This window comes from Lethenteron reissneri, chromosome 20 (assembly GCF_015708825.2).
Source record: "Lethenteron reissneri isolate LAM-NWPU_2019-01 chromosome 20, ASM1570882v1, whole genome shotgun sequence".
NCBI classification, from domain to species: Eukaryota; Metazoa; Chordata; class Hyperoartia; order Petromyzontiformes; family Petromyzontidae; genus Lethenteron; species Lethenteron reissneri.
In genome coordinates this window covers 18,657,488-18,801,666 of record NC_083798.1, presented here as the reverse complement: position 1 = coordinate 18,801,666, position 144,179 = coordinate 18,657,488, and the positions used below count along the sequence as shown (strand labels likewise).

Here is a 144,179-nt window from a genome sequence, read left to right as displayed (position 1 = left end):
TCTATAAAATGCCTTGAGTCACGAATAAAGGTGAGGATTGCTCATGCTACACCCTATAAACACGGAATGGTCAACGCAAATGTTTAATCAGCTTTTTGGGAAAACCTTTCGATGTCTCCAGCATTTAGATTGCCACAATTCTCCAAGGCGATGTGTTGCAGCCATTCCGTTCGAGTAGAAATTTGGCCCTGTACTAGAACATATAAAATAGCCATTATATAACCACAACTTAGGGAAGTGAATGCTGGCTTTTTCAAACGCAAACATTGGTTTACGTGTAAACGATGAGACAAGAATGTTGTACCTATGTATGTTGAACTTCTTTCTTACTCTGCTAATCGGAAGTGTGTGAAGAATTAAACCAACGATACCGGGAAAAATCACTGCCAGAAGGCCATGTGTCTGATGGGATGTGTAACAAACACAACAAAAATGCGTAGGAACAGATATGAGAACGAGGCGTGTGGCCTGCTCACGTGTTTGCGATACCTGCATCGCGTCAGTTTCCTCTGGCTTCAACTCGTTAAAAGCTACACGGACTTATTTGACATGTGGTTTCTGCCCCTTTTATTCTCTCCGTCTTGATCCCTTAACGTATCAGTCGGTATCTCTTAGATGTGTTTTTTTTTTTAAATACCACGTTTTTTTCTTGTCTGTCGCTGCTGAGTAACACGCCGAGTTCCCCTCCGCTCCCGCGCGCGGCCCCCACCCAACCCCTCATTCAACGCCCCGCGGAGCAGCTGCTCGTAAGTGGAAAACCTGCAATTTGGCCGTGATATTTGTTCAGTGGCTGCACTGAATGGGTCCGCTGATTGCAGTTTCATCAGACGCATTGAAGCAAGCGTGGCCCACTCGTAATACGGCAAGCGCGCGGCGGAGAGAAAGCAAGCAAGAGATAACAAGCATCGCGAGTCGCCCTGTTTGTGCAGATGGAATTATCCCGAGGGCCCCCTCTCGCGTCATTTGCGCCCGCAGTCCGGGCCACCACGTCACGTGGCGCTGATGCCATTCGGGTACCGTTGCGTGCGGTGGTCACGTACAAAGACACAGATTCCCTGAACAGCCTATTGGAGCAAGCGCTTTTAGCGAGCACCTATGAAGGCCGGCACGGCACACGAGGGGGTGGATGGCTAACACCACGCCCGGCCGCCTTTGTCTCCCCAGTGGCGATGTTTACACACCGCACCAGGTACTCATTTAAGGCTGAGTCGACATAGGAGAGGTCCAGGACCGGTACCGTCACTGGTGTTGGTGGCCGTGAGCGGGAATCGAACTCGGGTCGCCGGGTTCGTAGCGCAGCGTAGCGCTACCGCTCCCCACACACACACTTACACACAAGCGCAAAAGTAGCCGTTCGCAGAAGGGAAATGGGAATTTTGGAGAATTAAATAAGTGACTTCTACGGTGACTGTTACGGCGACTGTGCGACAGCCAGGGGTGGGAGAACAGGAGGGGATGCCTGTAAAAGTGTCAGAGCTCACCTCCACTGGTGACGCTGAGCCATAGGTGTACATTCTACATTCTCATGGAGCCAGTCCTCTCCGCGGGAAAACAACTGCTGACTTTTTTAAAATGAAGACGTTCTAATTTCATTGACACAAAAGTGATAAGTGTCAGACTGTTATGTCGAGCCTTCACTGAGATTTGAGCTCGTGACTTTATGATGATTAGACGGGCACTTTAACCACGTGCCACCAGACTGGCATAGCATCCTTCTGATCTCACAACAGCATTTTATCAACCCCAGAGGAATGATGATGATGATATAGGCTGATTTGACCCTGACTGAGGATTTAACCTATGCTGTCATTCGACGTATTCTTACCACAACACTACACCTACGTCCAGTCCTAACCCTTTCCCTTATCACTAATCATAACCCTACCTTTAACATTCACCATTTTCACAACACTAATACACATAGTATGGTAAAATGTCCTCTATCTATACCTCTCACACTGATTCTATCATCACCCCTAAAATTAATCCTAAAACGATCACTAATCTCGACCAAAACCTATTCCTAACATTAACTATATATCGAGTGCTATTCCTATAACTACCCACACACTAATCGTATGTCTAAACCAACACATGTTTACCCCAAACATAATCTTTTCCCCCAAATTTAACCCTTTCATAAAACAAACCCTGTTCCAAAACATGAACTCTTTGTCTAATTTTATCCTACTCCTAACGTCACAATCATAATCTTTATTAACCCTATCTCTACTCCTCTTATATTAATCCTACACTGAACACTAACCCTACTGCCAACACTAGCCCAACTCTCAAACACTAACCCTACTCCCAATACCAACCCTCCCCTAATCAATTGACCATAGTTTTAGTCCCAATTCAAGAGATGTAAAAGTAAAAATGTCCATTTCATATTTTTTTTGCCCAGCTTAAGTCACGGGTTTTTTTTTCATCGGAGAGATAACTAATGAATAGAATGTAAAAAAAAGAAATCAAAACAGTGGCGTAAAAATAGCATTGTTTGACAAACGAATTCCCGACGAGTAAAGCTTTATAAAGTGATGAAAGGTAAAATTGCCATGTGAATTGGCCACTTTGAAGCTTCTTAGAAAAAAAGACAAGATCATTGTACAGAGATGGCATGACGGCACACTCAATTAACCTTCAATTACACGAAAGGTACAACGAGAGAAATGTCTTTCGCAATTCACAGAACAAAAACACTCGAGTGAATGGTTCTCGACACAAGGAATTTATTCCAGATCCAATATCGGAAACGTAAAATGTCTAACTCATCTCAAACCTCCCCTTCGTGTTTCACGATTACAATGCTTTGTTATTTTTCACATTCAATGTCTACACTTACATAACCATTAACCAAATGTCATGAAATAAAGTGAGTTTTGGATTGTTGCGTACTCCTTAAGCAAATGTTAAACGATCAAAACACTTGTAAAAATATTTGCGTCACCCTGGTTTCTAGGCAACGGAATATTTTCTGCGACTTGTTTATCTCTGTTTATGATGGGAGTCACGTGATATGAAGTCATTTTCTACTTTATCAATAAACGTGTCCTTTATTTACGCAGAAAGTGTCACTGAGTCTCAAGACTATCTCACTTGGGTACTTGTAAAGCGATGTTTGGCCAATTTCATTGATTAATGTTTGACATTGTGGAAGGAAACTGTGTGGGGGTCGCTAGCCCCCGAAATCCCTCCCTCGATAATGCTAACGGCCGGGCTAGCATCATCAATTGCCCCCCCGCTGCTAAGCGAACCGCTGCTGAGTTCCTCACCCATGGTGTGGGAGCCGTCGCCCGAGGATTCCCCTCCACCGCGGGTCCGCGTAGCAGGCATGGTTAATTACGTACGCGCACACCCACACACACAGCTCTGCACGGCACTCACTCAACACTGACCACTCGCGTTACGATCGCGCACCTGTATCATACACGTAGTGAACGTGCGCGCACACACGCATACAGCTCCACACGCGATACCCACTCTTGCGCCGCTCTGCGCAGCGCTCGCCGTCTGCTGGCCGCTTACGTTATGATCGCGCACCTGGGGTACGCCTATTACGCACGCCGCGAGCTTACGCACACACAGTACCACACGCGTTCCCACACGCTCACACTGCACGACAAGATCACGCGAGACCACGCTTCGCTATTAATGATTTATTACCTGGTAACTAATGTTCAATCAGTGAGTCGACGAGGCTGGCCTATTCCACTAAACCGGCACCTATTCCCTATTTATCGGCTATGATTCTAATTCACCTTCTTACTCACTGTTAAGTGTCCACGGCGGTCCGCTGATCCCGGTGCTAACCGCGTGCCTCGGTGCGTCGCACGGACGTCCGGGTCGCTGGCTCGAGCTGCGTCTGGTCGCCTGGCGCTGGAGTAAGAGAGCGATTTCCCCTCTGCGCTCCTCTATTTATCCTCCCTACCTCAAAGGGGATGCTGCGCTGAACAATGGGCTCGTGCACCCCAAGCCCGCGCACGGCGGTTCCCGGGCGCTGTTGATATGCTAATCAGTGAGCGACGTTGGCGGCGTACATCCTAATTACTCCCTTACCCTTCCTAACAAGGGGGCCTGCGCGCTCAAGCGCAATTATCCCAACCCTCCATGACTATGCGCAACAGCCCCTGTGACCCCGCTATTCATGCTGTCCCGTGCCTCCCCTGCTTGCCCCGTCGACCCGTGGGAGTGTGTGTGGGGGGAAATGCGCCTCAACCGCGGTGGCCGAATGCCCCACGCCGCGACCACACCATATTAAGACCGGCCGCAGCGCCGCGGTGCCACGTAGCACGGGGGAGGTCATCCAATTCCCTGATCGCCGGAAACCGTGAGAATTAATCCCGATAAGGGTCTCTCGGATAAAAACCGGTCGATCAGGTAACCTTCCCTTCCAGCTCTATGGGGGGGGGGGGGAAATGCGTGCGGGTGTGTGCTTATGTGGGGCGGGTGATGGGGGCAGTGCGGTGGGGGAAGCCGGGCGGCTCCCTGGCTCGGCAGAGCGGCCCTGTCGTTGTGGCACCACATAGCCCCCCGGGGTGCCAGTCCCCGTCCCGGGTTGACTGGAGCACCTCGCCTGGGTTGCCCCCACGAGGTATCGCCGCGGGGTCCGCGGGATTCGCCCGGCCCTTGTGGCTGGCCTCGGGGGTGGCGGCTCCGTCTCCTGGGGCTCCGGCGGTGGTCTCCTCCTCCATTCCAACGGCTCCCCTCGGCCTCTGGCACCTGCGGGCTGGGGAACAAACTCAGAGGCGGTGGGGTTTAAGGGTCGCCGGCCTCGTCGCCCCCGGCCCCGCCCGGGGCCCCTCGGAGCCCGGGGCTCCGTGGGGCCCATATACTGCGCGAGGCCCCCGGGCACGGGGGGTGGGAGGACCCCGGGGTTTCGGAGTACTTGGACGGCGGGGCTCCCCCCCTCGGGGGCTGCTCGCCACGGCTTCAGTCGGCGGATGTTGACCACCATCTCCCGGCCCCTCTCTCCTCCCTGAATCAGCACCGTCCATGCTGAGATCTGCCGTCTCACAATCCAGGGTCCTCGCCAGTAGGTGGTCAGCTTCCCCACCTGTCCGGCACCGACGCGGGGAGTGTACAGCCACACCTCGGAGCCCGCAGTGTAGAAAGGGGGCTCCATACGGGGTCGGGCGCCCTGCTCTTGCCGCTGGTGCGCGGCCTCTCCGTGCGGGTAGGCTCGGCCCCCGGCCCTTCGCAGGGTCTCCAGCAAGTGCTCCACGGGGTGGCTCCCTTCCTCCCGTTGCGGCGGAGGGACACCGAACAGCAGATCTGCGGGCAGGCGAGACTCGCGACCAAACATCATTAGGAACGGGGTCTGTCCTGTAGATGTGTGAACGGCGGTGGTGTAGGCGAACAGGGCATAGGGAAGGTGTTCGTCCCAGTCCTGTTGATTCGCGGCCGCCATGCGTTTAAGCTTCCCGGCCAGAGTCTGGTTCATCCTCTCTACCATCCCGTTCGCCTGGGGGTGATACGCCGTGGTTCGGTCCTTCTGGATCCCGAACTCTCGGCACAGCGCCTGAAATAGTTCGGCCTCGAATTCACTACCCTGGTCGGTAATGACTCGTTCGGGGATCCCGCACTTAAGTACGTAGTTTTCCACGAAGGCCCGGGCCACTACGAGGGCTGTTTTATCCGGGATAGCCACCGCCACGGGGTAGCGGGTGAAGTATTCCACCGCTACGAGAATATATCGGTTGCCCCGGTGGGATCGTGGAAAGGGCCCCTGCAGGTCGATTCCGACCAACTGATTCGTCCGACTGACTCGGAACGGCCTCAGGGGTACCTGGTACCTCGCCGGCTTTTGCCCACACTGCTGACAGGCCCGGCAGCCCTGCACCCAGGCGGCCACATCTTGTGCCAATTTGGGCCAGAGATACTGGCGACGCAGGGTCTCTCGAGTGCGTCGTTCCCCATCATGGCCCCCGAGTGGGTGGTCATGCACCAGCCGTAGCAGCTGGGGTCGCACCTGGGCAGGAACACAGATGCACCCCGGCTGGCCGGCCTCGGTTAACTCCCGTACCACTCCGTTCTGCACACACAACCGGGCATACAAACCGCTCCAGGGTCCTGGTAGGGCGCTCTTTTCCTCCCGCAGTGCCGCCTCCACTGCCGCCAGATCCGGATCTCGCTGCTGGGTCTGTCTCAGCTGCTCGTCGTTTAGGCCCGGGAAGGCGCAGCCGACGTCCTCCTGGATCCGTCCGATCGGGTCCCGAGCCGCGGGTCCCGCGCTTGCCGGGCGGTCGACGGGATCCTCAGTGCCACCTGTGAGGGTCTCTGTGGCGCACACTGCACTCTCTCTCGCTGGGGGGGGGTCAGTGGCCGCGGCCTCTCGGGGGTCCGTTGCCTGCCGGCAGCGTCCCCCCGTGAAACAGGGGCAGGCCTCCTCCGCCCTTGTCTCGGCGTACACCGTGGGCCGCCTCGACAAGGCGTCCGCGTTTGCATGCGTCCGGCCAGCCCGATACTCGATTTGCAGGTTGTACTCCTGCAACTGCGCCAACCAACGGGCCATCTGCCCCCGCGGCTCCTTGAATGTAAGAAGGAACTGAAGAGCATAATGGTCAGTGCGTACGCGACATCTCCTGCCGTACAAATACGGCCGGAACTGCTTACATGCGAAAATCACGGCGTACAACTCTTGGCGGGTCACGCAATAGTTCAGCTCGGCCCCACTCAAGGTCCGGCTGGCGTACGCGATGACTCGTTCCGTCCCATCCTGTACCTGTGACAACACCGCGCCCAGCCCGCTGCTGCAGGCGTCGGTGTCCAAAATAAAATCGGTGATAAAATCGGGGAAAGCGAGGGTGGGGGCGTGGGTGAGGTGGTCTTTGAGAGTGGTGAAGGCCGTCTGGCAGGCCCCCGTCCACTGATAGGGGTGCTTAGGGGAGGTGAGTTGGGTGAGGGGGCGTGCAATCTCGCTGAATCCCTTTACAAATCGACGATAATAGGTGGCGAGCCCCAAAAATGATCTGATCTCCGTCAGATTCCTTGGCCGTGGCCACTCCACTACGGCGCGTACCTTCTCCGGATCGGTGTGCACGCCTGCCTCGCTGACGCGATGCCCGAGGTACCCCACCTCGCGTTGTGCGATGTAACACTTACGTGGCTTGAGCTTGAGATGAGCCGCTCGCAGTCGCTGGAACACCTCTCGAAGCCTGGACCAATGCTCAGACAAAGATCTACTGAACACTATCACATCGTCCAAGTAAATCAGGCACTGTTCCCACTGCAAGCCCCGCATCACCAACTCCATCAACCGCTGGAACGTCGCGGGCGCGTTAGTGAGTCCGAACGGCAACACTCGAAACTCAAACAGGCCCATCGGGGTGGTGAATGCTGTTTTTGGCCGATCCTCCTCCGTCATCTCCACCTGCCAGTAACCGGACGCCAGATCGAGGGTGGAAAAATACCGCGCTCCTGCGAGACTGTCGAAGGTGTCGTCGATGCGAGGTATGGGGAAGGCATCGCCGAGCGTGACTGCATTTAGTTTACGGTAATCGACGCAGAACCGGGTTGACCCATCCTTTTTCGTTACTAGTACCACCGGGGCTGACCAGGGACTCGCCGAGGGCTGAATTATGTTATCGCGAAGCATGTCCCCAACTGCCTCTTTGATTTGGGTGCGTTCGGGTGCGCCCACTCGGTACGCAGGGAGTTTGATGGGTCGGGCTGCACCGGTGTCAATTTGATGCTTAACAAGGTCGGTCCGACCCACGTCCGAGTCGTGTTCGCTGAACACGTCGGCATACTCCCGCAGTAACTCGCGCAGCCGATCGGCCCCTCCCTTAGGTAAGTCCGCCCATGGTACATGTAACGCGTCGAGCAGGGGAACGACCTCGGCTCGGGGAGTCGGGCCGACTCGCCAGGCCAGGTCCTGCTCACCCTCAGGACGACCGGGGTCCTCAGCCCAGAGTGCGAACACCGAGTCGTTCGAGTGGCGTGCGTGCAGGGGGTGTACGGTGGCTATCGGGGTGCGCCGTCGCAGTATCGCTGGGGTATTGTGGGGGTTAAACATCCGCATAAACAATCGGTCCCCATCTGCGTTTACCAACGTGGCGGATCCCACAACCCCATACCGTTTTGCCAACTCCGGGTGAGGAGTTAGCATTACCTCCCCTGATGGTCGGAGCGCGGGGTCGGTGGGGGATGTTGCCACCGGCACCAGCATCTTGGCGAGCGGGCCGATGGTGACTGCCGTCGCCAGGATAGCGGCCACAGGTGCAAAGCGGCGGCGCGTTGGTTCTCGTCCCAGGAACGGTATCCGCTCGCCGTTGCTCTCCATGGTGGCGCATCGCTGGCGGGGTTGCACGTTGAGTCCCAACCGTTCTAGGAGGTCGGTGCCTGCGATACACTCGTGACACAACGCACTCGACACGTAGAACTCCTGCGTGCACACCTGGCTGCCTATGCGGACCTCTAGGGTGGCTTTCCCCAGCAGCCCCATTCCGGCTCCGCTCGCAGTGTGCAGCGCGCGGTCCGGGGCCTGCAGGTGACGCACGTCGACCCCGATCGCGCTGCAGTGCGCTGCGCTCACGAGCGAGGCCACCGCCCCCGTGTCCAGTAGGATGCGGGTACGCACTCCGTTTACCTCCCCTTCCACCAGCGACGTGGCCCCCGTGATCCCCGCCACCAGCTCCCGCAGCCAGTCGCCAGGAGTCACCGTTTCTGTGGGCGTTGTTGCTGGAACCTGTGTGGAGATCACTCGCTCGCCATTATTCTCATTATCGTCTATCTGTATCGGGACCGCGTCGATTGCACCCCTAGTTGGTCCGCTCTCTAGGGGGCGTTGGAGTTTAACCCCCGTGTCTGTCTAGCTCGGGTGATTTCCGGACAATCCCTCACTAGATGCCCTCGGCGATCGCACATATAACATGCCCGGGGAGGGGGGGCGGCTCCGTAGCGGGTCCCCTGTCCGCTCCCTCTCCCAGTACGCAGTTGTCCCAAATCGGACTCTAATTGGGACACCCTCCCGGCTAGTCCCCCTACTGTCGAGCGTAGTTCACCCATCTCAGACTGGAGGGTCTTCATATTTTTATTTGCGTCCTCGCGTACCTGGTTTACCTTGTCGTCTATCTGGGTTACCTGGCCGGAGACATCCTTTATACCCGTTTGTATACCGGCAACCCATCCCGGGGTTGTCTCGCGGGACACTGGAGGCTCTCTTTCCCGGCCCCTTACCGTCCTCGCGAGCTCCTGTTCCTCCTCCTCGTCTTCCGAGAGCAGGCTCGCAATGGCGCGCTCTCGTCCCAGCCCCCGGAGCTGTGCGCGTTCGCTGTGAATTCTTTCACACTTACGTGCGCGCTCGACAAGGGTGTTAAAGGGAAGACGTGGGCAGCTTATGTCTGGCTGCCACCACGCCGTGCGAGACAGGTACCGCTGGATTTTCTCGGCGGCCAGTTCCTCAATAACATCAGTTGCGTACCCCGGGCGTGCGATCTTTGTTAACTCGCGCACATCCTCGGCGTAATCACGTAGATCTTCGCCAGGTTGGCGACGGCGCGCCTCTAAGGCCGATTTTGCTTCCTCCTCGTCACGCGTGCCAAAACGCTGATCGAGTCGGCGCATCAGCTCCTCTAGCTGTGTCTGTGCGCTCGCGGGTAACGCTTCTACAAAATCGGCTGCCCGCCCATCAAGATTCATATTAAGTTGACGTACTGCCTGCGCGTCCGTCCATCCATTAATTTCCTTGGCCCCTAAGAGATTGCGGGCGAATGCCTTCCACGAAGGGCCCCCCGGCCGGTAAATATTAGTCTTATTTTAGCGTGAGGTAACGCGGGGGTCCGTACCGCTTCCGACACCAATTTGTGGGGGTCGCTAGCCCCCGAAATCCCTCCCTCGATAATGCTAACGGCCGGGCTAGCATCATCAATTGCCCCCCCGCTGCTAAGCGAACCGCTGCTGAGTTCCTCACCCATGGTGTGGGAGCCGTCGCCCGAGGATTCCCCTCCACCGCGGGTCCGCGTAGCAGGCATGGTTAATTACGTACGCGCACACCCACACACACAGCTCTGCACGGCACTCACTCAACACTGACCACTCGCGTTACGATCGCGCACCTGTATCATACACGTAGTGAACGTGCGCGCACACACGCATACAGCTCCACACGCGATACCCACTCTTGCGCCGCTCTGCGCAGCGCTCGCCGTCTGCTGGCCGCTTACGTTATGATCGCGCACCTGGGGTACGCCTATTACGCACGCCGCGAGCTTACGCACACACAGTACCACACGCGTTCCCACACGCTCACACTGCACGACAAGATCACGCGAGACCACGCTTCGCTATTAATGATTTATTACCTGGTAACTAATGTTCAATCAGTGAGTCGACGAGGCTGGCCTATTCCACTAAACCGGCACCTATTCCCTATTTATCGGCTATGATTCTAATTCACCTTCTTACTCACTGTTAAGTGTCCACGGCGGTCCGCTGATCCCGGTGCTAACCGCGTGCCTCGGTGCGTCGCACGGACGTCCGGGTCGCTGGCTCGAGCTGCGTCTGGTCGCCTGGCGCTGGAGTAAGAGAGCGATTTCCCCTCTGCGCTCCTCTATTTATCCTCCCTACCTCAAAGGGGATGCTGCGCTGAACAATGGGCTCGTGCACCCCAAGCCCGCGCACGGCGGTTCCCGGGCGCTGTTGATATGCTAATCAGTGAGCGACGTTGGCGGCGTACATCCTAATTACTCCCTTACCCTTCCTAACAAGGGGGCCTGCGCGCTCAAGCGCAATTATCCCAACCCTCCATGACTATGCGCAACAGCCCCTGTGACCCCGCTATTCATGCTGTCCCGTGCCTCCCCTGCTTGCCCCGTCGACCCGTGGGAGTGTGTGTGGGGGGAAATGCGCCTCAACCGCGGTGGCCGAATGCCCCACGCCGCGACCACACCATATTAAGGCCGGCCGCAGCGCCGCGGTGCCACGTAGCACGGGGGAGGTCATCCAATTCCCTGATCGCCGGAAACCGTGAGAATTAATCCCGATAAGGGTCTCTCGGATAAAAACCGGTCGATCAGGTAACCTTCCCTTCCAGCTCTATGGGGGGGGGGGGGGGGGGGAAATGCGTGCGGGTGTGTGCTTATGTGGGGCGGGTGATGGGGGCAGTGCGGTGGGGGAAGCCGGGCGGCTCCCTGGCTCGGCAGAGCGGCCCCGTCGTTGTGGCACCACAACTGTCGTACCCAGAGAAAACCCACAACTGAGTGGGTAAAACTCAAAGTTACACACAGATTGAATCAGGAAGCCATCGCTGTTCTCCTAACAACCTTGCACCCTAATCCTACAACAACTGGAATTCTCCCACCAAAGTGGTAACCAGCGTAAATCCAGCTCAGCTGCCGATATCAGATGTTTGGTTAATTCGCGGTGATTGTGTCCAAAGAATAATGTGAAGTTGCAAGTGCGGCTGAGCTGTGATTCAAATCTCAGTCACGGATCAACTAATCTGTCCAGGATAGATGGGTAGTCTACAGTCGTCGTTTAAGAGATGGACTAATCCCTGTCATAGGAGTGTGCAATTTGTACCACTGGCCCATACCTGCCAACAGAAAGGTCCAATGCACATTTCAGTATGAAGAAGTAAAAAATGTCTGAAATTAACGTGTATATAATCTTGTAAATGCAGGTATAATAAACACATACACTTTAAATTAAACACATTAATAAATATTGACATGGAGAAATACTGCCCGTCAGCAATGACAAATTGCAACAATGACTCATCGGTATAAATAAATCATGTAACACTACAATGTTGATATTCCATGTAAAATAAAGCAAGCCAATAATATTATCGCTCGACAATGATGCAAGGACGCTGCGTGTTTGACGTGGTCGCCATTCAACCCGGCACAGCCCTGTACCCTGTTGTAAATCGTTTTCCTCTCCCTTAGCTTTGTCCAGCCAGATGGCAATGTGGCTATAGTACAAGACTCACGATTAGAAGGTTATGTGGTCAAATGCAGGTTCAGGAATCAACTCGAACCATCATTCTTCTGAAGTCGACAACATTAGTACGTACCACCGTGTGATTTTATTCCCAGACTGGCCTGCACTCTAAGAATGTGGAATTTCCACAACTGACTCTGTGCCACAAAGCAGCAATACGCTGTATGTGTACGTAAGTTTAACACGTAGACTTTCGCGACCAATATCCATAATAGAGGGTTTTTTTTTGGTTAGATCGCGTAAATAGATAAATGTGTTGTTAAAACCCACCACCACCCGACACAGCCAACTAGTAAGGGTTGTCACGTAAACAGAACGTGGCCAATTCGTCACTAGTACAGCACACCGGTGTGTTGGAGAGCCAAGCCACGAAAATCTGAGTACGACGTTTCGCCAGTAATTACAACTAGCTTCATCAGGCGACAGCTAAATCTGGCTGTCGCCTGATGAAGCTAGTTGGCTGTGTCGGGTGGTAGCGGGTTTAATAATACATTTATATAAATGACGCGATCTAACTAAAAAAAAACCTCTATTATGGATGTGTACGTATGTTGAACTTCTTTCACACCGTACGTAACCAACTGTGCTAAGCGTAGGCGCTGTGACATTTGACAGTGGCTGCGGCTGTGGTTTTTCCTCCACTGCTGTGCTCCTTGATCTGCACTGCCCGTGACACAAATGAGCACAAGTGACAATCTCGGACTGTATCTTGCTTCCCCATCTAGGTCATTGTGCGAGTATCTGCCGCACACTGCTGTTCTAGTTCCACGCGTACCTTTGATCTCACTTTTCTTTCGTCTCATTGGATTTGCCGTGTTCACGTGACTTACAGTCACCGCTCTGCTATGGTTTTCCACAGGGGCCCTTCGTCCATGCTTCGTGCTTCTCTTAACCTGCATCGCTCCACGGCCGATGGTCATGGGATCACCTTCATCTGCTAACGTTCTGATGATCCTCTTTAAATGTACGCAACCGCACAAAGCATCAACATCCACAACCATATTTTTGAGAATCAATTAAAGCGTGAAATACCAATGGCGATTCCATGGAAATGTTGAATTTCCACTGCTGGTTCAGTATTGGTCAAATAACCCACAAATCCAGCAGTGGATTGACAAAGGGCCTTACGTGTACACACATCACTTTGCCTCACAGTAACTTCATGGGATAGCTTTACAACGCGTCTCTCTTTGATTGTGTGCGTATGTATGCAAATTAAAGAGTGGGGGGAGCGATAGCGCTGTCGATGATGCACTCTGCTACGCACCCGGCGACCAGCGTTCATTTCCTGCTCACCACCAATAACAGTGACGAATATCTCAACCGGTCCTGCCCCCCCCTAGGTCGACCCAGCCTCAAAAAGGTATCTGGTGCAGTGCGTATAAAACATCAGCACGAGGGGAGACTAAGGCGGCCGGGCGTGGTTCTGGCCACACCAGGCCGTATTAGCCTTAATCGGTGCTTGCTAACGGAATTTACCCCAACAGTCTGTGAAAGGTCATGGGGGAGATCGTTGTTTTTGTAAATTAAAGTGGGGAGTGGTGGTAAAGTTGGTCGCGTACTCGCTACGATTCCAGTCACCTGGGTTCGATTCCCAGCTATGCCCATCAGAAGCAAGTGGTATCATAGACTGTCCTGGGCATGTCCAAGGAAAAAACTAAGCCTTCATTTAGTATCTGCTACGGTGTGCGGCATGCAGAGTTTTTTTTTTATATATTTACTTGTTAACGTATGTAATTTTAGTGACCCAAGTCACTCTTACAAACGAGACTATCCTGGGATATTGAGTTTTCAGCTGGTTAAACAGAATACGCACGGACTTTAACTTGCCCCCAGAGGTGCTCACGAACAGCGCTTGTTCATAGGGCTAGAAATTATATTTTAATAATAGTTTATTTGATCACTTATGCATGTATGAATGTGCGGCATATGGATACGGGGAAAGGGACAATTGTTACTAGTGTAGAATCTGGCCAGCAGCTGTGTGTTTGGAGGTATGAGACCGATGTGATGCCTATGCATGTGCAGTTCACAAGAGTCCAGGATAAATCTAAGGTAGGTTAACAGGCAAGACAGGCAGGCAAGGAGGTATATGTTATGGGGATACGTGCATGTATGTGATGCCTCTGCATATATACATATGCAGCAGGGAGTAGTGTAGCCTGTATTGTCGTTAGGTAGGAAGGAATGTAGATATGTAATTAAGCAGGCGGGCGGGTATGTAAGTAGGCAGGAAGGCAGCTATATGTGTATGTAAGTAGGTAGGCAAGTACATAAGCAGATACGTAGGTAGGCCGGTAGGTCGGTCATCATGTGTGTAAGTACCCTCTCATCCATGCCGAGCCATAGCACCTATCTGACATTTAACGCATGTGCCCCATACCCCGCTGCCTCTCATCCACGTTGCATCCATATGTCAGCCTCATTCACCATCACACTCCACCCTATTCCTCTTTCCCTACCCCTGCAACACCAGCAGCTCCATTCCCAGCCCCTGTCCCCCTCCATCCCTTCCGTCACCTCCCTCGTTGACAGCCGCTCCACCCCACCCGTCGCTCCCCTTTTGCCCCTTTGTGTGTACCGCCGTCGGCGTGCGTTGTAAAGTGCCCTGGCAAGGGCGCTGGTATATCAATCCCAAATAGAATATGTAGGTATGTATGTGGATAAGTAGGTAAGTATGTGGGTAGGCAGTTAGGTCATCATGTGTGTGAGTAGGTAGGGGGGCGGGCAGGTAAGCATGCAGGCAGGTAGCTGTGTGTGTGTGGACACGCGTGCTCAGCTAGTCCCTGTGCATGAGCGCGCAGCAAGCGCAATCGTCCAGGCTCCACGTGAAAGCGCTCTCTCTCTCTCTCTGGGCACCCAGCCGTGTCCGTCTCTCCGCGCGCCGCGTCCCCGGCGCTTTCATCAGCGCCGGGGACGCGGAACGCGCATCGCCGGGGCTTCTCCGCTGCGCCACGAGGCAGGGGGGTTCCGTGCGCGCGGGTTCCGTGTGCCAAACATTCCACTCCCCGCGTCCCAGCGCCCCATACGCGCGCACGCCCAGGTACCGAGGCTACCCGCCCAGCTGTCTCGCTAACGCCACCACGTACACTGACGACGCAGCCTCTCCCTGCTCTCGCTCACGCTTGTGCCAGGCTATGTGCACGTTGAGGCACGTGACGTGTCGAACGCCCGCTGGCAGGAGGTCACGGGGCAGACCCAGGTTCTACGGGTCGACTGACTGACATGACTGGTTGATGCACCACCTGTGCTCACTATTGTGCCAACTTACTGTGCTTTATCCACCCGGCGCTCCGCTCGTTGTTGTGAGCGTCACTCCTCCCCCCTCCGTTGTTTTTGGAGGGCGAATGCCTCCAACTGCTCAGTAGCGTCGATCTTGACACCGCTGGTACCATTCCATCTCTTCTCTAGCCCGTGGTGGGCTCGTTTAGCCCCCTCGATCCGGCCGAACAAAAGCTGTTTAGGCATGCGGTGGCTGGGCATGCGGGCTACATGACCTAGCCAACGCAGCCTTGCTTGCCAGAGGAGCTCACCGATGGGACTTTGTCCAGATCTTTAAAGGATTTGTGAGCTCCTCACACAATCCAGCCTGCAGGTTAAACCCAGGATGGATCGTAGGCAGGCCAGCCTACATGTTTCTAACCGGCAAAGATGTTCCATTAGGGGGGTCCACGTTTCGCAAGCGTAGAGAAGGAAGGGAATGACTGTGGCCGAGAAGACCTGAAGCTTCGTGCGGAGCGACAGACCAGGTAGCTTCCACACAGCATTACGCAACCGATGAAAATATATTGCCACTCGACTGATTTGGAGTGAGACCTCTGCTGTTAAACCGGAGCAGGTCATGAGCACACTGCCCGTGTATGGGAAACTCTCCACTCTCTCCACAACTGCCCTATCACCAATTGGGAGTTGTGTGGGTGGATTGTCCGATGGTACAAGATACCCAGGCAGGTGCTTAGTTTTGAGACCACATGGGCAAGTGTTGTCCGCTAATGCTGATACCGGCACGCGAGGCCAACGTAGCCAGCACCACCGCCGACCACCATTTGTCTCCCCCTTGTTGACGTTAACACCCCGCAGCACCACGTACTCATTTGAGGCTGAGTAAACTCGGGGGGAGAATGTGGGATGTCTGTCAGTGCGCGAGAGTGAGCGAGTGCCCGCAGCTGTTAGGAACTTGCCCGACAGGTGCCTGTTGAAGGACGCTCGGGATCCCACCGATCGCAATTCATCGTACAGGTTCGGCATTGTCATATTTTGTTCACCAAAACGGTCCAACTCATCGATTGACCGTGGCTGATGAGGATCGTCACGCGCCATTGCCATATGCATATCGCAAATCATAACTGTACGCGTGTGCCTGACCACAACCGTAGTCCCAATCACATACCAACATGCATCATTAACTACGCTGGTTATTTATTTTTTTGCTTCGTGGTTTGGTAACCAAAAATAAATAAATATTAGTGTCGATATGCTGCAGTGTTGTGGTTATGATGCATTGCAATGTTGCAGTGGTGTGTGAGGGCCGACGTCCGCCCCACCGCCTTCGCTGGGTGGGTGGGGTGCTACGTTTGCCCCCTCCACTCCCTCCTCCACCGCATCGCTCAGCTCCCGCCGGGCCCCCGCCGATCGGGTGATCGGTCCTCCCACGCTCGCGCCCTCTCGGACAGACATGGCTAAAGCGCTGGCTCACCGCCGCACGGGGTTACTCCACACACGCCCACGTACACCACCACTAATGCGAATGCGGCTGCGCGAACGCGCGCGCCCCTGCCGGCGCTTGTATTCTAATACGTGCACGTACCACGACTAGCGCTATTGCGGCAGCGCGAATGCACGCGCTTCTGTGGGCGGCTTATGTCCTAACCCACGCATGCACTGCGACTAACGCCATAGCAGCGGCGCAAACACGCGCTCACCTGCAGGTGATTATTGTATCGAGCGCTCGTGCTGTGGCTCTGCCTTCACTCTCACCGCTCGTCCGCCCACGCAGCTACTCCACACACACACACAAATCACACTGCACCTATGCTCTGTGTGAACGTTTATTCATGGGGCAAAACCCTGCACTGCCCAGAGGAAATATTCTGCGAGCAGAGCCTATCCTATCACTACCCAATTCCCCAAATACTGTTACGTACTTCACAGCCGTTCTCATGGCGTCGCACAGACGCGGAGAGAGGCGGAGGGACGGAGATGGGAGAGAACCTTGCCTATCGCTGTCTCGTGGCGGCACTCGCTGGCGTCTCACGGATGCTGCAAGCAGCTCAAAGAGGCAGGCTGGCAGGGAGTCGGTCTGAGTCACCAAGCGGCTGGAGATTAGAAGTCCCTTAACCGTTGTCGGCTCCCCTTTTTATACCCTGTGACTTCGAAAATCCAGGGTTACGTTACGTCATCTGGCACAGCCAATCATGCACCTACCTTTTGATTTTCAAACGTTTCGCTTCCGTTACTTAGAGCATTACGTTACGCTATTTTCCGGCCCATTGTCTCTGCACCCGCATTCCTTACCTCTGACTGAGCCGGTTTAATCTGGGAGGCGCCCAGCTGGCGAATACACACCCGTGGGTGTGCACTGGGATTTCCCTCTGACCTCATTGTCTCCGCTGCTCGCTTAAAATTTAACCCTGGCCCTCCCCGGTGGTGTGACTTATTGCGGCTAGCCCGGTGAGCTTCTGTGTGCCCATACCATTTTAAGCCAATTTTGGGGGTCCGCAATGTTTATTGTCCTGGGGTGGTTGGCCAATCTCCTGGCACCGGGAAACCGCGGGACTTCCCACCTCGGGGCCCTTCGGATGAAAACCCGTGGTGCCAGGCGATCCCCCGCTGGGACACTACGTGTGTGTGTGCCCGGCGTGTGCGCGTTCAGGGCGGGGGAAGGGGGGGGGGAGTCGCGGCGCTTGCGGAGTGGCTCTGTGGTCATGGCACCACAGGTGAGCGCACTGCACTATGAACCTGTGGACGTAGGTTTGACTCCCGGCCACAGCTACCATCAGTCGCGAATTACATTTCCGATTAGCGCCTCCGATTCGCGCGGTTGGCTACGTACGGTGTGAAAGAAGTCCAGCATTCGGTACACACATATATGTCTGAACCGTTCCTACATGCCCCCTTCACCTCCCCTTCTCGAGTATGGTTACATATTGTCAGGAAATCTCCATGACCAACACGGCTTGGGGAGTGTCTTCCATCCAGCAGTGGATCTACAACACGGACTGCACATGTTTTAAGTATTAGGTCAAAATACATAACGAACTCAGTAACCTGCCTGCCCTGTGGCCTATCTAGCCACATGCCTACCTGGCTAACCGACCTTGCCCATCTTAACACATACCTGCCAGCCTGCTTGTCTCGATAGAGTCTCCACTTCTGTCCACTGCACCATTCATGGTTGCCCATGTGCACTGTCTAAGCGGTGAGATGCTTTCAACGCAGACTTGATTTACTACACTCGTGGGGGGTGGGGGGGTTGGTAAACACTGTTTGCAAGCACCTATTAATGTAGTAATGTCAGGATGACATGAAAGATCCCTGGATTTGATCTTCCACGAAGCTCACGGTCCACCCAAAATCGCATCCGCACAAACCATGGCAGATGTGGATACCTGATGCTCAAATTAAAATTAATAACTCTCTAGCAGGTGACTGCGGTCATCCAGAAGAGACCGTACAGCGCATAACGACGCAATGCCTGATCCACAAATACGAAGGAGACATCGTGGCAATGCACTCCGCATGATCCTAAAGCGGTCATCTGGGCTTGACGACCTGAATGCGAAATTGTAGTCGTTGCTCCGCATCTACATCGGCCATACGAAAGAAGAAGTATGCCACAGGTGGCGAGGTATGCAACACTCCAGTGCTGATGTTGGAAACATTGAAATGTATGCGAATTTTAGGCCGAGTTCACCTAGGGGAAGCCCAGTCTATTTTTATATATAGGTGTAGTATTCGCGTGGTCATAAGCATGATTTGCAGCCCTTTATTGATCCACTGCTGGATTAAGACCTTCCCACGCCGCGTCGGTCATGGTAGTTTGTTGACCATACTTCTCTCCACGCTGGTTAGCACGGGATCGGTGCATGGTGGAGGTAGGGTAAGGGTCCATGGCTGGTTTAGATATCACTTTCCACTGATGTTAGCCTTGGCCAGGTCCAGGCCGGTAGACACGTAGCTATGTAGTCACTGTAGCGCATGGAGATTGGTAGACAATGGAATTAGGGGTAGCAGCCCGTTCTACCAGTTGGACCCGTGGGCCAAGCCCGGAACCTTCTGGGGGATCCAGAAGGGTGCGTGGCCGAGGGCGGAGCCTGGCCATGCTGGGGAGAATAAAAGGCGAGCTCCGACTCCCAGTCGGGGCTGCTGCTATTGGGAATGGAACTCGTCATGCTGTTGTCGTCGTGGTCTTCGCCTCTTCAAGCTGTGGGTCTGGAAGCATGTTCGCTGTCCCGACTCGGTATGGAGTTATCCTCTATGGCTGTGAGAGGGATAACGCCTCCTGCTAGTGTCTCTGAATTAGTATACTACACATGTTCCAGTGAGAATAATTCCATATTACTATGCCGGGGAGCAGTCCCTCTATGGGTCAAACGCTGTGGATTTCCACAATGGTATTATCGATCGCGACGGAAAAAATGTGCTGAGCCGACTCCCTGGCCAGGATTTGAACTCGTAACCTGTCAGGTGAGCGTATAGTCAGTCCTCTGTCCCCAACCTTGTGTATCCAGGATGAAAATAGCCACGTTCGCGTGTTGTGTGTGCGCGTGTGCGTGTGTGCCTGTATTGTTGTTAATACTGTATAATCATGACCATGAATATGTTTATCGTCGTTATCTTAATCCCCGTGGCACGCACGAGAGGTGTGCGCGCGCGCGAGTTGCAAACATTGCAACACAATCTCTTCTTCATGAGCCATGGCCACCGCCGTCGAGGCTACAGGTGGGGGGGGGGGGGCTTGTGGGGTTGGAGCTGCCTGAAAGGATTTGGGCACACGGGTGGGGCGGGGGGGGGGCTCAGGGAGGAGTGCGCGTTCTCATCATCGGGGCGCCGAGCACGCGGCGGAGTAAACACAAGAGCGGGAGCCGCACTGGCGTGTGAGCGCCCGTGTTATGTAACAGGGAGTTGTCCGTGACGACCCGCGGTGAGATGGAATGAGATCACAAAGCACAGGTGACATCATCATAGTCTTCGTTGTTGTTGTTGTTGTGATCGTCAATGATGACGATGATTGATCTAATGATGGAAATCGCCAAACATCTCATTAAAGGACCATCCTGCATTGCACTATGAACCCAGAGGGCCTGACATAGGCTACACGGCTAACATCGATGGCAAGTGATATCAGAACAGCTGCACCTCCGACGTACAGTGCGAAAAAAGTCCAACACACTTGCATACGTTAGTGTCGGGATGTTGTGGCACATTGTGATGTTGTGAATTGGGCTTCATGCCTCATGTCACATAAACGTATGATGTATGCAGATCACGGGACATTGATGCATTTAAATGATGTATACCCCCTTGATTAACCCCATACTCGAGTAATCGTTTGGCAGTGGTGTCAATTTCACATTCATATGGTATGGACCAGTATATCCAAATAGACTTTGATTTCTAACCACGCATTGTAGTCGCACCACCCGGTGCTAATATCAACCCCGGTGTGATAAGAATGACCGATTTGAAATGACCCTGGCCTGGATATGAACTAATCGCCACACGATTGGGAGTCCTACTTTATCAACTCAGGACGATCAGCGTGATTAAAATGTTTCACAAGTAAAAAATAAACATTTCAGTGGCACCCTAACTTTCATTCGATGGGGTGGTTTTTCTGCACGTGGTTCATCCTTTAGTTTTATTTTACGAAATGATAGTCATCACAGTTGAGCTAAGCTGATTAAAGTAAAACGCAATTCAATGTGTGTGTGTGTCAATGTGTGTGTGTAAATCGATGTGTGTGATATCGATGTGTGTGTGTGTGTGAGTCGATGTGTGTGTGTGAATCGATGTGTGTGTGTGTGAGTCGGTGTGTGTAAATCTGTGTGTGTGTGTAAGTCGATGTCTCTGTGTGTGAGTCGATGTGTTTATGTGTGTATGTGAGTCGATGTGTGTGTGTAAGTCGATGTGTGTGTGTGTGTGAGTCGCTGTGTGTGGAAGTCGATTTGTTTGTCTAAGTTGATGCGTGTGTGTGGCTCTATGTGCGTGTGTAAGTCCATATGTGTGTGTGTAGTTCGATGTGTGTGAGAGTCTATGTATGTGTGTGTTTAAGTCGATGTGTGTGTGTACTTCGATATGTGTGTGTGTGTACTTCGATATGTGTGTGTGTGTGTAAGTCGATGTGTTTGTGTGTAAGTCGATGTGCTTGTGTGTCTTTTTCGCCCGGGCAACGCCGGGTACTTCCTGCTAGTAGGGAATATAATTGACACTGCTACATGAATGTAGATACTTCATCACCAGCTCAGTGTCACCAATGGACATCGGCACTTCTCCGAAGTAGCTTAAGCATGGAGCCACACGAACGTTATATCTCCGTGCAGTCATTGGTCACCAAGCTGTGTGGCTAAATCCTGTATTCAAACCCATCTTCTCATGTGCTTGCTTGCTGCCACTGTGAGGCATCTGAGTCTGAACCACCATGCCACGTAACCACCGTCAATGCGGTGGTTTTACACATGTAACCTTTTAACGAACGTGACTCAATCAACGTCCACACACAACAGTGAACAGACCTCCCATTGAATCTCAGCTATGGCAAACTCATCGTTTAACCAAATCCGCGTTAGCCTACATAGAACAATGGGGCAAGTTCTAGTAACGAGGCCTGCGTCGAAAACAATGTGCCGAGCACCACGCCCGGCCAACTTTGTCTCCCCAGTGCTGATGTTAGCACATGCACCAAGTTTCTTGTTTAGGTGGAGGCTCAGTCAGGACCGGTTTGGATCGCTCGCCACTTATATTATCCATCCATGGGCGGGATTCGAATCCAGGTAACCAACTTCGTGATTACTACCTACGCCACCGGCCCCTGTTTGAATAAACACGCAGCGGTGAGCGGCGGACACAGAAGTTGGTTGACTGCGCTGTGAACCTGGCGACTTGAGTGTGATCCTGATCGCCGCTAACGGTCAGTTCTAGATCCACCACTTCAGCGTCCTTTTAAATCTACATGGAAAACTCATTTCTTTAGAAGCTTATTTTTGTGTTTAGTTTATTGTCCTTCCCGCGCGCCTCTGATTCGCACGTTTGGGCTACGTACGGTGCGAAAGAAGTTCAACATATATACATCCCCCACTGACCAGCGTGGTGAAGTATAGTCAAACGACTCCCCACGACCAATACGGCGTGGGGAGGCCTTCATCCAGCAGTGCATTGAAAAACGAACCGTCGACCATCCGTCAAAGAGAGCCCCGGGACCTTTCACCATCCACAAAACTCGCTCGTCCACCATCAACGAGCTCGCTCAGAAGCCGCAGTCGAGGTGCCGATCGTGAATATTGCTGCGTGTGGCGCGCAGTGCCAAAGCAGACGGCGCGAACATTCCGTCTCGGGTTACGGGGCGAGAAGACGCGCGTCTGTCAGGAGCGGCGCGTTGCTTCGTCACGGCAATGAGCGGCTCGCGTTACCAGGCCACACCGCGGCGCACGGAGGGGTTAAGTGCGTTAAGGTGACGCGACCGTCATCGCCGACACTGCCGGCGACCAATAAACTGGCGGAGACCAATTGGACGTGCTAAAGATTGGGTTATTTAGGATGGGCAATTTAAACGACGATGTTAAGTAAAGGACTGCTTTTAGTCAAGGTGTATGCGAAGATAATGGTGGGGTGGCAAGATATGGCACAAAAGGCTTGCGCATTTTGTGCCAAACTCACTGAGCCACTGCTGCCGCTGCTGCCGCTGATGCCGGCGACCGCAAGCGCCGAGAGAGGGCATCCCCCCAGTGTTCGATCTCAAACGCCCAAGCGGGTCACTCTGCCCCGTCGGAGCGCTGGGCGGCGCTCATTTCCGTCGGCGTTCTTGGAAAACGGCGGTGGACATTCCACGTTCCCATGCCAGACAGCAGCAGTCGATCCGAAAGCACAACCACCTTGCCACAAAGCGACGGAGTCTAAATGAGGCGGCGTTCATTTGACCGACTTCACGAATGATGGTGATGGCGATGATTGTGGCGATGATGGTCGTGATGATGTTGTGCACTACGAACCCGGTGACCCGAGTTCAATTCCCACTCACGGTCAACACCAGTGATAATTATCTTAAACGCGTCCAGGGCCTCCCCCTAGGGTCGACTCAGCCTCAAATGAGTACTTGGTGCGGTGTGTAAAATCATCGCCATTGGGGGGGGGGAGACAAAGGCGGTCGGGCGTTGTGTTGGCCACTCACCTCGCTTCATAGGTACTCACTAACAGTACAGTCTGCTGAATGCTATACGGGGGATATTTGTATGTGTCTGTGATGATGGTGTTAGTGATGATGACGATCACTGCCAGCAACACATGTTTTCCTCGCTTAATCCGGCAGTAGATGCGTTTCACAAAAGGGCCGCATGAAGAGAAACCGCACGAGACAGCGAGTAGCGCATACAGTACACACGCAATGTAATCCCACGTCCGGCCGAATAGCCGCATATGAGTGAATTAAAACCGCATAAAGCGAATTTTGGGTAAAAAATAGGCTGTGTGAAATCGCGCATACCGTATCCGCATAAAGCGAGGGAAACCTGTAGCAGATAGCTTCTCTCCGAGGTCGATATGATGAGAATCCATGCATGGCAAGTCAATAACAGTAATGCTTGCAAGGTCACACTCACTGATAAGTCTACTCTGTAAAGGGCAGTGCAGCAAGCAGGTGTCCGGTCTACCTGTGTGGATTGTGTGTCTGTGATCTCGTACGCGTGGGGGGTTTCCCCTGAATACTCAAGCCTTCTGCATCTCCCCCCCCCCCCCCCGGCCACTAAAATAACAAATTGGCCAAACATTCCAAGCAGGACCCTCTTGACAAATAGCTTGGAGACTCGATCGAGGCTTTCCTATGCAAAACTAAAAAAAGGATTATTATCATAACTCAATGCACTTCACCATTTACAAATACTGGGGATTTGGGTGACAAGCATTGTGCGCGGGGTAGGTCGCGAGCGACGTACAAACACAATACTGGGCGATGTCAATAGAACGTTAAAAAGGTGCACTTCAAAGCGGACCTTCAAAGGGGGAAGGGAAAGAAATTGAAAGATTAGCAATGCGAATGCAGCAACAACAGAAGAAGAAAAAAAAAGACGAGAAAATTTTAGACAGCCGACTTTAAAGCCTCCTTTGGAATCGCTGCAAAAAACTCTCAGCCCCCGCGCGCGTGTGTAAGGTCACGCACGAAGCCAAGGAGCATTTAGCAGTCGCTAAGAAGGCAAACGGCACGACAATAAAAAAAAACCTGACTGTTGTGTTTTACTTGACGCGTGTGTGTGTGCGCCTGTGTGCCCCCGAACCCTGCCGCACACACGGGCAAGCGACCGTGCCTGACCGCCTTCACGCTGCACCGAAGGCGCACAATTGCCACCCCCTCCCCCCCGCTCATTAATAGGAAGCTCTGCTGCCTTGGACACACGCAGCAACAACAACACAGAAACCCCAAGCGAACTTAAATCGTAAAGACGAACGCGGGACGCCCTCCCACCTCCCTCCTCTTATCGGGGGCGCGCATCGCGGAACGGGGCAGAGATGAGGATCTTCAGAGCGATGCGGGCTCAGCTGCTGTCACGGGGATGATGATGATGATGCTGCTGATGCTGCTGCGTGCGGCGTTGAGGGGAATTGGGGGGGGGGGGGGTTCGGGCATTTGAAAGCGTTTCAAGCAGTCAACTCGAGCCGCGTGTTATTTCCTGCCGCCTCTGTTGAATTGCGCCTCTTATCAGCTGCGCGCGTTTGAGATTACTCGGTGCGCCGCACTTGCAGACAGAAGAGCTCTATGCATTGCGACGTTTTTAATCAGCGGGGGCGGGGGTGGAGTTTCTTTTTGATAGAAAGACTGCCCACCGCACATGGGAATGTGGAATTTCTCCAGCCCTGGATTTGAGTAGTCCATGAAGATAAGCGCCCCCCCCCCCATGCTACACCCCGACCCAATGTAGTTAATCATAATTGCGGGTTTACTTTTGTGGAGGGGTGGGGGCGGATCCCATTGGTTTCCCCTGTAAATGTTATTAAAGACTGTCTCGTCATAGGAATGTGGAATTTTTAACACTGGGTCAAGACTGCCAGGGTTGATGCAAAATACCTCTCACAGCTCGCTTGTTCATGGTGAGTGACACTTTTGTCCACATTCATCTGTCAATACGTATTTATTTACTGTATGTACATCTTTATTTCCATCTTGAAATACATTTGCCCCTGCCACGTGAACGTGGAATTTCCACCACTGACATGGAATGAGTTACACGGAGATTCCCTCCGTTGACATGCAATCGTACGGTAATCAGGCGCTCTGTCAATCCAAATTCTATCATTATGCATTTTTTTAAGTACTATAACAACAAATGCAGTCGTATTATATTGTAACTGTAGGCAGGGCCGTGCATAGGGGGGGGGGGGGGGGTTGCGGGGCCCGAGGCAAATCCCTTCAAACTTAACTGCAAGTAATACAACTGATACTGTGACGTCAAAACGCGGGGACCCCCGAAGCGCGGGGCCCGGGGCAGTCGCCCCGATTCGCCATGCCCTCGGGACGGCTCTGACTCGGTGCCGGATTAAGCTAGTGCGAGGCCTGTAGCATATGTTATAAAGAGTCCCTAAATAAATCAATAAAAGCACGTAAATATTAAAACACATCAATGTTTTACTTGCATCGTAAAGTAATTGTATTTTTTCATTTGCTATACAGCCAGATAATACGACAAATCGCTAACCTTAATCACCCAATCTTTCATAAAAGTTGAAGGCAGTATAGTACTATAGTAATAGAACAAGTGCAGAGTCACTGAACCGGAATTGATAGCTTTAAAGTGCGGGGCCCGTAGCATATGGACGGTAGCTACTTCTGCTACTGGGATAATCCGGCACTGCTCCAACTGTGAGCCACGGTTCTATTCTCGCCCATTGTATTGGGGTTACCCAGTAGAATTCGTCTAGTAGACTGCATCCTGCTGATGAGATAAAATCAAGTCGAAACTGCTCCCGGATTTGCCTTGTTTAAACCCACGGCGACCAGTATGCATTGATCCAGACATCCCATTTTGTCGATGAATGTCCAAGTAAGATCGTGTCGTTCTAAGTATGTGTACGATTAAAGCTTTCTGATATGTGTTCGAGTTGTACCACGTGTTGTTCGCTCTGCGTGCTGGGAGTCCTCGGGACTTCCGAAACGTCGGGAATAACGCCGAACAACACGCTGGAACAAACGTGAACATACATTGGAGAGCGGTACGGCACAATCGCAAAAAACATACGCAGTAGTATAAGATGATCTTCATAACCAGTTAAGATCCCGTTGAGAGCACCAGTCTTTATTCGTTTCGTTTTATTGAGACCATGCAGGAAACAAGCAAAATATATTCCAACGTGTGCAAAAGAACAGAGAACACCATGACAAAATGTAGTAACAATCATGACTAGATATTGATTAACGAAAGCGTGGATCGTTAGGGCAGTGATTGGCTCACTGAGCTCAGTACCTGGCCACCTGAGTTTTATGCTCAGCCATGACTATCATCAGCAGCTTCCCCACCATCACCAAGCTGCAGCTGACCAGCCTGGCGAAGTATGATCAATAAACCCCCACGAGCGACAAGGCATGGGGAGGCCTTCTCGCTGCAGTGGAATGAGATAAGACTGTAAATGATTTAATGTCATATTCCTGGTTCTATCGGTAAAGTCACATAGAAAGGAAACAATAAAATAATAAAAATATAAAACAATAAAAATTCTCACGACGTTTCGACTGCAACACAAGCAATCATCATCAGGTGTGAAAACCCACAGCAAGAAAATAATCATCATAATCATCAGGTAAGAAAATGTTCTTGCTGTAGATTTCACATCTGATGATGATTGCTTGTGTTGCAGTCGAAACGTCGTGAGAATTTTATTGTTTTATATTTTTCTTATTTTATTGTTTCCTTTCTACGTGACTTTACCGAAAGAACCAAGAATATGAATGCCTGCAGTCACGAAAGCTTTAAATCAATATTTGATTTAATGTCATTACACTTATTCAACGCCAGATGATTAAAATCACAATACAACAACACACTCAAGTGCAGCATGCCACTTTGAATTTGTTTTACCAGTCGCCACTTTAATTTCCTTGAGCATTCGCGGTCATGCAAGCACGCCTGCTATTGTGCCCACGGCACGTGAGATTTGCCTGGCCTCCATCACCTGCTCGACGAGAGAGGAGGTAAGAGCCACAGGGGCACGGGAGCACGTCGTGACCCAAGAGAATGGGATTCCTCACGGGATTGCCACAATGAGTGGGGCCCGTAACGCGAGCCGCCCGTTCACGCGCCGTGGCTGTACGCGCCGGTGCTAAGCCGTCAGAGACCTGTCACTTATTTCCAGGCTAACGTTACCGGAATGGCACAGCCAATTAACCTGCTGCGTCAGTGTGTCACTTGTTGTTCCAACACTGGGCCCCATTTGGAAACACGGGGAGCGGCAGACGAAGCAGCAGCAGCAGCAGCGGCCTTTGTTTTGTGTGACTCGCTCCCAGCGTGCTGCTCCCCATGCGTGTAAACAAATGTAAGCGGCACTGGAGGGCGGGGTTGGTGGCTCACGTAGAGATGGAGCCGGCACATGCACTCGAGACCACCACACCATTTGGGCTATAAGGTGTTCTATGGGAAGCGGTACAGCAAGTAGAATGTACAGCAAGTCGGTTGCTGACCCGGCTATGCGGCACTCGGAGTGTGTGAAATTATCCTATGCGTGGGGGTCTTTCTCCTGCCACTCCGATTTCCTCTCGCATCTTAAACACTCCACAAACGAATTGGGCCAAACATCGCTCGCAGAGCCATCCTGAAAACGAGTCTCGAGGCTCAGTGGGGCTTTTTCGGTTACATAATGATTCACGTACCATGTGCAATATCTTGGGTTTTTATTCATCGTAAAACGTAAAAAGCTACCATTTATAATCCGTAATAGATCTTTTTTTGTTGTTAGATCGCGTAAATATATAAATGAGTCGTTAAAACCCACCACCAGACACAGCCAACTAGTAATCTACTATTTATTCTGTTTCAACATCGGTAAATGTCTCGTTTAAAACGGACGTTGGTCGTTGGTGATGAGAAAAGGAGGATGAGAGTGGTGGTGGTGGTGGTGATGAGTAGGGGGGGGAGGAGAGTGGTGGTGGTGAGAAAAGGGGGAGCGGTAATGTAGCGGTTAGCGCGCTGCGCTACGAACCTGGCGACCCGGGTTCGATTCCCACTCACGGCGAACGCCAGTGGCGATTATTTAAACCGATCCTGGGCCTCCCCTAGGTCTACTCAGCCTTAAATGAGTATCTGGTGCTATGTATAAACATCACCACTGGGGAGACAAAAGCAGCTGGACGTGATGCTGGCCACCCATCCCCTCGTGTACCGTGCCGGTCTTCATAGGTGCTCGCTAACAGCACTTGTCCCAACAGTCTGTTAAGGCTAAACGGGTGATATTTGTCTTTGGTGAGAAAGCGAGCAGGAGAGTGGTGGTGGTAAGAGGGGGATGAGTGTGGTGGTGGTGGTGGTGGTGGTGAGGAGGGGGGGGGGGAGAAGAGTGGTGCTGCTGGTGAGAAGGATAAATGGAGTGACACAGAGGACGTTCATGAGAGCGCATCCATCACCTGACTGATTAGCGACACGCCGTCTTAACTCGCCTCTCTTTCCGGCTGAACACAACAATGAGCAGCAGCTCATTAACGGTCCATAGTGTGGAGAGAGGGCACTTACCAATAATGATTTTAAAATGTTTGTATACGTGCCATTACGTGTTTGCTATGTACGTGTCACTTGACACCCTGGACACTCTTGCAGACGAGACGTTCCAACTGAAGGGATTATCCAGATAAAAGTTTATTTACTGAATAACTAACATATGGAAGACCGGTGGTTTGTTTAACCACATCGGACTTGTTGATGAGGAGCCCCACTGTTTGCGTGTTTAGACACAATCCCTTGGTTAATGTGAGCCGCTGGACTAAATGGGGTTTTATTTGTATGTGGAGGTACCGAATAGAAAGTGATTTATCTGATCGCCTCTCTCTCTTAACTCCCCTCTGTGCACGAACACATGAACACACATGCCTAAACAGTACTAAGTATGCACACATGTGAGCACAGTCATGCATGGAATGCATACCTACCTATACAGCAGAACATGCGGTGCATACGTAGACTGCAAGAATGTTACTCTTTGGTTCTTTTGGTAAAGTCACGTAGGTAGAAATAAAATAAAATAAATCACGACGTTTCGAATGCAACACAAGCGACCATCAACAGGTGGAACACCCACAGCAAGAAAAGCTCTCCCGCCTGCCTCACCACTTTCTTGCCGTATGGATTCCTGCAGTCACGAAAGTTTCAAATCAAGAAAGAATGTGTTATCTTCTTGGTTCTTTCGGTAAAGTACCGTATAAGGGAAATAATAAAATAATAAAAATAAAACATAATAAAATAATTCTCACGACGTTTCTTGCGTTGTAGCCGAAACGTCGTGAGAATTATTTTATTATGTTTTATTTTTATTATTTTATTATTTCCATTATACGTGACTTTACCAAAAGAACCAAGAAGATGAATCCCTGCAGTCACGAAAGCTTTAAATCAAAAAATAAGAATGTGTTAATTAAACTAATTATACAAATTGACAATAATTAAACTAATTGTAAAAATGGCAATCAAAAATATGTAATCTGTCACTGATAAGAAAGGGATTTGACGTTTGGGCTGGCTAGCCTTATTAACCAGTGCACCCATGGAACCGTGGTCAAGAATAATGACGAAATGGCAGCTCAGAAATGAATCACGTCCATGAGAACGTCCACTGTGGAGAAGGAGCGATGAAATCACGTCGCACGCAGGTAGGTTCTGGGTGGAGTATTACACCGCAGAGAGAGATTGGCGATGACTTCGTGGAGGGAGGGCTTCATCCAGCAGCGGATTGATCATTACTAACGACGACGGCGGTGATGGAAGTAGTCGATTGTTGTTGTTGTTGACCTATGGTAAGGAACTGGAATGCTCACCAACTGGCTCGGGACGGCCGCAAGGATTGAGGGATGATGCGGATCCGTGGCTGGGGGCTCGGCTCGCAGGCAGGGAGAGGTGGGGGTAGGGGGGGGGTCCCGGGGTGGGGGTGGCGGTCCCCGCATCCACACGCGGAACAGCGGGAGTCATTCGCGCGCCCTCCCGCTACAAATCGGTGGAAACCCGAGAGGCACAGCGAATTAGCTCTCATCATCACGCGGCCCATTTGCCGCGTTTGCCGACGGGGATTGTCACAACACCGCCCAACACCCGATCAGCATTAAGACGATCGCGACTAATTGGTCCTCGTGTTGGGATGGGGAAGGGGAGGATGATGGGGGTTGTTTGTCACAATTTGAATGAACGGCTTTGGGATGCGACGAGGGAAGGGGAGGAGGTGGTGGGGAGGGGGGCACGCAACACGGAGGGCCCATTGTGAGATAAGCCGCGTGGGCCTGCTAAGTGCCCAGAGGTTGTAACTTTCGCCGAGTACAAAAATCGGTCTCCGACCGCTGGATTATTGCGCGATTGTTTTGAAGCAACTCAATCACTCGTTTGCAAAAAGTATCGCAAGCAAGGTTACTGCAGTGCATTCATTCTTGCTGAACTGAAACAATCGTACGGAATTTGGCGTAGATTTTAATCTTGGAGAGAACATGTGTACCGTGTGCTGATTGCAGGCTTCTGACAGCGTGATCTCAAGACGCATTTGATTAACATCCCACTCCCCCGCCTGATCCTTTTGATTTAAAAAAAACATGGAAAAAAATGCAAGTAATATGAAATTGCTGAGCAATAGTAATCTGATTACGATCTGAAAACATATGAATATGTAATTAACGGAACCTGCTATTATTAGTAATCTGAATGTTATGGACTATTACGTTAAGGCAATTTTTCACTGATTGTGTGCTGATTTTCATAAGATTTACTTTTCTACCAAATTCACACGTTTTAAAATGAATGTAACTACTGAAACGAGCGTAGGGCAGCGCTCATCCCCAAAACAGTGGTGGAATTTCCAGATTCCATAGTCATTTACTCAGATATTCTTGACTTGAGCTCCAAAATGAAAGAAGCCGGACTACCCGGAGAATATCCACGTATACCAGGGGGATATCATTCAAAACTTTACAAATAGATCAACAACCGACTTACTCTCCTGACATCGACTGACCACGTTTGCAATGATCTTTTGCGTGATCCACCAACCTCAGTTCCAAAGCACTTCAATACGGCCGTCTTTTTCACGATGTTGCTTCACCAGTATGCCATAGTAGTTGAATCTCCATTTGGGGGCACATCTGACCATACTTTCAATCCCCGTTTCTGGGCACATGCCCCAATGGCCAGCGAATAAGAACGCTAACTACCGTATGGCAAGCAAGAAACCAACACATGTCTCGAGTTGAGCAAGGTCATCGGCATTTAGCGATGACACGATCTCGTGTGCAGGCGCTCTCCAGTATGTGTTGCATCGCAGGGCCGTAAGTAAATCGTGACGGCTTGGGGGGCGGGAGTCCTTCATCCAGCAGTGGACTGATCATAGCTGATGGTGATGATCGAATGTTTTGGCACTGGAGACGGACGATGGGAGGTAATGTTAAAGCCAGCCACGGAGAACACTCGTGCGTGATCTTAGATTACACGAGAGTCACGACGCGTCTTGAATTGAGCACGGGCAACCAGTCGATCGTGAGCTTGGGGGTTCCAACGCCGAGGAGCGCGAGGTCAGCAGTAAATGCTCTTTCCTACAATGAGGTGGTGGGCAGTGTGAAACTATTCAACTATTGTTTTTTTTTATTTTACCAGATAAGGCCCACTGAGCTGTATAGCTTTTTTTTTTAAGCGACCTGACCACAAATTATAGCTCAACGAAGTGGCTTATCTCGTGGAAATGTATAACAGCCAGATTACTCTGAACGCATGTTTCTAAATGTGGATGAAAAAACCAGAGGCCCCCGGAGAAAAACCCACGCGACCACGGCGAGAGAGAGAGAACATGCTAAACTCCAAATATACAGCAGGCGTCAGGGTCAGGGATCGAACCCACGAACCTCCTGTATATCAGGCGAGGTATTTAACATCTCATAGCCACCGTGGCGCCTGTGTAGATTAGAGCGGACAGTCAATCCGACAGAACGAGTCCTCCGCACGGGGCGGTTGTATCAAGGAGCTAAGTTGGTGAAGCGATGGAGCGTGGCAGCAGCGATACAATAATGGAATAGACTGGAGCATGCATCAAACCATGGAGCGTGCCAGTAGCGATAAAATAATGAATGGACTGGATTCTGCGTCTAACCATGGGCAATAGAGCGTGGCAGTAGCGATACAAGAATGGATAAACTGGAGTCTGCATCAAACCATGGAGCGTGGCAGGAGCGATACAAGAATGGATGGACTGGAGCCTGCGTCAAACCATGGACGCCCCCTCATGGCCTTGTTTGGGTGTCTCCAAAGCGTTTTCCCATAGTTCTCTGCGGGCAAAAAAAAAGCGCCCATCTCGGCGCGTTGTGAAATCAGGATTGAACTTGCACGCGGTTACCAACGTTTGAAATGTCTTAAGCAGACCTCATCGCCATTACACATGCTTTTTTTATTGATTCGGCAACGATGGATACGATGTCGGATTAAACGGAAATAATTCGATGAATGTTGATCCAGAAAAATAAATCTACGAGTCCAAACACCCCTTAAGATGAGTTTACTGCGTCGCATGCTTGTCCTTTCAATGTTTAGGCCAGAGGACGCCAAAAGGCGATCAGCACAAAGACATTAAAATATGTTTCAGGGCTATACCATGAACAGCCCTCATGGCATTTTGTCTGTTCGCCTTTTGGCGTCCTCTGGTCTAACACTGTTTGAGACTAGGCTATAAAGAAAGCTGTCTCTGGTGTGGGCCAATCAGTTTCAAAGTCAGTGCATCATATACTACCAGAGCATGTTTTTTGTTTGCATGTTCACCACAATCACGGTGTGTGGTTAATGCAGTAACATGATTCCTGCAAAAGGTTTAAGTTTGGTCGTCTAACATCTTAACACAGCTGTTTTATTGCCAGAAAGGGTAAAACCTATTGTTATATTTTGACGAGTGGGAAGCACCCGGCGTTGCGCGGGCGAAAAAGACACACACACTTTGACCCACACACACACATCGACTCACGCATCGACCTACATGCACACACATATGGACTTACACACATTGACTAACACACACAAATGGACGTACACACACATGGACCCACACATACACATCGACTTACACACATACACATCGACTCACAAACACATATCTACGCACACACACACATTGACTTACGCACACACACATAGACGCACAGAGACACATTGACTTATCGACTCACACACACAGTTCAACTTACACACTCCCATATTGATGAACACACACAGACTCACGCACACATGAAACTACACACTCAAACATATGGACTTACACACACACATATCGACTAATCACACGTGGACTTACGCACATATCGACGTACAGGCACACAGTGACTCATACACAAACATCGACTTAGACACACACACATGGACTTAAACACACACATACATAGAGTTACAGACACAGACCTACACACACATATGGACTTACACAAACACACATATCGACTAACACACACACATGGACTCACACATACACATATCGACGTACACACAAACACATCGACTGACACACATCGACCCACACACAAACACATCGACTTAAACACACACATACATCGACTCACACGCACATGGAACTACACACACCGCACACACACACACACATGGACGTACACAAACACAGCGACTGTCAAACACACACATTGACTCGCACACACATTGACGCAGTGACGTGCGCTGGTGAGGTCAATGGCTGGGGAGGCGCTGGTGAGTATCAGAGCCAGATGTACACACTGAGGGGGGCGTGTCCTCACTGAGAGGGGCGTGTCCTCGTTGAGGGGGGCATGTCTGACACGCCCCCCTCGGTGAGGCAGATGTGATAGCTGCCTCCCCTGGTGCTTTTTCATTGCAGTTTAATGACGAGACCAGCTAGCCTAAACATATTTATACACATACATGAGATAAGTTACCTGGACTATGGAAGGCGAGGACATGTAATGAAGGGGTCTACAAACATTACATTGGTGACATACTGAGATAGTAACAGGCACGCGCTTATTGCCCACGCTCCATCCAGTTACTGAGGCGTTGCGCAATCAGAGGGGAGGCTGAGCGCGTCGCTGCCTCACCTCTCGTCTCTTGCTGTATTTGCAGCGAAGCTCCGCAAATTTGGCGATTTTGACTAGAAAAAATGATTGGAATCATATAGAAATTACATTTATAACACAGATCAGTGAATTTTTAGAAATATTTATTTTATTATTTAATTTTCGTAACAGCTATTTTCATTGGAGTATGACAGGTGAGGCTCTGCCTCCCCTGCCTCCCCTGACCGCACATCCCTGCATTGACACACACACACACACACGGTCTCGCACAGACACAACGCTCACACACAGGTATTTCGATCGGATCATTGGGGGGGCACGTGCCACCCCACCCCCCACTGGCTCCGCCAGTGGTTATGGCCATCATTTGACCCTACTTCACAAGGTTGTTTAGTGTGGGTAATAGAACCCCGGTCGCTTAGTTCATAGTGCAACGAACTGGCCACTGTACCCTGACCCTGACATTAACAATGGCATTGATCTATCCAGGAAGTGTGATTCTTAGAAACTCTCAACACATTCGTCAATAATAATGCCTTAAACGAAACAATGTGAGCATTTTATTGTTTTATATTTTTGTTATTTTATAATTTTTCCCTTCTACGTGACTTTAGCGAAAGAACCAATACTATAATATATAACCCGTGACGTTTCGGGCAATGGTCCTTTTTCATAGCACATGAATTACCCATTCTCAAAAATAATTTTCCTGAAGGGTCCTGCACTGACTCGGCGTGGCGTGGGGTGAGGTCTCCAACCAGCAATGGATTGACAAACGGGTGTGATTTTTTTACTCTTAATATTACTATGAAAGGATAACGCTCAAATCACCGCACGGACGGGTGCAGGAACCCGCTTCCGGTACTTCCACGCCCTGGCCACCTCAAAGCGGGGAGTCCACGCAAGCGAATCTGTACGTTTCTCTGCGCAACAGCGACCAACACGCTTCCGTCCGCAAAGTGCCTCCCGGTGTCCCGCGGTGTTCCACTGCGTGAATGCGGTCGCAGAGCCGGCTCCGAGCTGAATTCGAGTGCGGCAATTGACGAGGAGAGGCCGCCGGCAGCGCTCTCCCGCTCGCCGTGAAGTCCACGGCAATCGGCGAGCCCATCCATCAATGCCCCATCAGGGCAGGTCTCGACTGGCCCTCTCCTTTCTTCAGAACCGCTGCAGTGTACACCCGCTGATTGATTGATCGCTTACCCATTATTTGCGGCGAGGTGAGAGCCCATTGAGAGAGGCAGGCCCTATTATCGCTCTCCAGAGCTGAGCTAAGGCCCGCGCACTTTACACACATTCACGGTCTATTGGACTTGTGACGCAGCAAAGCTTCGGAGGCAGGGCTGGTGGATCACGCTGGGATTATCAAGTGCGCGAGAAGCCCACTTGTAGGGCGACAGGTTGGCCAGGAAATGAACGTGGAGTGAAGAGCCTTCTGACCCATTTGTTTGGATTTTTTTCCGGTTAATGTGGTCTCCTGCCACCTTAAAAAAAAGAATCAACAGGGAATTTGACCAAACGTTCGAAGCGGTCTCAAGCAGTGTTGAGACTCAGTGAGGGTTCTAATTACACATGCACTGCCAGGTGATTAGGCAGCCTTAACTCTCATCTGGTGCAAACGCGTAACATAGGCATCACACACACAAAACTCATATCCACACGTGTAATTTCATGCACGATGTATGCATGCAGTACATAACAGAGAAAAAGATCCCCCACATGGTACAAGTGCTGTTTGCGAGCACATATTAATGACGGCACTACACACGAGGGAGTGGGTTGGAAACATCACTCCCGGACGTATTTGTCTCCCAAGTGCCGATGTTCACACAGCGCACCAGATGCTCATTTGTGGCTTAGTCGACATAGGGGAGGCCCAGGATATTCTTGACCGATGTTGGTCGTGAGCGGAATTGCACTGGAATTGCCAGGTCCGTATGCTAACCACTATACTACTGATCTCCAAATGCAGTACATGTACACAAGTGCACATGCACATGGCATACATAGCTCACACGCCTTCGGGCTGCAGTTGGCAGAAAGTCCTCTCATCTGCAGCTTTCAAGTGGCAGTAAAAAACAATTATGAACGAAAGTGCCCCTCTTAGTCAAATGACATATCTCAGTGACAGCAGGATGTTTTATTGCGTTCTGTGGGGTTGTGGGGTTTTCTTTTTTGCGCCCTTCAGTTCACAAAGTGGGGTGGAGTTGCCCTTAGAAAGGGCTGTTGGGAGGAGATGAGAAGATGGGATCCAGTGGTATAAAGTTCACAAGTATATGGCGGAGGCCAGTCTAGTTTTTTTTCATGCGAAGAATTTTGGCATAAAACTACCACGTGGGATAATTATTATTATTTGGTTCTTTCGGTTAAGTCACGTCTAAAGATAAAATAATACATTAAATAGTAGCATATTACGACGTTTCGATTGCAACACAAGCAATCATCATCAGGTATAATGAAATAGCGACATAAAATCTAACCAGAAAACTATAGACAGACATATTAGCAGACAGATATCACCAAGATACATAGAGAGAGCAACACAGGTACAGAGAGGGGTGATCGTCTCTGTGGGGTGGCCTTAAATAGACAGAGGGGGGCGGAGGCAGAGAGAGGGAGGGGGTTAGAGAAAAAATTAGCATATCAATGAGTGGACAACAAACGTGATGCTGCAAGTGCGATGACACGGCAAGCAAGCCGTGTCATCGCACTTGCAGCAAAACCGAAGAGGGATCATCCTATGCATGGGATGACATTTTAGGCTTGGCTTTTTGACCTATGCCAAACGTCATAAGCTTATCATGAATACCAAAGGTCCCTGGCTCCTTCGCGCCAGATAAAGCCTAAGCTCGACTCTACACATGAGACACAACTCAACTGCCGTGACACCGACCTCACAGAACGGACACATGGGATTTTGTAATGCAAATATGAACCAGTGTAAATAACACGCGCAAAAACAATCACAATTACAAAGGTCCAATGAGATGCGAGGCACACATTGCTGTGGGCACTTGTTTTTATTCCATACTGGCACAAACAACAGTAAATGAGTCAGACTACTGACTAAAATAAATGTATCACGTGCGCATTAATTAAAATGAAGCATGCTTTCCAACATATCACAAATGCTGCCAAAAGAGAGACAGGTTGCCCACTTAGCATCATAGACCACTGAGGCAGATGCTGTTTGTGAGCACCTATTAAGGCCACCACGGCACGGGAGGAAGTGGTGTGGCCTATAGCAGCACGCCTGACCACATTTGTCTTCCCGATGCTAGTGATTATACACCAGAGCAGGTACTTACTTAAGGCTGAGTTGATACCACGTGCCACAAATGTTGCACATCTTCACCAATAATCTAACCCAGGTGTGCGGGATTGCAGAACGGTGCGTCAACCACTGTGCCACCGCTCCCCGCACACACACACGGAAACTTACTTAACGAATCTCATACACCATACACATGAAATGTAGCTTGTACTTTAATATCAACCACTGTCGCAACAAATAAATTATGTCCTCGCCACACTTGCATTGCTATGGCTTAACGAAAACAGCGTGCGTTCAAATGAACAACGTACATACACCGCCTCCACTGGGTACGTCGCTACACAGAACACTCTCAGGTAAATTCGGCCTGAACCGCAACCACAACACAAACACAACACAAACACGACGCAAGGTAGCACGGTTCCAAAGCTGTCCGCTCGGGGCACAAGCAGTGTTGGAAGGGCTACGTTTGAAAAATACACGTTTGTCTGATAACAGGTTAGCAGAGTTTTTGCAGGTAACGCAATGTAATCCCGTTATAACAATGGAGTACATTTGGGATCCGTGCCATTCGTCTCGCGCAAAGCTATCACGAAGGGGGTTATGTTTCACACGTTCATCCTGCAATGGTTTCACACTAGGGGAGCAATGCTGCTACGTGTAAATCCCATGTGAGTAACTGTGCAGGTCATTTTTCAAATGCACACCATGACGCTGGCAGTCGAAGGCCCACTATGTTTTTGTGAACGGCACAGAATCTTGAACGTTAATTCACCCTCAGAATTAACCAGGAGGGCCTAGCAGATTAGAACTGCGACCATCTACAGCAAGTGGCGTACGCGCCGCCGCTGGGCCATGCCTGTTACTTACGTGATATTACTCTCTCCGAATTAGCGTATTTCACTTTCATTACATTTTAGTGATAACAGCAATTTGTTGTCACTGTAGCCACTGCTGCCCTCGTGTTAACTTGAGCGGATGACACAAAAATGTCCCCCTTTGGCCTTTGGAATAAAACAAACTGAAAGTATTTGTAAAACAATCAACTGGTATTTGATCAATTATGATAATCTGATTGCATACTGAATAGAGAAATAGTATCAGATGACTGATATCTGGCTCAAGTGATGCGATTACTTATAATGTGCTACTCCCCAACTCCACAGCACACTTCTGTTTGCACACCGGAATCTTGAAAACAAAAGAGAGTGGTAGTTTTGGCAATTTAACAAAACAAACATCCAGTAAAATGTTACTATTACTCCCAACAGTAAGCGATTCACATTTTATGCAAGTTTTTTTTATGGACTCCTAGGAAAAGCGGATGGAGAAACCCCCAGATATGTGACAACGTTTGTCCTGCCTTTGTCTGGAGTAATAAGAGATAACAATAGATGAATTCTAATTCCCATGCGAGAAAAAAGCTTGATCACACTGTGCTGACGGAACTCTGGAAGTAAAGACCTGGCCAAAAATGTTCGGCTTAAACAAATGTGGCTGGGAAACAGTGGTTAACATAACCCGATGATCCACTAGAATGTTGGTTGCATTTTAATTGTGTGTGATTAAACAGTGCCGTCAATTGAATATTACCAATCATACACGAGACTCCATCCAGCTATTCCACTATCTTCAGCAGAAATCCCATATTAACGCCAAGCCTGAAAGTTAGTCATCCCATTCAGTAGTCATTTTCCTGGACGAGGTCACCAAAGACCACGCCTCACTGTCAGAGAAGCAGCAGAACTCCGTCCGAGGGCTCTGCCCGTTAGCCATGACTCCCTAACCAGTGTCATTTCTGAGTGTTTTAAAAATTAAACATTCTACGCATGGTTATTGCTTGGAGGTTGTAATTATAGCTAGGGCTATGCCAAGATCCTGTGTCAATTGTTTCATGGAGAAGACGGTCCATTAATAAATTCAACCAACCGATGGAATTGCAAATTAGCATGTTATTATTCTTACAAGCCAGTCAGACATCACAGTCTCCCCCTCATCGAGTGAATGTGGGGAGGCTCTCATCTCCATTAGCCTTACCCCGAGCCTTGAGCCAGTTGTGGAAATTCCATACCCTACAGCGGGAGTCAATCTCCATTATGGCAACCGATGTCGACTTCCAAATAGGGAGTACTCTTTTTATCGCTCCTGCAGGGATGATAAGCCTGGTCGACTCCTTGTTCAGCATTGTCAGTTGAGAGCTTTAAAGCACAGAACCACCCAGTTAGACATTAAGAGTTTCGTTCTAACACCTCCACGTGCCTCTACCACAAACTGCGCTTTACAGACGCATGAAAACCCAGTTGCAGGGGAGGGACTGCAACACTTTGCGCACACATTTACATCGGTGTAAAACACATTTACATTTCCTCAGGGTAGCACTCCTGAAGGACAGGGGGGGAAGGGGGGACTTCTACACATTTCACAATGTGTCTGGGTTACGTTGGCCACCGTCCACAGCTCATGTCATGGGTTTGCATCAAGCAAACCCCAGGTGCAGTGACCAAACTGGATCTGTATATAGTTATTGCTTAGGCTCTTAGGTGAGAAACTTCCCACGATGGGTTTTGCAGCTTAAAACATAATTCCGTACATAGCGTTACGTCAAATATTGTTGCATGGTAAATGTGTGCCATAGCAACGAATGGTAAATATTTAATATTTCATTGCTATGGTAATTCATGTTCAGGAATGTCCTTTCACAATGAACCTATTCACGGAAAACACCACCACCACCAATGTTCCGCCAAGGTGGCACGAACACATTAATGCATGCGATGCCATTTATTACGGTGGCTACGAGATCGTAACCCAGCAGGCACAGAATGAGTCACCGATCGCATGACCTGGGTAACTGCCACATTTTTGGGTCGTGATTCCGAGTCGCGTTCTCATTCGTCCTGCTCGTTGCCATCTCCACTGTAACCATCCACCTCCTACAACCTCCTACGGTCTCGGTCATGTTTGTCTCCCCGACTCTTCAGTGCCATTAACCTGAATGTGATGTGTGCATAGAGTGCGCATGAATCGTTCATAATTCGTGACTATGCGCACAATTCAATGCACGTGTAAGAGCATAAATAATCGAGATTTGCATGCCTAATAGTAAACCACCAAAGCAAATCATGCATGGCTAAGGCTGTAAGATCGTGGTTCGCTCAAATTATTGATGAAAAAAGCTTACATGAATTATGACACTTCCACCTTGACTTGAATATGAGTGTGTTAAACTCTTAATCCAATAATGGCAGGAATCTTTAATGAGCGTGTTAAGGTGTTTAACAGTTCAGTGGAATGATTTATGTAATATATTTGCTCCCTAACGCAAACAGGTAATAATGACTCCACGAACTATAAAAACTACCCCCTCACCAAAAAACTGGCAGGCTTGCATTCGATTTATGCAAACATATAAAATGCGAAACTCTTGTGAAACCTACAATTTGGGATTGGACTAATGGCAGGGTTTGGACAAAATAAGAACAACGGGGACTACACTGCAAAGTAATAACGCCTCATCCCAGGTATTACATTCATGTTTAGAGCACGCAGACGTGTTAAACGTTCCATTTGAATCCTGCTTGTGTATGTAGCAAAGACAAAGATCCCCCGTGCTGTTAGCGAGCGCCTATGAAGGCCGGCACGGAACACGGGGGGTTTGGGTGGCCAGCACCACGACCGACCGCCTTCGTCTCCCCAGTGGCGATGTTTACACACCGCACCAGGTACCAATTTGAGACCGAATCGTCCTCGGGGAGGCCCAGGACCGGTTCAGATAATCGTTACTGGTGTTGGCCGTAAGAGGGAATCGAACTCGAGATGACCACAAATTGCTAGTTTAACAACATCAAAAAGGAAAATGAATGACAACAAAGACATATTTATCAAGTGATGTTTATCCACAGTTTAACCAAACTAGTTACCCACAGTAATACGGCCCATGTATTTGAGTACCATTCCACCATGTGTAACGAGATCCCTGGTGCATACATCGACGTGAAATTCTCTACAGCACTGACACTGCAGTTTGTACGGTTGGCACAGTTTGCTTGGTAGGAGTCTTTACTTTAACTTCACAGTGAGTCTTTTTCTGTAATTGATCATCACGGTGATGCAATCTCAAAATGCACTCATCAGTGTCTTAATTTCATAGCTAAATAAAACAACGTAACACAGTGCATTTCAGATTAAAAAAAAACCATTCGGGTGATTAGATGGCAGAACGATCGTTGAAGCCACATAGATGTATTCTTAGGTGTTTTCGGTAAAGTCACGTAGGTAAAACATCTAAATTAATAAAAATAATAAAATAAAAATCACGACGTTTCGGAGGCAACACAAGTCTCCGTCATCAGGTGGGACAGTCACAGCCAGATTAGCTGCATCAAGTGAGGCTAATCTGGCTGTGACTGTCCCACCTGATGACGGAGACTTGTGTTGCCTCCGAAACGTCGTGATCTTTATTTTATTTTATTATTAATTTTGTTGTTTTACCTACGTGACTTTACCGAAAACACCTAAGAATATGATTCCTTGCAGTCAGGAAAGCTTCAAGTCTAGAGCCACATAGATGGTTTTGTTGCTAGGGTATAGTGACGAGGCCTAGTGTGGCTGTGAGGACAGCCTTGCCAAGGTCCCGATCGGTGCTTGTGGGCCACAGGCCGAAAACTATTTGCTTTGTTTAGGGGCCGTCCATAAATGACGTCACGCACCTAGGGGGGGGGTGGGTCAGACATTTGTGACGATGTGTGCCGAAGGGAGGGGGGGGGGGTGAGAAATGTGACGTCACATCAAAATGCGCAACTTTAAATAAATATAGACAACGCGTTCGACTTAATTAAATAGACTTTTTAATAACATTTTCTCCTACAACATCAGAGTGCAGCGCCACATTAAATACGCACTGCAATGACAATAGTTTAAAGCGATTTGAAGCATGTTTTATTTGGGGGGGGGGGGGGCAGAGCTTTGTGACGTCATATTTGAGGGAGGGGGGGTCTGACTTTTTGTGACGCCGTGTGACGAGGGAGGGGGGTCAAAAATAGTCCAAAATCGCGTGACGTCATCTATGGACGGCCCCTTGTGACAAAATACATCGAATTCATATTCAATGCGATAGGCTAACACAGGTTCAGACATGGATGCACACAGTCACATACACAGGCATACACCACTAATCAGCAGATATGTATACACATGCTGACACAATGGTCTCCCATTTGGCCGATAGACTGTTAAAGCAAGCGCTGTTACAAGCACTGTCTTATTAAGGCGAGCAGAAGAGCCTGTTGAGGCCAGGTGATGTGGCTAGAATCACAGATGCCTAGCCACCTTTGTCTCCCTGGTACTCATTCCTGGCTGTATTGATAGAAGGCCCCAGGTCAGGTTCATGGGCATTAACTGCCATTGGTGTTGTGCATGGTCAAAAACCGCACAAGCCTCGCTGCCAATTGCCACGCAGTGTGCAAACAACTAAAACATCACACCAACAAACACATTCATTTAATCGCACATACACACAGTGGAATTTCTGGGACCATTTTCAAGTGGAATATCTCCCAACACAGGAGACACGAGGACATCAGTATTGAGAAGTGATTCGCACACACACGCCTGTAAGGAAAACCACACGTGACAAAAACACAACAGCCTCGTTCACCTGCAGTGTTTGTAGCAAGATGGGTGTAATTTGGTGCCGAGGAGTGTAGAGAACACTCATGAGTGAGCTCAGAGGTCCGGGTCATGCTCAGATTGCAACTGATACTTGCATCAGTGTGAGGAATAGAATTGCAGTGAGAGGTAGCACGGAGCTCCAATCATTAACTCCACTCTATATGCACGCAAAGGCACAAACAGAGGTTCGCATACATATACACATTATCTGCAAACCAAAATCCCCCATACACGCTCACTCACTTACAAACATACAACAGCAGTCAGTGCAATGATTGGTCACAGTTCAGTGATAAAGCTAAAAAAAGGTAGGAATAAAATGTAAAATTGCGTGCCGGACACACACAAACACATAGCAGTGAAAAAATGGGACTCAAAATAATAAAAACGCCTGCATAACACTGAAGACAGAAATTGCACGTACCAAGCGCCAGAGCTCATTGATGTCTTTTCCAGTTTTCTCCTTACTCATTGCAGCTTACTTTTTTATTCAACGTACCCTCGCTTGTGCAGTGTTGGACAATCGTAGTAAAACGCGGACATTCCAGTGACGTCCTTCATGCGAACGAGCTTAAAACAGTTCTTCAATAAAAAAAGTCTCAAGTGAAAAAGTCCGAGTGCTCAAAAGGGCATTTGGACAGCACTAAACTCTATCAGTGGCACCCAGCCAGTGGTATCAGTTCCATACTCCCACGGCAGGGAAAGCCAGTCGAGGACATCCACAGGACATGCACTGTCGACATCCCACAACGTGGGGTTCATTTTGTTGATGATGATGATGACGACACCCAGAGTTGAACTCTCGCGCTCGAAATGTGAGTGGGGTGTTCTTGCAATGGCGTCACCCACTGCAGGACTAACACGAACAACTGAACTCGGGGGTTGTTTTGAAGTCCACTAACTACTGCCGCCCTCCGGAACCAAAGTTTCCATGCACGCCTGCGATTCACATCGTCTTGGGACCGGCGAACGCGCCCGGCAGCACACTATCGGTGGATGAAGCTTCTCCCTCCCCCCACAACCCTGCGAGCTGACGCACCGGCGCCATCAGATGCTGTGTAGGGGTTTGCTGTGCCCGCCGAGCGCCCACGTGTGGCACCCCATGCTGCCCTGGTCGTACGTGCCGCTCAGCGCACGTCGCCGTCGCAGAGCCCCCCACGGAGCGGCGGGGCCACCGAGCGAGGGTCGTGACGTACACGCGGGAAGCATCGTGGGGCCCTCGGGCACGGCTTCCGCCAATGCCGCCGCTGCCTCCACGGCAAGCGCTGGGCAGGCAGATAAGAAGGCGTCTCCACCAGCGTCCCTGCTTGCGTCTCTCCCGGTGTCTCTGCTTGTGTCTCCGGCAATGTCCCTACTTGACTGTCCACCAGCGTCCCTGCTTGTGCCTTTCCCGGCATTCCTACTTGTGACTCTGCCAGTGTTCCTGCTTGTGTCTCTCTCGATGTCCCTCCAGGGATGGGTGCTGCTGAGCTGGTAGGCGTTCAGCTCGTGGGATGTGAGCTGGGTATCGCACGGCTGGTGGGTGCTGGGCTGATGATTCCCGATATAGGTGCTGCAAGGCTCACTGCTGTTGGCTTGGTTGTTGCTCGGCTGGTGTGTGTTGAGCTCAACGACGCTAGATTGGTATTTGCAGGGCTGAGTGCTGCTGAGCTGGAAATTGCTGCTGAATTGGTAGGTTCTGCTGGGCTGATAGGCGATTGCTTCGTAGGTGCTGGGGTGATGGTTACTGGTACTGCTGGGCTGATAGGTGCTAGGTTGATGGTGACTGGTACCGTTAGGCTGATGGTTACTGGTACTGCTGGGTTGGTAGGTGATTGCTTCGTAGGTGCTGGGGTGATGGTTATTCGTACTGCTAAGCTGATAGGTGCTAGGTTGATGGTGACTGGTACCGTTAGGCTGATGGTTACTGGTACTGCTGGGCTGGTAGGTGCTGGGTTGATGGTTGCTGCTAGACTGGTTGCAACCAGGCTGATGGACCTTTCCTGCCATTGGTGAACTCAGAACTGAAACTTGGGGTAGCAGAAGCTTGGAGAGGCCTGTGGATTTTAAAATAACAAGAGCGTCATCACCTGGGCAGTTAAACGGATGCATGTGCTCACTCGAAGCACAGCTCTAAATCAAACGCACGAGCTAAGCACACGCAAGTGTCGATCCTGCTCAATGCACCAACATGGCAGCACTCGTATTTACCGGTGGGCCCAAGTCCAAGGTGAAAATTCTACATTCCCATTCCAGAGGCCAGTCTCTGCATACATAATGATCGCTGTAGATTTCTAACAAACTGTTTCCTATTTGTATCAACCACCCTGGAGGGATTATGGGCTTAGTCAACTCCCTACCATTGACTTTGTGATTGCAAGCAGAGGGCCCAAGCCACAGCACCACCCAACGAAACTTACTGATCATGGTTCCTCACATTTAAAGGAATGTCCAGCCACTTCGCACATCAAATGCAAGCCATTTCAATCACAGGACTTTCCACTGCTGTTAAGTTTGCTTCACGCAACATTGTTATCTGGACTGGCTGAGGCTACCTTGAACAAAGGACAGGTGCAAACCAGGGCACAATCTAATCGCGAAATCATCAACAATAACCAACAACACAAGCCGTGCTTCTTATCTGCGAAGCGTTTTCCATGAAGATTTTTTTTTAACGGATCAAGTGTTGGTCAAAATGTCAGGACCGACAACTCAATTGCTTATCACATCAACACCTTTTGCGTGAACTGGTTCATAAAAAAAGAAAACGCTTGCAGTTTAATAACAGAAGACAACACTGGCGCACAGCTGCACTCCGGTGCTGGTATTTGACATTTCGCTCCCATAGACAAAGCCAATTCAAGAAACATTATTGCTGTTATCTATTACAACTATGACAGTGCTGGTTGTTGCTGGCTTCTTGACGTTTTAAACCCTGGGGGCCTGTGCTCAACAACTGTGTTGAAGAATATAGTCTATTGCACCGGTTAGTCTAAGGGTTTAATTTAGCCCATGGGCCCCTATCTAAGGCTATGGCTGGAGATTAAATCTGCGGGGCCACTGCTAGCTCTTGGAATCTCGCGATAGTCTATTGGCTCTCTGCTATACTTTGTCTCCCCTGTTTTAGTGTAAGGAGCAGAGTAATCACACACCCAAACTGTCCCTCACAGTGAACAAGGTGGGCTTATCTGCATTAAGCCCTCGCAGCGCAAGGCAGCAGGAAGCAATGACTAGATCATAACGATGATTCCTAAGAAGGATAAAACCGGTGTACTCATTGTTCTACTGCTGCATAAAATAATGTGACGCGAAAATTAGAATGTTGGTCTCAAATGAGACTGTGAGCACTGTACATACAGTACGGCGACGTCACGTGACACATTAGGCATGATGAGAGTACCCATCCCATGGTCACAATTTCAACAGTTGCTGTCCATAGATCACCATTTTGCGTGCAGTATTATTACGACTACGTTGATTAGTTTCCAGAAGGTATTCACAGAAAGTGTTAGAGAGTTGGTCTGCTGATAAACTACCTGCATAGTTCTCATTTGGGATGACATATAGCAACATCGTCTCCCTCCTGCACGTTCGCAGGACCCTCCTGAAAAGAGTCTCGAAACAGAGTCGTTCTGTTAAAAAAATATTAAAATTATTTATTAAACTATTTTATTTTACCAGCTAAGGTCCACTGAGCTATGTAGCTATTTTTCAGAAGCGACCTGGCCACAAATGATGGTTCCAACGAAGTGGCTTATCACGACGAAATTTCGAGCAGCCAAATAATCTAAATAACATGTTCCTAAACATGGAGGGAAAAACCGGAGGACCCGCAGATAAAATCCACGCGACAATGGGGAGAACACACGCAAACTCCAAATATACAGGCGTCGGGGTCGGGATTCAACCCACGACCAGGGGAGGTAGTTAATATTTTGCCACCGTGGTAACCCAAGATTTCACTGCATAAACAAGTGGAATCGCAACCATAATAATATTAAGTACCGAGGGCGCGGAGGAGCTCACGGCGCACGGTGGCCGTAAACGTGCGCACCAGGCACAGCGTGCTGAGGCCCGCGAACAGCAGGTTGTACGACAGCACGATGTGGAAATTTCCAAGCCAGTTGAAGCGGCCAAAGTTGCCGAGCAGGTCGAAGTTGGTGATGCCTGCAAGCACGGAGACACAGTGGGGGTGAGGGGGCACAGGAGGTGACGCGGCTGCGACCTGCATGACGTGCAGGCGAGGTGTGTGTTGATGTACACCTCGTTTTACATGGTACCAATTGCGACTGATCGATCGACTGATGGACATCAATTTAATCGTCTTAGAGCATGGCGAGAACTGAAATTTGGCACGATTATAGTTAAATATATGCTAACAAGAACAATCCAAAAGCAAATTTTGTTTTCACTCATAAAGCAGAGAAGAGTTAGCCTAAAGTTTTACAGTTCTCGAAGTGACACGCTAAACACTTAAACGTATATAATATCCATCATCAATGAACCAATAATTTGCTATCCGTCCAGTGGGATAATGAAAGTAAAAAGATTGGCAAAGTCTATTAATGTATGTTGAACTTCTTCTGCACTCTACGTAGCCAACTGTGTTAATTGGAGGTGTGGGGGAAGCACAAAAAACTAAACACAAAATGCAGTTTTCAATTTAGTCTTCTACCGGTTATCAGTATAATGCTCACACTCAGCTTGATTTAAAAAAGTTAATTTAAAACAACTGCAAGGTCTAGGTCAGGGGTCGGCAACCTACGGCTCCGGAGCCGCATGCGGCTCTTTACGGGCTGCTTCTTGACGATGAGTACGTATGTATTCAGATGCATTGCGGCTCTTGAAATACTGAATTTTGTACCGAATTGGAAAGAAATGGCTCTTCTTGTTATTTTGGTTGCCGACCCCTGGTCTAGGTCAAAGAGTCATCATGGCGAATGCCGTTGATGCCACCATGCATCCCCCACACTCCCTTCCTTCTCAGCTGTTTCACAGTCAACATCTGAACCCCAAGGTCAGCTTACACAGAAGCCCACCATGTGGCCTGGAGGTCTTCCTCTTGGTCACTGAACTCTGGGTGCCACTCCAATGCCCCTCTCAGAAACCTCTCCCCTTCTTCCTGTGCATCTGCCCTATCTATGACAACTTCCTCTGACTGATTATGTCCACTGTTCTATCTTGCCATGGACTATTATCAATTCTCCAACCTGTTTTACCCGACCTGACATAAAATTTCTCGTATCCTCTGCAAGCACTGCATACAACCATAATTTGTATTAATGCTAACATAATACTCAGAAATAGAATAACAGTTTGAGGTCATTCGGGTAATGTCATTGCTTGAGCTGATGAGCCAATTCCCTTTTCAGTGTTCGTGCCAATGTGGAGGAAGCCATAGTTGCAGCAGAAAGCAATGCTTACGAGACGAGAGCACTTCACGTTTTCACAGAAGGTCATCAGCCTGCTTGCTGTACTCTTCTTGCGAGAGGCATACCACACTACACTGCAAGTGGGGGTCGTGTACGCTGTGTGCAGGTGCAGAAATTGCAGGGACAATGCTCATCGCAAATTGCTCCGATGGGATCAAACTGGTTTGTAGATGAGAACTATTCATTTCATCTGAAATAAAGTAAGATTTATTTGCATGTTATTAAAGTTTTTTTTCTTAAGGAATCCGTCGTCATCTTCATTGCTTTTTTACAACGGATATTTTCCTCCTCATATTTTGTTCCATACAGTTCATTTATTGCAAGAGACTTTTGCCATAATTGGCTCTCACCTTGTTATAAGTTCACATACGTCTGAGTATAGAAGGCGCAAACCAAATGAATAATGGAAAGACATTCCTATTTTATCTATAATTAATTTTTTTTTGCAGTTAAGTGATTAAAATACCAGTGGGAAATTTGTATTTTCAGGGAGGCGATGTGCAATGTTTGCAATATCGCAATTGTACCACATCCACCTCATGTAAATTTTAAATGTTATGGTATCGAGTTGGGGTCAAGGGGGTTAACGGTCAACGAAGTTGTTTCTAGCATCCACTGCGAAATGCAACGTTTGGCTAGGACTGCTAATTCTTGCCAAGCTTATTACACCTTTTCTGTGTGGTGGAAAAAAAACACGTTTACGATTAACAGCAATTGATAACTAAACCTTTCCATTATCCGCATCTGCAATATCACGGACAATCAATGCAATCAGCTATCAGGATTAATTTGCTCATCTAAGACCACCACCCCGATTCAATTGTGAATGAAGATTGTTTCATTTAATACAATGGACATCCAAGCAAGGCTCCTTCAAATTAATAACCATTTAGCAACTGTGTGGGATTTAACTAATATGATAATGCCGAGCAGTGTTAACACGTTAAGGTAACAATCTTGATTTGAGGCTTTCTGGCGGCAGGAATCCATACTCTTTGGTTCTTTCGGTAAAGTCACGTGGGCATAAAATAAAACAAATCACGACATTTGGAGCGCAACTCAAGCATCCGTATATCAGGTGAGAAAACTTGGCCTGATGACGGACGCTTGTGTTGCGCCCGCAACGTCGTGATTTATTCAATTTTTATACCTACGTGACTTTACCGAAAGAATCAAAAAGTACGTTAAGGTAATGTACATTGGCAACTGCTCTGCTCGAGGAGGTCACGTGACAGATTCAAGTGCTTTGGGTTTGATGAATAAGTTGCCTGGCGTACGCACCCACCTGCATTCACCACCGTTTTAACTCGCCGGTTTAACCGCTCGGCCGTCTACTCATACATGCACTCGCACATAACATGCCGTGTGTTCACGCACACATGCGAGCACACACACAGTGGACGGGTGTGGGCGGGGCGAGGAAGTGAGGAGCAATGTTTGTGTTTCGTGCGAGTGCCCCTGTCATGCCTGCTCACGACACGTGGCGCTCCGAGCCAAAGTCAACGCCTACAAAGCGTATTTTGGGTTCCCAATGTTTTATTTTCAAAAGTCCAAACAACGCAGGCACTGTCACGGGACCTCCACAATCAACGACCATTTGTCGACGAGCACCCATCGTCGTAGCGCCCTGTGTCCAAGCGACCAGCATGATCGCACACGCTAAACAGCTCAATTTCCACGCAATCGTAACTTTAACATCATCCGTTGCTTCCATGACCAGCTCCAAGTCACGTGGACCAGTCCCTTCCTGGGGCTGTGCCCGTGCCAGTGTCTTACCACAGGATTGAAAGTGGTGCCTGAGACTTCATAACCGAGCTGGCTCCCTGGCCCATTGGGCACTGAACTTAAAATCGGCCATCACGATTTATGGGCCGGACGAGGGCAACGGTCGCGATGTCACGCGCCTGAGGCACGCGATTAGCCTGGCTCACTCTCGAAAAGTGTGTTTCGTTTACAAACCACAACCAGCGTTGCCAGGTCAATAGACTCCGGACGGTTTGTGCATGCGTATGCATTTCTGTACTCTTTGTGAACTGCATGTATGTGTCGAGGTGCAATTGTGTTTGTGTGCATGTGAGATATAGTGCCAAGGGCATTGCGCTATGCACACATTGACCAGAGTTGGATTCCCGGCCGGGGCTAGAATCGGTGACAAATTATGTCTGTATCAGTCACGGGCCTACCCTATGTCACTTTAGCCTCAATTGTGTACCTGGTGTGGTGCCAGAACTTGGGATACAAAGGTGGCCAGGCATGGTTATGGCCACACCAAGTCCTCAGGCATCCTTAATTTAAGGTCACTTATATTTCTCTTCTTGGTTCTTTCGGTAAAGTCACGTAGAATGGAAATAATTAAATAATAAAAATAAAACATAATAAAATAATTCTCACGACGTTTCGGCCACAACGCAAGCAGCCGTCCTCAGGTGAGACCAGGTCTGTCGAGGCAACAGCGTCTGAATTCACTTATATTTATAGAGCGCCTTCACTTAAGGTGCTTGACATAGCTTACAAAACGATGACAGAATGGAATGATGTAGTTGGCAGGGGTGCACAAGGATTGAGAAATAAATCACAACAAAACAATGTACTTCGGGATCAGAACTTGCCCCAAAAGCCTATGCAGGCATATGGTGGATCTTTGTCTCTGCGTGTGCGATGTGGTGCAGTGAGTTACACACGATGCTACAACCCTAGCAACTGTGGTTCATTTCCCAGCCGTGACACCAAACATCAGTGGCGAGTGATATCTGAACCTGTCCGGAGCCTTCGCTAGGCCAACTCGGCCTTAAAAAAACGTACCTTGTGGAGGAAGTTCCCACAAGTACTGGCGAGACTAAAGGTGCGGTTGCTCACCGCACCACCGCCTCTCGCCCGTTCCAGCCTTAACAGGTGCGCACTAGCAACACTTGCCCTTACAGTCTATAACGCTAAGAGGGGGATTTTATCTTTGTGTGTGTATGCCTGCGTGCGTTTGTGTTTTGGGCGTGAGCACCACGTACCTGTCCTGTGTGTTTTGTCACTGTTTGCTCAAGTCGGTGCAGAATTGATTTTTACGAGATGGAATGGGAACTTGAAAGTGGTGGCTTTTACGGCGCCTTTGATTTGCTTGCTCTGCGGCGGCATTGCTAGACACCCACACAACGCAATCTCTCCCTCTACTGGGCAGGGCTCATTGAAACTGGGCTACGTCAAAAGGCACTCGGTCACATAGCGTGGCTCTACCCAAAGGCAACCGCTGTATTTAAGCTGTATTGAACAGCAATGGATTCCTGAATCTATCGAAATACGTGGGCTTTCTCTGTGTGGTTTTCTCCCACATCCTGTACACTCATTTGTGAAACTGGCCAAACATCTCAATGCAGGAGCCTACTGAGACACAGTCGTGAGACTCAGTGAGTCTATCGTGGGTACATGAAGGCCATTGTTTCTTATTACAGTATGCAACCCGAGACGTGGTCATGTTGCCTCACAGCAGGATGTGACATGTGCTCGGAGTGAATGTGACCGCTTAGGACTCACCCAAAGTTCGGGACAGCACAGGAAGAGCAGAACTCAGCACCAACAGGCTCACACAGTTACCGATAATCTGAGAGTGGCACACACACGGAGACAGACAAATACAAAAAGACCTGATCAGCACTATACACCGTCTCTGCTGTTAGAGATCACATTAATAGCCAAGTACCTACTGAGGCCAGGGTGATCACCGAGTAAGTGGTGTGGCCAACACCATGCTGATGAGAACACATATCACCAGGCACTCATTAATGGCCAAGGTGTCCAAAGATTGCCTGGCATGGGTCTTGCCAAACCACCCCCTCATGCACCATGACGGCCTGAATAGGTTCCCGCTAGTCTAAAGGTGCTCACAAGCTACAATAGGTGCTTGCTAGGCTACACAGGGGATGTTTGTCTTTGACACGAGTTTGTGTTTCAGTGTGAGAATGTATAATAAAGCAGGGAATGCTTATTAAAAATAGATTGGCCAAACATTTCCATGCACACGTCCTCATGAAAACAGGTCTTGAGACTCAGAAGTTTTCTCAGTGCATCGTCACACTTTGAGTGTCAAATTGAAATAACCAAATTAAGTTCCCCACTTGTGCCATACGGAACTGGACAAATCGAGGTGGAGTTTATTCCCTACTCAAACTGGAGTCACCAGGAACCACCGATACAAAACTTTTTAAAATGTTAATTAGATAAGGCCCATCGGGCTATATGGCTCCTTTTCAGAAGCGAACAGGCCACAAATGATAACTTAACGAAGTGCCTTATCATGGTGAAATTTACAAACGCATGTTTCTGAATAGTCTAGCAGTACTGATTGGAGAGGGGAGCTTCGTGGTGTTGGGCAGCGCTCAGCTGTGTACATTGTGGGGCAATGCGCTGCACTTGTACCTTGGTCATTGGCATGCTGCGGTTTCTGGGTAGAAGCGTGCAGAAGTGGGGCAGGCTGTAGAATCCCACCACAGACGACACCATCAGGTAGCTGGGCGTTGGATGACGTTAAGGTCTGTACACTGCCAGCGCATTCTCGGATTCCTGTAGAAATGTCTAGCACAGCTGTCGGCATGTGGGGTGGGGGGGGATAATGCGGGGATGGGCCCTTTGTGTTTGAGACACTCACCTGTGGGGAAAATGGAGCAGTGCCTGTAAGAGGTGACACAACAAATACTTCGATCTACACATGAACGAGTTTCAGTGTTATCTTCTCTCACGTGCCAGGTGTCTCCGGGTGTTTCAGTATCATAATGCAAGCACAAAATATTTCATGACCAGTTTTCCAAATTTTCCAAACGGAACCCTGTTGGGACTGAGTCCTGAGGCTCAATGAGACTTCTCTGTGTAACTATAGATTATTAAAGTATCACGGACAGGTTAACAACATTGTGATTTTAATCCTTGTGTTGTTTAAAAAACATTCCATTTTTATTGTATACATTTGTTTTAAAACTGATCATTTTAATGTTCTTTAATAGTGACTTTTGTAGATGATTGCATTAAAATGCTCCACCGGACAATTAGAAAAGTAGAAAATAAGAGTGCAAAGCAAAGATATCGAATTAACCAATTTAGAAACAATTTGAGATTATTGCTTACTTGCTAATGTTGCATATATTGCATTGCGTGCCCCCAAGTCCCCCTTCTAAAAAGCTATATTTCTCAACGGGCTCCCACTTATTTGAAATAAAACTATTGATTCCCTTCACAAAAACATTCATAAGTAAACTAAGAGCGTACACATGTGACATTTTGACTCTTACTCTTGTTAATCCAGAAAAACCTCACCGAGTCTCATGGACTCTTTTGTACGTATGTATGTACGTTGAACTTCTTTCGCACCGTACGTAGCCAACTGCGATAATTATCGGAGGTGCGGGAATGGGAGGGTCCTGCCAAGTTTTTTGCAACAGAGGGCGATGTTGCTATGCGTGTAACCCCAATTGAGTAATTAGCAGTACATTTTCAGCATGAGGACGTTTGGATCAGTACCAGTTACATAGCTATGAGCAGAAACCAGAGGACACAGGAAACTCATGCAGAACAAAGCAAGAACTCCCTCGGCCAGAGTTGGAAATCGAACCCAGGCCTATCTTGCTATGAGGCACGAATGTTACGACTGCACCACCCAGCCAGCATGAGCATGTACGTGTGGGGATCTGGGCGTGGAGGCTGCGAAAAGGATACAAGATGAGCGCGACTTCCAAAGTGGCTCCCAGAGGCCCGAACGCCGAGAGAGAGGCCTTCCCAAAGCCCACCTCCTACCACAGCACAGGGGCAAGACAACGGACCGCACGGGGGGGGGGGGGGGGGGACCCATGGGGCCGGTGGGCATCACTGTGACGAGGTGCCGTGGTCACTTTCAACAGGGAGAAGTTAGCAATGAGGAAAAGGGCAAGAGAAGGAACAGCCTGGTGTGGCACCGCCCAAGTCTCTCCCGGAGAGAAGCAAACGTTCATTACGTCTGGCCAGGCCTTGCAGGTTTACAGAATGCCTGGCAACAAATACGATGTCGTGTATGCACACATGTATTGAACATTATACTTTGGTCTGGCAAAACTTGATAAACCCCCCAAAAAACCTGTATTATGTGCAAAACAACGATACAATACAATTCGAATTTACAAAAAGTCTAAATGCAAAGGCATCTTGGGATGCTGTTTAAGCAACACACCAGGTATGTTTGAGTGTATCATTTGAACCATCAACCTACAGGCTTTCCAGATCAGTAAAAGCTAGTAGTGTTAGTTTACACAAGGTAAACCCTCTGCCTGGGTTTTATTTCACTGAGTCATCATCAGGGTGTGGTCTGTAAAACCAATGCCACCGAGCAGTTTGATTTTATTGGCAAAAGCCATTAGTTAACATTGTGGCTTGAACAAAAATACTCTAAATAAATAAATATGAACTTTGCTGGAAAATTACTTGTTCAAATAAAACAAACAGATGCTGGAGCTGTTTATAATTATGAAATAAAGTAACATTCGATCCATTGACCACAAAACCTCTTGGATCAATGTTCCTCTGTTGGGTTTTCTGAGGAGAATGTGCAGATCTCATATGTGGGGGCAGCAGCCACGTCAGCATTCTGATGACGATCAGGGGCTCTTTCTCTCTGCAGACCTTAGCCTCAAACCAGTAATTTTCAAATGAGCAGCCTGAATAAAGCCTCCACCAATCACAGTGCTTCTTCTTTCAAATGGCTGATGTAAATGCAGAAGAACAGCTACAATTCCACATTCAGGTGGTTAAGCCAGATAACCACATCAGAAGCAGTGGAGTGTATCGCCGTGATGTCTCCTTCATGTGTGTGGATCGGGCATTGCGTCGTTATTTGTTGTACTGTCTATTCTGGATGACCACAGTCACACACTGGAGAGTTTTTAATTTTCGATTTATGCATCAGGTATCCGCATCTGCCACGGTTTGTGCAGATGCAATTTAGGGTGGACCATGAGCTTCATGGAAAATCAAAACCCAGGGAGCTTCTGCTTACAGCACGAAGACAACACGAAGGACAGTACTCCTGGGCTCACGCCGCCAAAGTGAAATGCACCGAATGAGTTCGCCACGTGTGAGTGCGACTTGCTCAATATTTATTGATAATCAGGCGAGAGCCCGTTGAGGGTGAAAGCCTCTTCTGCAAGCGAGACCTCGGTCACAAAAGCTGGCACAGCACAGAACATTTGCAACAAAAAAGTAATCAAGAACCACGGTGTACTCTGACAAAATATCTGCAAACCCAATGAAACCTTAAAGCAGAAAGTGAAATTATTGAAATAAACTTACGAAAACCAGGCAAGAGGTAATACAAAAAAATTGCCTAATTTATATAAATACCAAAACCTGTTGCAGTTGCTTATGAATTAGTTTCAATTAGACCGGATGACTCTGTGGCAGAGCATGTAACTAAAAGTCGGAAGCATCCGAGTTAAAACACTATTTGGGGTCAACCCAGCCAATCGTTTCCCCAGGATAGAGACATTGAGCACCATACATTGTGAAAATTCAATAGTCAATGGTTTAGAAATACTCACCCTTGTCATAGGAATGTGGAAATCACACCTCTGGCGCAGGGCTGTAAACTACTCTAGCACCGCACAATGCCCTTTTGGGTATGGAGACACTTTCAAATTTAATCTTGCTTATGAGAGATTTACAAAAAAAAGAACATTCTAAAAATGTAAATGATGACATCAAATCACTGACAAATGATCTTTCGGCCACGAGGTTTTCAAATAAGTCAATCCGAGCGGCCCATCATACTGAAGGTACACTTCGTCATCATAAGGACTCATCATCAATCCACATCCAGCTACAGACTGCCAAGGACAGGTCCCAGCAATGAAAAAAGTAGAAATTAATAAAAAAAAAATCAAGCGAGAACTCATGCACTCGGGTTAATTTCCACTAATTAAATAAAAAAATCGGATTAAGTGCTTCCTCAGGCACCCCCCCCCCCCCCCCCACGGACGTTGAAACCGTGCGTCTCGAAGTCACTTTACACTGTCCTGGATGGCCCGAGGATGCCCGCCAGTCCACCACCGCCAGGGCATCCTGTTTTAACTCTGCCCTGCTCTAAAATTAACGGTTTGCAAATAAACAACGGCTGCAGTGGAAGACACACCTAATTAGCAGTGAGCGCCCTTCCCGGAATCCATTTCCCTTCCACAGTCGGGGCGTTATTCGTTCGTTGCCAGCGTGCGCGGATTTTTTTTTTTTAGAGAGGGCTCGCGACGTGTGCCCCCCGCCACCCGCCTCCCCCCCCGGGGCAGACTCGCGAGCGTCATCCTGGCCTCGGAGTTTCTGGAGCCTCGGCGAGGATACATTAAGGCCATTGTGTATAAAATAAATAGAAATACAAATAAACCCAGCGGTCAGATTCCTGCCACATATTCAAGTGCGGTTAAAATTAAAGCGAGGGGAAAAAGGCACGAGAGCGAATCTGCCGACAAGCCACGTCAGCGTGGGAGCAAGGGAGATATTTGTCGTGCTAAAAATAACGCGTACTTTACCCCAAAATGTGCACTGGCACTCTAAAGGTCAAGCGCCACGTCGCTATCGGGAATGAAAAAAGTGAGCATTGGTACAGAGGAAGACCTCTCTAGGCCTTTAATGTCACTGACCTACTGCATGTGTGTGACCTTTCACCACAACAGGGCGATCATCTTTGCGTTTCTCTCTGTGAGGAACGTCGTTACGAAAAAAACAATCAACAAAAAGCGTCTCTCCCATCTTCAAGCAAACTTCAGGCACTGCTCACCTCGGCCGGCAGCCCCAAGCTTGTAATCGATATTCCACATTGCTATATGGCAGTAGGTGCTTACCTATGCATAGGATGATCGCTGTTGAATTCTCACAAAAGTGGGAGTTAATTTATCGACCCAAGATCGATGGTGGACTAAGTTAACCGCCACATGGATTTTAACCCCAAATTTGAGTCAACGGGGGTCCTTGGTTTCATCCCCCCCATGTAAAATGCTAGTTATAAAAATAAGTTGACCAAACATCTCAATCCAGGACCCTCTTGACAGAGTCTGCTTGCTTTTGCGTGGATTACCTGGATAAATACATGGTTATTTCTCAAGTAACCAATGCCATATAGCTATCTAATTTGATCACATAGAGTCCATTACACATCGAGGAATGGAACAAAAAAAGGACAAGACATGGTTGAACAACGTAAAGAGATTCACCGTATCGATCGTTAATTGCGTTGAAGAGGTTCCTCAGCACATCGTGACCCTGAAAGCGGCAGCACAGATAATTATCTGAGTTATGTGCAGGTGGTTTAACCATTACTTATGGATCTCGGCTGCCGTCACAGTTGGGATCACATGGTAGAGCCCGAATACAATATAACACAACATAGTGTACAGCACATAACAAAACAAGCCACTTAAGTGCATGCTGTTTGTCAGTGTCATTTTCCTTCCAATTACCAGTCCCATTTCAGTCCCATTTTCCTTTCAATGGAGCTAAACAAATACAACTTACACGCAGAAATTATTTAAAAAGTGGACCATACACAAACAAGCACGCGGGCAAAATACGGAGTGAATTCCTGCCGTTTTCGACCAAAACAAATGTAATGCACGCACGTACAACCACTGTAGAGTAGGAAGTAATGTTCATGGTTTTGGAACGATGGTTGTCATCGAAACAAAATATAAGGCTGATAATTTAAACAGAACTGCGACTGCTGGTTGTCATGGAAACAAAGCGTTGTAAAACGTCCAGGTGTGGTACACGTCATTTGAGCCAGTAGGATTATAAAGGTTTTTGGGTTAGATTGCGTAAGTATAAATGTGTCGTAACCCTCCACCACCCGACACAGCCAATTAGTAAGGGATTTGTCACGTAAACAAACCGCCAATTAGTTACTACTTCAGCCCACCGGTGTGTTGGAGAGTACATCCACAACATTTAACAATTTGAGTACGACGCTTCGCTGGTAATTAAATCTAGCATCATCGGACGATTTGCCAGAATAGTTCGTGTGATCCAATTAAATTTGTGTGATCCAATTAATAGAGTAATCGAACTGATAATCGTTGGAGTAATGTGTGACTTAAATAATCGGATAGTCCAGCTCTAGATCATTTAACTTACCGCCTAGCATAGTGTAGGCATCACCACACTGTACTGTACCATGTAGTCTAGCGTAATTTTATTCAGCCCAATCAATGCGTAAAGTGTGTCGGCGCATGCTACAGTTGGCCAAATATTCCACTTGCAATGCATACCTTCAGCTTGACCACAAGACTACGCAGATGATTCTGGCGACGAGTGGCCAAAACTGCGCACGTCAAGCTGTCTATGGAGAGATTGCTGAGAAAATATTGAGATTGCTGATGATGAGTCAACTGTTACAGTTAACCATTATCCCCCAGTAAACAAGCTCCAATTGCTTCTATCTGTCTAGGGTGTGGGGACAGGCCGAGGGTTGATCTGAAAGGGCAAATTGGCACATTCCATTCAGTCATGGGGGCAGTTCGGTGCGTCTGGCCGATGAGTCTAAAAACAGCGTCCCCTGTACGGGGAAATAATCACTTTTCAAGAGGAGTCTTGTCACGGGATGATTCATACAATTAATTCTAAGTAAGTTGTGCTTCGTATGCTTGAAAGGAAATTGGTGTACCCAGAGAAAACACAAGCATACGAGGGGAAAACACTCAAACGGTTTCACACAGACAGCTGAGGAACTCATTTGCTACGTTGCCATCTCGTTGCCATCTCGTGGCCATCTCGCACACCAGCGGGGTTTAGGAGACTCGCAAAACACTATGTATGTTTGTTGAACTTGTTTGACACCACACATAACTGCTAACCATTCTAATCGGAGGTGCTTATGTACAAGTGTAAAATTCCTTAAGGCACACGCATCGCATGCGTTTGCGTGCATGCGTGCATCACGTGCACGCCCTCCGGCCATCTACGAGACTAAGCCTACAGCTCCAGGCCCAGCCTTAGCTTGTAGCAGCCAGAATTGATGTTATGGACAACGAGCAGTCGACAGAGATGATGGATTAATCCAACCCCACCAGTGAGTAGCGAATGAGTGTGCAGGCGGTGCAAATGCACCAGGGCCTACGGGCCGGATGGGCCCAGTCATGGGGTGTTTTGCCCTTAATGGATCATCGGTGAGCCATACCCAGCAACAGACTGCTCTGAATGCCCACATTTAGCAAGCGGTCACTGGCAATGGAGGATAACACACGAGCACAGCCAGGCCTCTCACGTTCATATGAATAGCTGTCAACCCCTTATCAGTGTCTGCCTTATTACAGACCAATTCAGACTTGATTGGTCACCCCGTGTCCTTATAAATCTCAACGTTCATCCAACAACGTCCAATCACAAGGGAGAAACACAAAGTAATAAACAATTTATTTTTTTGCCTGTATTAAAATGGCTGTACGCAGTATGGACCTTAAAAATAAAATTTCCTCGTACAAGACTATGGGTAAACCGTATGGGTTGACAGGTATGAATATGTTCAAGTCAGCACAATGCCCTGATGCAAGAGCCCATTATTATTTAATTCACAGTCGATGAACAATCAGCAGCAGCTAAATGTAACACGCAGACGTTCGTGACCAATATTATTATTATTATCCATAATAGATTGTTGTTGGGTCAGATCGCTTAAGTAAAATTTAGCAATAGGTTTTTACCATTTTATCTGGTACAAAGACTGACACCTTTATACAAGGGATCATGTTTGCAATAACCACAACACAAGCAGTCAAAATGCAAACAAAAAGAAACAACTCTGATAATGATATGCACTGTCCTTGAAGTTGATTGGTCCACACCCGAGACAGCTTTTCTTAGAGCCTAGTCTCCATTGGTGTTGTTTCTTTTTGTTTGCATTTTGACTGCTTGTGTTGTGGTTATTGCAAACATGATCCCTTGTATAAAGGTGTCAGTCTTTGTACCAGATAAAAGGGTAAAAACCTATTGCTATATTTTGCTACTGGTAAAGGAGGTGTCATAGTGTTAAATTTGTCATAACCTCTCTATCACCGTACATTGCCAATTAATAAAGTTGTCATGTCAATAAACGTGCCAATTTATTACTACTTCAGCACACTGACGTGTTTGAGATATGACCAGAATCATCAGGCAGTTGCAATATTTCCGACCCAAAAATCAATTACGAAGCAATCAACAGCCAGTCAACAGATTGTGGATGGTCTGCAGTGCAAAACAATCCTTCTCTTCCACCCAGTCTCATGCCGCTGCGAGGCAATCTCATGTTTTGAGAAGGCGCCTGGCCAATAGATTTGTCTTTCCACTACCACCACCTGTCTGTGCATTATTAGAGTAACCCTGAGAACATACCAACTGTGACTCCTACGTCCCTCGTAGAGAGCACTGATTGCAGTGTTGCAAAACAAGCTTTTATTGTGCTGTAAAATAATTCCGCTTCATAATTCGCGATTCCGAAATTATGCTGTATTCGTAAAAAAATCCACCAGGGTTGAAACATTAACTTTTTGTGCACAGTTAGACACAGTATCTCAAAAGAAGAGAAAAGAGTCTCATCGTCTCTTCATTGTAAAGCAAGACATCAATGGCCAAAGTTCCTAAAACATTTGGAGCTATCAAAGAACAAACCCTCAAATAGAGAACGCAAAAATAAATAAGTCCCAGCTTCTTTCTGCTTCTTGCTGGGCAGGCTTATTTTCCGCTGGTGGTGGAAATTCCACATTCCCACTTTGACGGCCAGATTTCCAACAGGACGACCTTTGTTTATCGATTTTATGATCTCAATTATTAATAGTACTCATAAGTATCATCCTTACTGCTACACAATACAATCGATGGTGAAAAGTCATGAAAACCGTATAAAATGTAATATTGTAATACATTAAATCACAGTGACGCCTGTGCAAATGAGTATGGGGCTGTGTTCACATTTGTCTACATTGTCATGGCGGGTACCAGTCAAAAATAAGTACAACCATTCTTGATTTCTGAAAAGTGGTACTTATTTTATCGATGCCTAACTGGAATTTCAGCTCACAACAACCCAATCCGAACCTTTGTTGCTCTGTCACGGATGGTTAATAAGAACACGATGGTGATGGTATTAATGCAGGAGCCATGATGACACCTTGACAAACATTTTCATTGGGTTTTTGATCACCAATAAGAGTAATGTACATCTCAATTGGGCGATTATTGTAGTCATGCAACAAACCAAAAAATGATCTTCCCTATGGAACTCACTCCACCAGAAGGGCATCACATCACGATTCGGGAACAATTTCAGAGGACGAAACCAATGAAGATTCGTCGACATTTTGTTGCACCGTTTCCTCGCGGCACGTCAGGGTATGGCACCTCCTCGACGCCCACGGGAAGGGAGTTTCACATTTGTGCGATCCACAAAAACCTTGCTGCCTCTGCAGTGCTGGCTTACAGGCCACGTGCATATAGCCACCACCACCTCTCACTCAACATTAGATGGCGCTCCATTTCAGTGTTAGCTGCATGTTAAGTTTCAATTCGATTGTTTCACACTCAAGAGATCAGCAGGAGTCACAGTTTTAAGATGGACCAGCATCACGCGTCAGTTATCCAACATGTTAGCCGTGAGATGGAATCTGCCCAAGCGAGAGAAACCCCACGTTTATGTATTTTTGTAGAATAACTATTAACTGTGCCGACAACCATGTTCTCACTGCCGTTGAGAAGGCAGTTCCTCGTCGGCATTACCGCAATTTATTCATGTTTTAAAAACGTTAACCAGTTGCTGTGGCAGAATACTTCACTGGTAGTCAGAAGGTCCTGGGGTTTATATTGGATTTGGGGGTTAATTCAAGTCCACTTAAATCCATCCGGGGTCAATAATCTATCATGGGGAAGGGGAGGGCTTGCACCAGTTTTGATATCCCTTGCCACTCATGATAGCCGTGGAAATTAACCCAGGTTGCTCGGTCCAGAGTGCAGTGCCCTAACCATGATGCCACCAATTTATACCTTCTTATATTCATGAAGGTTAACACAAAAAACGAGACAGAATGACGAGGCAATATGTACGAGGCAGACAAACCAGGAGAGACGGTTCTAACGAGAGACTAACTCGAATCGCGAGCCTGAAGGAATGGCCGGAGGGGCGTTTGGTTCAACCGTCGTGCAGAGATGGGGGCAATGTCCTGGGACCCAGCGATTGAGCACTGACACGGCGGGCGAGCACTCTCACCTGGCTTCCCTTGGGCATTGCCGCGTCATCGATGAGCAGCACCAGGACGTGGAAGCACACGAGCACCACGGAGACGCCCTGTCGCACACAATGACAAAGGTCTCCTCGTAAAGCCTTCAACACAGTTGGGGGGCAAGTGCTGTTAGCGAGCACTGCCTTTGTCTCCCAAGTGCTTATGTTTTACAAACTTCCGACATTAGGAAGCCACTGGATGTATGCACTGTTAAATCTAGATTGAAAACGAATTTCTTGTCAACTGCTCTGTGTTTAGTTTTTTGTAGTTTTATGTACAGTGCGAAAGAAGTTCAAGACACATACATAAATACACCGCACCATGTGCTTATTTGGGGATGATTCGACCTCGAGGAGGGCCCTGGACTGGTTCAAATATTTGCCACTGTTGTTGGTTATGAGCAGGAACCAGAGGTGTGGACTCGAGTCATGTGACTTGGACTCGAGTCAGACTCGAGTCATGAATTTGATGACTTCAGACTCGACTTGGACTTGCATAACAATGACTTTGTCCCACCTCTGAGGTGTGGACTCGAGTCATGTGACTTAGACTCGAGTCAGACTCGAGTCATGAATTTGATGACTTCAGACTCGACTTGGACTTGCATAACAATGACTTTGTCCCACCTCTGAGGTGTGGACTCGAGTCATGTGACTTGGACTCGAGTCAGACTCGAGTCATGAATTTGATGACTTCAGACTCGACTTGGACTTGCATAACAATGACTTTGTCCCACCTCTGAGGTGTGGACTCGAGTCATGTGACTTGGACTCGAGTCAGACTCGAGTCATGAATTTGATGACTTCAGACTCGACTTGGACTTGCATAACAATGACTTTGTCCCACCTCTGAGGTGTGGACTCGAGTCATGTGACTTGGACTCGAGTCAGACTCGAGTCATGAATTTGATGACTTCAGACTCGACTTGGACTTGCATAACAATGACTTTGTCCCACCTCTGAGCTGGTGTGGACTCGAGTCATGTGACTTGGACTCGAGTCAGACTCGAGTCATGAATTTGATGACTTGAGACTCGACTTGGACTTGCATAACAATGACTTTGTCCCACCTCTGAGGTGTGGACTCGAGTCATGTGACTTGGACTCGAGTCAGACTCGAGTCATGAATTTGATGACTTCAGACTCGACTTGGACTTGCATAACAATGACTTTGTCCCACCTCTGAGGTGTGGACTCGAGTCATGTGACTTGGACTCGAGTCAGACTCGAGTCATGAATTTGATGACTTCAGACTCGACTTGGACTTGCATAACAATGACTTTGTCCCACCTCTGAGGTGTGGACTCGAGTCATGAATTTGATGACTTCAGACTCGACTTGGACTTGCATATCAATGACTTTGTCCCACCTCTGAGGTGTGGACTCGAGTCATGTGACTTGGACTCGAGTCAGACTCGAGTCATGAATTTGATGACTTCAGACTCGACTTGGACTTGCATAACAATGACTTTGTCCCACCTCTGAGGTGTGGACTCGAGTCATGAATTTGATGACTTCAGACTCGACTTGGACTTGCATAACAATGACTTTGTCCCACCTCTGAGGTGTGGACTCGAGTCATGTGACTTGGACTCGAGTCAGACTCGAGTCATGAATTTGATGACTTCAGACTCGACTTGGACTTGCATAACAATGACTTTGTCCCACCTCTGAGGTGTGGACTCGAGTCATGAATTTGATGACTTCAGACTCGACTTGGACTTGCATATCAATGACTTTGTCCCACCTCTGAGGTGTGGACTCGAGTCATGTGACTTGGACTCGAGTCAGACTCGAGTCATGAATTTGATGACTTCAGACTCGACTTGGACTTGCATAACAATGACTTTGTCCCACCTCTGAGGTGTGGACTCGAGTCATGAATTTGATGACTTCAGACTCGACTTGGACGTGCATATCAATGACTTTGTCCCACCTCTGGCAGGAACTGAACACGAAGGCCACTGACCGTGAGCAGCAGGAGCAGCAGCATCACGAGAGGGAAGCACAAGTTCCTTTGCCAAACAGAGGCTCCAACCCTCCGCTCTACACACACACAGGTACACACAGCCTCCGTTAGCCTTACAGACTTTGGGGATGAGCAGTCATCAAGAATGCCATAACACATGAGATGGTCTTGCGATCATCGACACCATGCATGCCAGCCTTCCTTCAACTTCCCCGTGTTGGTGTTAACTGCATCAATTAAACTAAAACAGTCTGCCTCAGCAGCAGACTGTGCTTTCCCACCTGATGATGGACGCTTGTGTTGCGCCCGAAATGTCGTCATTAATTTTATTTTATTTTATACCTACGTGACTTTACCGAAAGAACCAAAGAGAATGTATAAAACTAAACTGATTTTATTTGACCAGGTAAGGCCAGCTGAGCTTATTTTCAGAAGCAATCTGGCTGCAACTTATAGCTCAATGAAGTGGCTTACGTAGATTTTTTTTTTATCGAAGCCAAATACTCGAAACGCATGTTTCTAAATGTAGAGGGAAAAACTGGAGGACCCGGAGAAAAATCTACGTGACCACGGTGAGAAGATGCAAACTTTAAATATACAGACGTCGGGGTCAGGATGGAACCCACAAAAGCTCTTGTGGAAACCAAGCGAGATGTAAACTGGTATGCAGAAGGTCGTGGGTTTGATCCTGACCCTGATGCTTGTATATGTGGAGTTTATATGTTCTCCCCGTAGTCACATGTATATATGTTGAACTTCTTTCGCACAGTACATAGCCAACCGTGCTTATCGAAGGTGTGGGGAAAGCCTGGCTTTTCTTCCGGGTCCTCCGGTTTTTCCCTCCACATTTACAAACATGCGTTTGAAAGTATTTGGCTGCTATACAATTTTCCACATGATGAGCCACTTCATTGAGCTACCAGTTGTGTCCAGGTCGCTTCTGAACAAGAGCTATATAGTTCATGGACCTTACCTGGTCAAATAAAATAAAAAAACCTAGTCCGAGTCGGACTAGAGTAGGCCCAGGCCAGATCTAGAGGTGTGAGAGTCCACAGACAGCGAGGCTGCCTGTAGTGCTGCGTGCACCGTGCAATGCCTCACCCATGCTGTTGCGCTCCTTGCTCACCCAGAAGATTCTCTCCCTCAGAGCCTCCACGCTCAAGTGCTGCCAGCAGCCCGAGCGACCTGCTCACCACGCAGACACGTGGCGCGGAGACACACACACACATATATATACATGCACGCGCAGATACGCACTGACATACACACAACTGTCTACCGATACATATACATGTAGATACATACCCGAGACACACACACGCGCACGAATAAACAAAACAAAGACAAAGATCCCCCCATATAGCCTTTAAAAGACTGTTGGTGCAAGTGTTGTTAGCGAGCACCTATTAAGGCTGGCACGGCACAGGAGAGGGTGGTTGGCCAGCACCACGCTCGGCCGCCTTTGTCTCCCCAGTACTGATGTTTACACACTGCACCAGGTACTAATTTGAGGCCGAGTCGACCTAGGGGAGGCCCAGGACCGGTTCAGATAAGACGATGTAACACAATTTTTGTTCTTGGGTAGTAAGTGTTATTTCGTAATTGCTTATGCATAAAAAGTATAGAAAATGCCTATTATTCCCCACAAACTTTGCTTTTGTGACCAGAGCAGTGATATTTTGAAATGTAACTATTTTCAATGAGAAAACTGGCGAATTTGTGTCTTTTCATTGACATAAAGTCAGAAAACAACAACATATGAATCAAAGCTAACATGCATTAATACTAAAGTAATACAAAAGTCACTACAAAAGATTTAGAAGTGAGTAGTTTTTCGAGATTTGCATTTATACTGTAAATCGCTTTTATTATGAATCAGCCCCCAAATGTTGTCTCCCATTATGTTCGCGTTATACTGTCCTTGGTAGCGGCATTCAAAGTCCAGTATATCCTGGTGGAAGCGCTCGCCTTGCTCCTCAGAGTACGCTGCCATGTTCTCCTTGAATTTATCAAGATGAGCATCAAGGATATGGACTTTGAGGGACATCCTACAGCCCATTGTGCTGTAGTTTTCACCAGAGTCTCAACCAGCTCCACATAGTGTTTGACCTTGTGATTGCCGAGGAAGCCATGAACCACTGTGACAAAGCTGTTCCAAGCCTCTTTCTCCTTACTAGTGAGCTTCTTGGGGAATTAATTGCACTCCAGGATCTTCTTTAGTTGTGGTCCGACGAAGACACCGGCTTTGACCTTTGCCTCAGACAGCTTAGGGAAGAAGTCTTGAAGGTACTTGAAGGCTGCCGACTCCTTATCTACAGCTCTGACAAATTGTTTCATAAGGCCAAAATTGATGTGCAGTGGTGGCATTAGCACCATCCAGGGGTTCACCAATGGCTCCCACTTGACGTTGTTCCTCCCCACAGAGAACTCGGTCCGCTGTGGCCAGTCCCGCCTGTGGCAGTGCGCCTTAGTGTCCCCGCTGTCCAAAAGGCAAAGATAGCAGGGAAAAACCACCTTGGAGACCCATCAAGAATGCCACCATTATGAAGTCTCCGATGACCTCTCATCCGTACACATCATACTTCAAGGCGTCCAGCAAGTTCTTGATGCTGTTGTAATCCTCTTTGAGGTGCACCGAGTGGGCCAGGGGAAGAGACGGGTACTTGTTACCATTATGGAGCAGCACGGCTTTGAGGCTCCTGGATGAGCTGTCAATGAAGAGGCGCCACTCATTCTGGTTACAAGCGATTCTGATTGCCTCGAACAGACTGGTCACATTGTGGCAGAAGCAGAGCCCCTCTTGACGGGTGAAGAAGCTGCAAAAAGGTTGGTGATGCTTCCTCTGATCTGCGACTTGCACACTTTAATCCAACAAGTTCCACTGCTTGAGCCAAGACGTCAAAAGCTCGGCATTGGACTTGGTGAGACCAAGATCCCTGATCAAGTCGTTGAGGTATTTTTGGTTGGGGTAGTATGGGTTTCTCTCCTGAGCTCCACCTCTGAAATTGTCATCTGGATCTACAACGTCTTCCTCGCTCTCTGACTTGCTGCTCTCTTCTAAAGACGGCTGCTCTCTCTCCAGAGGAGTGGGTACGGGGAGCTCATGGTAGTGTGGCACCGGGGCGATGTATGAAGGTCCGGATACGTGATAGCAGGTGCATTCTTGCCAGTCCGACGTTTGTAAGGGTCCACTATAAAGAAGTAGCAGTTGCTTGAGTGGTCAGTGGGTTCCCGCCAAATTCTTGGGCTAGCGAACTTCACATCTCTCTTTCCCTCTCTGTACCATCCAACAAAAAAATATTTATTTCACCCATCACTAATGTGTAAGAGATTCTCCCAACATTTTTCATGTATGATACATTTTTTCAATAACATTTAAAATTGTAAAACATTTTAAAATTAAAAACTTTTACAATTTAAAAAATTGCAACAAATTTTATAACATAAAATTCCGAGCAACAATTGTCCATCTTACCTTCCAGAGTTTTTTTGCATTGTTCGCAGGTGAAACGATATTTGTCTTGATTCCCGACAGGCATGCTGAAATATGCCTTGCAGGCCTCACACATCTTAGCAGATGCTTCCACAGAATACTTTTTCACTCTTGTCTTGATAAATTGGCCGCAGACATAGCAAAATGCGTCTTCCGGATGCTTACAGCCTTTTGATGCCATCTCAGAAAAATGCAGATATGTCTCCACTTAGGCAGCTGAACTAAACTGAACTGGTGGGCTTAAGGCCCCTGTATTTATACTAGTATATATATTACAGGAAAGTTAAATAATTTTCTAGAAGTTACTCAAAGTTTACTCAGCACTGAATCTGTCTGGAATGTTCTGGAAAATAGGTAAATTTCAAAATATCACTGTCCTGGTCACAAAAGCAAAGTTTGTGGAGAATAATAGCCATTTTATGTAATTTGAGGCATAAGCAATTAAGAAATAACACTTACTACCCAGGAACAAAATATTTAAATAAATTGTTACACAGAGTAATCGCCACTGGTGTTGGCCATGAATGGGAATCAGATTCGGGTCGCTGGGTTGGTAGTGCAGCGTGCTAACCACTACACAACGGAGATACACACCGTTACACACACACACATCTATCCAATGATACATACACATACGCAGAATCACACCGAGACACACACACATATATACACACACACACAACTCTCTACTGACACATGTACATGGAAAAAGCAGCACAGTATACAAATCTATACAAGACTCCTACACATTAAAACACAAACAGTTTGCAGCAATACAGCCTTATCGCACACACGTGCACGCCACAAGGTTGTGTTGTAACATATTCACAAAACAATAATTAACAACTTGAAACCCTTTGCCAATCCACTGCTGGATGAAGGCCTCCCCACGCCTGGTCCGCTCATGGTCAATACCGATTGGTGAAGTGGGTGGGGGGCGGGGTGGTCCATAACTGGTTCAGATGTCGCTTGCAAACTTACATTAGCAATGGCCGGGAATCAAACTCAGGTAGGCAATGCTTCCCAACTCACAACATACCTCTGATCATTAAATCGCTACGTGTGATAGCATTGGCCCAATATTAATTTGTGCTAATGCTGTGCAGGGATTACGCCTGAGCGCAGGACGTCTTTTGTGTTTCAAACATGGTGGTGTAGTGGTAACACCAGAGGTGTGGACTCGAGTCATGTGACTTGGACTCGAGTCAGACTCGAGTCATGAATTTGATGACTTCAGACTCGACTTGGACTTGCATAACAATGACTTTGTCCCACCTCTGGGTAACACGTGCGCCTCGCAGCGAGAAGGGTCTGGGTTCTATTTCAGACTCGGGTGTCTTTCGATGTGGAGGTTGTATGTTCTCCCCTGTTCTACATGTGTTTCCTCGGGGTTATATGGTATCCTCCCATAGCTAAAAGAAACCATACAATGTAAATGCTTTTGGCCAAACATTGCAATGCTGAAATATTACCTGAAAATTACTCAATTGAATTACAAATAGCAACATTGCCCCCTAACTGTTAAAACTCGAAAGGACAATCCAAAAGAAGAAGAGTTAAGAGACTCAGTGAGGCTTTCCTGGGTACACAAGCATAAACACGTAAATTATTAATTGAAGCCAGACCCGTGTTCTATGCATAAGTTGCCATGTGACCACAATACGTGGGAAACATGCGGAATCCTTCACGAAATACACGGTTATCAGCTCACCTGCTTCCTCTAAGTCAACATGATACTGAGAAGAAAGGCTGCATGGAAGGCCACACAATAATACTGTGTGGTCATGCAAATTGTAATTAGAAAGTTGCTGCAATAACTACACGAAATTCATCGCCACAGCACACATGGACACACAAATAAAACTTGTCATGCTGAAAACGAATTAGTCGGTAACTCTGCATCAATGTCCTTTTGAAATATTGAGGTTGAACCCATTGTAACGTTTACTCACGATAAAGCCAAAACTAAAATGGTAATAATCTTCCGTTGCTGACAAATACCGCCTAATCTATTGCCGGCAGACTCTCACGGGAGGCATTGTGGGCCTATCATAGCGCAGCAGATAGTGCCAAGCTCCAGCCTCGTAAGGGCTCATCAGTGAACCATATGCAGCTACAGACGATGGCAATGTTTTCACAAAGGGGAACCCCAACTGGGACGCGGGGGTCTTCACATTTAAGTAAAGAATTTCTAGTTGTTCTAACATGACTGTTTTAAGAAAGCTTGCAAAGATATATTAATAACAACCAATTAAAACACATTTTAAAAATGATAGCATTTAATTAATGTTGCAGCTGTGACTCCAAGGGAGGAATCGTAATGATGAGTCAAGGGCGGCCACCTGCGCAGGGCGACCGCGTGCCAACGGAGACGAACGCCGGCCCAGCATTCATGCGAGCTGAAATACTGACCTCTTGTACTTGTTTTTGTATATTAAGTGGCATTTTTATTTTTGGTTTAGCATGAATTATGGCAAAAGAAGAACTTCCCCACTGATTATTGTTAAAAACAACACGATATGTGTTGGATGGACATGTAGCATAGTACTAATCTACGTATGTCAGCTATGACAATTACTGCTATACCTCCGATTAGCGCGGTTGGACACGTACGATGCAAACCAAGTTCAACACACATACATATTGAAGGCAGACTGAAATAGAGGCAAACGAGCAGGGTGGCGTGTGTTCAGAAAACTATAAAGATAACGAACACAGGAGTTGAGCGAGGCAAGCACCACCGCTGCCGTTTCAATTGTCAGCTCACACGGCCGCACGCACTGCTGCAGGTGCATGTGCGCGGCACTCCAGCGGAACAGTGGTGGATGCTCCACTGCAGAGCACCTCTTCTAGAGAATGCCACCCAAGAAAACATGCCACTTTCGTGGATACGTAATGAGGTCTTGTATCCTGGGCTGTACAAACTGAAGTTTGAAGTTTTGTTAAACCAGCGAGGTATTAAAATGCACGGTAGCCATGCCCCGTTGATGCCACTGGGGCGATTGTGAATGTCGATTTAACGGCACAAGTTTTTCTTCCGATTCCATTCCAATGACGGAAGAAAAACTCAAATGAAATAACTTTATCAGTATGTCTTCAGGTCAGAAGACGTACCATGGCTCCCCCAAGGGAGGCCGTGGCACAGTTTGGCGGCAGCTACCTTAAATGCGGTCGTGTCACGACAGGTCTCTGCTGTGAGTACAATGTCTTTAAGAAAAACGGCGCTATGCCTCTCTAAATTAAAATTAATTCCAACCGCTTGCGCGTCCCGAGATTCAGCGGTGAACGGGACACCCACCCTGTGACTTGCAGACATCTCGTAACGGAAAGGGTTAAGAGAGAGCAGTTTGTGTTTTTGTGTTCGTCGGCAGTCGTGAGGTCATGTGGGCAATGGGTGCAAGCCGGCAAGAGGAACCAGCATGGGGCACGAATGTAAGGTAGCGGTGGGAGTGATGCGTTAGTGGTGGGAGCCATGAGGGGGCAGGAGTAGGAGGGGGGGTGGGGGCTGACCTTTGAGCCGTCGCTTGAGCACTGCCTCCTCCAGTCTGCTGCACTCGATCTGCTCGTCCAGGTTCTCCAGCAGCTGCAGACGCCCAGAGTGGTGGTCAGCGCATCCAGCAAAACACAGCACAATAGCCAGACTGAGAACAAACTCCCACCAATGCTCCTATTAACACCACTGCCTATACATGGGGGTGTCCTGGGTGGCTCAGTGGGTTAATGTGCAGGATCAGAGGCACTTGAGCCAGCATCGTTGAGATCCTGGGTTTGAATTGGGTTCTCAACTGCCTATGGTTAAACTGGGTTTTCAAGTGTAGCGATGTTGATCATCTCCGCCCAGTCGCCACTGAACATACAAGCAAATCTATTTCAGCTCTGAGGAGTAGAATTTTTGTTTTGGTTGCTATGAGGCAAATTCTCTTTCTGGGGCCTGTGAGAAGATGTGCTATCTGGCCTACGAACGCGATTGTGTTCTGCCACGATGCGATGCACCGTTGAGTGCAATGCTTCTGAAAATAAATATCTCGATTTTCAAGGCTTCATGCTGACGTCACAACTGGAATAGAATCAGGAAAATAAAACGGTAATATTTAATTCGTGGGTTGTTTCTTCTGCAAAATTAATGTGAGGTAAGCCGGTCTGTTCGTAAAACGACTACTTTCTGAACACAGACTATGAGGCGTGCGGCCGTGTGCATCTTCAATAATAAATTCACCGTTTGAATGAATTTTAGTCAACACTCCGAAACAACAATAAACACCCAGAAGGAAACAGCTGTGGTTGTTTGTTTCCTACGTGTGATGTGGGCCCACGCGAGGTCACCGGAAACAAGGCATACTAAGAGGAACCTCTTTGTCCCAACCGTGACACCAGGCCAATTTTTTTTTATCAAACTTGGAAGGGTGACCACAAAGAGCAAAAAGACAGGGGGCAATTAATGTCGTGGGCAGTGGGCGGCAGTGCAATAAAACACAATGTCGTTCTGCAATCCCGCCCACCGTCGTCAACCCACACTGACCAGCATGGTGAAGTATGGACAAATATCCCTCGCAGCAGCCCACAGGGCGCGGGGAAGCCCTCATCCAGCAGTGGAGTGACAGAATGGGTTGATTGGATCAGCTTAATCACCAGCGGACACTCGAAAAAGTGAAAATATTCACAGCCAAAGGGACACGTTCAAGATGTGTGAGAAGTCGGGATTATGGTATGGGATGTGACTTAATGGATTAATTTCTCTGTTTCGTTATAACTTTTAGTTGTTTTTGCGTTTAGTTCATTTAATTATTTTTATTTATAAGGTTTTTAATTCGCTTGGTACTCGCTATAAATAGGATTTGGCCTTTATATATAATTAATGTAGCGCGTTGTGGGATGCAATTAGCTTGAATGATGCTATGTAAAATGAAATCATTGTTATTAATGCCGCTGAGCCCCTGTGCACGCCCACAAATTGAACCCAAATCGCCACTGCAATTGCAGCACAGTGCGTAAAAAACCACGATTTCACAACTCGACGTCTGTTGTGCACAGACACACACACACACCACGATGGTTTCACCTTCGTGCGAGCCACCAACCCCTTGCCTCCCAAGCCTTCTCATCATCCTCACCAAGTGTGCGCTGGCTGTCGGGACATTTCCGAGAGAGCGACCGCGCTCCAGCTCCAACCAGTTCAGTTGGCTCCTCGTCCATAAAAGCAAAAGTACACCCTCTGTTTAATGCCATCTTGTCCCTCCCAGCGCCCATGCACTCGCCCGGGTAGTTGTTTGGCCTAAGCGAGTAAACAGTGCTGCAGAGGCCCACAGGCTCAAGTCACACACTAAAAACCCGGCGAGATCAACATTACCCAGATTTTCCCACACGTTTACGGTCACATAATTGGCAAGGCAAAGCCTAATGCTACTTTTATAGCCTCAATTTATTTTCCCGCCCCCCTCCCCCTCCACCACTTTTATTTCACCGGGTCGCACTGTGGTTTGGAGTGCCGGGCTTGGACTGAGAGAAGGTCAAGGGTTAAAATCCCTGTTGGGAGGCCGAATCGGCTAACCCCCCCCCCCCCCCCCCCCCCCCCCCAAAAAAAGTGCCACAGCTTTGCGGGGAAGTCAACAAGTAGTCGTCCAATTGAGAGCACGGTCTCTGCCATGGTAATATGGAATTTCCACCGCTGGGTGTGGGGTTACCAAATGAGATGAATTGCAGCCCAATGGCACGTTTGCGCGGGGAGACACTTTGATTTGAGAAGAACTTTGACTCAAGATAAACCTTTTGTCTTCTCAGCCAGAGAGGACAGAATTGTCCCAAGCTACAGTCGCCATCTAGAGGCAGCATAGGACAAGGCAGGGGTGGCCAAGCAAACAACAGCGAGAATCCACCCGGCAAAAATCTCTGACCTGGGGGGCCCGTCACTATGACCCCTGACCAAGTGTTTGTGAGTAACGGCACAACACGTATCCCATTTTACCAGCACACGGCAGACTTACCTCCCAATTTCCCATCGTTCACCTCAATTTGTGAGCAGTGGGATTCATGTCGGTTGAGCGAAGCACTTAACGAAATCGAAGATGACCCAAAACGACCCACACCGGCATTTTAACTCGCGACCTTTCGATCGTGAGCCAATGGTTCAAATATCGGCGCCACCCGGCCGGATCACTGTTCGCATAACCTACGTCCGCGATTGGGGTAGTCAACGGTGGTCGTCCAATAGACCGGAATTGCCACTGCTGCCTCAGAGGACTGTCAATGGAGACGAGTGCTGACACATTGCTCGTCAAAGCAGGGAGACACGACGACACGACTTTAATGCGCAAGCCTGTGTCATCACGTACACCTCCGTGTCAGCAGTGTGTCGCTGTATCCACCCTGGCGCGGTGCATGTTGCCGCTCGTGCTCTCGGCACGCGCACACACGAGCCGGAAGGCGCACAGAATGAACGTGGCGATGGTGGAAGCGTGCGCAAGTGACGGCATCTCACCCGCGGCTTCACCAGCAGCTGACCCGTCACCCCGAACATCCGCGACAGGCCCAGCGGCGTGCACACTGCGCGTCAAACAAGAAAGATCAGAAAGATCCCACGCATAGCCTTAAAAGACTGTTGGGGCAAGTGCTGTTAAGCGAGCACCTATGAAGACTGGGGTTAGTGGCCAGCACCATGCCTGGCCGCCTTTGTCTCCCAAGGAGCGATGTTTACGCACCACACCAGGTACTCATTTGAGGCCGAGTCGACAACAACCACAACCGACATTCGCCACTAAGTGGCAGAGACGTCACCACGACGCTTGTCCCAGGCTATGTGCACCTTGAGGCCACGTGAAGTGTTGAACGCCCGCTGGCAGGAGGTCACGGGGCAGACCCAGGTGCCATGGGTCGACTGACTGAGATGACTGAGATGACTGGCTGATGCACCACCTGTGCCCCCTACTGTGCCAAATTTCTGTGCTTTAGCCACCCGGCGCTCTGCTCGTTGTTGTGAGCGTCGCTCCTCCGCCCTCCGTTATTGTTGGAGGGCGACTGCCTCCAACTGCCCAGTAGCGTCCTTCACGAGCCTCCGCCACTGAGGCCGATCTTGACACCGCTGGTACCAGTTATCGGCAAGTCCACTCAGCTCCACGTCCATTTAATCCCCTCTTTCTGACCGAACAAAAGCTGTTTAGGCATGTGGTGGCTGGGCATGCGGGCTACATGACCCAGCCAACGCAGCCTTGCCTGCCGGAGGAGCTCACCGATGGGACTTTTCCCAGATCTTTCAAGAATTTGTGAGCTCCTCTCACAATCCAGCCTGGTTAAACCCAGGATGGATCATAGGCTGGCCAGCCTAAATGTTTCTAACCAGCGAAGATGATCCATTAGGGGGGTCCACGTTTCGCAAGCGGGACCCCCTAATGAAACATCTTCGCCGGCTGAGTTGACCCACGCACACACATACACAGCAGCAGCACAAGCAGCTCGTAAGCGCTGATGGATCTAGATTTAAAAGTACATCAGTCCAGTATACTTTCTAATATCAAAAGGAAGAGCGTTCCAGATGGCTGCAGAAGCGCATCTAAAAGCACACGATTCAATGACCGTCTTTATTCAATGCTTAGCCAAAAGCCACTGCGAGGATGCTCCTTGAAGGGATCGGCAAGCTACTGTGGTTCATGGTTCATTTGTGGCAAGCACTTGGTGTGTAATGAGTGGTGCAAGAATGCAGGGGTGGTAATGGAACTGGGTGGCCAAATTGTTCGCACGTCACACTTTTGGACCAAAGCGGTGCGAGCACCTGCAGTGCGGAGAAGCCGGCGGTGGGGGTGACTTACCCAGCAGCAGGAGCACCCCAAAGAGGGAGATGCAGGAGTAGAGATAAGGCAGGTAGAAGTCCCACAGGCCTAGGGGCAAACACAACACTTCTTAACATGTAGGTTCTCGCAGACAATTTTACGATTCACAATTGATTTTTGGGTTAGGTCATATCATGATCTGGGAAATCTTGTGTCAGAAGAGCCCCCACCACCCGACACAGACAAACAAATTAAATTGTGAAGCAAGACAATTATGATTGTGTCTGTTTGCTGGTAAGTTGAAGAGCAATTCTCACAACCAAATTGATCAATTAGATTTGAGGTTTTTCTTTAAACTCCATCAATAACCTTTGTTCTTACTTCCTGGATCAATTGACCTCTGGTCCATACTTCCCACTCACTACATTTGCGAGTGAGGTTCATCACATGACAGTGAAACCGACATTGGAATTCTCACAGCTCGAATTAAGTGCAGTAGCAAATTTAACACAACGATTCTTCTTTCGTGCAATAATTGGTCACCGGGTTGAGACCATCAATTTGCTACACTTGAGAACAGAGTTGGTTGAATCAGGCAGCCGTCTGGATTCGAAACCCAGGACCTCAGCAGTGGCAGCTCAGCGCTCTGACGTCTGAGCCACAAGAATTGGGTGTGAGGTCAACGATTGTGTGCGAGGTCAACTAGTGCCTCACCGCGTCGGGACTTGGTGCTGGCTGGATCCTTGTCGATGATGGATGACGCCACCCACACCATGCCGAACACGAGCAGCACCAGGAGGCACAGCACCACGGCTGCCTCGTACACACGGCCCATCACTCCCTGCAGCAACATGGCACACAGACTAAGACATAGATCCTCTGTGAAGCCTTAAAATACTGTTGGGGTAAATGCTGTTAGCGAGCACCTATAAAAGCCGGCACGGCACACGAGGAGGTGAGTGGCCAGTACCACGCCCAGCCGCCTTTGTCTCCCGAGTGGAAATATTTACACACTGCACCTGGTACTCATTTGAGGCCGAGTCGACCTAGAGGAGGCCCAGAACCGGTTTAGATAATTGTCACTGATGGTGTTGGCGGTGGGGGGGGGAAGTGATCTTTGTGTTTTGTGACGAGTGGACTGACCTTGCGGGAGCCAGTGAAGCCCTCGGACTCAATGAAGAAGTAGGCGAATGGCATGAGCAGCACCAGGGAGAGGTTGGAGCACAGGAAGACCAGGTTCCACAGCCCTGGGCAGACGACAGCAGAGAGAGCCTCCGAATAAGACGATGCACCCCCAACTTTCAGTTTATGTGGGAAAATAGTGCATTGAATAATTGAGGGAATATGTTACGTCGAAATTTAAAGAACTTCAAAGGAGTGCGACTTGATTTTATTATTCGGGGTGACGGGTCAATTGGCATCGTTGATAGTTTTAGCTGCATTTTGCATTTTGCTCAAACGCAATGCTTCGATTGTAATCAATAAATACATAAGACATCGCTATCGTACGATGATTTGAATGTTACTTCTCTGTCACATGGAGCTTGTGCAGCACGGGAGGCGAGTGCACGCAACCCCTGGGTATGGTGGCACTCACCCGTGATAGTGCTTTCAAAGTTGGATTGGTGGATCATGCAAAGATCATAACTTTACTGGGCCTCTCCAGCTGTTGCGCTATTAGTTGGCCAGGAGATGGCAGTAAAGCATGTGGGTGCTGTCTATTTGAACTTTGTTGTCTCCAAGTTTTTTCCCCGCTGGTTATTCCATTGCCTCCCGCGCACAAAACTACCAAACATTCCGACGCGGGACGTTGAAAAAACTCCTCCACTGGGTTTAACCGCGAGTCGCCCGCGGTGCGGCGTTCATGTCGTGGCCATCACGGCAGGCAGGGGCGTGGGCGAGCGTGGTGCACGCGGCCGGCCAGGGGGCGACTATACGCAAGAGAACCACGCGCGCGCGCGAATAAACCGTGCGAGCTAACGCGAGCGAGAGAGTGCACCGTGCGAATAAGTGAACCGCTCACGAGTGAGCACGTGTACTGTGTGAGCAAGCGAATGAGTGCATCATGCGAGCAAGTGAACCACTCATGAATGAGCGACTGCAGTGTGTTGCTCGAGTGAGTGAGCGAGTTTACCGTAGGAGTGATCGAGAGCGAGCGTACCGTGCACGAGCGAGCCGTTGAGCCACTGCATGTAATAGTTGTGCGGGAGCGACAACAGCACCTCGTTGCTGACAATGGAGAAGGGTAGCAGCAGGGCAGCCGCGAGGGACACTGCCAGCGTGAAGGTGCACATCCACAGCCTGCGAGTGCACCAGCACGTGTGGCAGACACCACCGATAGGATTATTACGACAGCACAACATTGCCAAGACGGCACAGAATTGCCACGACAGCACAACATCGACACTGAGAATGCATTCAGCGTCTAGCTGTGACCGCATCGGTCACTAAGGAAGGTACCTGCACTGTGAGATCATGGGAGAAGAGAAGGGGACATGGTTAATTTTAGAAAATGGTTAAGATTAACAATGCACCTTTTTGCATACTATTATGCTGTCAGATCATGCAACAACATTCTATACGCTCGAATTCTATGCAATGCAATGTCACCATCAGCACCAAAAGTCATGATCAATCGACTGTTGGATGAAGGCCTCCCCCCAAGTCGATGCCATATCTCATGGCCTTGAAGTGTAATATTCCACAGGGCCACCCACACACCATATATTAATTGGAGGCATTATATTATTGTTATTTACAATCCTGCTGTGGCAGTGCACAGTTGTGTGCAGGCCATGCACAGATGCAGGCCATGCAGAGGTTCAGGCCATGCACAAGTGCAAGACATCCCGTGGCACTACTAACGACTGCGCTGGCCTCTCCCATCCTCGTGCACATTTAACACCACCTGCTCCAGGCGGTAGTGTTGTTGTGCACTGATAAAGTCGCCGTACTGGTTTCTCCAGTTCACCTTTTGCCAATTGTTTCCCTTGCTTGAATGAGTTATATTGGTGGTTAAAAAGCTCACATTTTGAACTTATTTTGCACCTTACGTAGTCAACCGTGACAATCTGAGGTGTGAACATGGAACTGAATAAAGATGCACTCATGTCAACGGTGGCTGTACTGAGAGCATCCAATCTCTCTTTTAAAAAAATTAGTGAAATCATAGATGATCGCAAACCAGGCTTTGAACCTACAACCTCAGAGCAGGTGGAGGCTCAAGTGCACAGAGAAGAGGATTAAAAGCTCCCAATGACACCCGTGCCACACCAAAGCTTCATCGTAGATGACCGGGCGTGTGTCCTCAAAGTGAAATCCACGACTTCTTCCGAAAACAAAATTATCCAAAGTGCTACGTAACCTTGCCACAAGATTCCCGTACATGATGTTCCTTTTTAAGCTGCGACGTGGAAAGCACTGCGTTTATTACTCACGCGATTCTGTTCACCATTGCATCTTCATCATCTCCTGCAACACAAGGCACACTGGTGTTTACGCAGGATAATAAAATGCAATGGTTGCGGCGCATGCGTTAGGAGACACCTCGATGGTCACGGCCGGCTCTCGTGGCATGTGTTGTGAACGCTGCCCGTTTCTAAATGTAGCCCGCGATGTGTAGAACGGCAAGACCAGGCGCAGTCATGCCCCGGCATCGTGGTGCACTTCAGCAACAACTTCACAGGGAATTCGTGGAAGAGGGAACACTCATTTTCATTTGACTTATTAATAGCGGATGGGTGGAGTGGTGGCGGAGTGGTTAGTGCACTATGCTACGAATCTAGCAACATGAGTTTAGATTCTCAGCCACGGCTTAACAGCATGGTGATCTTAAAGGTGCATTGAAAAATGTTGATACTCCGACTGATGCTCCTACTGTTGTGGAGTGACTCATGCAGCCAGCTATGGCTGGAGAGTTTGGTAGTACATGTTGTTTACGTCGTTTATTGTGAAAATTCGGTCACAGTTCCTATGACCACTGTTTCATTGCTTTTATGGCTATATTTTGGTGATTTTGGCCATGTTTGTTTGTTGTAGTACAGAGTTAGACTGATGGCCTAAATCTAAGTTGTCTTGTGGTTGTTGTTGTTTGACTTGCATCCCACTGGGATTTTTGCACACAGTGTTGGTGTACGGTGCTTTTTCTGCAATATTTTGCTGTCTTTTCTTGGATTTTCTGTTTGCACATAGTCACTATAAGATGTATTCTTGTTCATGTTTTTGTTTTTTGTTTGTTGCGGTTGCACCCGATTCAAGAGCCGAATGGCTCACAGGGCTATACCTAATAAATTACTGTAACTTGAACTTGAAGGATAGTCAAACCCCCCACTCCATGGGAATGCCTTCATCCAGCAGTGGATTGACATAGGGCTGTAAATTTTTTATAACATATCTCTAATTAAATTTTTTTTTATTTCAATATAAAAATTATGAGAATTTCCTATAAAACCTTTACAAAATGTTGGCATCCCTCGCTGTTAGTGGCTGCCCCTCACATATAACACACTACTGCCTAGTAACACTGCTTTAACGACCAGAGCCTCTCAACTGAAGTCTGCTTTGCTGAAACAAAGACACGGCCTGCAATGATAACAATGTTGAATTTCTACTTTGTGTACGCAGGCTGTGTGCCCGGGGCTGTAAAACACAGGCTTGCAGCTTCTTAAGTGAATACAAATACACCATTGTTACGGTCACGTAGGTCAGCAGGACACTCCAGTGACGTCACTGTGATGCCAATCCCGTGCATTTTAAAGTCAATTCAGTGACGTTACTTCAGTGACGTTACTCGAGTACCAAGATAGAACACCAGAGAGTGAATCACAAGCATTCTGTTTGCCTTTCGCAAAGCTGAACGAGAAACGCCGAACCCGCCCAGGATGCTCAGTCGAGTACACATCTACACAGCACTGTGTTTGACTGCGGCCACATCTTACTTTCAGCAAAGGGTATTAAAAAAAAAAACCATCGGTTCAAAAGATCCACGTTATTTAATTTGGGAGGCAAAACAGAAACATTGTACGTTTATTTCTGTATTATAGAGCCATCAAATCAGTCAGGCCCAACTTTTATCAAAGTAACCGCTGCACGTAACCACCACACTGCCGTGGACATCAATCTCCGTCAGTAATCAAGGGGACCAGTGAAACAAGATCGCTCTTGTTGTGCGGTGGGGCAAGAAGGCAAGACAAGAAGGCTTTCCACTAAAGCGGCACCTTCCCTGTTAAACCCTCCGGGGGTCCTGGCAAGCACCACGCACATAGTGGCCTCCACTGGGTGAGGGGGGGGCTGTTGCTCTGTGAGCATGCGTGCCGCGACGGTGGGGATAGGCGAGGCGAGCGTGGGCCACATTTTCTGGCTGTTTATCACCAATTCTCTTCCAAGACGACGTCCCGGTCAGCGTGGAACAGTTTTGATCAAATATCCCTCCAGAGGGGCGCTCTACAGAACTCCCTCGAGCAGAGTCCCTGCTGCCACCAGTGGTGTGAGAAAGTAAGCAAGGGCAGGGTTTGCACCATCCACCTTTTTTAATCACCGAGTGTATCCCAAATTCACTTAATCATCGTGCAATGAGATTAAGAAACTTTCTTCGCAACGAGTGGTGTAACATCACCACTTCATGTAAGAGAACGGTCCCTGTAACAGAAGGCATCACAGAACTACTTCCGAAAAAACCAAAGAGTATATTTCAAAAGTGGTTTATCACCTGGAATATTCTGAATTAAATAAAAAAATCAATTTTATGAGGTGCTTTCATTTTTGAGTGGTGTCCAGATATGAGCCCAGTACCACAACAGCACCGGCTCAGGGCTCTGACATGCCATAGACTCCTGAATTACCCAACCACTTCACATACAAGATTTCAAAAAGGTAATGTAGTAAAAATGTTATACAATTGTTTATTTTATTCAGCAGTCGGTGGGTGACCAGGTTGAAATCTTCAACTTGCACCATTTAAGAACCTGGTTTAATCAATGGTGGTTAAAACCCCAGATTCGAATCCCGAATCCCAGCGAACTTGGCAGAGCGTTCCGACATGGGACATTCCGAGCTCCTGCCTGGGCTGCCCTGCAACCTCACAGGATGTCCTTTTCGGGACAGTGATGGATTGGAGTGTGCCATGGTCGTGCTCCAGCACAGCATCTCAGATTGTCGCGGTGTCAGATTAGCAGACGCTGGCCAGTACTGCGACACCTCAGAGCAGGCAGCAAACCGACATGCGTCAGCAGTGACGCTCGCACAGGCAGCTGGGTGCCTCGGAGATCGCAATGACCCCATCAGGCATAACTGCGCCTGCACTGCTCTGTGCCTGGGTTCAACACGGTTGGGGGAGGGGGGGGTGATGTTTAAGCGTGTGTGATAAATCCAGCTTCTTGAGTGCAGTGAGCCAAAGGTCATCGCGACCGATGCCGGATGCTGTCAATAACTACGGTACCTTGCCATTGCTTCCTTCCTTCTGCCAGTTCCCACAACTGTTGTACATTAACGACACAACCTCCGAGGTTGGTTCTTACAGTCTGCTGCCAAATGTAATGAGGGTATTCCCCTTGGTTGCGGACCCCGAGGTGCCACTCCAATGCCATCTCGTAATACCTGCCCTCCTCCGTTTTGTAAGCATATCCCTCCCATCGCAGCCCCCTCTTCTTCCTGTTCACATCTACAACACTTATTGCCACGTCCTATTATAAAATGTATGAGTTGTGTAACCCCATTCGTAACGTGTCTGTTTTGGCGCATTAACGCTCCTTGGACTTTACAATGCAATGTGATTGTCATAAAGGTATCACTGTGCGCACAGCGCAATACAGCCGCTGAGATGTGAAAGGTAGAGGTTTGGGAGGGTGTTTCACCACCCGTGGTCCGCCTTGACCAGCAACTCACCCAGAATGAAGTCGGTCCTCTTCTTGAACCGGGTGATGATCAGGTAGGAGGTGATGTAGAGGAACGTAAACAGCAAGAAGCAGATCTGAAACACAATGGAGATGAGATGCTTCATGCAAGTGGTCGAAGACCGAGACACCGTTGAGATCACGAGTACAAAACGGTTAATATATATTACAAAATAAAAACTAACTATTTTTTATTTTACCATGTAAGGGCCACTGAACTATATAGCTCTTTTTCAGAAGCAACCTGGCCACAAATGAAAGCCAATTAAGTGGCTCATCATATGGAAATTTGTAGCAGCCAAATACTGTTAATGCATACTCTTTGGGTCTTTTGGTAAAATCACATAGATAGAAAAATAAGACAAAATCACGACGTTTTGATCACAACGCAAGCAGGCGAACTCAGCAGTTCGCCTGCTGTATTTTTTCACCTGAAGACGATTGCCTGTGTTGCGATCGTAACGTCGCGATTTTATTTTTTATTTTTCTATCTACGTGACTTTACCGAAAGACCCAAAGAGTATGCATTAAGAGTAATTGGCTGCTATAAATTTCCATATGATGAGCCACTTAATTGGCTTTCATATGAAGGCAGGCATGGCACACGAAGCGGGTGGGCGGCCAACACCAACGCCCGGCCGGCTTTGTCTCCCTCGTGGCGATGTTTACACACCGCACCAGATACTCATTTCAGGCTGAGTCGACCGAGGGGAGGCCCAAGACCGAGTCAGATAATTGTCACTGGTCTTGGCCGTGAGCGGGAATCGAACTCGGGTTAGCCGGGTTAGGAGTGCATCGCGCTGACCATGACACTCGGGGCCGTCCATAAATGACGTCACGCGATTTTGGACGATTTTTGACCCCCCCCCCCCCCCTCGTCACACGGCGTCACAAAAAGTCAGACCCCCCCCCTCAAATATGACGTCACGAAGCTCTTCCCCCCCCCCTCAAAACATGCTTCAAATCGCTTTAAACTATTGTCATTGTAGTGCGTATTTAATGTGGCGCTGCACTCTGATGTTGTAGGAGAGAACATTTATTAAAAAGTATATTTAACTAAGTAAAACGTGTTGTCTATATTTATTTAAAGTTGCGCATTTTGATGTGACGTCACATTTCTCACCCCCCTCCCCTCGTCACACATCGTCACAAATGCCTGACCCCTCCCCCCCCCCCTAGGTGCGTGACGTCATTTATGGACGGCACCCGACCGCTCCACCCAATCGCAACACGTGCAAACGCAACAGACGCACGTGAAGGCAAGGCTACAGCACGTGTGTGCACGTGCACGTTGCCCTTTGCAGGTGGCGGATAAGACGTGGCAGGGCCCCCGAGTAAAGGTCAAATAGCAGCGGTGCGCGCCCATCCCCTCGCCTCGGGGCCAGCGGCACCTTGGATATCCCCCCCCCCCCCCCCAATGCCTCGCCAGCCTCCCCAGCCACAACAGCGATACTGGGCAACCTGCCCGCACGCCTGCCGCGTGGCGCTCGCAACATTCTTCATTAAATAACGACCGCGGTGGCGCTGCTTGCAGAGTGCTCAGACTCTCAATCGCAAGGGTGCGAGTAATCGAATCCCGTTCGCTCGGGGAGGGGTGGGGGGGTATGATCTCGGCCCTTCATCCCCTCCGTTGCTTTTCGTGGAGTCAGAATCAGAATGTGTGTTTATACACTGGAGGAATCCGACGAGCTCTTTTTTTCACAGATGAGGGGGTGGCGTGTCTGACACAATACCGCCGACTGATCCTCATACAACCACAGCCGGTACATCATGTAAGCACGAGTCTATCTACATGAGGTGCAGGACACGGATTGCTTGTGTGTATACATCGGCGCGCACTCCCGTTCCCATGCGTCCACCGACCATCGTGCACCATCGCGCACATCGGTGGCGTTTGGCTTTGCCGAGCGCAGCGCTTCATCACTCCCGGGAAATCGTTGGGTTTGTTTTAAATCCGATACGGTCAACGGACCTCATCTCGAGGATGTACGATTGCCAGGGTCAATACGAGTCGGGCTTGCGCGTCGTGGGCTCAACAAAACAACAAAAAACGAGCCTTGCACGCTCCTCTGTCCGCGACCGATGACGGACGTGGATAAAGCACGGACGAGTGCGCTTCAATCGCGCTGGGGGTCGCGAAGGGGTCCCTGGAATTTCATATTCCACAGTCGTGATTTTGGTGGACCCAGTTGCTGACCAGGATTGCGAGGATGTTAAATTCGGTGACCCGGACAGATGTTTGAATGCCAGATTGTGTATTTGTTTGGCCAGGTTGTGGTATTGTTGGCCATGTCAAGAATGCTCTTTGGTTCCTTCGGTAAAGTCACGTAGGTGAAGATAATAAAATATGAAAGCTAAATTAAATCATGACGTGTCGGGCGCAACACAAGCGTCCTTCATCAGGTGGGGACCACCACAGCGAAAACAATTGCTGAAGTATGCCAAAGAGATGGCTGTAACAAGGGATTATATAGCTGAGGGAGCAGGGGGGGGGGGGTGAGAGAATGCCAGATTGTATATTTGTTTGGCGAGGTTGTGGTATTGTTGTCCATGTCAAGAGTGTACAGATAGCCCTCGATTTATGGACGTTCGTTTTACAAAATTTCGCTTTAATGCAAATGACAACTTATGGACGCTTTTAGATTAACGAAATCGCTGTTCCATGTGAACGGAATTTCACATTGCACGTGCCATGAGATCAAACAAGAAGCAGAAGGCTGCATCATCCATCCACGACATAGTCACGGTATCCCTGCTGTGCAACAGTAACGCCTCCACATCACATTTAATCAATCTTGTTGACAAACATTCCCGATAATGCCATCTAAGGCTGCCACGTAATTTGATTGTGACATATAAATGACACAACATTGAAACATGTGCATAAATAATACCTTTTTTACACGCTTTTATTCAACTGTCGTATCCTCGAATCTTGTAACTCAATTTTAACCCACTTCCCAATGTGGTATCGACTGCAAACTTAGTATACTTATGTCTAACTAATGACAATACTATATTCTATCATTAAAATTTAAAAATATATATTTTTAAACCATTTTTTAATGTTATGTTTCGCCTTGGCTCTAATTGTCCACGATCAACTGACGTTGGCTGTAAATCACCACGGTCCCTTACGTTATGTCAAGCTTCGGGGCCACTTTCTGGAGTCGTGGAGTTTTTCCATTACTCGTACGGTACATTTCATTAAAGCGTTTTAAAAAAAAGTATTTTAAAATATTACTTATTTCGAATACATTTACTGATGTAACGACGCAACAGTCATTGCATCTCTAAGAACTCCCCAGTTCCAGGCAGTGCTCATTTTCATTGGCGGTCTTAGTGGTGGAAATACCACGCATTTTCGGCAGGAATCAATGTCTCAACACAACTGTTAGTGCCCACAAATTGTTACTCATTTTATTCACCTTGAAAGGGTCAAGGATTATGAGCTAAGCCCGACAGCATAATTAAATAACAACCTTCAGATTGTGAATCGGGGGTTCTAAGCACAGACTCACTGTTATTCTGCATGCTTATCTAACAGCCTCCTTGCTACAGGCTACAGGACCGCACAGCCGGCGAGAGACACGCTTGCCATCTGCTCTTACACTGGAGACGTTTCAATGGACATCGACAGTGCAGGGTCCACCCAACACGTGCTGGCAGGCGACGCTCGCTTGGAGCACGGATTTTTATGAGACGGCGGCGGCGGCGCGTGCCAACAACCCAGACAAGGCTCGGCACAAGTTTGATGGCAGCGTGCACGCCCGTGTGTGTGTGTTTGTATGTATGTCGAACGGTGGCCGTAGTAGGAAGCGGTGGCCGTAGTGGGGAGCGGTGGCCGTAGCGGTCAGCGCTACGCTGCGCTACGACCCGAGTTCGATTCCCGCTCACGGCCAACACCGGTGTTAATTATCTGAACCAGTCATGGGTCTCCCCTAGGTCGCCTCAGCCTTGAGTAACCCGGTGTGGTGTGTAACCATCGTCACTGGGGAGACAAAGGCGGCCGGGCGTGGTGCTGGCCACCAAACCCTCTCGTGTGCCGTGCCGGCCTTCATAGGTGCTCGCTAACAGCACTTGCCTCAACAGTCTGTTATGTCTATGCGGGGGATCTTTGTTTTGTATGCCAATAAGTGCGGAAAGTGGTAGCGTAGCAGTTAGCGCATTGTACTACAAACCCGGAGACCCGAGAGCGATTCCAAGCAAAGGTTAACATCAGCGGCAACTGATATATAAATCGCTCCTGGGCTTCCCCTAGGTTCACTCAGCCATAAATGAGTACCTAGGTGCGGTGTGCAAGCATCAGCATCGGGGTGACAGAGGCGGCCAGGTGACGTTCTGGCCACACCCAAACCCCTCTTGCCCCTTGCAGGCCTTCATAGGTGCTCGCCAACAGCATTTGTCACAATAGTGTGTGTGTAGGCTGTATGGTTGACCTTTGGCCTTGCTTGCAACCAATGTTGGGGTACAAATGTGTGCGCGAGTGTGATAGCTTGTGTGCCTGTTGTTTAGCGGTCAGTACACATTACTATAAACTTGGAAATGTGGCCTCAAATATGTGCTATAATGCACATTATTTATTTTTACCTACGTGACTTTACCAAAAAAACCTGAGAGTATGCAGAGCACCAGTTGCGTTTAGTTCCTGAAATCTGATCTGGGCCTCTGCTAGTTTCATTCGGCCTCAAATGGGAACCTGGTGTATAATGTCAACAGTGGTGCAAATTCAAAAGCGACCAATTGTCGGCCTTGGTAGCTGTTGCCCTTACTGTCTATGACGTTACATGGGAGACCCCGTCTCTGTCAATACACTCTACACGCGTGTGTGTGTGTGCATAGGTGTGCGTGCATGCAGCTTTTGTTCAGCTGGATAGAGGGGGATAAACGGGCGCGGCACGGGCTGGAGAAGAGACGGAGTGATGTGGTACAAGAGGATGTGGAGCTGAGTGGACTTTCCCATGACTGGTACCAGCGGTGTCAAGATTGGCCTCTGTGGAGGAGGCTCGTGAAGGACGCTGCTGCTACTGGGCAGTTGGAGGCAGTCGCCCTCCAACAACAACGGAGGGCAGAGGAGCGACGCTCACAACAATGGGCGGAGTGCCGGGTGGCTAAAACACAGCAAGTTGGCACAGCAGCGGGCACAGGTGGTGTGCGCCCAGCCATCTCAATCAGTTGACCCTTGGCACCTGGGTCTGCCCCATGACCTGCCAGCGGGCGTTCAACACTTCACGTGACCTCAACATGCACGTAGCCTGGCTAAAGCGCCGAGGCGACGTCACCGCCACCTCGTGGCGAATACCGATTGTGGTGGTTGTGCATGTGTGCATTGCCCATTTTCTTCCTCTTTCCTCGCCACTTTACCCCTTCCCTCCCCTACCCTTTTGTGATCCCTAAGTATCCCTCTATCGCTGTCATTCATTCCTCAATCCATGTACGCCCCTGTCAGCTACATCATTCCATTCTGTCATCGTATTTTAAGCTACGTCAAGCACCTTGAACGAAGGCGCTCTATAAATAAAAATTAGATTAGATGCAGTGTTTATCACACTACGCTACAATCTAAGCATTGTCCATGCACAGCGCTAGTTGGCAAATTGTCAACTGAACCTGGATGGGATTCCAAGTACATAACATCCACTGTGTTAATCTCCATTTTGTACAGTGCCGATATGGCGAAACGGAAATTGTTATTTCTGCAAAGCCATTCGTGCTAGCAATATGATAACGGATGCCACCGTTTTATAGCAGAAGGCCTCACAGTTTAGGACCTGAGCAATATTCAAAGGAACTAAAATATTTATATATAAAAAGTGAAACGCTAGTAGTTGGAATGCCACACGTTTCTATGGCCAGGATCAGTTCTTCCACAGGACCACTGTTGACTAGACTGGAGGGTAACTACAGTAATCATTTCATGAAACGGAATGGTATGACGATAAGACTCCCGCATGGGACTAGAATATCAGGTCCCAACTGCGAATCCAACGCTCAAGGCACAGCAACCACCTGGCCAAACGCACAGAGAAACATGTGTCCTGTATAGCCTGTGTTATCTGAACCATTGGCAGTCATTACGGTCGCATTGAAGCATCAGTTGAAGCAGTTTCCCTCACGGTTCAGGCATCGAGATGTGTGTTCAGTAACTGGTTATTTCCTCTTTACGTGACCAAGTGTCAAGTTGATTTGTTTAACCAGGTGAGAACTCAAGAAACTAGGATGACTCTGATTTGCAAAAGTGAGCTGGGTATCAATCACCCACACGGTGTGGAAGACAGCATCGTTGCAGTAACATCACTAAAAGTGGGACCGAAAGTCAACTTTACATCGATATTTTAGCGATCGAAGCTTCAAACTCATGATGGGCGATCGCCCAGGACAAACTGCCGAGGCATGCGGCTACAAGATATGCGCCGTTTGCCCCTTTTCGCCCGAACAGCTTTCTGGTGCAATTAACAGTTGTTTCCCGCAAACTTGCCCTCCGGATATGTTTCACGACATTACTGTTGAAAAAACTACACCTCATCTTTAGCCTCTCTCTTCCAGGATGTCTCTGTACCGCTGGGCCAAAAGCGCATGTGCAAACAATGGCGCGTTGTGTAATAAAGGCAATTCTGTATTTACCTCACGGAACATGCTTTCGTAGGAAAAACATAAATAAACAATATTCCGTACCTCGTTCACACATTTATCTCTAGCAGCATGGCCTTCTGGGAGCGCATAATTTCAGAAGTATATTTTGTTACTTCTACTGTATTCTCCACAACACCTATGATTACACTATGTAACACAATTTTTGTTCCTGGGTAGTAAGTGTTATTTACTAATTGCTTATGCCTAAAAAGTATAGAAAATGGCTATTATTCCCCACAAACTTTTATTTAGTGACCAGGACATTTTGAAATTTACCAATTTTCAACGAGAAAAGGGGTGAATTTGTCTCTTTTCATTCGTAAAAAGTCAGAAAAAAACAACATATGAGTCAAAATGAACACGTATTTACTACAAAAAATTTAGAAGTGAGTAGTTTTTCGAGATTTAAGGATTATACTGTAAATCACTATCACGAATCTGTCCCCAAATGTAGTCTCCCATCATGTTCTCGTTATACTGTCTTTGGTAGCGGCGTTCAAAGTCCAGTATATCCTGGTGGAAGCGCTCGCCTTGCTCCTCCGAGTACGCTCTCATGTTCTTCTTGAATTGATCAAGATGAGCATCAAGGATATAGACTTTGAGGGACATTTTACAGCCCATTGTGCCTTAGTTCTTCACCAGAGTCTCAACCAGCTACACATAGTTTTCGACCTTGCGATTGCCCAGGAAGCCACGAACCACTGCGACAAAGCTGTTCCAAGCTGCTTTCTCCTTACTAGTGAGCTTCGTGGGGAATTCGTTGCACTCCAGGATCTTCTTTATCTGTGGTTCGACGAAGACACCGGCTTTGACCTTTGCCTCAGACAGCTTAGGGAAGAAGTCTTGAAGGTACTTGAGGGCTGCCGACTTCTTATTTACAGCTCTGACAAATTTTTCACAAGGCCCAATTTGATGTGCAGTGGTGGCATCAGCACCATTTGGGGGTCCACCAGTGGCTCCCACTTGACGTTGTTCCTCCTGAGCTCCACCTCTGTAATTTTCATCTGGATCTACATCTTCCTCCCTCTCTGACTTGCTGCTCTCTTCTGAAGATGGCTGTTCTCTCTCCGGAGGAGTGGGTACGGGGAGCTCATGGCAGTGTGGCACCAGGGCGATGGATGAAGGATGGTCCGGATACGTGATAGCAGGTGCATTCTTGCCAGTCTGACGTTTGGAAGGGTCCACCATGCAGAAGTAGCAGTTGCTTGAGTGGTCAGTGGGTTCCCGCAAAATTCTTGGGCTAGCGAACTTCATGGCTGTCTTTCCCCCTCTGTACCATCCTACAAAAATACATTTATTTCACCCATGACTAATGTGTAAGAGATTCTCGCAACATTTTTCATGTATATATTTTTTCAATAACATTGAAAATTGTAAAACGTTTTAAAAGTAAAAAACTTTTACAATTAAAATGTTTTTAACACATTGAATAACATAAAATTCCAAGCAACAATTGTACATCTTACCTTCCAGAGTGTTTTGCATTGCTCGCAGGTGAAATGAGGTGCCCAGGGTTTGTCTTGATCCCCGACAGGCATGCCGAAATATGCCTTGTAGGCCTCACCCATCTTAGCAGATGCTTCCACAGAGTACTCTTTCGCTCTTGCCTTGATAAATTGGCCGCAGACATAGCAAAATGCGTCTGCCGGATGCTTGCAGCCTCTTGATGCCATCTCAGAAAAATGCAGATACGTATCCACTTAGGGAGCTGGAACTAAACTGTATTTATACTATTATTTATATTACTGGAAAGTTATAGAATGTTCTAGAATTTACTCCAAGTTTACTGAGCACTGAATTTATCTGGAATGTTCTGGAAAATTGGTAAATTTCAAAATATCACTGTCCTAGTCACAAAATCAAAGTTTGTGGGGAATAATAGCCCTTTTCTGTACTTTTTAGGCATAAGCAATTAGGAAATAACACTTACTACCCAGGAACAAAAAATAAATAAATTGTTAGTGTTATTTTACCTCTTGCTTTCCCTGTAATTCATAGTGGACGACTGAGTTTGATGAGACCCCCATGTAAAATCCATAAAACAGTGCTTTTAAAGAAGGGAAATGTTGAGAAAAATATATATAAAATAGCAATAAATTTACATTAAGGAAACAGACCAATTTATCATTGCAATATGACATTTTAGTAGGCTACACCTGTTGCGAGCGGTTGCATCGCGATTGATTTGGTAAAAGTCAAAAGTCCGAGTGTCTCCCTCCTCACATGAGCACAGACTTGTACTCATTTCCATTGGCGATCCTGAGCCAGTGGCAAAAATTCCACATTCCTATGATGGGAGCCAGCAACTTCATGGGGCAACCACTGTCCATGTCCCACAAAGCTTTACTCATTTTGTCAACCCCGATGGAGAGATGGGTTAATTCGCCTCCCGATAAAGGTCATTAGAATTTGAACTGGCAACTTTCAAATTGTGAATTGAGCACTCTTAACACATCAATGCGATCAGATGTAATAACAGACACATTTACCAAGCCTGCAAGAAAAACATTGATGCGCAGATAAGCAAGCAAACGGAGATACCAATAAGACCGATAAGAAGACCCCAATAGGGCGATGCCAATGCGATTTGCGAAGAGGAGTCTGCCTATAAACTACTGTGAGTAAATCAGCAAGAAGAAACTGTACAGAAAATATCATTTTTCACTAATGTGGTTGCTTGCCGCAACATTGCATAATGTTTAAAGATGCAGTCATCTGCGTCAGTGCACTGTCACGAAAGATTATGACAGTCTACACTGTGCCAAGGAAGTACAAATTGTATTGTTGATGCACCAACTCTTGGGCTGGGATTGCAATGGTCCAAGTGTTTGCTTAAACCCCTCTGGCCAATGCTAATTATTAATCGAGAACACCTATCGTCAAAGAGACGTGGATGTTACCCTGTGTAAGTGTGATCTGCGCTTCTCTTGATTGGTTGGGACCAACTCAGCCCCAAACAAAGTGTTCTTCAGTTTTAAAGTCTCAAAGTGTATCCCTGCTGTAATGAGCATTGGGCGACATTTATCCCCCATTGGTGGCTGAGCCGGTGACAGGAACTGCACATTCCCATGAAGAGAGCCAGCCTATCCATCGGATAACCGCTTGATGACACGTATTTTATCGATCAAAGAATGTCAGGTCGAGATCAACCCAACTGTCATATGAACTCACAATCTTACCAAATTGTGGGATGGAGCGATCTAACCTCTCTGCCACCAGGCACTCTCCTTATTGACATAGATGTCCCTTTATACAACTTGAGGTGGTTTCCTAGGTAAATCCATCAGCAGCCATGGCCAATCCACTGCTGGAGGAAGGCCTCCCCAAGCCGCTGCCATCTCTCATGCTCGTGATGTAACAATCCACCCAGCACCTGCACACCACGAGTTGATTTCATCGTTCTAGATTTGAAGCTTTCGTGACTGCAAGGATTCATACTCTTAGTTCTTTCGGTAAAGTCACGTAGATATTTTGCTGTGACAGTTTCACCTGAAGACGGAAGCTTGTGTTGCCTCCGAAACGTCGTGATTTTTACTTATTTATTAATTTTAATTTCATTTTTTACCTACGTGACTTTACCGAAAGAACTAAGAGTATGTTTGATTTCATCGCTCCATCTCCCCAGTGGAGGTTCGCTGGGATGCATTCCAATCCTTCACTGCCACTCCATCATTTTTCTTGACCATCAGCCGCTATCCCTGCTGACAATGTTTGCTGCCCAAGCCCACTTGCTTTTCTCTCAATGCAATTCCCAGCATGCATCTCTCCATGCTTTTTCAGTTTTCGTTCAGCATTTGTCATCCAAACTCATGTGTCTGAAGCATGTGTCATCGCCGGTCGTATGCACTGATGAAGCATGTTGAACTCAAGGCCACATTGCTCTGTTACTTTTTTTTATTATGAAAATCAGCTTTCCAAAAGCATTGCAAACGGCTCTCGTCATCCACCTAATTTTTTCATTTGAAATTTGGATAAATAATCGGAGGTGGGGAGTCGGGGGATGTCACAGAGCTGGGAGGGTGTACGGGCAATATGAATTGGAAGCGAGGTCCCTGCTAAGGGGGACAGACTCTAAGTAAGTGGGGATGTGTGGTTTCATTGCTGTGTTGCGGTTTACATTGATTGCAATTGAGAGTCTGTGTGTGTGGTTTCACAATCCCGTTATTTATTCCCACGTTAGTGCATCGGCTATTGATGTGGAGGCGGCTCAATAAGATACAAGCTATATGGGTGCTTAGATGTGTTAAGGACATCAGGGAGAGCTGCTGGGAGAGTCGGGGGCGACAGACGAAAAAAACAAGTCTATGAATCCGGTGAGCATTAGGCATTCGTAAGAGTGAGAGGCCTCATTTTGGAGAAAAGCTCATTGATTCGTGCCCTTTGCTGACCCATGTGAGAGCTCGTTGAGATTCACAATTTCGCTTGGAAGAACAGAGTGCTGGACTCACAATAACCGGGTTGCAAGTTCAAATTCATGTCAGTTGTTCACCCAAGCCCATCATTCTCCTGGGGTCTACACACGGAGTATGATTTTGTGGGAAGTCAACAAGGTCGTCCTGATGAACAAAATGACCCCCGCCATGTGAATGCGTCATTTCTACCACTGGATCGAGGCAACCAATAGAGAGGAGCACTGCTTAAGTAATTAAATTAGGAGTGAGACACTTTGACTGGATTTTTGACCGTGCAGACAAGTTCACTAATGTATTTTGTGGGAAATTTTCAATGCTGCATTTTGGCTATGATGTCACTCAAACAATGATAAATGTAACGGCTGGGTTTTTAACATCTATTTCCTGACAGACAACACACTGTTACTTGCCCAAGTCGACTGCAAAATGTGACTACGATTAACAAGAAGCTGACAATGTGCATCACAGAGCGTTCCACAAACCGTTAATTTTCTTTACCCATAAAAAAAAACTTCACAAACAAACACTTGCAGATTTATGTGACAAGCGGCGATATGCGCAAAGCCCGGCCGGAAAAAAATATCGACGCGTAAACTCATCTCCAGAGCGGCACCACGAAGTTAATCTCCGTCCACCGCCGGGCTGATAAACCGTGGACGAACAATCCGTTCGGAGGTGACGCTACGGGAATTAGAGAAAGTGAGCAGTGGATCTCAGGACCGTTTCGCTCCTTCACGAGGCAGCCACCCCCCAACGCCCTCGTCCTGACTCGCCACAGCGGGCAGTGCTTTGAACCCGACAGTGGCCTCCTGAATCTGAGAACATCACATTCGAGCCAACCTTACACATTTGCCACGCAGCGTTTGACTTTTGACGTTCATCATGGGGGGGAGGAATCTATCTAACGCTTTGCACACAACTCATTTGCGCGCCTGGGCACGGTTGCGCCGCTGCAAAAAAGCAAAAAATCCCAGGTGAAATCCAAAAATGCTCGCCATGTTCATCATGAACTTGGCCCCGCAATAAGAAAAATATACCAAAGGCTAAATATTTGGGCGAAGGCTCTTCTTCAGAGCAGAGAGAATTATAATCTCTTGTAGCTGTAATGTGTGGTACTGATTTCCTTTCACACACACAAAACTCAATAATAAATTGGTCAAACATCCCATTACAGGATCCCGGTGAAAGAAACGCTCGCAACTCAAAAATAGAATACCCATGTTGCGTATAATGGGCATTTTGCTTTGTGGACATGTCCATTCCATACGAATATGGACTTTTCACCACCACCTCCTCAGGGCCTGGAAAGGAAATTAGTGCCACTGCCCCACATTCGGCGCTATGGCTGTTGATTTGACTGTTTCATATTCGTGTTTAAAGAGTGAGATTCAAATGTTGACCCAACGGCCTCAACACGTCACCTCGGGCAATTTACCTCACTGTGGGTAATGGAGACAATCTGCACAATATCATAAAAAAGGATATTTAACAAGTGAATTGAGCTCTAAAATCTACGAATGGCTGTAAACTAAACATGCGCAATGTTAGCTTAAAATGTGGTCAACCGTGCTGCATACAGTAGTTTCAGGCCAAAGTTGAATTGCAGGGGTACGTGTGTTTTATTATCTAAAATGACTTCAGCAGGAGTTCCAAGTGTGAGGTGCAGAGATGAGTGAACGTTTAAAGGGCAATGATAACATAAACAGCCACGTATGTTGGTAAAGGTTCACGAGTTCAAGGTACAGATTGCATCATCCTGTGTTCTCACACATACTTAGTAGCCTGCTTGCCCAGTTTGCAAAGCAGGAAAGTGGACCAGGCCTGGATTATTGTCACAGGAGCCTGCGAGCTGTACCCGGGCCGTGAAGCACTCACGCAGCTCCCCTTGTGAAGGGGGACTACCCCCAACCCCCTCTCTTTGAGCGAGGCCACCCTCAGACACAATCCCCACATCATGGTGTTAACAAGGAGGAGACAAGTGGCGTCAGTCCCGTCTCTCGTGTGAGGTCAACTTCAGTGCTGTGGCTTTTTGTAAACACAAAATTACCAAAAACAATATGAGCTTAAATTTCGATTTAAAGCTTTCGTGACTGCAGGGATTTATCTTCTTGGTTCTTTCGGTAAAGTCACGTAGAAGGGAAGTAATAAAATAATACTTTTTTATAAATAATAAAAAATGTATTATATTATTTTATTATATTATTTTATTATATTTTATTATTATATTATATTATTATATTATATTATTTTATTATGTTTTATTTTTATTATTTTATTACTTCCCTTCTACGTGACTTTACTGAAAGAACCAAGAAGATGAATATGAGCTTATTTTCAAAGAAAATAACAACAAAAGTTACTAAAAACTACGACGTTTCGATCGCAACACAAGTGTTCGTCATCAGGAAGAGGGGATAGCATATTCGCTAATGCAAACATGTGGACAAACTATTTCATATTCAAATATAGCCCAAGGATCAAAAACGAAGTGGGCAGGGCTAGTGATGTTAATGTGAGAAATTAGCAAGTTAATGTAAAATCGGAGAGCGGCCACCACGAGGAGGCGGAGGTGGCTGCGTTAATGTGAGAGATGAGCATGTTGATGGGAGATCGCAGAGCAGCAACGTCGAGCTCGGCGAGCGAGGTGGCTGTGTGAGTGTGGGAAATGTAACCTGTTAATGTAAAATCAGAGAGCCGAAAATAACAACTAACATCGGAAGGTGGTAGGATTAGAACATCACAGCCAGTTATGACTTAAACTGGTTGATAACGTCCATCCAATGATTGCTCAGTTTATACCCATCTTCTCGATTGAAGTCGTGTCTGTATATGTGGATGGCTTCATAAACGAATCTTTGTTTATAGCCAGTGGGTTGGTAAAGTACCTTCGTCTTAGAGAAATTAATTTCGCGTGAGCCCACCGCATTAAAACAATGATCAGCCACGGTCGAGGTATTGGTCCTACCGTGTTTCAGATCTGCCTTATGTTCACGAACACAGTCTGAGACATGTCGCTTCGTTTCCCCAATGTAACTACTGCCACAGACACAGCTTAGTTTGTAGACACCGGGGTATTGCATGTCAGGGATCACATACTTCACAGATGGAATCACATAACGAATTTTATGTCCCGTGTTAAATCGAACCTGGATGTTGTGTTTGCTCATGATTTTGGAGATTTTTTTGGTGACCCCTGTTATGTATGGCAAGGTGATGGTTTTGATTGGGTCCTCAGATGGTTCTTTCCCAAAGGTTGGAGTGATAGCTTTACGGATTGTGTAGTCTGAATATCCATTCATCTTGAGAGATTGGTGTACGTGTTCCAGTTCACTGGCTAGGTGATGATGGTCGGAAATACATAGAGCTCTATGGTGTAGAGTTTTGATGAGGGAATTCTTCTGGGATGGATGGTGGTGGGAGTCAGATTTTAGGTAGGCATCCGTATGGGTAGCTTTCCTGTAGACAGAGTGTCACATTGAGCCATCTGGTCTCCTTTCGATTAAAACATCCAAGAATGGTAGTTTGCCATCCTTTTCCACCTCCATGGTGAATTTGATGGCTGTATGTATGGAATTGAAGTGGTTGAGGAATTGGTTCAGAGCTGGTCGGCCATGTGGCCAGATGACGAATGTGTCATCTACATACATCTTCCAGAAGGATGGACGTAGAGTTGATGCCTGGATGGCATCTGTTTAAAATTTTCCCATTAAAACATTGGCTACAACTGGAGATAAGGGAGAACCCATTGGGGTACCTTCAACTTGTTTGTAGAAATTGCCATTCCAGATGAAGTAAGTGTTGGTGAGGCAGTGTCTCACCAGGGCCGGTACATCAGCATTCAGTCCTTGTTGGACCAAGTCTTCAATGATTGCAATGGTGTCTGGCACAGGAATTTTGGTAAACAAAGAGACTATATCGAAACTAACGAGCAAATCACCTGGAGATAGTGAGATGTCCTTAATTAACGATACCAAGTGAGCCGAGTTAAGTACAGCTGAGGTTGTCTTACCAGTGAATGGTTGTAAGGTCTCAGACAGAAATCGAGCCAGTTTGTAGGTGGGTGAGTCAATAGTGGAGACGATAGGATGAAGGGGTGTACCCCCTTAAGTCAAGATTTATCTTTCTCTATTTTGCCCCTTTCATAACGTTTGCCTTAAAAGACTAAAATTTAATATGAACAAAAAAACAATAAATGCTGCCATTCAGTTTCAGGCTCCAGCTCGCTCGACACAATAACAGTCTTATCACAGCACGCACTGTCCTCTTGTCATCCACAGCGCCGGCTGGCATTGTTCGGACAACGTCGAACCACGCGGCCCCCTCTAATTACGACGGGGCTTGTGCAGTCAATGCCCCCTGGCCCTTTGGCCCCTGTGGCTGACAGCTGCTGCCCCTGAGGCCGCTCTATGAGCACTGGTCGTCGCTCATCCGCCCATGCTGAGCACCAGCTGCTCCACGGCCACACTCATTAAGCAGGCACCAATTGAACGCCGGGGGTGTGTGGCGGTGACGGCGTAAGCATGGCATCCTGGTGATTTGGAGATAGGGTTCGTGGATCGTGCAGAATATAAGCATGTTCGTGAGCCTGCTATCTAGTAGAGTAAGATGGCTGTAGGGCAAGTAGGTCACTGAGTCTTTATTCCCGTGTATGTTTGGGTTTTCTCCACATATTTGCATCTACTGGTGCATGCCATAAAACACAGCAATTATTCATTCAAACCACCCAATACACGACAATTCAGAGAACAAATTTGAGAGATTTTTCCTGGATAAAAGAATACTTTTTGAACAATTAAATGTTAATTAATTTGAGAGATATCAGTTGCCATGACCACCAGGTGGCTTCTGATAAAGTTGTGCAGCCACGACAAGCAGTGCTCATTTTAGAGACCCCAAAGCGGTGATGATGATGGGGCCGAGTTCGCCTTGGCTGGAATTGATCTCATGATACTGAACTCCAAGATATGCTGATAGAAACAAATTATTACGGAGGTTATTTGGTTGATGGACCAATATGTTACGTAATTGTATGCTAATTATCAAGATTATCACGGGACTTTTTTTTGCCAGTATAAAAGTATGAAAAATAAGAATAGGTTTTACCATTTCTGGCAATAAAACAGGTGTTAAGATGTTCAAACACCCAATAGATACCTTTTGGAGTTGGCATAGGCAGATTGAAAAATATATTTCTTTAGAACTGATGTTTTTGTTTACGTAGCCAAACGATTATCACGGTTGGCTACGTACGGTGCGAAAGAAGTTCAACGTACATACATGCCCATTTGAGCATGGAGACATCCTGACATGGATAACCACCATTGGACAACCACTGCTACGGGAAGTCAACAGTGGCTATCCTATGGAGAAACTGACACCTGCCATTAAAAAAACCTGGAACTTCCAAGATTGGCCTGGGACCACTAACCAGGATCAGTGCCAGCCAATGTTAGTTTAGTATAAGCACACATGCCAATACATTCCCTTGATAGTGATGAGCAGACATCGAAATATATTCATCATTATAAGTGGAATTATCATCCGTAACGAAGCCACTGCTGGATGAAGACTTCCCCAAGCCGTCGCCATCTCTCACGACCCTGCGATGTAACAACTGAACTGGAGTATGCCGTTCTAACAGCCGCTCGCGGTGAACTCTTCTGTGTGCGTCTTGGCTCTGCATTGCGAAGCGGGAGAATACTGCAGGACATCTGTCCATCTGTCAGCGCAGTGTCTATTCTGAGCGCTGCCCGTTGAACAGCATGACACAGGTTCAGCGCGTCTGTTTACGTTACTCTACCGTCCTTCCAGAGTGCCTATTCAAAGCCGAAAGCCCCTGCCCCGACAGCAATTTAATACAATAATTGTCGTCAACGTAACCCAAGGGCAATCCTCTTCTCACTGCACTCATCTAAAATGTTAACATAAACCGCCGACGCCAACTCCACATTCTAATGATTTACGTACATCGGGTTCATTATGCATCAGGCACACGGGGATGTTTTTAATTCGTGGGAGGTTGGCGGGGGGGTGTGGAAAGTAGCCACCGGGGATCTATGTTGAGTAACGGGGGGTCCCGTGAAGGCTACTGAAGGGGTGCAGCATGTGCTTTAACTTTCCGTCTTAAAAGATTTATTTTAAGTATGCACACATCTTATTTTGTCCCATGTTGTGCATTGTACAGCATCCTAAGATGTGGCTACATTTTGACGCCTTAGAAATCCAAATTCTGTTTAAATTGCATCTCCCCCACCCCTCTGTGTCCAATTTTTTTTTATTAAAACGGAATTTGCTGGGTATTTGTTGTTACGCAAGCAGCTGCACGACACTGCAGTTAAAGTTTTAAATTACAGCAAGCCCTTGCTTATTAGTGTAACGGCTTGGCAGGATTTAACTCCTGAATCACTCGGCCGAATACCCAGCTTGTTACATAACAGCAGCCAAGTTATTGAAATTGTCCTGTCATCCACAATATTGCAGGTCACCAAACGAACCCAGGACACAGAATGTGTAATTCACACTTATTTCCAGAATTGCAATAAAACCCTCCTGCTATTTTTGTCCTCTTTGAAAATAATGCACTCAATTTGCCTGCCAATCCTGTAAATCAGAAAGATTCAATACAAGATTTTGTTCATAAATAAACGGAGTTGGTGATTACAGAGCGACATGTGTTAATGGTAACTCCACTGGCTTTCTCTTTTTCCTGGTCACCTTTAAAAACGAGGCTAGCAGTAGCTCAATAAAAGGCTGGAGGGATGAAAGCACATATTAATATACTGTACAATACAGTAACACATAAGCGTGTGTGTAAACTCAAAGAAGCAATGCAAATGAGCAATGCGCGACAGATCTATGGGCGGAAACATGAACGTGATTTGACTTCTTAAGACTTTTCGTCTTAAGTTTCAGGAGGGTAACTGCCAAGTTTTCGCAGTGGGGGTGAGGGGGCAATGATTGCTGTGTGTAAATAAAATTTTAAAAAATTCAGGTAAATTGTAAAATTTGCTAAAAATTTGGCCCATGACGCGGGCACACATTGGCCTACTCTTGGAAATGTTCTGCCCGTCCCGGAGGTTCATGGTTCAACTCCGGCGGCTACCCTGGTTATTACTGCGGGTGAATTAACTGTAAAACAAAAACATGCGCCGTCTGCCTCACAGTGGACATTAGAGGACTCGTGACCGTCATTTACAAAGAGTAGGTCCATTATGTGTTGGCGTCATGGTCCAAATTTGAATAATTACTCCAAAATTACTAAATTTGGATTATACATAGAAATCATTGCCCCCGACTGCAATACTTGGCAGGACCCTCTTGTAAAATACTCATGACATTCATTAATGCTTTCTCGGGTCAACAAGCATAATAATACGCAAGATATATTTTGGTCGTCCTCATCCAGTTGTGCCAAATCCACATTCCCATGACTGGATCCAGTTTATACAATAACATCTGAAGAATAATTGAAAATGGTCACCATTTTTTCGACCCCATGGGGATGATGGTTGAGCCAACTTCTAACCAGAATTTGAAGTAATTCATAACTTTCCAATTGGGAGTCAAGAGCTCTATTTCATTACCACACACCACTCATACTTTTAAAATATTTAATATTAATACTTTACAGGTCTAAATATTATAATTGCTATCGAAAAGAACATATTCTGGTGTTTCTGGTTAAGTGTCATAGTTAAGAGCCAAGAGTAATTTCATTACATTCTCGTCCCATTGTAAACCAATATGCATAAGCTACGGCAGCCAATAACTCAAAGCAATGACTCATTTATGAAGAGACTAGACACAAATGCTCGAATGACGTGATAAATAAAAGAAAACAGATGTACTGTTTTTCTGCGCGTATGTATGTTGAACTTCTTTCGCGCCATACGTAGCCAAACGTGCGAATCAGAGCTTCGAGGGAGGACATAAAACTAAACTTCAAAAGCAGTTTCAAATAAATGAGTATTGAATCTACATTTAAAAGTGCATAGCTCCAGTGGCTTCCTAATATCAGAAGGAATAGCGTTCCAGACGGCCGCAAAAGCGCATCTGAAAGCACGCGATGCAGTGCAACATTGTACAGCCATCAGAAAGTCATCACCCAAGCATCACAGATGCCAATGTGGCCTGAAATGAGGAGAACACACTGACATGTTTCTCTAATAATAATAATAATTTACAGCTTTGCCAATACACTTCTGGATGAAGGCCTTACCGCACTGTGTTGGCCATGAGGGTTATTTGATTGTCGTTTACCACGTCAGATGTGTGAGGTGATGAAGCAGTAGGCGACGAGAGGTCCCAGGACATCACTCACCGCTGATGCTGGACGAAGCCAGCAATCAAGCTCAGATAGCTGGGTTCATAGAGCTATTTCAACTTTTTGGTTTTATTTTACCAGGTAATGCCCACCGAGCTATAGAGTTACTTTTCAGAAGCGACTTGAACACAAATGATACCTAAACGAAGTGGCTTATCATACGGAAACTTATCGCAACCAAATACTCAATACAAATGTTTCTAATGTGGAGAGGAAAACCGGAGGATGCGGACAAAAAGCCGCGCAACCGAAGGGAAAACACGCAAATTACATAAAACAGGCGTCAGGGTTGGGATCGAACTCACGACCTGCATACCAGGCGAGGGAGTTAATATCTCGGCACCGCGGCACCCAGCATTGTGGTAAATCAATAATCCACTGCTACCTCTGCTTGAGGCACTATCTTTGTCAAGCAGTATCGTGTCTCCCTGCTCAAATGAGCATTTGGCTGTGCTGGTGGCCCTCAGCCAGTGATCTACAATCCTACAACAGGTGCTGTGCTATGGTCCAACCACTCCGCACCTCGCAACCGCACTCTTCCATAAATCCATACAGCGAGAATTTGGATTAGTCACTAAATCTGACATTCCAGTGTGTAATGCTGCCGTACAAGAACTGGAAAATTCCAGAGAGAGGTGGCGACATAGCAAACGATGGCCATGAAGATTGGGGCATGTTGAAATGGGAAAGCAAAAGCAAACATGCATGAAGACAAACATAAGGGTATGCAATGTTGTTACGTAATTTACAGTTCGTGTAAGAAACAGCAGTTGGGCCGGGAAGAATCAGCAAGCGAAATAGATATTGGCTGAATCCTACAGCTCAGTTGGCCATCACAGACTGCCTTTTTTTCCCAGATTGTTCCGCAGCTCGTTTTACCAAAACTGAACACATCCCCCAGGCCACCAGCCCCATTTTGCGAGGTAAATCGCCATCCCAGTCCCTAAGGGTTGAGAGATCTCAACGTAAAAACAAACGGATGTGTGGATATTAATACAAAGATAAAAGGTACGGCAAGAGACCTGTCTTTCTGCAAAAGGTAATAGAAAGTGTAAGAAATACAATATTGGTCTGTACAGAAAAACATAATATGGCGTTATTTGTTGAGGACTCGGAGCACCAATAATGTTAAGCCAGTGCCAAATCACTGGTTGTAAGTGCGGTTATAATTGTGCATTTTGCAAGCATGGGAAAAAACACATCACCATTGTCCATGCGATTACAGCACCAGCTGTAGGAGAGCCTGAGGGTGGATTGCACATGAAGTTAATAATGTATCTGATCGGGTGGTGCTGTGCTCCAGGTCCATGAATCACAACTGGACGATTATCTGAACTAGCCTTGGGCCTCCCCTAGGTCGCCTCAGCCTCAAATGAGTACCTGGTGCAGTGTGTAAACATCGCCACTGCGGAGACAAAGGTGGTCGGGCGTGGTGCTGGCCACTCACCCCGTCGTTCATAGCTGCTCGCTAACAGCACATTCCTCCAAAAGTCTCTGAAGGCTACGCAGGGGGTGGGAGGAGGGATATTTGCCTTTTGTTTGTTATATGATCCTTATGGCAGCACCCTGGGGTACCAAATTATAATAAATGGCCGAGGCAATTAAATATTATATTTCTGGGACACTATTTTTTCCAGGGGTGTACTTCACTCCGCGACTGGGGTACCAATCAATCCGAAATCAGTGCAACACTCTGCGATGTCAAAACGCAGTGAGGACGATTGCACTGAAACCCTGAACGCTGGTACGCACCGTGGCGGTGCATCGTGAGTACAGCTCGTCGAGATGAGTCGATTGTCGTATCGCCGACCATCAACAGACTCAAAATGACTGCATCACGGACATTATGCCAGAGCCGAGCTACTATTGTACCCCGGGGTTACCGCCATGAGGTTCATGTGAATAAGTTCCAAATGTATATTTGAAACACTGCTTAAGGTCGTCACGGATCCCCATGGTATTGTCCCAAAGAAACCACAGCTTCTCTTCGCACTCCATTATGCAATCCGCAGCTGCGATGCATGGCTTCATGCCACGTGGGTATGAAACCAGAAGCCAGCCAAGGTCCACTGAGCTGGACCGTGCCTGATGCGACCTGTCCACACGTGATAGTTCAACGAAGTGGCTTGTCACGTGGAAATTTCGAGCAGCCAAATACAGTACTCTAGACGTATGTTGATTCTAAATGTGGAGGGGAAAACAGGAGGACCTAGAGGAAAATCGACGCGGCCACGGGAAGAGAGACATGCAAACTCCAAATATCCAGCAGGCGTCACAGGGTCGGGATCGAACCCACGTATTCCTGTATAGCAGGCGAGGTAGTTCACATCTCACCACCGAAGTGCCCCAACTGCAAAGACTGCAAATCCACAAGACCCCTGACAATCACATCCCATTAATCATCAACCCAATTCGTGGCAATTGCACCACGATTGACACGCATGAACATCAGCATACTGCTAATCAACCATTAACCAGCGCGTGTCGAGCAAATAAGCCGACAGCGACAATATATATGAACCACATCGAACTAACCAGGCCAACATCCATCACTCTACTGATAAGCGAGACATGACTACGTGCAGTGTCACACCGTAACGCACCAACCATCAGCACTACACTACTCACCACACAGCTCCAGGCAAGGACGTCCACCACTCATCACACCAATCGTCTCCACGATCACACACACCGACCATGGCTCGCAAACCATTTACCCACGACACAATTGAAAACTTTACATAAAAATGGAAATATACATGGCTGACCGTACTACTTTCCAGCCATTTAATCACCACGCCACGTATTAACCCCCCCCACTTGCACTCATTATGAAGAGCAAGAGGACCCATTAACCACACCACTCGCCCCCGTTAACCACATCACCCACACCCATTCACCACACCACTCACACCCATTCACCACACCACTCACACCCATTCACCACACCACTCACACCCATTCACCACACCACTCACACCCATTCACCACACCACTCACACCCATTAACCACACCACTCACACACATTCACCACACCACTCACACCAATTCACCACACCACTCACACCCGTTAACCACACCACTGACACCCGTTAACCACACCACTGACACCCATTCACCACACCACTCACACCCATTCACCACACCACTCACACCCATTAACCACACCACTGACACCCGTTAACCACACCACTGACACCCATTCACCACACCACTCAAACCCATTCACCACACCACTCGCCCCCGTTAACCACATCACCCACACCCATTCACCACACCACTCACACCCATTAACCACACCACTCACACCCATTCACCACACCACTCACACCCATTCACCACCACACAGCCGCCCTGTGCCCGCACTTACCACCCACTCCCGCACTCGGTTGTGGAAATTCTGCTCCCGCAGCGCGACATCGTCTTCCATTTCACCGCGTCCCACGGGACGATGACATGACAGCGCGCAGACGAGGGCGCAAGGGCTGCCCCCGCTGTGCTGCCTAGTCCACGCGTGCTGCCCTCCTCGTCACGTACCGCCCCTACCCACCACCACCACCACGGTCCAGTGCACGTGCTGCCCCCACGGTCCACGTGTTATCCCCCCACCCTCCTCCTCCTCTTCGCGGTTGCCCGCGCGCTGCCCTCCTGCGTCGCGCGCTGCCCCCCCTCTGCCGGCAGCGTCTCGCGCCGCCGCTCTTCCGACTCAAAGTGCCCCGCCCACGTCCACAAGTCACGCCTCCGTGTCTGACGTCACAATGCCATATATAGAGAGAAGAGTGACGTGGGGGTGAGGAGTTCCCCAGTGTGACGTCACGTACACGTGGGCGCCGCGAGCGGTGGCTGGCGGGCGTCCTCGTGCTCGGCAATCGGTGTCGGGGGCATCCCCGCTAAAGGGCGTGGTGTCCCCGAGGTGGAATCATGGGTTCCTTAGGCGATACGTGTGTTTGTGTCAGACAGAGGTCGTCTTGCGGATGGATTTGATCGTCGCCATAGAAATGAGGAGTTTCCAACATTTTAATTATTCAAGTACCTGTACCATGTATAGGGACGTCTCCGTGTCTCTCTCTCTCTCTACCCTCTGATATAACCGATGGACCTACCTGCCCACCCTCCAAAATGTATTTCGTTTCGCCTCCGATGCATATGGATCAACTCGGTTCTTCCCTCCGGACTTGATATGCTGAGTACAGTAGTTGAGTACCAATTTGGAAAATGTCAAGTGATTTTCATATTTTATGTATTTACTACATTTCTTACCTTATGCTATTCGTTGCGCACGGTTGCACTTTACTTTTGCTCAGTCGGTGTTAGCCGCTCAGGGCGTTACAAGTTTCTCTTTTCATCCCTGTTGCTCTATGCCCCCTCTACCGTTCCCGTTGTAATGTGCACCGATGCTCATTTTTATTCAGGACGATGTTGGCACGTAAAATAAAGATTGTATTGATATGGGGGGAATGCCCCCCCCCCACCCCCATCGTGAACACTGCCAAAGGAGATGAGTGTTGCCCATTTATATTTGGAAAACCGAGATACAGAGTCGAGTACACAATGTGTCATGTAGGCACACTTGGCATGAATGTTACAACGATCCATATGTAATAAGAATGACACCAGTAAGCACCGTTTTATAGGTCATGTGACCCCTTACAGCTGCTTTGGATGGAACGTTCTGACCGAAGCCAATATCATAAATGCCACATTCATTTGAACTATTTCTATTTGAAAGTATTTGAATCGTTTATGATTTTTTTACTGAACTATTAAAATCTGCGAGCAAAATATTAGCATTATCTAATTAAATAGTATGTAATTATTTCATTAAATAATACAACACCTTACATTTAATCAATGATAAAATAAATGCACTTGTATAAGTGCTTAAATGTTGTCAATTATTTTTCCAGGCATGTGTGTTTGTGGCTGTGGGAAAAATCAACAATACAAGATGGCATTCAAAGCTCTACACGGGAGGGTACACGAACCGACTTGCTGGACTGCTATCTGGACACCTCGAGCCCAACGCATCCCTGCGTGATTCACCAACCCTTGCCTCCAATTCACTGGACCACAGGTGTGCACCACTGATGCTACTGCTGCTGTATTATAGGATTATGTTGCTGCCAATGCTGTTTGCTGCTAATGATGTTATATATCCAGGAAAGCTGAGACTCAAGTCTTCTTTTTATAAACACTGTTTGTGGTTACTCTCAATCACAATGGTTTTACGAGTTAGAGATTATTTATAACACATTCACATAAAGATCCCTGTGTTGCCCATATCACCCCATAAGGACAAGTATCTTGAGTTTGGGTGGTGCAGGGGTAATTGTAAGTTAAACAACATTTTTTAATAGTAATATATTCACAATGACAAAAAAATGTTTTTATGAATAATCACGTTTTTATTCTTTTTCTAGGATAAATCTCCAAAATTTTATTGCAAAATATTTCATAACAATGACAAAATCAACAACTCTAACTAATGAATTGGTTTGCAAAATGTATTCTTATATATTTGCTACATAAGATAAATATATTTTTGATTACATTTCAACCAGGATATGGTCAACTCCCATGACACTCATGTGCTATATAGGTAAGATATTTAATTCTTCCCATTAAGAATAAGCTGCTTGAATCTCATATCAAATGACAAGTACTGTTACAGGGCAACCACTCAATGCAATATCAAGTATTGATATGGGATTAAAGCCACAAATCAATAGTCACAGTCGAAGTGTCTCCTTACTCCAGTTGTAGCTCTGTGCTCATGGTGGTAAATCAAAATGACCACTGTTGACTCCACAAAGATGTACTCATTTTGTTAACCCCAATAAATGGTGGACTGAGCCAACTCCAAATAGAATAACTTGTGTCTCCCTGCTCATTTGAACTGATGTCTCCCTCCTCATTCAGGCAAGGGGACACTTTAACTTGAGCTAATTCTTTGGTCATTGCGGTACACACAGGAAAGTACACCGGCACTAAAGCATATCTGTGAATACAGACAAGTCTGGTAAGCAGCCAGCTCTGTTTTTTCGGCCGCACCACTCCCCTCTGGACAGCACAGCTGCCCTAGTCAGCTGTGTTGAGGCTGTGCTGTGTGAGCTTGCTGCCAGCTGGGCTGATGCTCTGGAGCTCCTTGGAAGAGATGGAGGCCCCTTTGCCGCTCCGTGGAGTCTGTGTGTGCCGCTCGGTCGATGCCAAAATCATGTGCTGGGAGAGGCTGTGGGCAGTTAGTGATGTTGAACAATTAATGGAAGTCATAGCGGTGAGCCCATTAATGGTCAGGTTGCCTCACATATATACATATTTACCTTCAAAACCTCCAAGTGTCTCTATACTCAAGTACAGGGTAGTGATTGTCTCCATTGATTGCCCTCACATGATGATATTCCAAATTTCTGCAATCGTTGTCGGTGCTTTGCTCTCCCTCTCCCCCTCGCACCTCCAGGCACCGTACTTCTAGCCCCGCCCACTCCCCCCCCCCTCCCCCCCTGCCCCCCCTGCCCCCCCCCCCCCTGCCCAGTCTCACGTTCCAGTCCCTAGCGCACACGCAACACTCCCCCTCCCCCTATTCCCCCACCGTCCTCTCTGACTTATATAAACCCCTTAACTCTGGCATCTCTCCCACTTCAGTAAAACAAATTGCTGTGGCTGTCACACCTGATTATGATTGCTTGTGTTGCAATCGAAACGTCGTGATTTAATTAATTTATTTTAATTTTTTCACCTACGTTACTTTACCGAAAGAACCAAAAAGTATGGATCCTTGCAGTCACGAAAACTTCAAATCTAGAAAGGGACCAATTTCTCAATTTGACAACCACTGTTAACTTCCCAAGATTCTGACAATGAGTCAGGTACTTTAACCATATTGCCACCTGGCTGGATATCACAGTAGCACACTGCACAATGCACATTACTTTATTTCTAAGTACTGTATCACTAAGCTGGCATTCCGCAATGGTTATCATATCAAATAATATTCTTGACTCGAGAAATAGATAATTAAAAAACAAGTGAAATGTTTGACCAGTTTGACCTGGGTCCACTATCCAATTCCCCCAGTGAAAATGATAGTTGAGGCAGTTTCCATACAACGGCTGCTCACCTGGGCAAGGCAGATGGAGGTGGTGGCGGCAGGGCAATGAATCGTGGGCGTGAGGTGAGTATCACCTCTCCATTGCTCGCCTCCGTCACGATGTTGGCAAGGGTGTTCTCCAGGACTAACTCCAACAAGTTACGCAACTCCGGCAATCTATAGTACATCACCAAAAGTCCAGACACATACCCACCCAAAGAATACACAAGGGGCAAGGCTGCAATGCATATGCTAAAGTGTCAAACTGTTCAGACAATTGTAGGGCAGCACTAATCTCTATTTCCACTGCCATTCAAATCCCAATACTGTATTTTTTATTGAAAGGACAATAATTGCCACCACCCTACTGAACTAGATATAGCATGTGGATCATAAGGATATTATGTGCACTGTACCCCCTAAAATGTGCACAAATCAAAATATCTATTCATCTACCTTCCAACTACAGTTTTGCCTTAGGTCAGTGAGGATGTGCTTACAATAGATATGTGGTGAGTAGTGTGTTGTAGCAGTTTTTTATGCTCTACTATGGTCAAGGTAGCCGAGGTTTAATTCCTGTTTACACACAACAACAGTTATGGCCTGGGCCCCTCGATGATGACTGGGCCTTAGCATTAACATATATATTTTTGGGTCTTTCGGTAAAGTCATGTAGATAGGTTAAAAGAAAAGAAAAAAACTACGACACTTCGATCACAACACAAGTCTTCAGGAAAAGGGGGGTTAGCTTCAAAGGCAAACTGTTTATAAGGGTTTGAAATAGGCATAGCCCAAATGTCAGCAGCCAATGATAATCAAAGGGCTGCCAGGTTGATTGTTGGAAAACCAACCACCATCGGGTTGGCTGCCCACCACTTACATTATCATTGGCTGCTGACATTTGGGATATGCCCATTTCAAACCCTTATTAACAGTTTGCCTTGGAAGCTAACCCCCCTTTTCCCGAAGACCACCGCTGGTGTTGCGATCGAAACGTCGTAGTTTTTTGGATATTTTTTGTTATTTTCTTTGAACCTATCTATGTGACTTTACCAAAAGACCCAAGAATATGAATTCCTGCAGTCACGAAAGCTTTAAGTCAAGATTTAGCATTAACATATTATGCAATTTGTCATTTGGGTGACAAAGGCAGTTGACAAGGTGTTGGCCAGACCTTAATAGCTTTCCACTAACAGCACTGGCTCCTGCAGTATAAAGATAAATGGGGTCAACCTTACCTCACCCTGCTGGTCTCAATCAAATGGGGTCAGCAGAGTGAGGTTATGTTAGTTTAAAATATCCATTATGCTGAGGAGAGCAACGCTGAGGGTAAGGCAAATGGCAAACATGCCTAGTTTAAACACTGGATTGTTATACAGAACAGCCCTCTGGAAATTGTGAGGACCTGAAAAAATAGGATTTCGTAATGCCCAAGTGCTTGCAAAACAAACTATCCAAATAGCAGTCACATGGAAAACCTAATAATGTTACAATTACTATTAAAGCGACCTCAACTGTAAAATGCATAACGCTATCTCTTGTGATACTGAATTGGTTTCGAAATGCAAGCTACTGGTTGAAGAGTTTATACAGAGGGGAAGTATCTCCTCACCTTTTTAGTTGATCCTTCCACAAGACCTCCTTCTCATATGGCTGCTGCAGTGTAATCTTCTCCCTACTTACAAATACATTGCTCTCCATTTCATATTTGTTCCAGTTGTTGCCATTCTGTAAACATCAGCAATACACACACTTACCCTCTGAATTTGTGGGAGGCACAAGAGTATGCATGCCCCCTTAGACCTATAAAATGCCTTAACTAAACTAAATTAAGTTTGAACAAATATTTATATATATTAAAAAACATTACAAATCAACATTTTCTGAGATACACCACTGTTTTATAATATGTACTTATTTGATCACAATCATTTATAAACAGACTATGCACTCTTAATGACACTAAGTTATATTGCATAGTTATGTTGAGTATTGAAAATAGTTGTAAACTAGCACAAAGTCACGTTTGCCATTTAAAACATGAATTGGGAAAACTGGTGATGTTGCAATTCTTAACGACCGGTGCAGATGCTGTCAGCTCAGGGTTAGCGCTGGAAGGACAGATCTCAGTCGCATCCATCCCGCTTATGTTTTCTTCACTGGAGACGTCTGTGTGTTCCTGAGCAATCCGCTGTTGTGTCTCATCCCTGATGCTGAACTGTCTGTAGAATGACACTGGCTCCTTCTCCAGATGTGCCAGAGCCTGGTGGAAGCTCTTATCATCCATCAAGCTTCTGTGGTAAACCCAGTGGCAGACAAGCAACCAGTTAGGAACACGTACATCTCAGTGGATTCTATTTAAAATGGTTTAATCCCAAAGATATTATAGTCGTGCTATTAGCAGGATGCCATGATACAAAGACAGTTTTATGATTAGACTTACCATGTAATTTCAGGGATTACTTTTAATATTTCCTGCAACCTAAGGTATATTTACAATTGTGTACAGTACTCTATTGTGTGAACGTAAATTTGTAAACATGAGTTTTTGCTGTACACTAAAAACATTTTCTCTGGCCCTTACTTGAGCAGGTTGGACAGCACAAGAGGCAGAAGCTCTCTCTGCTCATCTGTAAGGGGGCTGAAGGCACGCATGTCATCGTTTATGTGGCATTTCGCTCCATCCTTCATGTGACAACCCTCGTCTTTGGCTGCAGGATGGCGCAAGCAACCACCACTGTCAGAAATCCTGACAAAAAAATCAACACCGGACAGAGATAAAAGGAAACGCATGTGCTGGTCACTTCTCATGTGCTTCAAAGTTAAGCAGATACCATTTTGCTTGTATTTAACATTTCCAGATTTTCATATAGGAATGTAGTTCATATTAAACTCATTCACATACCCATGAAAAACACAGGAATAAATCAATTGTGATTCAAAAAATAGTACCATTTATATTATTTTCGTAACTTTTCAAACCCCAACAATTCAATACATTCCCACTAATATTTCTGTCTCATTTGTACTCTCCATCTTACGTGTATTGTCCCTGTGATTTGTACTGTCTGTCTCGATTGTTGTTTTCATCTCATTTGTACCATTTATAATATTGTAATCTAGTTAGTAATGAACAGATGGAATTTTTAGGGGTGTAATTATGCATCGATTCATTGATTGATACTGATTGTTACACTTATGATAAACACAATCATAGTGCATGTGAGAATAGAGTATTTTGATTCCTATGTGGTTATTGTAATGGGTTCCTGTTAACCCTTGCATTTACGAGATGATACAGTATTCATTACAATGTTTTAAAAAGAATCAATTGTGTTTGATCACATCACAACCCTAAATTGTGACAATTCATCGCACACAAATAAAAACAAATTCCGGCGATTGATTTGTTACAGGAATATCAATTACACATAGTTTGTACAATTTCCTGTTGATATCAAATTGAGAAAACCTACCTCGATATGTGTACAGCAGGCATGAGCTGTGAGAATTGTGCTTCGAAGGATTGGATCGAGTGGGTCCGGATCGACACACCCAGGTGTAAAAGCTGAGGCCTGGGAAGCTCTGGCTGGGTAATTTCCTCTCGCTCCTTCCGATAGCTTCTCCTCTGACGCCGCTGGCTCCTGGTGCCTGAGTTCTCCCCGTTCTCTTCTGCACCAATTGGAGGCAGTGCCTGCAAGGGGAGATTAAGCACAGCCAAAGCAGTCATTCAAGGACACTTTCCGCAACATAGAACACTATACCTCGGAGTATTCAAACTAATGGTTTAGCAACTGTGTGTGTGGATGTCGCCGTTCAGTCTTTCATAATCACTTTGTGTTGGTATGTTATACAGTAATGTCAGTTAATTATCCATAAAATCCTCACAGTCTTGAAACTTTTTTAATGAGGATGTTATATTGAGATGTTTGGGCAATGCCATTAATTAGTGTTAACAAATTGAGATAAATTGGTGCTATAACACAACATGTAGTTTCCGTACAAACCTTGTACTTGTTCAGATGCTTACTGGAGCCACTCAACACTGGTGATTGATGGTTTGCCAACTTCTCTGGAGCCTGTGAACAACATTTAAATAAACGTGTGATGCACTGCACTAGACTATATATGCATTTACACTAGACTATATATGTATTTCATATCAATCTCACTATAGGCTGCATATTCAAGTGGTTATTAGGTTTCCAATTGAGCTATTATGCACCAATGGTTGAATATCCATTGCTGTCACCCAGTATAAAAATGTATTTCAAAAGAAAATAGGTTAGAAAGTGGACGTAAACATCCTGACAACCAACTACATATACAAAGGTATATAACGTCTGTTATTTGGCCAAGTCTATAGGCCGAATAACAGATTGTGACCGAACACAAGTGGAGCATGATGCAGTTCTTCAGGAACTGCTGATGGGTTTTTTCAAAATGCATAATGGCTGTGTGATTTTTGTACCCAGTTTTGCGTGTTGCTTGAAAGTCGGTATCTCGTTGGTGTGCTCCACTCATAAGAGTGCATCCATTCCCGCGTTGCCAAGTATGACCATTTCCCTTATCAATCACTGTTCACATTTTCTGTTTACGATGCTAAACCATGAGGTGTGACCATTTATATTAACTCTCAAGGTCATTTATGAATATATTTTCCTCGTAAATGTGTTACAATGATGTCACCTGGGAGGCTGTGGATGTTGGAGCAGCCGGTGGAAGGAGGTCGTGCTCAGTAATGGTAAACTCGACCTCCTGCCGCTTATACTCAGCGTCCATCTTAGCCTGTTGTGATGTAAATGCCTGGAACTCCATCATGTCAATTACCTGATCCCACAAAACACACATTTAGCCTCGCACACTGTAGAAGCAAGTGCTGGTAGTGGGTACTTATTAAGGTCAACATGCATATAAGGCTGAATTGCTTCTATATATGTTGACATGCTGCTGAAAGTACACATTTTTATCTGAGTTGCTGGCCTGGAGGTATATTTAAGTGCTTATCCCACAATCAGAATGTTGCGAGTTCTCAACGGTTCTATGGTCAACTCATGCAATCATCTTTCAGAAATTAATAAAATAAGTACCACTTTGTAAGAAGTAAACAGCCCTATCCCATAGAGTGAATGGCTCCTGTCATGGTCTCCATTGGAGATGAGAGCTATTGATCCAATTCCCATATTGGCAATGCTCTATTCCTTTATGTCTGAATCATCAAGGCAATGAGCTTTGTCTATTTCACAAACAATTCTACCTTGCCCTTGTTTACTTTGTAAGCCACTGTGAGAAGAAACCAAAGTGTACAATTAGGGCACGACCGTACCTCGCATACAAGGTCGAGATCATATAAAATAGGTTGACCAAGGGCTCTGAGAGTGAGCTTGCAGAGCACACTTCCTCCTGGGTGCAGCGTACCTTCCTTGGGCTCTAAGTTCAGCACCTGTTGAGAGACAGACATACCACGCTTGTTGACATGCACATAGGCACTCACCCTCTCGTGCCGTCCTATTTTCAGAGCGTTGGTGGCATGCAGCATCCTCCTTCCACATCTCTCGAAAATGAATTACCCATCCTGTTCATGTTTTTTTTTTTTAACCAGCATTTTGATTATCTTAGGATAATTAAATACATACTAAATGGCAAATGTATAAATTTTCACTGATTGTTTATTTGTTTAGTACAATATGCATATCTAACCATGTGACACTATGGGTAGAGCACTTGGCTCACAATCAGAAGGTTGAGTTTACAACCTGGGTGGGGATTGAACTCAGTACACTATCCCTTGATGACAGTACCAACTTAGTTAAAGTTAATAGGTGTCCTGTAGAAAAATTATCCATGTCCATTAGAATGTGGACTTTCCACCAATAGCTGTGGACCATCAACAGAGATGAGCACCACTCAATATTTGAATACTCGGACACTAATCTAACTTTCACTTGATAATACCAGGCTGGTGTTCTGGCACAGCGAACAAAGTATACTATTTCTAAATTATTTCTTAAGTAAGAAATAATTATGAACAAGACTAAAAGTTGACCGAGCTTAAATGTTCTCATTATGTGATGAATAATCATCCTTTTCTTCAGTGTACCGAAATTAGGTATTCAGTGATAAACTGCAGAAAATTATAACAAAACGTTTATTATTTTGATGTTTACCTATAATCACTCGAGAAGTACTGTATACGATTAGTATTTATTGTATTTGATTTTAATTTCCTTGTCAAACTTGACATGACTGTACAGTCGTTGTATTAACTTAATGTCATTAAACTCAGGTCGTTGGGTTCATAGTGCACCCAAAAACAAACATATAATTATGATAAGTAATATGAATGTCTACTTGTTGCTTTGGGTTGTCCCTCTCACGAACTATCCTGCCAAAGTACATGTGCCAATCTGTCTGGGTGACCATATACATGCCTCACCTCAGTGTCCACGTGTGAAGGATGACGCCAGATGAAGAACACTGCCCTATCCTTGGATGTATTGCTCAGGAATAAAATTCGGGTGGACTTGCTGTACACGGGCAGTTCCCCAAAGCTAAGCTGCTCCACAGACAGGTGTGACAGCTGCACGAGACACAGGTATAATGCACAAAGCGGCACTGTGATGTCACTCAGTGTAATTACATCACACATGTATGTAGTCTATGGACAAATGACTTGCTGTATTGGGCTATGATGTGTTCAGGAACGCAAGCAATCTCAAAATTCAAGTGCGATTAATATTGTGATGTATTAACACAATACCTATCGCGACCAAATATATTGCTTCCAATACTAGGTGGGTATCAATCAAGAAGAAATTAAATAGGTTTTGTATGTTGCCAGAAAGTCAAATGACTGAAACACATCACAACTCCCATAACACCACAATGTCTGACACATACAATTGTCATGGTTTTATTTTCATTATAGTTTCATATTAATAGTCTATTAAAAAGCAAGTAGACGGATATACGTGATTACTGCCCACATACTACTGGTGAAATATAATAATTTATTTCACAATTTACATGTATAAAGCACTCTTAGACAATCGTTCTCATGGCGCATATATAATAAACCAAATTATGAAATAGTACACAGATCACCAGACTAAGACACAGTTAGGATTTGTAGAATTCAATATTATTGCCTATGGCTCATGACATACTGAGGAATTCATATTTTTATGATAAAATGTTGAAGCTCAACACTTATAAAGCCAGCATGAAAAGTGACAACCATAGAAATAAACCGAGTTAGAAATGTCATGGAAGATGGGGCCACCTACATCGGTGGAAAATGACAGAGAATTCACGTTACAACTGTGAACACCAAAGACAAACTATGGACCACATAGTCCGACACTGCCCTCTTAGACCATTCAAGGGCAATGGCACAAACATCACCAACACTTCTCCGGCAGCCTGTCAAATGGCTAAATAATCTCTACATTAACATATTACCACTGGTGATCACACTGGTTAACCATATGAAATAACGTCAAACCTGTACTATCCTCTGAATTGAATATGAAGTCAATTTTAGAGGACTCCTACTCAAACTAGCTGTTCTATACCGTGTAGCATTCATCTCCTTTTGTGGTCCTAAACTAATGGAGGACATTCCTAATTGCTATGGTGGAGGCATAGCTCTTAAAGGGACAACTGTTGAATTTGCACAAAGTGGTACGGAGCCGTCCATAAATGACGTCACGCGATTTTGGACGATTTTTGACCCCCCCCCCCTTGTCACACGGCGTCACAAAAAGTCAGACCCCCCCCCCCTCAAATATGACGTCACAAAGCTCTGCCCCCCCCCCCCAAAACCATATTTACATTTTGAAAATAAAATATGCTTCAAATCGCTTTAAACTATTGTCATTGTAGTGCGTATTTAATGTGGTGCTGCACTCTGATGTTGTAGGAGTGTTGTTATAACAATTAGTGTTGTTATCACAATTCTATATTCATTTAAAAGTTGCACATTTTGATGTGACAGTCACATTTCTCAACCCCCCCCTTGTCACACATCGTCACAAATGTCTGACCCCCCCCCGCCCAGGTGCGTGGCGTCATTTATGGACGGCTCATACTCACTTATTGGCCCCGATGGGACGATCGTCTAATTTGATCCCTCAATGGGATTTTCAACTTGCAACCTTCCAATTGTGAGTTCACAAATCTGATCGGAATGCTACTTGGCCAAGTTACATTACATTTAAGTTTATAGGAAATTTCCAACTTAAACGCTGTTCCAATGTATTGATAATTCTAAGAGTAGTAGGATAAATGTTTCATGGCAGCCTCCACAACATGCATTTCATGTGCTAGTCCTGAAAGTATTCAGTTTCATCACATTAAATAGATGAAATGAACAAAATATCAATGGATAGTGTATTTTCAAATGATGCTTTCAATGAGCAATTGCAAAAAGGGATTACTAGGCATACGGCCAACAAGAGTTGCATTCACCACCCATGACAGATTGCTACATGGAATGGATTGCTAAGCATACAAATAAAAGCAAAAATCATAACTACTTTAATACGACTGAAAGGAAACCTTTTGTCTTACTGCAAGCTATTTAATGGTACTGTTGAATTATAATGGGTTAAATTACAAAGTAACTGGAAGATGTGGAGCACATTCATTGTATAAAGTATGCACCGTGTCTGACAGCACGAATAAACGGCTGTTATTTACTGAGCCGTACCATATTTCAATGTACCATGTTGTACTACAGCATTTGTCACTGCATTTTAGAGAAATACATATTATAATATGAATACAGCAAGTACCATACTGATAATAATGATTGCTGTACATTGTTTAAATCTTTGCAGTGTTTAGAGCTAGTTCTATTTTCACCGTGTAAGATTATAAAGCTTGCAAGCCTCACTATGGTCATCTTTATATAGCAAGTTTTATAACTGGGGTTCTAAACCCCTTAACCAATATCAAAATAATTTCAAACTTCAGCGCTAGTTATAGCCAGACCAGTAGTGGGGAGTAAAAAGGTGTTGGCTTACAGATGCAGTCTTTTTGGAGCCCTTAGGCTGAATTTATCACAAAATAATAGCGACAAACTCCAGGTTTGGTACTTCTGTACTATGCCCTATCATGCCACAATCTTGGGGGCAATTTCATCCTCTGCTGAGCCGTAATCTGCCGTGCTTCTCTACACTCTCCGCTGCTGTGCTGGCCATTGTACGGACCTGTAAGGGTAAGTGTGGGAAGGGTGCAGCAGATGGTAGCAGCTGGGTCAACGAGTTCACCCAGTTTAGGTGAGTGTTGTCCGTCTGCTCCTCGTCAAATCCCACACCGCGGAATGTGACCAGTGACGACTCTCCATGCAGGACGTGTATTGGCACGTCCACCTGCATGATGGGGCAGGCGCATCACAATCAGGACCGAGCGAGAGCGTATGACCTCTACTCTAAATAATATAGAAAACTGTGGTGTAATTGCTCTTACACTATTTGTAATTAATTTGATTTGCAAGTTTTGTTGATTATCATATTCCGATTGTGACATTTATAAAATGTAATCAAGAGAGGAAATGTCTTGTAATCACAGCAAGCAGTGCATCACCTTGTGTCAGAAACCACCACCATAAAATGAATTAACATAACTGCTTCAGTAGATATCTTACTTGAACAGGCTTCTTTAGCCACATTGCCATAAAACCTATGATCTTTAAGTAAAAATAGGCTAATTAATGACATAGCTGATAAAGTTGGAAGCTGTTTTTAAGGCATGCAATGCTGTTGGGCACCAGGAAAAGGGGGAGGTAAGGGATAAGGTGCAATTGGAATAGCATGCAGTGGTCAATAACCAAGAGGAAAACCTTCAGCCAGATGGTGGGGCACTTTTAAGAGCAGACCTTGGAGGTCTGGTGTTAACAGCATCAGTTGCAAATATACGGCAGATGGCAGCGTTACGTATGTGCATGGTGTTATAGGCACTGGCTGTTATTGCTTCTTAAACATTGAACTTCTTTCATTCTTAAATGATACCAGGGAAATTCCTGTAAATATGTTGATTCTCCTATGGGTAATTCTCATGTTAAAATCTTCATTCACTCGAAATTGTTTAAAACGACGCTAACATGTCTCGAATATAAATCTCTGAGATTATGGAACTGTTGGAATAGCAAGCGTTTTCTAAGTGGATTTGCTAAAAGATCATTGAAACATTATATACATTTATTGGAATAGAATTCCACAAATTTTCATCACAAAATCATCGGGGTTTCTATTAATAATTCCTACATTGTCATTCTATTAATGTAAATGTATATTCCTGCATTTCCTTCGTCCAAATAATCCACATGAATTTCACAGGGTCATTCGTGGACTACCATTCCTTGTAATCACGGCTAAATATGACATTTGGCAGTTTCCCCAAAAATACTCACATGTTACACTCATGAAATTCGAAACGTTATTCAACTCCAATAATCAGATTAAGATTCTGTGTGAGAGATGATGGGAATTACCCAGCACGACTTCTGAATGTTTTCTGTCATGGCAGCAAGTTACAACACAGCAGTGAAGGGTGTGAGCAGCACCACAGTTAAGATCACCGTGTATGTTTTGGCCTCTAAGGGACAGAAGAGCCAGAGGGTGTGTGCCGTTTCCCCAGGCGCGATGTTCCCCTCGGGGGTGAGACACTCCAGAACGCTGTGCGAGTAGCTCTCGTCACAGACCACTCGCAGGGAGTCCTGCTGCACCAAGAAGCTCACGGGCATCGCTCCACCATTGTACAGGTCAAACACCTGGCGTACACACACACACACAAAGACAAATATCCCCCGTATAGCCTTAAAAAACCGTTGGGGAAAAGTGCTGTTACGGCAAGCGCTGTTAGCACTTGTCCCAACATTGCCGATGTTTACACAATGCACCAAGTACTCATTTTAAGCTTAGTCCACCTAGGGAAGGCCCAGGACCGGTACAGATACTCGTCACTGGTGTTGGCCATGAGCGGGAATCAAACTCGAGTCGCCGGGTTCGTCGCGCAGCACGCTAACCGCTACGCTACCGCTCCGCACATAAACGACACACACACATACATACAAAAACAAGTGATACAAGCAGAATGGCAACTTCGCCTCTCCAGCAAGTGTTCGGACATTGCATGTGACTAGCGACATGTATTGTCCAAAACTTCTGGAGGCTCCTAGAAGGGGAAAATCTGCCATATGGGGTTTCGCACGAGATGCCATAGACACCTATCCCCTCGGGGCCTCAAGCTTTGGTTTTCTTGCCATGGTTCCTTGATAATTAAATTCAAGGCGGAGCGGTTAAATCACTGGCCACTTGCATTAGTCCAGAGCCCCGAATTACCACTATTTACCCGGGAAAGTCACAATGATTCCAAAAGCTCGTTTTCAGGAGGGTCCTGCATTAGCATGTTTGGCCAACACCAATGTGTTTTTCACGATGGGAGGAAACCAGATAACCCAGAGAAAACCCATGCCAAAGAGGGGGAGAACATATAAACACCACACAAAAAGATGCCTCAGTAAAGAATCTGACACTGGTCCTTTTTGCTGTGAGGCACATATAGTGAGTTCCATAAACACGCTCCCTCATGTAACTAGAGCTTACCTGTATGGGTGGGGTTTGGCATCTCAAAGCCACAGGCAGTAATGTATGCTGGTGGGATGGGTAATGGATGTAGTGTAGATCAGAAGGAACTGTCACTCCCACCAGGTTGAGCTGCAGTACACACAGCATCAAATTAAATATCGTTCGGAATACATTTACATTTCCCATTGAATTACATTGTACAAATACACTATTTGCCGAATAATGCATCACGGAATCTCAATAAAGGTGTTCGTGTGGGTCCTGAATTGCAATGTTTGGTTCATTTCTTAATGAATCTCTAATATCTAGTGGGAATAATCTGGAGCACCCAGAGAAACTCCATGCATAATGCATGTGACAAAATAAAAATACTCAACAATCCATACAAAATAGTCAACAATCAATTTGATTATCTCTGTGAGCTACAAAGCTTGCCTCAATAGCAGTGGATTACAGTTGTGCACTATAACACCTGGCACACTACTATAAATATAACCAGAGCACATGATCAAGCCACATTTACATTCCTTACAGCTAGATAACTCATTTTCAAGTTTCAAATTTTTTTCAAGGTCCATTCATAATACAGTTGTATTACCATTTGTATTGTTTCATAACAAAGTAAAAATAGGTGGATTTAATTTCAGATATAAATAACGATTTTATATCCTCACTTATAAGCTAGCTTAGTCATGTAGAGAATGTCAAGGTTGTCACTACATTAAAACGTAATCACTATGCATATACCATAGCCAGGAATACTTTTTTTTTAAGTGTGGATATACCATACTACATGTTTGTGTTTGGTAGTAACATTTAAATTAATATATAATGACTTAAAGCTTTTGTGACTGCAGAAATTAATACTCTTTGGTTCTTTCGGTAAAGTCACGTAGATAGTAAAATTCTAAAAAAAATCACGACGTTTCGATCGCAACACAAGCAATCGTCTTCGGGTGAAAAAATACGGCAGGTGAACTGCTGAAACATTTACATGCAAAAAACAGATTGATATGCTAATCTCTAGCAGTACAATGGCCGCCTCTTCAGCACCGTAGTCGTGAGGTATGTCAGGCTCTCCGATCTTACATTTACATGCAAATTCCATCTCTAGCCCCGCCCACTTACCCTTGGGTTGCACCCATCTCAAACCGATATAACCTCCTGTTGCAGCAGCTCTTCCGCTATATATCTCCTGCCTCAGCAGTATATTTCTCCTGCCTCAGCAGTTTGCCTACTGTATTTTTTCACCTGAAGACAATCACTTGTGTTGCGATCGAAACGTCGTGATTTTTTATTATTTTTTACATTATTTTTCTATCTACGTGGCTTTACCGAAAGAGCCAAAGAGTATTAATATATGTCTATACAAGTTTAGAGTTATACATGAATTCACCGTAAGTTATTTTTCACAAATATAAGCATATGACAAAAACACAAAGAAGCATAATGTGGTAGAGCGCAGAAAAAAACAGGTGAGACCACAATAACAATTGAGTTGAATTAATACTTACAGGTATGCTCCTGCCATGAGTGACCCTGAACACCACCATCAGCCAGTCTGATGCTGGAAACTCATGCCTAAATAATTGCACATTAAAGAGGAAGCAGATAGCTCTTTAATTAAAATCAAAAATGGAGTCAACATATCGGTGAAATCATAGTTATCTCAGAAGCTCTTACTCAAGGAATAGTGAAGTCAAAGTCAAATATCAAGCAGCTGAAATGAGCATCAGGCAGCCCTTATCTCTGTTTACCCAAAGTCAGTGGTGTAAATTCCACTTCCCCCTCGTAGGGACCAGTCTGTCCTATAGAACAATTACCATTGACTCCAAAACATCCTTTCAATGCCAAAGGGGGCAACGGAATAAGTCGACCCCAGAATGGAATTTGAGCACATGACAGTCCAATTGTGTGTGGAAAGAGTGTTGGAGGCAGTTACCCTCCAACAACAACGGAGGGCAGAGAAGTGATGCTCACAACAACGAGTAGGAGAGCTGGGCGGCTAAAATGCAGCAAGTTTTCACAGTAGCGGGCACAGCTGGTGCATCTTACAGTCATCTAAGTCAGTCAACCCATGGCACCTCGGTCTGTTTCGTGACCTGTCAGCGAGCCTTCGACACTTCACGTGGCCTCAAAATGCACCTGGCCTGGCACGGGTGCCGTAGTGATGTCACCACCACTTCGTGACGAATGGCAGGTATTGGTATTATTGGAAAGAGTCTTCTAACTGCAGCTGCACACCACCAGCGAATGACGGTTTTGCTCAAAAATTGTATTAGTTGAGAAATGCTGCCCTCTGGTGCTAGTGTGTGCACATACGTGCATGTGCATTGGCATACAAGTGAGAATGAGCAGGCGTTGTGAAAAAATATTAAATATTGTTTATGATTGACCAAGCAAGCAATGCACTGAACCAAAGGTCCTGCCAATACATGCTTGGTTGAAGGTCATGAAGTGGTGGCTGGTGGGTAAATATATTAGGTGTGGCATGGAAATCCGCTTTTGTACTGTCAGCTTTGGTAGGGGTGCATTTGCTCTTGGCTGGCATTGCTCCTCCGGACATCAGAAGAATGGTAGTTAGTCATGCAGAACGTCATGCCAGACCATGGACACCTACGTTTACATAGCTTTTGTCAATAGAGAACACGTGGCTCCAACTCTAGAACGCATGACTGCAAGCAACGTCAGCAGTTTCTTATATCAGCAGCTACCACCAGGATAAGAATAACCACGGGCAATCTAGGGATGCCTGAACCACCTACGCGCCGGTGTTGGCAGCTTCAAAATAAACCTAAAAAATGTAGGTCTATTGAGACCAGGCCTAGAACACGAACTGCATCCGTGGTGAAGATAAGATGATGCCTCAACTGTTCCAGTGTCATTTGTTACATGGAGCCATCCACAGCTGACGAGTTCAGGACTGTGACTGACCGTGCAAAGGCCTGTGCCCAAAAATGTGTCGTCAATTGTCTATGTTGGTATGATGGACAGAAAATTATGAGTAGGCGCTTAATACAGCACTTGCTCCTATGGTCTAAAATATAAACACGAGATCTTTGTGCATGTGTGAGGCATGTGGCAAAAGAGTAGTTACGTGCCTGTAGGTGACTGTGACAATTTGCTTAGCCCCTGGCTGGAGTTGGCCTCCTCGAGGGAACACAGTGAATGTCTGGTCTCTCTGGAGACGTGCAATGCGGAGTTCACGGGCATCCAAGTCCATGTGCTCTGCCCACACCTCCAATTCCAGGGAATTCTCATTAGGGAACACCACCGCCCTGCCAGGACACAGAGGCAATAAGAGTCAATCCACACTGGGAGGCTTATTATTCCAGACTATTGCTCTGACATAAACAGCATTATTTTTAAATGACTGTATAAGTTCTGCAGTGTTTATTGCTGAAATGTTTGCATGCTTCACCTATACCTTACTGAGCTGAATATAAATTATTCGCATAGGTTTGTTCCTTTAAGTAACGCATCCTTTAATGATTTTTACATTTAAAATATAGGTTTCCATAGCCGATACTATGATTCCTATTTTCTGGTGGGTTAGGCCACGTCCTGGTTTTATGCATATACTCAAACAAGCATTGGGCAGTTCTCATATAGAATGGTGGTCCTGAGCCTAGAGAATAAACTTTATATTCTTATATCTGGGCATAGTCTTCCATGGGAAATGACTGATGACTTCATACAAAGTTTCATAAACCCTGAAGCGATAATGGACTGAGTCAACCCTTGCCCAGGATTTAAACTCACAACCTCCAAATGGAGAGTTAATACTCAATAACCTACCACACCATCACTTGGCCAAGTGGAATTTACAATATACTGCACTGTAATTAGTTAATACATTTCCACATAAGCAATAAACACCTCACCTATATGTATTCAACTGTCACTGCTTATATAACTAATACCTTGCTAGATAAACAATGTTTATTTAAAAGGTGATTAACATCTATTTTATAACACTCAGACAAGCTGTGAAACTGCAATGGCGTAGAGCGAAATTTACGTTTACATACAATTCCTGATCATCTCATCCCACGACTAAATCTGTCCACCTAATATCCCTTCCCTATTTAACAGCGTCTTATGATAGAATTGTTTTAAGAATTTGTATAAACCCATACATATCGTATCGTGTTGTAGGCAATGAACACCTTAGCTGAGTCAGGTAAATTGTGAGCACTGACCAGTGAGCCTCCACCAGACCAGGGTTTTGCAGGAGCAAGTGTATGACAGAGGGCTCCGCACCAGCCGAGGCTGATCCCAGGTCAAACTGCAGTGGAGGAGGGGTGCGGCAGGGCAGGACAACACGCGGCCTGCACACACATGTAACACGGTGCACACACATGTTAATGCCTGCTCCACAAGTAGACATTTTTCTACATGGTATTCTGCACAACAATGTGATAAAAGTTGTTGTCGGTCAGAACTTGTCAATGGATATATCAGTCATGACTATGATATATCATGTTTGATGTCCTCCTCATGGAGTGACATCACGAGCGATGTGACATCACCTTGTCGTAACTTGATGTTCATTTAGGCTTGCTCAAATATTTCAGACGATTATTAGCATGATTAAATGGCTGGAAAAGGAATCAAGGTTAATTTTGCAATATAATCAGTGCCAATGTATAAAGAGAAGACACCACCTCCCGCTGTCAGGTGCATCCTCGTAGGGTGGCTCCAGGTCCAGGTAAAAGTTGAGTTGCCACAAGTTCATCATGGTCCATAGTTGCATCTTGCTAAGGCCGGCTGCACTGCCTGAGCCACGCACGTTCAGTACTGAGAGAATCGGGCGGGCGCCTTCGGCTGTCACACGGCACAGCTCTCTCACACCCAACGCCAAGCCAGCTGGGCAGTGAGAGCACACACATCACATACAGCTTTCTATTAGAATTGAAACAACCTATTTGACACATGCCACTATATTTGGACCACTTAACCCAAAACATGAAATTCATAGGTTCAAATTCTGATCAGGGGTGGACCAAGCTCACCATCATCACATGGCTCCAATGGTGAACCACCATAAGAATGTGGAACTGGCTTGTGGCCACAAATAGATGCATACTGTTCATGCTCATTTCATTATGTAGACACATTGGAGTTTTTTTAAATACATTTTAATAATGGCATGGGCCGATGCCATGTTAAGCACCCAAGTCATATCCTGTATTCCATAAAATATTATTTTCTACTTGAGTACATTACTATATCAGACCATTGGAAAGGCTGCTCATATTGTGATTGTGAAGTCAGTGATCCAAATTACACATTCTTATGCAGGGGGCCAGTCTTTCCACGGGACAATCTCTATTGACCATCCAAAAAGTGATATTTATATTGACCCTAGAAGGATGCTGAGCCAGTCACCAACCGGAATTTTAACTGGCATACAATTGATACAAACACACAAATACATGTGCATGCTTGCCTGCATGTGTGTGTGTGTACATGTGTTACCATGCTGGGTGACCAACTGATAGCTAACGGTCCAGTGGTAACGTCCGCTGCAAGTAGGCCTTGCCATAGCCTGCACTTGCTTCGAACAGCGAGCTGGAATGATGCTTTCATATTCATTTAGCTCCAATGCTGCAAAACAAACAAAAGACCAGGTGATTAACTCGGATTGGTGGCTCTTACCTCCACTTTATATAAATCACGCATTTCAGATGATACTGTGTCAAGTGTGACAGTAAGTGTGTCAAGTGTGAAAGTAAGCCGGCATTTCGGAAGTGTGCTTGGGGGGCCATGTAGACATCATTGTGTGTGTGTGAAACACCACACTTGTAGAGTTATGAGGTGGACAGTAAATGGCAGAACAAGTCGATTGCTGCTCTATCTGTATGGATATTGATTTGTTGTCCCCTTGTATGCATGTTTTCTCCAAGGACCATCTCTAAACCTTTATAAACAGTTTGCCTTTAAAGGTTAACCCCCCTTTTCCTGATGACGGCCACTTGTGTTGCGATCGAAACGTCGTGGTTTTGTTTTTATTCTTATTTTTATTACTGAAAGAACCAGAATAAGTTAAAATTATAGACTGCCAGTGCGCTCACTCAGGTTAGGAACCATTGCTACAGTCTGCATTATAGACTGCCAGTACACTCACCAAACGTAATAACCAGGCTACAGTCTACATTAGTGTTTTTGTTTTTATTATTTTATTTTCATTATTTTTATTTTCATTCATTTTATTATTTATTATTTTTATATCTACGTGACTTTACCGAAAGAACCAAAGAATATAGACAAAAAGCTCATGTAGGACCTTACTGAAGAACAGTCGAGACTAAATATGGTATTCTTAGGTAGGCCTTGGGTGTGGATAATATCCTTTACTGGTCATGAGTCAGTGGTAAAAAAAATATTTCACATTCGTATGGCAGGACCAGCCTATTCATAGGACCATTATTTTAACAAAGTAGTGCTAATATTAATGACATCGGAGGGGTAATGGTATTTTAACTCATGATCTTCCAATTGTGTCGGCAACTGTTCCACTGCAACACTTGCCATTTAAGTACTGTATGTTAATGTTAGAAAACATTTCAAATGTTGCAATTCACTGTTAATTCTTACTTATTAACATGCCTTACCGGTGGTCTGTGTCATCATGACCTTGTCAGGACCACATGCCTGCAGCTCGTGCTGCTCCACGCTCAGGGTGAAACTGAGGTCACAGTTGCTATCATTGACCAGCGTCAGGTGCCCCAAGGCAGCCGTGCCAACCACTACCACACCGAGGTTCACGTCACTCTCCATAGCCTAGAGAATACATCACAACACTGTACTGAAGTCTCAATTAATATCAAAGTGTCTCTTTGTTTAAATGTTAATTTCCATTGATAGCCCAAATCCAGTGGAGATTTGTTTCTATATATTTAAATAGGTCAGTGTTTCTATTAATCACTGTTGACTCTCCACAAAATTGTAGTAATTTTATCGACCACAGGGAAATGATAGGCTGAATTGACCCCTTACTGAAACTTCAGCTAAGAAGCTGATCTGGAGCTGGGTGCTTTCACACAGCCCCACCCAGCTGTAAATGTGTATGGGGAACAAAATACTGGCATGGGGTCTCCCTGCTCAAAGGAGCATGCCAGTGGTGTAAATTCCAATTCCAATGACAGACTGCCACTGTCTCTATTATTGACCTAATAGCAAGAGGAACTCAATGTTTCGACTCATGAGGAATGAAAAAGGGCTGAGTTGGCCTTTAACTGGGATTTGAACTCTGACTGCTACAGCACCGCGTGGGTGGATATGTACAAGGCAAATGGGCGTCAAGTTGGTATTCTCACCCTGATGTTGCCAATGGCTCCCTCGCCAATGACACGCAAGGATAGGCGGGTTTTGCTGCTGGACGTTTCCTCCTTGTCTCCCTGCTGATGGCTCTGCACGGGGTCTAGCTGCCCCCAGTGCTGACTTGATGCCAGCCATACAAGGAGACTAGGCTTCAAAACATACTTTTTGTCCTCCAGTGGGGAAAAACTCCACACCTGCGACTGCAGAAGTATGTCCAGAAAAAAATATAATATAAAAAGTAGTCACATCGTTTTCTAGTCCTCTTCTGATGAAATAAACATATCTGATCACGAGTCAAAATTAAAACGTCTCCTTGCTCAATGGAAACAGCGGCGGTTTTCATCTTCTTCATCTGTGGTAGAAATTCCACATTCCCACAAAGGGTTCCAAGATATTCATAGGATGGCCACTGTTGACTTTTCACAAAGTGGTATTTATTGTATCGACTCAGCTGAAGACTTGGTACTCATATATAACAGAAAAATAAAGGTGACTTTTGGTTCATTGGCCTTCCTGCTTTATAGAAGGGACGTTGGTTAAATGTTGACCAACACTATATATTCCTGAAATAACAATGATGTAAATGTAATGCAGTGCATTGCATTTACATAATTGTAAATACATATTTCCACGGTCTGAGACTTATTCAACAGGTGCCTGCATTCAGATGTTTGGTCAATTCCACTTTAAGAAATGTTATTATTACGTGGGGGAAAATAGAGTACCTGGAGCAAACCCATGCTTTGAGGGGATAACACAATTTTTTGTTCATATCACAGCCCAGCAGGATTGGGAGTTTAACACATCTACATGCTCCACAAACCCTTGTGTTTAAAGTACTAGATTACAGGTGTGCAACACACCCAGCTATACAAGTCATTCAAACGAACCAGATGGCTCATATGTACAGGAAACACACACATCACTCACCACACTCTCGTTTGGCTGAATGATGCCGTGTGCAGGTGAGACACTCAATGTGCCACTCCCTGTAACGTTCCACTGAAAGCACAGGGGCAGCTGGCAGCAGTTGTCAATGGTATGCGAGCACTGTGACATGGTCCCTATACATGTAGGCTTAAAAAACAGCCTCCCATTGCCTTGAAGCCGCACCTGTGGCCGGTCCACCAGCCACGACACCTCCATATTCTGAAATGATGACAAATATACATGTGCTCATGAGTTGTCAGTCTGAAAGAATGATACAACCCAAAAACAAATAGCTCTTATCCTGTCGGTCCACGCTTAGGTTGTGTATCCATGAGGGTCTAACATGAGCTTTATGCTTTGTTTATAAGAAAAAAACCCCATCTCAATTACATTCAGACAGCCTGTCACAGGGTCCTATTGACATTATTTTAACGATAAATTAAAATGTATGGCAGTAAAGTCACAGTGATGTCACTATTATGGTGTAATGGAGCATAATGACCACTCTAAGTTCAACAATGCAACTTATTTGTTATTTAGTTGCTCATACTAATGTTTTTGTCCATATTGCTCTATTTAAAATGAGCTACAATACTGGAAAAAGTTAAATTACATTTAGGGCTGCGTCTCAAAAGGAACAATATGTAAAATCACATTGAAACAGTTACAAACACAACAGCACTTTTATTGGCTGGATAATTTGACATGAGGTTCACAGATTCAGGGTGACAATTTGTCTGTAAAATATATATATATATTTTTTATATATATTTATGTATGCGGGTTTGGAGATGTGTTAAAATAAGGACTAGCTTGGGTGATAATGTTTTAGGTAATTAAGAAACACAAAGCACTATCGTCACACACGTTGGGATGGGGCAGGGTACTTTGGAGAGCCGGGAGGGTGAGGGGAGTAAAAGCGCCGTGGCTCACCTTTGTATATTGACCACAGTAATTGAGAAGAATAGGCAACACTTGGCAATATAGTCCCGGAGCACTGGAGGAGGCCCGGAGCAAAACCACCTGCTTTCCTCCAGGGGGCACCAACCCCTGACTGGGTCTCACCACCAGTCCCACCCCCTCAGGTTCTTTGGATCCAATGGCACCCTGAAGTCGCTCCTGAGCTCTGCTTTCCCCTTTTCCCTGGGCCAGACTGGGCTGCCCCAGGGTTGAGGTGCCAGGGTTTGGTTTCCCACTGGCTGGGCAGGCACCCACTGGTAGGCTGAAGAAGATTGGCGTGTCCCCCGTGTTTGTAAGCAGAGCAGTGGTGTGGGTACTTTTTCCTGCCGTCACTGCTGGGAATTCCTTTCAACAAAAAAACAGGTTAAGGGTTTGTGTAGGACTGGCAGTGGTGGTGTATTACGTTATGAAATCAAGAGTGATCAAAAGAGTCACTGTCATGTAATGAAAAAATGTAATGTATAGTCACACAGTCCAATACAAACTATGGACATGGAATAATTCCTTCTTCCCGCTGCGATGTGATGCATTTCAGTAAACAAGCCTCACATGCTTCAATTATTCTTTAAGTACGTTAAGCATGCTAAAGAACTAATATGTAATGTTTTAATAATGTATACTTAATTTTTTATGTGCTGTATGTACATACTTGAATAATAACAAGTTGTAATATTACATATGTATATATTAAGCAAACATGATAGGGTAAGCATTGTGCAGAAATAACTGTATCCTACTGATGATGATATAACCAAATGTCATGGACCTTTACTCTACAGATTGCTCTTGATTTAACCTATGCAGCACACTGCATACACCACTCCCATATAGCTGTCACACAAAGCAGCATCGTGAAGATTAAGAAGTGATGTAACATGCATCGTGTTGTATGCAGTCATTGCTGCATCAAGCTGCATGGTATAACAAGGTCTTTACATGTATCATGAGCATAAGGACGTATTTTAATGTATGAATTGATGCCTACGAAAGATGCAAAAATCCACACCAAGGTGAGAGAAATCTTGCAAAACTTGAAGTGTGCATGGCTGCAGTTGTTCTTACTACATGGGCACTGGACAAGTTGCAGGTGGGCGGGAAGGGCTGCTGTCCTGGCTGAAACGTGTGTGTGCTCACAGCCAGGGTCAGGCACCAGGGTAGGCACATTGTAGGCTCCTCCACCAGGCGAAAGTCTTTCATGCTCTGAAACAACATTGGGCCTCCACTGAGTGCAAGGTCTCCTTAAGCATTGAGTAAGAATAACGTAGATATAGGAGCCCCAGGGATGAACAAGGTTTAGGCATGAATATACAAAAACATTATAATTTATAGTGATCACTTCACGTATTCCTACAAAGCCAATCGACTAGCGCAGTTGGCTACGTATGGTGCGAAAGAAGTGAAATATACATACAGGAATAAATAATCTAGACAATGGATAATGAGAAGACAATATGGTGAATTTAGGAATGCAAATTACTTGATTATCTGGCCATAAGTCTAACAAACATTTAGCTTGGCTAGAGTCGAAAAATCGTGCTCTAGTGCAACACAATTCAAAATTTATGAGTTTGGCAAAAATTTCGCATCACGGCACCAACCTTGTAGAAAGCGCAGGCTTCCAGCTCAGCATAGTGCAGCGTGTTCCTGCGTCGAGGGCGGAATGTGACTCTGAGCGCTATCGTCTTGAGGGGTGGCACTTCACATTCAGCTGGCTCCACGTGGAACTCCCCACCAGCTGAGGCTGTCCACACCACGCAGACAGTGCCGTGCGTGTGGTTTCGCAGGGACAGGGCAAGAGCCGCAGCCTTCTCGCCATCACGCACAAAAGCGCTGAAGTCCAGCATGCTAGCACTGAGGCTAACATGAGTGGGAGGAAGTGCCTCGTCCCAGCACAATTCGAATCGTCCATCAACCCGGTGATCAAAAACAGCATTGCTGGGTGCGACTGTAGTTGGATCCTGCTTCTCCACCTCTTCCTGCAGTAAATAAACAGTGATAATGTGTCACGACTATAATGCTTAAGAAATTTTTTCCACTTTCCTGCAGATATGTTACGCGTTTTTTTTCCATATTGCTCAATTTATCAAGTACCCTTCAACACCTATGTTAAAATCACAGCACTAGAATAGGTTCGAGAATATTGAGATTGTCTAGATAGGGTCGCATAGGTCATCATATTGACAAGAAACCAATGAAACAATCAACACAACTGAAGAGTTATGGTGTGGAATTTTTGAATAAAAAAACTGGATTCGTGTGTAATTTTAAAGGTACAAAATAGGTTGTAATATGAGCCCTGAATAATGTATGCCAACATACCTAGCCATACTCTGACACATTACCGATAAATAAGATGCAATAAATTTAATGAAACAATGATGTGGGAGACAGATTTTCCACAGGAAAGCCACATCAGAAACTCCCCTTACTTCCCATAACTTAAACATAAGATATGCCTAGACTGCCATGTTTTACATAAATACTGTAAATGCAGACCTTTCCAGCCAAAGTTGGGGCCCAGGGCAGTTGGTCAGGGATGAAAAAGAGATCAAAAACAAGACAATAGGTAGGCCCCATAAGGGGAGCCTATCGACTGTTGCCTGCAATACATACTGCCTGTGCTGTCTTCACCTAGAGAAACCTCAGAGCCTCCAAAGCAGTGTAGCTACCAGGAACCCTGAAAGAGTGGATATCAATAATCAGCACCTGGCAAGGGATAAGCGACCCATCAGTGGGGTCCAGGCAGAGCTTCTTGTTGTGCAGCATGGAGAGAAGGGTAGGCGGTGACTGCAGGGTCAGGCCACGCCGTGCATTGGTGTGACACCGCTGTACATGTTCGCGACGCAGAACCGCCGGCGTCGTCTCCACTGTGCTGCCTGCTCCTAACAGCTCCACATGCACAGGAGCCTGGCCACAAATGGGCACCAAGACAATCACAGTCGACTTCATAATGCCGTGGCGCCAACTTGAGTGGCATTGTGTTCAGAGCGCTCAATGTAAGATCACGAGTTCAAAATCTAGGTTGAATTTGTTAGGCTGTCAGCTCACTGGGATTGATAACGTGTTCACTACTTTGTGGTTAAAAAAACTTTGTTTTCATGTGCTATGAAGAAGGGCCATTGCCCAAAACGTTGCCTATTTTATGTATATTTTTTAAGGCAGTCTTCTTAACAAATGTGTTGTTGTATTTTGTTGATTGTGCAGCATCGTCTAATAATTTTACAAAACAATGTCTGTTTGTCCTTTCAATCAGAATTCCAAGTGTTTCATAGCAGCAGCCAATTCATTCTTAAGGAGTGTTTCTCATGCAATAGGGACTTGGAGAAAACCTACACATATGAGTAGATACATAACCCAAACAATGTAGCCTTGCCTGCAAGAGGAGCACACAGACACACATACCTGATGGTGCACCAGACAGGCCACACGCCGATAGTAGTTGATGGGTTGCTGGGGTGTGAATGTGACACGAAGCTGCACAGTGGCATGAGGTGGCAGCTGGCCACATACTCGCTCCAAGCCAAACACACTGCTCTCCGTGTCCAGTGCAAACTGGTAGATGGCAGGCACAGCCGAAGAATTGCGAAGTTCCAGCGTTCGCACGCCCACCTCGCCAACAAGCATGCGGTCGAACACCAGCAGTGTTTCGCTCATTGTAACACTTGGGCCTGAAATGTAGGGCAAAACTAAATTAACAGATGTCCTCCATTCATCTAGGAATGTCTTGCTAATAACATTTGGTCAATTCCTTTTTAAGGAGTGTTTCGCAACGTCGGAGAAGACTGGAGTACCGACAGAAAGTCCATGCATACATAGAAGTAAAACTCCCACAAAATTCAAATTAAGTTTAAGTATGTAAACCCCCAAAAAGCTACCTCTCACCTTGGCAGTTTCCTGTGAGCTTGACAATGCACTTGGGCAGGTTGCCAGCCATGACCACGTGAAGGTATTGGGTGGTGCAGCAACCGACCGTGACTGGGCTGAACCGCACGGGCACACGTGCCGAGCCCTGGGGATTGACCCATCCCTGCTGAATTCGGCAACCGAACAGGTTTCTCGTTTGTGGGTTCGGAGTGGTAATCTCAACCTGGAATGATGCCTTCACCTTTCAATTGAGGTAAGGATGGAGGGGAGATAATAAGACAGGGGGTGTGGGGAATGTCAGGTTAGAATCTAGTGTATAGTCTATTAATACTGTTTCCATCTGCATGGCACTGTGGTTAGAGTGCTTGACATGTATGGCCTGGCAGAGCCCAAGTCATAATTAATTAATATACCTAAAAGAACCCCATTCCTGTTGCACTACCACTCTGCTAAATTAGTAGGAGCAGGGCCTCTACGGAACAACTATCAGGCACAATGGTGGTCACATTTGTGGGCTCTTTTCTTTTAGGATGAACAAAAAAAGAGCATGGACAAGCCAGCCTACACGTCCACTTGTATAGGTGGAGGGGGATGGAAGGTCACTCAGAGATGAAGAGAACAACTCTCTGCTCAGCATGGCTGATACCTCAGTTATGACTGTACTGCACTAATTTAAGAGTGAGGCAAAACTTTCACAAGTACATCTCATGTTATATCTTCTACGGCAACACACTTAGTTTATTGTAGGCAAAAGCCACACCAATATAGGCGTCTGTGCTTGCTTATATAGAGTGCAGTTTAAAATGTTTAATTTTCTATGCATAGCATATGCATTTTATTACTCCTATTAACATCTGTCTCAAGATAACCATGCAACTTAAGTTACTGTCACTTACTGAGGAGAGATTCTGGATGTGGAGCCACTTTTCAGAGGTGGCGCCTGCTTCCACATCGCCAAAATTCAGCACTTGTTGTGAGTCATACTGGCGGTGCTGTGGGTCTGTGTCTCCGGCACTAACTACCAGGCGTGGGTATTTAGCTGCATATACACAACACACAGACACACACATGCACAGTTACATATTCACATGAAAACATTTGCATAACGTCCATAAAATTCAAACAAATATAGTGAAACTCAATCTAGTGTTCTTTAGGGGACTGGAAACAAAATGTGGAATCTGGGAATGCTATTACTGACATACATTACTATGTGCTCGGTCAGTGGGCAACTATTAATGCCTATATAACAGTGTATTGTGGTGAGAACCACACCTGGCCAACTTTGTCTTGCTCGTGCTGATGTTTTTAAAGCGGCACAGCGATGTATGGAGTCAGAAAATCAGAGACATATAGCATAGAGATGTAGGAAATGAAATATGAAAAAACATGGGATCGAAGACGTATGGAGTATGAGGGGCAGTGTCAGAGAGGCAGATAGAGGAACTGAGTAGGAGAAACAGGCAGAATGAAATACATTATTGTTATTATGAAAGGAAATAGCATTTCCTGATACAAAAATGTCCTGGATCTAATGTTATTTTTTATGATCTCTTGAAGAAAGTAAATTGAGGTTTGACTGCAACATATAAACGAGCTGAATGGTTGTAGAATTACATACACTGGCCTGAGTATTCAACTTCTAATGATAGCCCTCACCAATAGCCTGTAGCTCCACGACGCTGCTGGATGAGGGGGCCTCTCCATAGTGGCATGTGGCCATGGCGTAGTAGGGCCCAGCCTCGGTGGCATGAACGGAGGCTGTGATACGGAGGGATGCATTGGGAGAAAGCACACCCTGTGCAGGATTCATGGAGAATGGAGGTGGCACCTCCCAGCCAAACGAAGTCTCCAGCTCGCTGGTGGTAGATGACACAGAGTCCACTGCATGTCATTTATGCACGTATTAATAATACTGATAGTGAGTCCAATAAGGCAGATGAGGGAAACACAACCAAGAATATACACACAATAAAATGTGTTCCCCCAACACTTGAATTTTATCCAATGTTACCATTCAATGCAAACTAATAATCTTACATAAATGGTAGTATATTGAAGAAATGTGCTCTCATTATAACCAGAACAAAATAGGAATTTGGTTGATACTAAAATCTCGAAAATGTCATGGCGAGAGGTCAAACTAAAGTTAAAAAAATAATTGGCCCTTCATAAGAGTGCCGAATTACACCGTACAATACCATAAAGAAGACAATCATGATGCCCATAATAATAAGGGAGATGATGAAGAAGATTGAGGAATGTATGTGCAAGTATAAAATTATTAAAAAGGTATAAATGTTCTCTACAAAGCCATAGAATTGTACCTTCTGTTGTGCATGTCAAAATGGACCTCTTGATTGTGAAAGGTGGCACAGTGGCCAAAGGTCAGGGTTCCAGGCAGGTGGAGCTTGTGTGTAGGCAACGTGGCTCGCAGGACCACACAGAATCTGCCTTCTACTGACTCAAACTCCAACCGCTCTTCATATTCTCTCTGTGCACACACCATGGAGCATATATGCATTGTATCAACGCTATTCATGGCTAATGTGCTTTCATTCAATGGTTCATAGGAAGTCAAGGAGCAAATGTTTCAAGATTACAAAGTTACGAGTTAAAATATCTGTCATGGTTCAACTGGGTAATTTATTCCTCAAGGGTTGATAAAATATCTACCGCTTTGTGATGAGACTATAGTGGTTGTCAGATGAATATATTGGCCATTGGCATATGCATGTGGAATTCACACCATTGGCTGAGGCCTGCCAACAGAGATGAGTGCCATCTAATTCATGTTTGAGCAGGAAGACACTTAAGACAGTCGAGATGTGGAAAAGAGATGGACACACTTTCAAAGCTAAACCCAAATTGCAATTAGTATTTGAAATATGAAAATTATAATTAATCCACGAATATGAATATTGTTGATATAGATATATTTTCAATTACTATGTTTCACGTACTATTTTAATTGTTAATATTTATTCTTGGATTAAATCATGGAAAATCCTCAAATTGCCAGGGGAAGAATTGGTACACCCCTATTAATAGTAGACTGCAGTGGAGGTCAGGTTGGTGGACCACGCAGATAAATGAGCATGAAAAGCCCAACAACAGGATTACGAGATATCCTCTAGATGGCCTGTGAAAACACATTCCTGCGGAGGGAGCTGGTAGGAACGTTGGGTTGCTCGGTCAATGGCAAGGGTCAATGGCGGCGTGGTGTATTCCGCAAATATGCCCGACTGTGAGGGCGGGCACAAGCCGGCGTGAGTAGGTTAAACGTTGAGTTTTATAAGGGCACCACGGGGTGACCAGTCCCTCCCCACCCAGCCCCTCCCACCCCCCACCCAGCCTCACCCTCCCCACCCAGCTCCTCCCCACCCTCCCCACCCAGCCCCTCCCCACCCTCCCCACCCAGCCCTACCCTCCCCACCCAGCCCCTCCCCACCCTCCCCTCCCTCCCCACCCAGCCCCTCCCTGCATGACGGACGAACACAATAATCCCCTGTGGGCTGGTGTAACCAGGAGGTTCCTACCAGTATAAAGGCCCTTAAAAGCTCTCCATTCCTTCTGAGGGTGGCAAAATTCCATTGAATTATTGTATGAGTCTGCAGTATAACATGACTCAGTAAGGTGGAAGCTTCGGAATGTGTAATGGTTTAACATCGGAAGCTTGTCCATTCATATTTGTTCAGCAACACCCCTAGCATTACCTTTTCCAGTGGCCTGAATATGATGGGGAGAGTGTAGCTGGTGCCCGAGTTGAGGATTATGGGCTGCGGGTAGAGTGTGCTGAACACGAGGCTGCTAGGAACCCTGCAATGAGTATAATGAAGAAGACAAGGGGTTGTTTTTCTACACGATGCCCATCACAATGGAATTCAGTTTCTGCACGGAAATAAATAACGTCCCACATTTATTCAAGTTACATTTACTTGTACAATAAGTGAGTTCATAAAGTGTCTGTCTGTGTGCCAGCTTCTTCTCCAAAAATGAGAAGAACTGATGCATTGGATCTCATTCTAACAAAGTTATCTTCGGAACGTTCGTTAACTGAACTTATACAACACAAATTATTGTGTCAAAAAGCATCTCTAAACCTTTATAAATAGCTTGCCCTCAGAGGCTATCCTCCCTGTTCCTGATGACGACCGCTTGTGTTGCGATCGAAACGTCCTGATATTTTATATTCACTTTCTTTTTTATTATTTTATTGTAATTTTTTCTATCTACGTGACTTTACCGAAAGAACCATAGATTATAATTGTCAAAACATCTTGTTGCACCTATTAAAAGTGGCAATTTTAAGTCAATTAAGTCGTGTGGTGGAGCAGTTATTGAGTTCCGCACCTGTAGGTCAGCTTCACTGCCCTTGGCAGCACATTTTTCAGGGAGAGCTTCTTGGTGTTCTCTCGCCCAGGCTGCCAGCCTGTCCAGAGCACTTCTGCCACAGTCTCAATGCCGCAGGCCAGCACCCTTTGCCCATGGTTCTGTGCCTTTCTCCCTGCCTTGCCCACATTTGCCACGGATGTGTGTGCCTTGGGATGCTGAGTGCATCAACATTCAGGAGGTATGGCAGATTTTTTTTGTATGAGTAATGCAGATATTGTGGTGGTGATGGTGGGGAGTGATGAATGTGGTTGGGAAAATATAAAGGTGAATGGTGGGGAGAGTGAGGTGGTGGTGTATGACAGGAAGTGTATAGTGACAGTGGGAAAAGGTGGTGGTGATGGTCGTTGGTAGAGAAAAAGCAATGAAGTTGTTTGTGGGTGGGTGATTAAAGTGTAGGTGGTGTTTGGGTGTTGTGATAATATAAGGTGAAGGTGGATAGTAGAAAGAGATTGATAGTGAGGGCAGAGATTTAAAAACAAAGCAACTCTCAGTAGGCGATATACATTTAAATTGAATCTATATATATAAAAGTTTAAAAAAAAATTGTGTGTGGGTTTGTGGATTTGTTTGTGTGGTGGGGTTTAAGTTAAATAAAAATATCCAGGTACCACGCCGTAAGCCCCGCCGTGAGCAAGCGCTATTCCTTTTTCACATCCATCAACTTAAAATTAGTTTAATTAGCGATTTAGTGCGATTTTTTGTGTGCTTTCACTTTATTTATTTATGACGCGTGCACGGCCATACCAACTCATGCACCTTTGGTGGGGGGGACGGCCCATGCCAAGTCGCACGCCTTCGGTGGGAGGGGGACATTTTCTTTCACGTTAAAAATGCTAAAAAAATACACTAAACGCTGAGGTTAATTCTTCACTGTGTGATGTCCCCCCCCCCACCCCGATGCATGCAGTTACTACTATACAGTCGGTACATGGTACCACTATAGGCCGTAGATATTACTGCAGAGCAGCCAGGGAGATCGTGGCTTGGGGGGGGAGGTCAGGGGTAGTAGCCCAGCCCCAGCCTGCCAAGGTGCCACCACGGCTGGCTGGACAATCTAGGCGAGGCCGGAGGCTCTGCACTGGACTAAGCCTCACCAAGCCACTTTTGTCAGGTGAGTACGTTGTGCTATAGAGTCGATAAATACTGCTATAGAGTCAGCATGTACTACTGTAGTGATAGCAGGTACCACCACAGTCGGTATGCACTGCTGTAATCAATGCAGGTACCACCAGTCAGTACGCACTGCTGTTAGATTTTTAAGAGTATTTTTTTTTTGACCCGGGCAACGCTGGGTACTTTCCGCTCGTCTTTAGTAAATCAAAGCATGCTGAGAACAGTGCCAAGCCTACGGCAGTGAACTGAAATAATGCAATTAAAACCGAACCAGTTCACTTGGAATCTATACTGCACCAAAACTTAAGATCTTCATCAGGGGTAGATATATATCGAAGATAATGGTTTATATAGTTTATCACGGGCCTATCATGCAAAGTGGACAAGAACTAAGGGAACTACTTTAAGGGTAGTAGGTGAGTTTTCATGCATTTCATTTAACTGATTTATATTATTGTATATGAGGCTGAAGAAACAGATGTCAGTTACAATACCAAGTAACATGAGCAAAGAGAAGAAACCGATCTTTCTTTATTTATATACGACTATCTTCCTGTCCAAAACCAATGTTATGGTGGCCTTATAATCTCATTGTATCTTATAACTCACGTTATTATCGCTAATTACATACCCACAAGGACCAACGCGTATTATAAAGCGTCGCAGAATCCACGCATGTTTGTAATCATTAGCCCATGTTAATTTGCAATGTTAATAGTTACATATATAGTTCATACTTTTTATGATAAAAAAAACATTTGAACTGGGCATTGTAATAATGATAATTATACAGCTGAGGTAATATTGAAATGTCATACCTTTTCATTTAATTGGTGAGGATGCATTGACGGGGCAGGGGTTGGGCAGGGCTGACAGTGAGCCAGCATCTGAATACAAGACAAAGGAAAAAGGGTAGTCTGCCTTATATGATCTAATAGTCCTACTTTGATGCATGCTGGGACATACTTTGCATACTTATCATCTTGACAGATAATTATAAAGATCTGTCACAGCACTTTTTTGTATTACACATCAAATGACAAGGTTGGGCACACTGGCTTGGGCAGGAAACCTCTCACCAATAAAACAAAATAACTTTAAACACAAACGTTATTTATATACATTTCAAAAACTTCCTCATTTTATTGAGGTTGTAATTCGTCGAGGAATAACAATTAAATAGCCTGGTGATTTGATAACTTGTCACAATTAAGTGTACAAGGGGCCGTCCATAAATGACGTCACGCACCTGGGGGGGGGGGGGTCAGACATTTGTGACGATGTGACGAGGGGGGGGGGGGGTTTAGAAATGTGGCCTCATATCAGAATGCTCAACTTTAAATAAATATAGACAACACGTTCTACTTAATTAAATAGACTTTTAATAAAATTTTCTCCTACAACATCAGAGTGCAGCGCCACATTAAATACGCACTACAGTGACAATAGTTTAAAGCGATTTATTTTTTTGGGGGGGGGCAGAACTTTGTGCCGTCATATTTGAGGGGGGGGGGTATGACTTTTTTAGACGCCGTGTGATGAGGGGGGGGGGGGAAATCGGCCAAAATCGCGTGACGTCATTTATGGACGGCCCCCAATTCAAATAAAACATTTTCTGTGAATGGAGCAGCCACTAGTGGCTGGGAAGGGGGTACACGATATGCAAAAGGATGATAACCACTGCAATAAATGCACACTCTATTCATACGTCTAGTGTCCGTGTGCTATATTCTCCCGATGAAAACTAAACTATTTAATTTTTTAAACTTCACTTTTTTTTCATCAGGTAAGGCCCACTGAGCAATAGATTTTTTTTCCAGAAGCATCTTGGCCACAAATAATAGCTCAACGAAGTGGCTTATCGTGTGGACATTTATCGCAGCCAAATACCCCAAACGCATGTTTCTAAAGTGGAGGGAAAAACCGGAGGACCTGGAGAAAAATACACGTGACCACGGGGAGAACAAGCAAACTCCAAATATACAGGCGAGCATTGGCCCAGATAAGAGGAAGTGATCCTGAAGTCTCTACAGATTCATTGTATAATTCAAGCTGTTTGTTCAGACGAGTCACAGTGGGAATTCGTGTAAAAAAGATTTAACTACTTCATGTAAAAAAGATTTAACTACACATATTTGTACCATCTTCTTTGACAGGTACTATTCTACTTTACCTAGTGTTGACATCCCCAACGTTTAACAGTACTGCTTTCTTGTATTTGGATTGTCAGCCAACACCGGCCGCAACCCCGAGTTGAGGTGCACCAATTGTTCTCTGTTAGCCCCCCCCCACACCGGTCCATTCCCTGGCTACCACATTCAGATAAGCTCCCCCCCTCCCCCTTAACTTGTATTTAAGAGTTTGTCTCTTGGATTTTTCCTCACTTGATACAGTAAATTTAGCTGTGACGGTCCCACCTGATGACGGAGACTTGTGTTGCCTCCGAAACGTCGTGATTTATAATTTTATTTATATTATTATTAATATTATTTATTTAAATTTTTACCTACGTGACTTTACCGAAAAAACCTAAGAGTATGAATCATTGCAGTCACGAAAGCTTCAAATTCTAGTATTATTTCAGCGTTTGCATAAATGGGAGGTGCACACTGGCTGTATGTCGTGTCACATTATCACTGCCCATCCTTGTTTTCCCACGCGTTACCACTCCGATAAACGGAGTAAAATGTGTGGTTAGAACCTGACAATTGGATCTGATCATAGCACTCCCCCCATAGCAAATCAGACAAGCCGATAGGATTATTGCCAAATCAAAGTTGGGACCTCTGTCTGCGGTTGCAAGTCGTGTTCGAACCATGACACCGCAGGGCAGCATTCCAAACATTTACGAATACAGAAAGCATCGATTCTATATCGGTAGCGTCACGCTTGATAATGATGTAAATTGACACTAATATACGAGCCGTAGACGAATGTTTAACCACAAATAAAAACGTTTAATGCTGCAAGTAAAACAATCAAAATGTAAAGTCAGCGTCTCCCTTCCCCAACGAGCACGTGCGGTTCTGAGGCAGCGGTGGAAATTCCACATTCCTCCGACGGGGCTGGGTCCATCCACAGAAAAAAAAAGTTGATTTTCCGTTGGTTAATTCTTATGTCATCGACCTCGTGGTGATGATTGACGCGACTGATCTCGCAATCCTCCGAATGCAAGCGTTAAACGTCGTACGGAACAAGGCGTGAAACAATCAATCAACGAACCATCGCGTTCGTGACCAAACGGGGAACTTCACGACGGGCCGCTCGCTCCGTAACTCCCCCGCGTTATCGATACAAAAGAGCGCCAGGCTGTCAAACAAACGTAACGTCTACCGTCAACGTCGACGAGGGTTAAACTTGACAAGCAAACGATACGAAACGCGAATGTCGCTGGTTTACTGGCGGGAGGGTAGCGCGGCACCTTGCGCCGCGAGTTGGAGGCGACTCGGCGGGCCGCGTCGCGCGCTGCCGTGGCAACGGAAAGGCGTGACGTCACGACGCCTTGGCCAATGAGAGCAGTCGCTGCGCCACACACTGCCAGGCATGCGGCGTAATGATGACCGGCCCTGTGTCTCGCGCGTGACGTCACTCCACATGAGGCCCCCCTCGCGTGACGTCACTCCACATGAGGCCCACCCTCCCCCCCGCGTGACGTCACTCCATGAGGCCCCCCCGCGTGACGTCACTCCACATGAGGCCCACACCCCCCCCTCATTATTATTCATGAGTGGGTGGATTTTTACAGGGTCGCAGGTCCAGCTGAAATTAATAATACTGGTAGGAACCTCCTAGTTACACCAGCCCACAGGGGATTATTGTGTCCGTCCGTCGTGCATCCAAAAATGGGAGGGGTGGGGGCTGGGTGGAGAGGGGAGGGTGGGAAGGGGCTGGGTGGGGAGGGGAGGGTGGGGAGAAGCTGGGTGGGGAGGGTGGGGCTGGGTGGAGAGGGGAGGGTGGGAAGGGGCTGGGTGGGGAGGGTGGGGGTAGGTGGAGAGGGGAGGGTGGGGCTGGGTGGAGAGGGGAGGGTGGGGCTGGGTGGAGAGGGGAGGGTGGGAAGGGGTTGGGTGGGGAGGGTGGGGCTGGGTGGAGAGGGGAGGGTGGGGAGGGTGGGGCTGCTTGGGGAGGGGAGGGTGGGGAGGGGCTGGGTGGGGAGGGTGGGGAGGGGCTGAGTGGGGGGTGGGATGGGTGGGGCTGGGTGGGGAGGGGCTGGGAGGGAGGGGTGGGGCTAAGTGGGGAGGGGCTGGGAGGGAGGGGTGGGGCTAAGTGGGGAGGGGCTGGTCACCCCGTGGTGCCCTTATAAAACTCAACGTTTAACCTACTCACGCCGGCTTGTCCGCCCTCACAGTCGGGCATATTTGCATAATACTCCACGCCGCCGTTGACCCTGGCCATTGACCGAGCAACCCAACGTTCCTACCGGCTCCCTCCGCAGGAATGTGTTTAAAAATGAT

At 46.6% G+C, this 144,179-nt stretch overlaps 2 protein-coding genes across 7 annotated transcripts; both read right to left on the bottom strand.

The window, feature by feature from the left end:
• Positions 1–42,162: 42,162 nt before the first annotated feature.
• Positions 42,163–106,021, bottom strand: LOC133344910 (protein LMBR1L-like). Of its 3 annotated transcripts, XM_061555239.1 has the most exons (18): positions 91,193–91,404; positions 83,086–83,170; positions 79,641–79,674; positions 78,365–78,504; positions 77,347–77,450; positions 76,918–77,044; positions 76,243–76,311; positions 74,919–74,983; positions 71,954–72,026; positions 66,052–66,135; positions 64,951–65,027; positions 62,970–63,047; positions 54,443–54,516; positions 53,153–53,243; positions 52,271–52,337; positions 47,322–47,483; positions 45,231–45,373; positions 42,163–45,167 (listed from the first exon to the last, which is right to left on the bottom strand). In XM_061555239.1, the coding sequence occupies exons 1-18, from the start codon at positions 91,397–91,399 to the stop codon at positions 44,385–44,387; spliced, it is 2,463 nt and encodes an 820-aa protein (XP_061411223.1). In that variant the 5' UTR covers positions 91,400–91,404; the 3' UTR covers positions 42,163–44,384. The 3 variants fall into 3 exon arrangements, with proteins under 3 accessions (XP_061411223.1, XP_061411222.1, XP_061411224.1); XM_061555238.1 differs by having other exon boundaries at positions 42,164–45,373; XM_061555240.1 differs by lacking the exon at positions 91,193–91,404 and adding an exon at positions 105,833–106,021 and having other exon boundaries at positions 42,165–45,373.
• A 1,816-nt stretch (positions 106,022–107,837) lies between these two features.
• On the bottom strand, positions 107,838–143,229 carry CFAP65 (cilia and flagella associated protein 65). 4 transcript variants are annotated; one of them, XM_061555245.1, is made up of 34 exons: positions 143,150–143,229; positions 140,547–140,615; positions 138,574–138,770; positions 137,937–138,039; positions 136,548–136,714; positions 135,880–136,079; positions 135,117–135,259; positions 134,239–134,461; positions 133,759–134,024; positions 133,063–133,263; positions 131,955–132,332; positions 131,419–131,556; positions 130,330–130,701; positions 129,397–129,615; positions 128,463–128,666; positions 127,758–127,926; positions 126,622–126,750; positions 125,808–126,009; positions 125,343–125,471; positions 124,242–124,418; positions 122,655–122,721; positions 121,159–121,269; positions 120,132–120,323; positions 118,762–118,923; positions 115,986–116,129; positions 114,876–114,992; positions 114,239–114,379; positions 113,557–113,628; positions 113,026–113,243; positions 112,134–112,298; positions 111,627–111,843; positions 111,162–111,277; positions 109,580–109,726; positions 107,838–108,691 (listed from the first exon to the last, which is right to left on the bottom strand). In XM_061555245.1, the coding sequence occupies exons 2-34, from the start codon at positions 140,613–140,615 to the stop codon at positions 108,541–108,543; spliced, it is 5,706 nt and encodes a 1,901-aa protein (XP_061411229.1). In that variant the 5' UTR covers positions 143,150–143,229; the 3' UTR covers positions 107,838–108,540. The 4 variants fall into 4 exon arrangements, with proteins under 4 accessions (XP_061411229.1, XP_061411230.1, XP_061411227.1 ...); XM_061555246.1 differs by having other exon boundaries at positions 143,128–143,185; XM_061555243.1 differs by having other exon boundaries at positions 142,951–143,184.
• Positions 143,230–144,179: the final 950 nt, after the last annotated feature.

Coding starts and splice junctions, on each gene's coding strand:
- LOC133344910 (XM_061555238.1), bottom strand. CDS start 91,399: ATGGCATCAAGAGGCTGCAAGCATCCGGCAGACGCATTTTGCTATGTC. Junction 77,451..78,364: donor CAACGGCTCGCTCGTGCACG/GTACGCTCGCTC, acceptor TCGTCTGCCCAG/GGCTGTGGAACCTGGTCTTC. Junction 66,136..71,953: donor GCTCAAGCGACGGCTCAAAG/GTCAGCCCCCAC, acceptor CGTGGTGAGCAG/GTCGCTCGGGCTGCTGGCAG.
- CFAP65 (XM_061555243.1), bottom strand. Junction 129,616..130,329: donor ACTGTGGTCAATATACAAAG/GTGAGCCACGGC, acceptor TCATCATTTCAG/AATATGGAGGTGTCGTGGCT. Junction 111,278..111,626: donor TGACAGCATCTGCACCGGTC/GTTAAGAATTGC, acceptor TGATGTTTACAG/AATGGCAACAACTGGAACAA.